Source organism: Simochromis diagramma, unplaced genomic scaffold, assembly GCF_900408965.1.
Source record: "Simochromis diagramma unplaced genomic scaffold, fSimDia1.1 OVJJ01000583.1, whole genome shotgun sequence".
Taxonomy (NCBI): Eukaryota; Metazoa; Chordata; class Actinopteri; order Cichliformes; family Cichlidae; genus Simochromis; species Simochromis diagramma.
Genome location: NW_024387285.1, coordinates 2,248,754 through 2,392,932, shown reverse-complemented (window position 1 = coordinate 2,392,932; position 144,179 = coordinate 2,248,754). Strand labels below are relative to the sequence as shown.

The following is a 144,179-nucleotide window of genomic DNA, read 5'->3' as shown; positions in this document are numbered from 1 at the left end:
ACTGTGCATTAAACATGGATTTTTTTCTTCTTATGACCAGCAGGGGGCGACTGTGGTTGGCAAAAGAAATCAGACAGTCGTAAAGTCTGCAGGAAAATTATTTCTCATTGCTTTCGGACCTCATTAAATTGCCAAAATCGCTAGTTTCAAGTCTGAATCACAACAGTGAACACTGGTTACGGGGACCACACTGAGCACGCTCACCTGGACGAGTTCAGAGGAGAAACCTCCCGTGAGGCAGATCCAGTGGACGGTGGGGATGAGGCCGTACCCGGTCACCGAGCAGAAGATGATCGAGCGCAGCTGCTTCCACTGCTTGCTGAGATAATGAGGGTGGATCTGAGCGAAGAACACAGCCAGGATCATGGCGAGGACCGTCACCAGGTACACCTGCCGCCAGTACTGCACAGACAGGAAGACGAGAGTTCAGTCACACCAGCTACACAGTAAACTCCCTTCATGGCGGATTGAGCTTTTTTTTCCCAAGATGTCCTTCGCATGCTGGAGGTATCCGATGGTCCCAAGACTTAAAAGAAACTCAGTCGGTTTCAGAAGCAGAAAAGAAAACCAGGCAGGCGATTTTTAAACTCGCAGGGAGCTGAAGCAAGCGAAACAGCCCCTGGGCTGATGTGAGGGACCTGTTTGCAAACAGTTTCATTCGTTTGAAGATTATCTGTCTCATGGAGTCCTGAGGAAAGTCCTTCAGCTGCTGAAAGCTTCCTGCTGTTTGGTGATGAGCAGGACGAACACTGTGTGTTATATTAGAGCTTTATTTACTATGACCGAACCACAAATGAGCTGAAGCTCACTGCAAACTCAGCTGATGCTTCCCTCAGCAGACCCTCTTACACGCGCAGCTTTCACATCATTCAATCAGCTTTATTTAACTCTGATCTGCTATGCTTTTCTTCTTCCAGATTTGAAGGCCACAAAGAAGAACAGGTTACAGGCTGTGAAAGGTGAAATCCTTGATGTTATCAAGCAGATCACTGGTAGCTGATACAGCTGAATTGGCATTTATCACATCGCTTTTGGAGATTCTGAGGTTCAAAGTAGTAATAGTAGTGGTAATAGTTGTTATTTTAATTTAGTACAAATAAGGTTGAGACTCAAACTTTATGAGAATAAAAAGGCAGTCCATTCATCCTTCCTTCCTTCCTCTGCTGTTTATGGGTTGGGTCTGGGTTGTAGGAAGCTCATTTCTGCTGCTGTTTACAGGTACTCCCCACAGCTCATGGCTATAGGTGAGAGTAGGAACGTAGACTGAGTGGGAAACTCACCACAACAGACTGCTACAGCATCCACACTGCTGCAAAAACACATCCGGTAATCTCCTATTCACTTGTTCCCTCACTCCTGAACCAAAGCTGGAGGGGGCACTCAAACAATCTCCTCAGAGATTTAGTTCCCAAGCATTTAGTTCCCAATGGGGGGAACCCCTGAAAATGATTTAATGTACATGCAAAACTGAAACTGTCAATTTGGTCAAACTGACAACACAGCATGATCAAAATGAAACCACCTCATCGTGTTTCTGCAAAGTCAGAAATAAAGTTTCCTCAAACGTGGTGCACACAGCTTCTTTTTTCTGATGTCTGAACAACTATAGGACAATAACTCAGGGTTTATATATTACTGTACTGCAGTACAATTAAAAAAAATCAGTTAGAAGTCTCCCACTGTTTCATCTGCTGTTATCACAACTATAATGCTAATCTGTCTGCAGTTGGTATTTAAACTTCTATAAGTAAGTGTTTAAAGTCTGGGCAGCCTCGTCTCGGTCCCTTCTGTCCGTTTGTGTGGATGTAGGCCTTCGTCCAGTCACACGTCCTCATGTGACGAGTCCTGCTGAATTTCACAGTGAATAAATTTGCACCAGGAACAAGGCCCCGCTCTGCTTCAGCCAAATTTTTTAAGCTCCTCTCCTCGCAGACTCCGTGTTCTCTCCTCCAAATCTGCATCTCTAAAACACTCTTGACGAGACAAGAGTTTGACTGGCTAAATATAAAAAATCTGTTTTTCTTTGGGGACTTGGCGTGCCACGGGAGAGGAGCCACCCAGAAGCAGAGCCCCAGTCTTGGCAAGGACGAGGGGGAGGGAGGTGGAGGAGGAGGAGGGGGACCTTCGCTTAGACGGCTCCCGGACTTGCGAACGTCATATGGTGGGGAACAGGAGTGACGGACCGCTCCGTGAACGCGGCCATCTGGTTTGGGCTGGAGCAGATTTCAGCTACGTTCTGGGGGCAAAATAACCCGGCGCTTCCAATATGCGGGGGAAAGCGAACAGTGAGGAGCACGGCCAACACTTCAGGAGTTCAAAAAAATAAATAAAATAAAATAGGACAGAAAAAAAAGGGACATGGTGGTGGTGGGCGGCTGGAATAAGGAACTGGCTTGTGTCATCAGAGGCTGTTTTCCAAACGGCGAGCGCGGCGAAGGTGTCGTGTTGCTTATTCACCGGGAACAATGAGTCAATCAGCACAGCCAGACTGCAGGGCCCACTTCAGCTTTATTCAATTACTGCTTCTCAGGCTGAGGATGTTGAGCTGAGAAGTCTCCGGGGAGGACTGTGCTTCGATGTTAAACCGATGCTCAGTGCGCGCACACGACTGCAGCGAGCAGTCTGAGGTGGGCTTCTGAGGTAGAGCTACTCGATCACATACGTGAAAACACCACTGTGGTTATTTCAGGTCAACTTTAAAACATCTTGAATTTAAGCTTCACCATAATTCAGTTCGCGTCAACCGTGTCCTCCCTTTCAGCGGTGTTGTACTGCCAGCTATTAGGATTATCATTAATTAATTTTATATTACCAGTGAGGGGGCGTAAGACAGTAGAAAACAATGCCAAAAATGTTTTTCCTCTTGTGTGCACTCGCACTACAATCAGCTGACTCAAGGAGGAGGTGGTCTGCACTCATTTCACTTATAATTACTTTGATTTTTATTGATGTAAAGGGCAGGAAAATGAGTCCAAACTACAGGCCAAGCATCTGCACAGGCAGCACTCGCACATAAAGCTAGTGAAGTACCCAGATTAATGCTAAATGCTGACCCCAGCAAAGCATCCAGAGCCTGATCTGGCTCAGGTAACAGGAGCAGGTACGAGCAATCAGTGTAGTTTCTGTAAAATCATTTAAGTCTTCTTTGACCTGGTTGCCCATCTTTGCGTTCATATTTAGGCACTAATGAAAGATCTTGTGTGTCCTTGTGAGGATAGGTAGTCGTTCATAATTGGTTATTGTGTGAATATGCACATCTGAAACATGTGGCAGAGTAATGTAACCAATTATTTTCTCCAGTGAGTAACAAAGTAACCTTTTGAAGAACAACTAAAGTGCAACCTAACAAGGCTTTCACAGCTTCACTCTCAGGGCCCATTTCCACCCCTGTGAATGGCAGCACACACCAAGAGTGACATCAGAGCTGCAGGAGTGCCTCTCCAACTGAGCCACACTTCTTTATTTTTGTAATGTGGTGTGACTGGTTCTCCTTCCAGCTTTCCCCACCTTACATGTCATGACCCGTGATGGCCTGGTGACCTCTCAGTTCCTCATCATAACTCTGAATATGATAAGAAAATAGGCAGAGGGACTAATTAGACCAGTGGCTCCCCAATGGTATGACCCGATCGACAGCCAAGTTTGCATCAGGGTTTTGTGTTACCCAAACATTACTGTAACTGCACGAAATGTCAGGAGAAACTACTGCAAAAGCTACCGGAGCTACAGCTTCAACTGGATCAGACAGACTTCATCTCAAGTGGATCGTGCGGTTGGGTGCATTTAATTAACTCCAACATGGTGCTAAACGCATTAAAGAGGCATTTAGGGACTGGGTATCTCTGCTGAGAGAAACGGTAAAAGAGCACAGGATGTGACCCAGACGGAGGAAGAATGTTTGACTGTGAGAAAGTTTCTGATAAGGAGATGGACTCGGAGCTGTCACCGACATTGTTCCAGATAATATAAAGCCTGTTTTCTGCAGACATGAATACAGATGTGGTTTGTAAACTTCTGAATTCAGTCCAATCATCCAGGTATGCGAGCGGAAACATTTTTTTTTTAACCCTACAAAAACGCTTACACATCTATTTTATGCTGAACCAACATCACTTCTGCCTGGTAAAATAAAATACTAAAAAAAATACATGTAATTATCATTTCTGAAGGCAAAACTATAAAAAGACTGGACAAAATGAAGGTTAGGCTTCCAGCAGCCTGACTCTTTCTTGAGACTGAAGAAGGCTCATGAGAGCAGCACATAAAAGGCTGAAGTGATGAGTACAAGGACACAGGATTTAAGACAGAGAAGCAGTCTGCCTGCTCTGCCTGTCCTCCGCCACTTTGAACTCGACTCACGAGGGTAAATAATAAGCCGTTTACAATACAAGCGAAGCACAGCATTGCTGAGTCACAGAGGACTGCAGGGCAGCTTCTCACATTTAGCACTTTTTAAAGGATTTAAACGGATTCAGCTCCAGAGGGCGACGTGGTGCTCAGCGTTAAGAGATAAGGATTCAGAGTGAATAATGTGGCGAGGATGTTTACCTCTGACCTTGCTTATGAATTTAAAGCCGATTAGTTTTTATGTCTTTGATCTTTTTTGTTTTTTGTTTGGAAAAATGTGCTGGCAGCAGTAAACTGTGACGCAGCATCTTTTGTAAAGTCGCATCAGAAAAGTCAGAGTAAAAGATAGTGCTGAGCCGAGTAAGTCTGGGTCACACGGAGACCTGTTTCTGGAAAGAGTGAGCTTAAATCCATCACAACAGCAAAACCTCGAGGGATGAGGAGATGGGCAACGTGCACGAGCTTTTTACTGCTCCAATGCAACAGGGTTAGAAAGGCAACAACAGCCTGGTTTTAGATAAAACCACAGCAGAGGAATAGCTTTGCATGAGCTAATGAATAACACTAGACACTGAGTGCAAACTCAGGACATCTTACTCTTCCTATTTTGAAAGACCGCGTGTAGCCCACGACGTTTCTACCAGCATGAGGACGTTCAACTTCGCATTTTCCTGATAGAGCTTCATCTCTGCAAGTTCAACAGTTTGTCTGCATAACAAAGAAATTCTTGGTAGTAAAAGTATTCAAACAGGAAGGTTTCTGGCCTTGGATGTTATGTGGCCATGGCAAAGATCTTCATCATTAGAAAGGAAAAACATCCCCGTTGTTGTACCCATTTCCTCTAGTTTACCTCTACTGCCCTCTGAATGTTCACTTTAGTAGAAAAGGGCTAGTAACAAGTGCTTGTGTGGGTGAAAGGGGCAAACTTTGTATAAAGTGCTTTGAGTACTTTGAGTATAAAAATGATATCTAAGAACCAGTCTGTGTCATCTGCAAGTTTAAACACGTGACTCTCGCATTGTTACGTCGCTTACTGCCAGTTTTACGTCTCGTCCAGTCCAGAAAAAACAAAAATCTACATACAGGCCCAGAGCACTGGAACTCCAAATAACTGCCCTCAGAATAATCCACAGTCTCTGATCATATTTCAGTATCACTGTTCAGCGTGGATGACTAACAGCCTACGTAAAGCTGGACGTTACTTTCTATCAACATGGAAACTTCAACCAGTATGTCAAAAGGCTAGTACAGTGTTGTTATGTGCAGATTACAAATACTTCCAAACAATGAACCTGTCTATAGTTTGGAGTCTGCAGTTGGTACAAAACATAGCAACAAGGCTTCTCGACAACACTCGGCGCAGTGAAAAACGTTACTTTTAAACTCCGTCTAAGAGAGAGCCGTTTATATGAAAGGCTGCAGGTGAGCTTACGTTATTACAGTAGAAGGTGTAGAAGACTCCGGGGACGTAGCAGCCCAGGATGCCGATGGAAACACCGGCGTAATCCAGCGCCATCCAGCGGCGGCTGGTCTTCTCTGAGCGATGGCAGCAGAACAGGTGGTAACCCACCGAGCACAGCATACACAGCTGAGGACGGCAAAACACACAGTCGGGCATTGCAAAGAAGCTCGGCTCAGAATGGATTTACGCTGGATTCAAATTTAGTTAATAATGAAAATATAAAAAACACGTTTACGTCCACAGACCAAGAAGAAAAAGCAGAACACGAGCTTCTAACAGAAAGCGGGACACTGAGGTCAAAACAAGACAGTTAAATACGTTTTGAGATGCAACAAAAACACAAACTGGCAATATAATTAATGAATACCAATAATGTCAAGCCCCAGACATATTTATTATATAAAATAAATTAATACTTGAATCTGAAATCTAACTGTTTAAAAGAAATAAAACAACTTTTCCACACCAGGTTTGAGAGAAAGCAATAAACGTGGCGTTTTAATCACACTAGTGATTATGATGTTGAACATAATACTTGGTGTTATGACATGTAACCACATTGAAAAGGTAAAAAGTTCACATTGTGTCAAACTACAATCGCTATCCCGCCCGTCAGTAACTGCACTAACCCTGCTCTTTATTTTCTGAATCCACTGAAACAATGCAAAAAGCTCAACTCTGGGCTCACCCACTTGTACAGGCATGTCTGGATATTTTAAGGGCTACATTTATAGGTGATGATGAGTGTACAAAGTGATCCAACAGGTTCATTAACACCTGGAATAGCCAAATCTAGAGAGGCCTATATTTGCCTTCTTCAATACTCAAATATACTGAGATTTATTAACAGTGCATGAGCAGTGTAATTGCCAACTTCAATCTAACCACAGCTCAGGAGAACTGAAATATCTCTGGTGGTTTATTCTATATAAAAGCAATGTGAGATGATGTCTAAGCAGAAGACAATAGCAGCACTGTACCTGAAAGCAGAAGAGTCCAATGGAGTAGATGACATAATCCTCTCTGGAGGCGCCAACAGCCGGCAGCACCGAGGCCATGTTGTACACCCCAAGACAGAAGAAGAGGAGGAAGCCCAGGAGATGGCTCCAGATGTTCACCGTCTCATTGGACAGGATGAAGAGGCTGCAAAGGTCATTTACAAGCTTTAAAATAGTCACACAGTCAGTTCCCTCTAAAGAAAACCAGAGGTATGAACCAAAACTCTGAACAATTATACACCCCGACATAAATGTCTGACAAGCATCTATTACCTCCCAATCAATAAACAGTCTGGATTCGCCGTTTCCATTAACCACTGAAACTAGAACTAGAGAGCAACACGAGTTGCCCAACTCCCTTAAAATCTTTATTGGCATCGACCCCACAACAAATGTCAGGAAGCAAAATCAATCAGCCTCTGCAGCGAGGCGTGGGAATCACAGAGTACCATTACGTTACACCAAGACACAACGACATCATCATACAGCAGCTCCACAACAATCAAATCTGTAATGTGACCTGTTCAGAATCTTTTTATCTTCCTTATAGTCGGCTTTAAATATTAATATAATGGAATGCATCATAGTTTCAACAGCTGACATAAAAAAAGAGAAAAACACTGGCAGTCTGCATGTTTAACCTGCTTTCACTGAAGAAAGCTTCAAAAGCTGAATTGTGGAACACTTTCAAGGCTCATATCAACATGTGGGATAGGTTAAGTCTCCTCTTTTACTTGGCTCTTCTTCTAACTGTGATTCCTAGTGCGCAAGTAATTTTCTGAGGTGTTCAAAAAGTAGGCACTGCTTGACTTTAGTGGAGTGACTGTGTTGTGGTGTTGAAGATGAAAATTCTGATTTCAGGTTAAAGGGTCCTTCTCACCTTTTGATGCACAGCCTGGAGGGCAAGTATGCCCTGTATCCATCTGTGATGTAGGGGTTCTCCCTCAGAAACGGGGGGATCTGCTCGTATGTGTACAGCCTGATACCTCTGGGCACCAGTACAGGCCAGTACTGATAACTTCCCAGCTCGATGTAGTGTGCAGTCTGAGAGCTCTTCTGTGGTTTCTGAGGCATGTCTGAGCCAGCAGGGTCTGGTTTAATCTGACCCGAACCTGAAACCAGCAAGTCAGATCAAGATCAGATTCAATAGAGGCAGAACTCTTTTAATAAAACATAGCATTAAGCGATATTTGTTTTGTTGTCCGGGCATCTGAGTTTGTAATTCGAGTGGAGAAGAAATCAAAGTGGTCTGTGGAGGAAATGAACGAGTAAAGAAGACAGCAAAACATCAAGTGAAAGCTGATTCTCCTACATCTGTGTGGAGCTATTATCAGAAGCTATCATTACTTGCACCCACCGGCTTGTCTTCCATGTAATCTCATGTTACCGAAGCTAACTTTCCAGATTATCCGTTACGTTCTACCAAACTCCGTTCACTAATGTGGCGATTTTAGGTGCTTAAGTGCTAACAAACATTTATACAAATCACGGTCCAAGCTTAGATCCAAGCTCGCGACCATGTTCCAAATTATCAATAAAGTTTGTATATTTATACAAGATTCCATTTACAGTCAAATTCTGCCAATAAACTGTGTTGTAGCGTTAATTTTACAGCTAATGTAACACTGTAGAAGTCTGTGGCGAGCACGGTATCACCAAATACAAAATTAGATTTTTTTAAACACAGCGTACTTCCTTGATACATTCTTTACGAGCCGATTGTACCTGAAAAACCACCTGAACAAAAGCAAAGGTAAAATTATGCTTTTGATGTAAAGTATGCCGTAGTTAACCAAGACGACGTTAAAATAGCGACATTTTCAAAGCGGCCTGGTAACTAGAGGCTAATTATAGCTTGGCTCTTAAAGGGCTAAGCTAACAACAATGAGCTTTAAAAAAAAAAGGGGGAAAGATATATTAACAAAAAAACTCACCTTTTAATTTGGCATATTTGCAGTTTGTGCCATTCTGGGGCTTATAATATGCACTACGCATTTGTAAACACGTGTTGATATTAACTTTAAAAAAACAAACAAACACAACGCGTAATATTTCTGAAGTTTTAGCTACAACATCTTCCGAGTCACACAGACGTCATCACTAATGGACCCTTCCAACGTGGCCAACGTCTGCCTGAGTTAAAATAAATAAATAACGCAAGCTTAAGCTCTGTTTAATATTTACTATTATCGCTAATATCCTTAGAAGATTCTTTATTAAAATAATTTAAATAACCTTTGTTTTTCTGCATTAATGAGCTCTCTCAAAATCCCATATGGGACTCCATTCACGTGAAAGCTTCATTTCATGAGTAATAATAGTTCTTACCGTAAATATAAACGGCTTTGTTTTAGGTTTGGGTTTTAGGAATCGTGTCTAGCACCCTTAATGGATTTTACCTGGTTCAACTGATCCCGGAGATGCACCGTGCCACCCATAATTACTCAGGGACGCCAGTCTCTCCTAATGATTCAATCCTAAACCGCAATAAACACGTATTGGAGAATTATTTGTCTCACTAATCAGTTTCATTTATGTTGATGGTGATTGCTGATGGATAGTATTACATGACATTCAGATATGTAATCACCTCAGATTTCATTGTTATGATAAAGAAAATATTCACAATATGGTTCTTTGAAATTTTAAAACAGTGGGGAAAAATCAGTTTACTGAAACAAAGAGAAATATTTTTAAACGTAAGAATATATTCAGAGCAACAACCTAAATTAATAAGAAGAACATTTTTTAAATATTCAAATGCACATTGTGTCGTTTTTCATATTTACTTTACTCAGAAGAAAAATGGGACATCATATGAGGGGAGATGCAGCAAAAAGTCCCAGCAAAACTCAAACCAAACAGACTGAGATCGCTCTTATTTTAACCCTTTAATAAACCAGACTGCAATCTGTGCTTAATGAAGTACATTTTGAGAGGTACTGCAAGGAGTTCAACTTGACCCAGGCCATCTTTACAGCTGCAAAATTCATAGAGTTCAGTTTCTTTGAGTACCTTGTCTTTGACTTTATACCATTTCTGTCCGGCCACCCTGGAACTGTGCAAAGAACCTGTAAATGCTGAAAGTCTCCTCAAGAACTGGGCTTCAGGTCCAGAATCGCTGGGCTCCTATGAAGCTGTAGCCCACAAATGTAAATTTCATGAGGCAAACATTTCCTTGTTACAATTTTGATAGAAGTGATTTAAACAACAGACTTCTACAACAATAGAGTTCCATTTTTAGATATTTTTTTTTCTTTTTTTGCGATTTTTCTGTTGTGTTAAACTACACTTCAAACATCCAGTTATCATTTGGAAACAATCATTATTGAGTAAATTATTATAAGTAATTATTTAACTCCATACACTTTTATGTCCTAGCAGCCCGTCTCTGGGATTAAAAGGAATTAATAAACTTATGTTAACCTTTATTTATGCAGGTAGTTCCACTGAGAGCCAATGTCTCGTTTGAGAGACTTGCTCATAAAGATAAAACTTTTAAAGGAACCTTTTACTAGTTTTACCCATGCAGTATTTTTTTTTGTTAAATGGAGCACAACTTGGCCTGAGTGTGCAGCCAAACAATGTCTTCTGTCTGAATCTACAGGCTTCTGCGAGGTCACATGACTGCTAACAGTGATGCCGGAGCACGCAGGTGGAGCACGTGTTAAATGTTGTTCAGTGCATCTCAGTCTCCTCGCTGTCCTCCCGCTTCACTGCGAGACCGTGTTACATCCTCCTGTCGCTAACTGTCATCGGGAATCCTCATCAGAGCCGGCGCTCTCTGCAGACCTCTCAGGTGTGAGAGATGTTGGAGGACTCCCTCAGGAATGAAGTCACACTCATTCCTCCCTCTGCTGTTTACACCCCTCTTTAATTGCTTCATTCTCAAGTGGAAGTGTGTTCTTCATTATCACTTCTAATACACCTCTCAGCACATCCACTCTGGCAAAGTGTCAGCTGCCATGCCAAGTTAAGATAGTAACTCTGTGCATGCAAGGGCAAACAATAAGAATCTCCTGCTGCTGCTGCAGACGTTGCCCGAATTATTAATAAATTTTGCTGGCTTACAGTTGGCAGCGACTTCCTGCAAAAAGAAGTAGATAGGAAGAATTTAAACGAGAGAACTTACAGAGGAGGATGCACATGATGCCTTTTACTTCTACTGTCTTTTATCTGCTGCAGAGCATTTAAACACGCTGACTTCAGTTGTGTTTGCTCTGTAGCAAATAATGAAAAGGCAAAGATAAATGGATTTTTAAGGCCATGAAATAATTTTACCAAAGTATCTGATAGTACAATACGAGAGAATTAGGGAATGGCCACTGGGAAGAAGAAAAAAAGTGGAGTTTACCTCAAAATTTTTACTTCTTGTTGGAAACAAGATAGAATTTCAAAATGAAACTAAGCATTCTGATGAGACTTAGAATTATGGACTTTCCCTCAAACTTCCCTCAGACTTCTGAGGCAAAAATCAGCATTCTGATGAGACAGTAAGAATTGTAAGAGGCAAAATTCTGACAAGAAAGTGAAATTTCTGAGATAAAGTCCAAACTTCTAGGAACCTAAGAATTTTAAGATGGAATTCAGAATTGTGAAGTAAAAGCGAGAAGTCTAAATTCTGACTCAGTCAGTCAATCTCAGTTTACTACGTTAGTGGCCCTAATCCTCTTCCATAGTAAACAGATCATAAATTAGAAAGGTTCGTTTTTAAATAAATTTTTCTGCTTTCTGCCTTCATTTTATATTTTTGCAGAGAATAAAAAAGTGATATATCTTTTGAAAAATGTAGTAAACCTGCATTCTGTCTACTAACGTCTGAGGGAAGACTCCTTTGGTTTAAAAAACATCGGACTGTATACAGGTCTACGGCGAAAAGATCCATCTGCTCACTTTGCCTGTGATCTCAGTAAACATTGAGTTTATGATCTCAGTTTCCAAGTTCAAGTGTTTTTAAATACGCCATAATGTTAATTCTGCAAACGACGTCTCATTAATCATAAAATACACGTAAAGCAGGCTGTGTTGTACAGTGTGGCTACTTTTTGATTAACAAGTAACAACCATGAGTGTGCAGTGTCCTCCGTTTCTCAGTTGCTCACTCAAACTTCAAAACCGGACAAACACAGCTGTGGCTATTTCCATCTTTTGCATATGGTGTGTAACATGTGACAAAGTGAAAAAGAAATGATTAAATCTGTGATACCAGCAAGCTGTCAGGAAGAAAGTCAGTAGAGAGACATTTAGTCCTGACCTGGAAAAATGCAGAGTGGAAAAATGCAGAGTGGAAAAATGCGACTGGACTTGTTTAAGTTTCTTGTAAACTCTCCTACAAGAGCCTTGTTTACTTATAAAACCAAATGGGAAGAGTTGCAGGCATTTGGTTTTCTAACCTCACAGACGAGTGAGGGGACAGAGGACTGGCAGACTGACAGATGTATTGGGGCTGCATTTGCTGTGATGCAGATGCTGCACCAGTCCATCGTGGTGAAAAGAGAGCTATGCAAAAGCCTCCTATGATACCCTCACCTATGATAACAGGCTTTGGGTAGTGACTGAAAAAATTAAATTATGGATACCAGTGGTGGAAATGATCCTTCTCTGAAGGGTGGCTATAGCCTCTCCCTTAAAGAAGATTAGCTGCTCCAGAGGAGCTTGAGAGTAGAGCTGCTACTCCACATCGAAAGGAGCCAGCTGAGGTGATTTGAGGCTCCTGAGCGCCTCCTGGGTGAGGTGCTTCAGGCATGTCCTACAGGGAGGACAGCCCGAGGTAGACCCACAACACGCTGGAGAGATTATGTCTCTCGGCTGGCCTGGGGACACCTCGTTATTTCCCCAGATAACCTTTGAGAAGTGGCTGGGAAGAATCGTTCAACATTCCTGCACTAACAAACAAAGTAAAGGCCACTCCTTTATCTTTATGCAGCAACAGATAAGTTATCTTAGAGTTGAGGTGGAGAATCAGAGCTCAGAGTTCATGATGGCTGAACTTCTCCACCTTAGCTTGCTGTGTCTATCGCAGAAGGAAAGTGTGCAGCAGATTTTCACAGTGTCTAAGTTCCCAGAAACTTGAGGGAACACACAGCTTCTCAGTCTATCTGCTCCGGTGCAATAAACAAAGTTTGTGAACTTGTTACAAAAACCGTGCCGAATTTGGTGCCACTTCCTGTAGTTCAAGCTGTAATCTGCTCCAAGAGTGTTAAGAAACAGTTGACCTAAGACTTAAAACTGTGTTTAATTAATACACACACACACACACACACACACACACACACACACACACACACACACACACACAGTTCAACTTTTAGAGAAAGGACTAATTTTTTAAAAGTAATCAGTCTTCTTTGGTAGGGACTCATGAACTGGTTCCACTTGTAAAACAGCGAATCCATTACAATCATTCGTTGCCTCCAACCTTATTAACTCCTCCTATTTATGTTGGCATATTTTTCTCACAGGCTTTCATTCACTAGCATCACATCCATGCCTTTTTCAGCTCTGTTCTTACATGTTTTTCTTACTTAAAGTTAATTCAACAGCTGAGCTGTAGAAACACTCTTATTCCACAAACAAATATCTTCCTCTATGACACCACTGAAAACGCTGACCTGGTCCTCTTTTTCCAAACAATAATTTCTTCCTGTTGGTGCATTTGCATCACAAAAATAACGTGTTTGGGTTGTACCACATCCCTGCACCTGAGACAGTTGCCATCACATAGCAGAATGAAGAAAATTGCTATCACTGATTTAGATGATATCACCCAAAACACGATTTATTAATGTGTCGCTGTGTAGTTTTATCCTGAGCTCAAGCACCACACTGAAATCAAGTTTTTGTCTTTTTTTGTTTGTTTGTTTGCTTAGTTTGTTTAGTAATGATCTTTTGCAGAATTTAGCTTTCACCAGCAGGGGGCGGCATATTACCCATGGGTATTGCGATTGTCCCTTGACCTACTTTTATTTATTTTTTATCTATTTACTCTTTTTTTGTGCTTAGATCAGAGAAATTGTTATATATATGGAACTATATGGAATCTTTGAACTTTGTTGGATTTCTTGACTTACCTACAGAGCTTTGAAATTTGCAACATTACCCACTGGAAGACACTCAATCATGACCAAATCCAGTGTTGCCATTATGTGAAACGTGTTTAAGGAATGCAGTAGAGTTTGGATGAGAACTCGGACCACAAGTGAATAAAAAAATCTGAACTACACAGAAAAACGAATGGCTCATCTGAAAAACACCTAAAAGATTTGTTCCTTTGGGACAGCACTATTTCACGGACGACTCCTCCTCTTCTCCTTCATCACCACCTTCTTCCTGACTCCTCACTGATTCACTGTGACAATCTGTTGTCCCGCACCCCCCCAACGTCTTTGTCTTTGATTTCTGCCCTCCATTTTTCTGTCAGTCTTAACGTGGAGAAATGTGCCTCGATGTAATTGTTCACTTAGGCGGCGTGCAATGGAACATGAAATTAAAGTGCTCCTATTTATACTCTGAATGTTTCTTATAAAAGCAGCAGATGATTTGTGTATGGGCTCTTTTATTAGTGTCAAAATATCACATTTGTAATGATTATCGCGCAGATCCTGCAAGCGTTTCGTGTTATGGCCGACGTGGGCTATTTTCTTTCATAAAGTGCTAACAGTGTGCGCTCCCTAAAATGAAATGTGCTATAAAATGGCACTGCATTACATCTTAATTGCGCCTGGCTACACTGCCTTGGCAAGTGAAAGTCTCTCCTTTTCCAAACAAGGCGCAGTTAGACAGGTTTAAATAGAGACAGACAGGCCCCCGGGCTACCAATGTCCTTTGGGATTGTCATGGTCATCAATGAAACGCGAGGCTACAGTGGAGCACTGCTGTCTGACTGTTGCACTGCATTTAATGGCAGATGTTGCATTCTTCTTCTTCTCGCTGATGGTAAACCCTTCAGTTAAATTGACTATCAGTTACTGCACAGAGTAGAAATTAACCCTGACACTGTTTTCCCACCACCTTCGTGTTTTTGCTTCCTCGGGCAGCTCTCTATCAAGTCTCCTTTGTGCATCTCACCTTCTACCGTTTTTTCTCCCGCCTGGGTTGCAAACATTCTTAATAAAACCCTCAAATCTAGAGGCAGTCTTAATTTTCCTCTCAAACCCCGGACGCAAAGCTCACAGGCATCACAGGCATCACAGGCTTCGGCCCGCCAAATGTTAGCCCGCCTGCCATGCCAAGACTAGACAGGCCCTTTGCAAAGCTAACACGGCCTTGCGGCGGCTTGTGCTCGTCAGCGGCCGGCTGGTCTCATTGGCTTTATTTATAGTCGGCGCCACAAGACATCTGCTGGAGACGAGACTCTGTCCTCTGTGTCCACACAGCACTGCACAGAGGGAGCTTGTCAACGTTTTTTTCAAAGGCAAAGTGTTTGCGAGGACCCGGTCAGAGGAGGGGAGAGGCGGCCGCGGCCTCCTCTAATAGGATGGGTGTCCCCTCCGATTGCTTTCTCTGTGGCTCTGATTAACGAGACCGGAAGACAGAGGGAGGCTTCACAGTTTGTCGTGTCTCGTGTGTTAGCCGATGTTTACTCGATCTGAGAGCTGTTGTTTGTTTGGTGTCTTCAGTCTGGTCGTTGCTTGCCACTATTTTGGGACACTGACACTTGGATGCAGCTCGGCAGTCGTGTGATGCGGCCTCGCCTTTTCCTCATCTCCCATCCTCCTCCTCTTCCTCCCCCCCTCAGTGTCACACGGAGTTTCTTTTCCTCTCCCATTCTTCACATCGAGGACGTCGGGATCTCTCAGTCTGACCGTGCTTCAGGCCTTGACACAAAGCACCGGGGACAGCTCTTTGCTCTTCCCACAAAGTGGAGGGGGGTGAACTCAGACTGCCACAAAGGAGAGGAGTGTGAAAATAATCAGCTCGTGTGCTCCTGTATCGACCTTACAAAGGGAGGAACCTGCAGAGGAAACGATGTCAAAAATACCAATTTACATTAAGTTAAAAAACCAAAAACAAACCTTAAACGTAATAATAACGTGATTTCTTGTAGGGAATCCCCCAACCTACAATGCTACCAGGACAGCTGTGTGTATTTTCGATGTGGACGGATCAATAACGTCGCCATGTGGGAGGTGAAAAACGAGGAATTGTTCATCCTTAAAGCAAAGGTAAGCTCTACACAGTTAGCTTAAACTACCACACGTAAATCTTAAGTGTTGTTGACTTGGACGTTTACAGTGTAGGGCCAGAAAAGTTCCACTAGTATTATTTAGTCACAGTAACGTGACGTCATAACAGTAAAGTCCAAGTATTTTTCCGGTGTGAGGTAAATCATTCCTACACTGGCAGCCGGGATCGCTGTGGAGAAGCAGGGTTTGGTGCTGGTGCTGGTGCCATACATGCGAAGTTAAAGACGTTAAAAGGAAGGATGGCGGGGAAAGGACCGCAGCAGTGTTTTACACGCCAGGTGGGCGTGTCCCAGTAGCTGTCGCTGTGAAGGGTATGGATTGACGTTTGCTTTTAGCTTAGAGCAATTTATGCGGTTACTCAGTTATATTAAGTGATATTTAAAAAAAGACTTTCACTGACTTAAAAGTTATATGAATACCAAACATTTATAAATCACATTTAGAATAAAATACACATTATTTAAGTCAATAACTTAAAACTAATATTTTATTTTCAAGGTAAGCATCACAAAGTTCAAATGCAAATCTAAAAACACAACTTTTTAGCTCTTATTCGAAAGACATCATCAAGTCTAGAGATGTCGAGCTCAGAGTAACAGTTCCAGAGTCTGGGTGAAAGTTGTGAGTAAAGGTAACACTTTTGTAATCTTTAGTGAAGTTCGGTCTGTACTCCACTGTGTTTAAATAACACTCAAACATAGCTAAACTTCACGTGTTCAGCCAGCTAAAGACAGACATCGTGTTAGCGTTTCAGTCCTCGGTTTAAGAAACACTAACTCTTTTTTAACAGTGTGGAACTTGTACAGTTGCAGTATGGGGATACTACGAAGGTTTAGCCACTATAACTTATCACTGATGTAGTTAAACAACTGCTTAGTGGGCCCCTGGGGTGGATGAGATTCTGGGTGTCGTGGGGATGTCGTGGTTGACACGTTTCTGGAGTGGAGGTCTGGGATGGTGCCCCTGGATCGGCAGACTGGAGCGATGGTTTAAGGAGGAACAATGCGAATGTCGTCCTGGTTGTGGAACACTGGAAAAGCTCTTCACCCCCTCGAGGATTATTCGAGGGTACGTGGGACTAAACACGACTAAAGGTGTGGAGCTCGTCCATTTGTTTTGATGTGGGATAACTGAGCCAGTTCAGGTGGTTTGGGCATCTGGTCAGGCTGCCTCCTGGACACCATATAGGTGATATATTCCGGGCATGTCCGCCTGGGAGGAGGCCTCCCGACAGATGCAGGACTCGTTGAAAGAGATTACATCTCTTGGCGGACTTGGAAATGACTTGGTGTCCCACCGGAGAGGCTGGAAGGTGAGGGAAGTCTGGACTGCTGTCCCGATGACTTGCACCAGGAGAAGCGGTGGAATAGATTGATGGATGTTTACAGAATAAAGAGAATAAAAAACTATATTTCTGAATGCCTGATCTGTTGTTTCCTCTTTCAGTTGAGCTGTGACAACATGTGTAAATTAGCTGCAGGGCTTATCCTGAAATATTTGCAGTGACGTCCCACAAAATGTTCATGTTGATTCATTTTTTTAATGTTCACATAAATAATCATATAAGAAACTGGAAAAATTTAAAACGATCCGCTATTAGGCATGAAATATCACACGAAAACAAACAGCTTATGCACTTTCTGCTTGGAGGCCATATGTAGAGCCGTACATCACAAACTGAAAGAAGAAAAATAAATGTTGCATCGACAAATGTTCCAGCACTAATGTCTGAATATATCCTCATAGCATCTGGGCCACTGAGCTCTTTCTGGGAATGAAATGGCTTTGTTGCTTAGTCTCCTTGTACTTTTTTTTTTTTTTTGGAAAGTTTCATCTGTATAACAATATTGAAAGGCATTAGTCTTAATCTCCGGCTTGCTTTTACGTTTTTTTTTTTTCAGTCTTAGAAGATACATCTGGTTCTTTGACTTGTAATTCCTGCCGGGATTCCAAAGAAACGCAAAAACAATTTTTTTTACATCAGTGCAAGGATTAAGGAGGAGGGCAGGGTGGCTGTGTTAGGACACTTAGCTGCTGCTGGGAATGAGATTAATGCCCAACTTCTGTAATGTGTTGCACTTTTTTTGCAGCTGGACAAAAGTTGCCGTAATCCTTAATGGATCAGCATCGGTAAGCCCATCCTCATCACTCTGACAACCTGTTTAAGCTTTTTCCCCACAAAGACTCTGTGTTCAGCATACTCTCTTATTTTATTTTCAGAACAATGCTAAAATAAGCGCTTTATTATCAAACGGAGTGAAGAGTGCAGTTACATATGCGCTGTCAGTTATCCTCTTTCTGCAGCGCTACAAGAGCCAAAGATTGGTTTTCCCGAGTTTTCCAAAGAAGATTTAGTTTTAAAACAACGTAGCTGTGTATTTTTCTTAAACCCAAAAAGCTTTTCATGATTGTTACATGTACTCATCAGATCATCAGCAGGCTTTTGCATGTTTGTTATTCTTCCTGTCGTGACGCCTGTTTTGTGTCACAGAAATTAAAAATGTTAAAAAGTATTTCTTAAAAAAAAACAAAAAAACAATACTTTGGTCTAATTTGATTTTTATAAATGAGTCCAGATTAGAAGACAGGTGAAATCTCAGGTGGAGGTGTGGATATACTGTCAGCTAATGAAATGTCCACACTGGCTCAGAAGGGGATTAGAAAAAAAATCATCAATCAAGCACATTTTTGTTGGCCAAAATATGAAATTCACCTTTTCTATCACATTGAATAATTTTTAAGAGTCCAGAGCAAAATTTCAAGCAATACTTTTAAAAGACTTTTAATGAAAACTTCATCATGTCCAGTTTGATTTCAAATGAAGATGTTTACGCTCAAAATTTACATTTTTTTTAAAATCTATGATTTATCTGAGGAAAAATCTCTTGGCTTTCAGACAATGCTGGAAAAAAATGATAAACCTGTTGTTTCATTAATTTGGAGTTGTTTCGTTAACATGTTCAAAGACATTTTTTTGTGGGGGGCAGATTTAAAAAAGCATCTTCGTCACCACATGCAGCACGCTCGGGTGCCATCACGTGACCTACAATCTGTATTGTGCATTGGTACTGAACTGTTAAATCAAAAGCGAAAGCACAAAACCTTCTATTTCATTACCCTTAACAAATATACACGTACGAGTCAAAAGGGTGGCGCCGACTACAGGTTAAAGTGTGAATAAAAATGTTGCACATCATGACGTGCCTCCTCAGACTCACCGTCTTTCTATTCGAGCCTCTGTGGAAAGTGTATGTAGGCAGTCATGAGTGAATATTAAACAATTTACACATTTTTAGGACAGCTTATCAAAAAAACACAAGTTAAAGTCATAATTTGAGCAGTTATTTGCTGAATCCTTTACAAATTATCTATTATTGCTGAAAGAAAAAAGCTGATATTCTCTTTTAAGAAACAGCCCTACAAGGGTGAAGTGTCGCATTTTTTTATCAGCTAAACACACACGAGAAAGTGTAGCAGTGACTTTGTAATACTTCTTATTTATTCCTGTTCTGTTGAAAAGAAAATTAAATGTGATATTTCCAAACATATGAATGCAAATTTACTGTGATGAATAAACCGAGGCTATTGTCATTAAATATATCAAATCGTGTGCGTTCATTCCTCTAGAAATCATCTCACACTCACTATACTGAAGCTTTACTAAAACAGGTGCTCTCTGTATATTAACTCCTGATTCTTTTTTTTTTATTTTGTTGTAAAAAAAATTAATAAATAAAAATAGCTGTGTGGTTTGACAGACAGCCATCAGGCTGCAGTGCAGTTTGCATCCTGCGGAGGTCACTCTGCACCTGCTGTGGACTTGAGCGCAGCAGAAGGCCACCCACCGAACACGAGCTGCCTCCAGATAAAACATTAAAACTGATGAATCTGATCCGTCTGCCAGCGAGGAGGAGACGCTCACTGTACAGTATGTGTCCACGCAGGATGTACTGATAAACATGATCATCATTAGAAGTCATTTATCAACAGAATTCTGCTCATTGGGTTCATTTCTTCACCTCCACAGATATACACGATATCATTTAAAACAGATTAAAATGAAAAACAAATGTGTTGTGAGCACAGAGATGTAATTTTGTCTACTTTTTAAACAAATTAATACACTTATTAATCAATATTTAGAGGTTTTCAGTTTCGGTGAAAGGGTTAACTGAAAAATAAAAACAAATGCATGCAAAAATTAAATGACAATGTGTCTTATTTTCTTTTTGCATCATCAGCACTGAGCAGCTACGTTTTAAAGTAGTAATAAAAGCAGTTTTCTCCTTTTCTTTAAACTTTTTATCATCATTTTTATATTTTCTGTCCTTATTTTTGCTTTAATCTAACAGTGTGCCACTCTGCTTTGTGCTTTTGACTTATTCTAATAAAATAACACCGCAAGCGCACAAACACCGTCTATCTCAGCAAAATAAATGTCTGAATGGGCCGCTCGGTGACTCACGTGTCGTGAATCGCAGACTGAACCCAGTTGTTGTTACTTGCTGTTTCACTGTGTGGCTACAACAAAAGACTCACAGCTGCAGACCAATGAATCAGACACGAGACTGCACGCTGTAAACGACGCCTCCGTTTCTCCTTACGGCCTGCAGGTGGCGCTCTGGTATCTCTGTCTGGGTTCGCCATAGAGACATCAACTCCGTGCATCACCTTAAGTATATGAGACCCCCAAAACTGGCTCCTGGATCGAGCCGGTAATAAATAAGACACCAATTGGGGTCTGTTTCAACTGGAATAATTTATTAAAAGTTAGTGCATTAGAGCAGAGCAATAATTGAAGTTATGATGAAGGAAATGGAAGATTGGGACTCGTAGACGACAAGAAGTGGACGGACAGACGCACAAGCAGACTAATCTCATTTGATAAATAATTCGCAGTTGGATTACAGCAGATTGAGACTCGAGCCGAGCACTTCTTTAAAAACGAGATTTTTCTCGTGGGACTCTGGCTGGTGGCACGTTGCTCTGGGGGTCATCATTGTCATCATATGCAATCCACTATTAAGATGGATGCTGCCTGATCCCATCAACATAATGGGTTTCATGTCTCCTGGCGTTACGGGGGGGAGGGCGAGATGGCCGGTGGGACCAGGAGAAGATCTCTGCACATCATTTCTTTTGTTTCTGCTCTCGTCTCTGCAGGCATCTCGACCCTGTGAGTCTACAGCACATGCTGCCACGCAGGGAAGATTACAGCTCATCTAAATGCAAAATTAATACCTCAGAAGTTACGGATGCTCCCTCCTCACAGGCAGAGAGGAGAGGTTCTGGGTTTCCAGCCAGCGAGGCAGCCAGGACAGAAGAGAGAGACTTTGTTCACAGCAGCAGGGCTGCTCTGTCTGTATGATGGAGAGGAGAGAGAGGGAGACACATCGGGGGGGGCGGTGCACCTGCAGGACAGGTGATGCTGCATCACATACGTGCACGATTGTGTCCAGCCACTGGTACTATGTTGTTTTTTAATTTGCTCTTCATCCCAGGATAAAAAAAATATATTTATATAAACAGAGTGTGAAAAAGCAGCAGGTGGGGCATTTTGCTGTCATCCTTTAGGCCACTTTACAGGAAATGGTGATCAATGGTGGAAATCAATACAAAGTTGTTCTAAGTGATCGTTGTTATCAGAATAAACCTGCAGAAAACAAAGTCTACGAGCAGCACGGGGCAAAATGTTTTAAAGTAGCTTCTTGTGTAACTTTTCACAGCCTCTGAGGAAGTCAGCTGAGCCTCAATCAAGGCGTTATCACGTGACCAGAATTCCAGGTCATGTGACACACAGCTCTGTATTTGTTGTTTTCATGTTGTACAAATGTAACGCCCTTCCTTCCACATACACGAAGTAAAAAGGTTTAAAAAGCAAAGAAGAGGGTGGAGAGGTCCGGCTGGCCGGTGACCACTGTGTCCCGCATGGAAATGATAGTTTTTACATCTTTAGTGTTTTCATTTGTCGTCTGGTCAGGTTTACACTCTGTCTGTTGAAATCAGGGGCGTCAAACATGCTTTTTTTTTTTGCTGATGATGCAAAGACAACAGTAACTACAGAGGAATGAAAATGTCTGAAGAATAAGAAGTATTTTTCAAGCCTCCCTGCTGTGATCTGCACATTTACTGCAGACTCATTGAGCTCATAAAGTTTTTAAATTGCACTTATTTTTCTTAAGAAGTCTCAAGATGTTTCTCTCTTTGTAAATGAATGGTTCATTTGTAAAGTTTATTGTGCATTTTTTTTATTTATAATGGTCACCAGGAGGTTATTATAAAGAATGCAGAAAGATGTCTGCGACCTCTGTATACGCCTTCATGATGATTTTATGGGCTCGGTTGCTTATTTTGTACTGAATGAACCTTTAAGTCAAGTTTTTAATTTTAGTAATTTCAAGTGCCAGAAAGGAGGATTATCCAGGTTACGGTCACTGGCTAACAACCTTTGAGTCGTAGCCAATGAGCATGCAGTTTCACAGTCGGGTCCGCCCCTCACTCATCATCTCGAGGTTCATAACCCCAAGATTTTGATGGCACAAACGCTCCAGTCTTCCAGGCTCATGAAAAATGAAGAACATTAGCCGTTTTTCGTCAGCTGTGATTGGACAGACATCTTCCTCCACTGGAAAATTAACTGTGTAGAAAATTCTTGTTTTGAGTTCATTCTGTGGCTGATTCATTTTGCCGTGTGTGCAAAGCGTTATCCAGGCGCCACCCGTCGCCCGCAGCTCCCTGCTCATCCAAACCTCATGGCGTGATTCACCTGAAGCAGACGATGGAGGGGGTGATGGTGGGGTCCGCTGGAGTGGGCAGGGCATGGAGGGGAGTGGGCGCCTCAAGGTCAAAAGCAGAGTGGCGAATTGGGGTGGAAGCGCACTAATGAGTTTTTCCGTTGTCTCCCTGCCCTGGACTGGTGGCACCACCTCACTGTCCTGTCAATCACCCTCCTCCCACCCCTTCCCCGGCCTATCTTCTCCCCCTCCCCTCTTTCTTTTCCTCCCACCTTCACTGCAGACAGAAAAAAAAAAACATGGCGAAAAAACTGTTTATTTCTCAACAGGCCTCTTAATCTATTTGGACTGGGCGTAATAGGACATTTGCATGGCAAGCACAGCGAGGTGTCAGCGATAACCACGGGGTTGTGACATCCCCCCCGAAATATGCTGAGCTTTCGCTAACCTCTCATCAAACACGTTGATCTTTATGGACTGTATCATATTGTGCCGTAATGTGCTTTATTGTCCACAGAATAAGCTTTTCTTAAAGGTAATTGGAAAACGGGAAATGGCCACTATCGGCGGACTTTTTAAATACATTATTCCTGAAATGTGGCTTGTGTAATGACCCTGTCGGTGTAAAACGTGAGATTTATCTTGGCAGCAGAAATTGATCCATTTCACCTTTGTCTAATGGAAATTTTTATCAAGGATTATCTGTTTATGTAAATGAGCGTGGCCCCTGGAACGGTGGGGATAAAAGGAAGTCTGGGGGGGGAGCAGTTAATCTAGGGCCTCTTGACGTGTCAGTCTGGACATAATGCATACAGGACTCATCTCTGTGGGGGTGGTGTGTGTCTGTCCATGTGTGTTCCTCTACTTCCATCTCAGTGAGAACCAGGTTCACTTGTAGACAGAGAAAACATATTTTAAATGGGCCTCGCTTCTTTACATGACAGTTTTAAAGTGAGGTCCAGGATGTAGGATTATCCATCAGAGACACAGATACCGCATTGATCTCTGCCGTTCACTCAAACAACATTGTAGATATTTTAAATATGAGGAGCCCCACCGTCTGCATTCAGGCAGATGTTCGTTCCAAACTGAAACTCATCAGGTGAACGAATCTGAGGACAGATCACACTGTCAGAAGTTTATGGAACGTTTTGATTTTATTTATTGGTAAGAAACCATGTCATCTGCTTATATTGTGCGTTGTGACTTATTTCGTAGTGTTGCAGCAGACAGCTAGATGGTTGGTCATGTGACGTAGCAGCAGCTGAGTAGAGTCAGGACGTGGAGTTCAGGCTGTTTTTATTTATTTCAAACATTACTGAGTGTTTGAATCCCAATTAGGACACATTTTCCCAGATAAGATGGGCGGTACTGCAGCGGTCCCCACCCTTTTTTGCACCATGGACCAGTTTAATGTCAGACGATATTTTCACGGACCGGCCTTTAAGGTGTCGCGGATAAATACAACAGAAAACGATACGATCGAGACAAAAACTGTGGTATTTTGTAAAAATAATAATAAATTCACTGAGTAATTGTGTAACTTTATTAGCAGCGTCCTCCTGAAATGCGCCATCAACACTGAGAGTAACGTCCTCCTCTCTGCTCGCTATGGTAACGCATAAATATTTCTTTTAAAATAAGACACAAAACTACAACACGGGAAAAGACCCAGGGAAACCGAGTTAACGACAAAAACCCTGAAAACCATAAATTTCACACCCGAACTCGACTGTCACGGCCCGGTACCCAACGACGGGGTTGGGGGCCGCCGCTTTACAGAATAACAGCGTTTGAATTTGCCGGTTGGTTGGGGAAACCTCTCGCCTGACAGGATAGACTGCAATCCTTCGCAATACCGGTCGGATAAACAGCAGAGGTATGTGAAACTTCAAAGTCAAACCAACCAAACAAACCATCACTTCTTCACCACTGCTGGCACTTTAAAGTGTAAGATTACAGTTTGTCACATTTGCTGATGTTCTAGTTTAACCACTGTTTTATTGTTTCTGTGACTAAAGTAAAATATAATGTGGACGTTTTGTTTGCTTTGTTTACTTTTTAACTTTTAATTTGAACAGAAATTTACTGTTAAACATTAATTCAGCTTTATTAACACTAATCTGGGTTTTAACAAATCACTCAAGGAAATGTTTCATACCAGAAAATTAAAAGCCTGACGGGCAGAAGCTCCTATGTTGTCAAATGGTAAAAATGAGTTTTGGGTATTTGGCACAACGACTAAAAGATACATTTGATGTATACAAATAAGAGAACATACACAGGATGATAAAAATGGAAACAAAGGTATACAAAGTATAAAAATCTGTTAAATCGCCTTAATGAACTGTAGTGACATCAGTGTTTATGTTTGTTCAGGGCTTTAAGTGTGAAAAAGGAAACTGCATTAATACTTAAAACATTATAAAACTAATCTTTCACAACCCTGATTTTAGACATAAAGGACAATTCTACATAAATATATCTTGATAAGCTTCACTCCTGATTCTGGCACCTCAGATTCTTGGAGTATCTGAAAACACCTGGGGGGGATGGACACATTTCTTTCAACTGACATTGTAAAGAATAATCTCTGGTGACTGAATCACTGCAAATGATTCCCACCAGTTTCATACGTTCAGTAAGCCCTTGTATTTTATGAATAGAGCCAATGAAATCCCAGCGTTTGTATAAACCCTTAAATGCGGATAACCTTCATTTTAAGTTAAATCATGTTAACTGGGCTCTTAATGAACTGACAATAGACTTGTGTACTCGGGTTGTATAACAGCAAATGAAAAGTCCTGCTACACATGTTTGACTTCAGTGTCAAAGAGAAGTTCAAATATTTGGCACACTGATTAAAGATGTACTGAATGTATAGAAATATGAGAACACGTCACTCAAAAGTCAGTGTCATGTGTAAAAAGAGCTTTTAAAGTCCGCTTTAAAGCGTCCACGCGCTCCTGTTAATGTTATTTTTGGCCCTATAATGTCTATTCATCAAAGAGGCTTTTAAATAATCCTGTATCATAAAACTTTTGCACAGACAGCTCCGGTATGTGCAGACATTTGGTCACGTCAGCTGCAGAATAGATGGTGCATTTCGGATCGCCGACTGCGCAGCATGAAAAATGAATGAATAGTGTGGAAGCCGTGTGTAGTGGCGGTGGGCTACAGTCGCTTAGAAGAAGGGATGTAGAGACTGACAAGGCCCCCCTCACTTGTGTTTTCATTGCAGCGGACGCTTTTGATGTTTTATGGGAGAGGCCTCGCCTTTTTGCCAGAGTCTTTGACGTGACAGCAGCGTGACGGTCTTGAAATATAGCTGGTGGGGGGGATTCTCCACGGAGGACAGCAAATGGAGCTTCACTGGGAGCCGGCGGTCCCACGGTGGCCCCTGCTGTCATCTGCCATCTTGACAGGCAGACAGAGAGGGAGATACAGAGGGGAAAGTCAGCCGGGCTAAGTGACAGACACGCCAGTGTGACCCTATTCACCAGAGGGGAGGCTCTATCACTGTCTTAAATGCAATGACTCTCACAGAGGCCACAGACTGACAACAGACTGAGACTGGGTCCAAACCACAGGCGAACCTCAGCCTATGCTGAAGGGTTTGCCTGTTTGCCACCTGAAAGGGGTGGATCTGACTATGACACAGTGACTTCTGTTAGGCAATGAGCGTACCCGAGATAATCCTCTTTTCTGGCTCCGCAAATGACCATAATTGATTACATGAACTTCCCGTTTTATTTAATGTGACCTGAAATGGGGGAAAAAAATTGGGAAAAATATGCAAGTGATTTCTACACAGCCAGAAATTCACAGCTGTAGGTTTTAGGTTAGTTGCAATATTCAAAACTATGAAAAATATGCATTTTAAAAAGATTACCTCAAAAAAAACCTGTGTCTGTTGCCTTCAGGTACCTGAACATCTGAATGCTGGAGTTTTGGGTGATCCATGTTCAAAAACAAAAAATTACAAAACAAAAACAAATAATTAAATACACAGACATGAACAAACATTAAATACGAGGGTTTAACGAGGGAGCGGAAACAGCTGGGGAACAAGAAAAAGGTGAAACTAATCAAAGATAATGAGACGAAGTAAAACTGGAAAAAAGACGACACACTGAGTCAAGACTTTAACACAAACACACACAGAGGAGAAAGGCTAGAAAAATAACAAGACACTATACAAAATAACCATAACTAAAAGACTAATGTAGATAAACAGGAAAAGCAAGAAACAACTAAAGGCTAAAGGATAAAAACAAAAAACGTATCTGGTGATATGATGATGGTGACCCATCAGTGGGGCATGTGTGATCTTCTGCTTCTGTGACTGAGGAAAAGTGCTTTTCTAGCTTTTTAAATCCTGTTTCAGTCCCAGTGAGACACAAGTGGAGACCATTTCATCCTCCCCTTTGCCACTTCTGGCCTTTTTAAAGAACTCACAGCGCCGGGATCAGCTGTCAATTCCAACATCTCAATGACATCCGCAGACCAGCGTCGAAACACCTATAAACTCCGGAGACCTCGCACGCTTCCCATCCCCTGCATCTATGACTCCTGGTATGCTGGGACCAATGTGTAAATAAAAGGGGCCTCAAATTGCCTCCAAGCATTAAAAATGGATCCTGTTGGCAGCAAATGGAGCATCTCCCCCCTCATCTGCCGCCATCTTGTCTGGTCCTTAAGGGCTAGAGGCCCAGGCAGATGCTCCTCCAGGAGGCAAGGGAGGTTTGTTTGTGCCTCAGGAGTGAGTGAATGTCTGCGAAAAAGCTGGAGCTTTTTGTGAAGAACTCTTGGACATATTACAAAATATCGTCAGCTTGAGAAACAGCAGCTGTTTAAAAAACCTTAAAATTAATAAAACAATGAACTTTATATGTTTATTCTACACAGACAGCGGGACTATCTACACAATCAGGTTATAATCAGGGGTATCTTCTTCTTCAGGAAACTGTCCTTCCATAGAAAGTGTTCGCAGGGGTATTTTATTGAAGTCTTTGAAAGAGGGTGGGGCAAGGAAACGAGACAAATGGGTGTGTGATGCAAGAAGAAATAGTCTTTGATAAAATACAGTAGAATTTTACTCACAAAAACCACAGCACAAACGTCTACGTCACAAAACAGGATTGAATATTTTTATAATATAATGATTCAATAAAAATCCCCCCAAAGGCATCAAACCATGACGAGGTCCAGTTCTGTGACTCAGATTAGCAGAGATGAGGCGTCACAGGCAGCTTCAGATGCCTGTGCAGGAACACCTGTTAATGAAGCCAAACTCTTGACTTCAAGCCTTACTAGCATCCAAACGGATTAGTTGTTTTGAAGGGTAAAACTATTCATAGAGGCTAAACACTGCTTACTAATGCTAACATGAGAGACTTTGGATACCGAGTCCAGGAACTCTGGATTTTTAAGCTCTTCAGTTTTCAGTTGTGAAAGTCCCAAAAGACATTACAAAGCACTTCACGGTGACGTGATGCCTGAACTCTGGGGAAAAGCCTTGTATTGGCGCTTCAGCATCTTTGATCTCTTTATGGCTGAACACAGAAGTCAGCGAATGAACGGAGACAACAGCTGAGCCCAGAGGACGATTACTGCACAATGATCAAACTTGCTGTTATTTGTGTTCTTAACGGCCTTTTCCTTGATATCAGGTACTTCTATAATAACAGTACAGTTTACACTTTTTATGTGCATCTTCAAAAACAAAATATTTCTGCACAAGAGTGAAAACTTGTGCAAAAAGATTTTCTCAAATAAGCCCGTGAGCTTATTTCTTCTTGAAATTCAGCCCTCCCACACGTTTCTAAATGACACGTCTACAAAGTTTAAATTAATGCTTGTTTGATAAAAGAACATTTCTGGCGTGGACCTCCCTTCACCCCAGATGATCGCCCCTCCCTGAGCCTGGTTCTGCTGAAGGTTTCTTCCTGTCAAAAGGGGTTTTCTTCCTTCCCACAGTTGCCAAGTGCTTGCTCGTAGGGGTCATCTGATTGTTGGGGTCTTTTCTGTGTTATTGTAGGGCCTCGATGCAATTCATAAGCAAACGACGATAAATCGATAAATCGATAGATGGATGAATTGAATTGAACTCAAAAACTGCTCACAAGTTGGGGTGTAAAGGTCTCATGAGCTCTGATGATCAGTTTCTAGAATGTGTCTTTACAAATCAGCTGCATCGGTCCTGCTCACTAAGCCAGAAAAATGAAGTGCACTCCCTCTCCACCAATGAGGAGCAGCTGTTCATGTCCTCGTTGCAGGAAGGCTAACCATATGAGCCCTGGCGTTTTCCCTCCACACTTATTACATTACCATGAGCTCAGTGGTGAGGGCACTGCTGCATCATAGACACGGCTATTACTTTGAGTGTTTGCAGGGAGTCAGACTCTGGGTGTATGTGAGGAGGACGAGGAGGAGGCGGCCCCTGACTCTTTGGAACCCCCCCCCACTCCCCTCCACCCTGCACCTCTGTTCACTCACACACATAGTAACACACCAAACCTCCTGCACCCAGTGTCAGAGCCTTCTCCTGTCAGTAATTTGTTGCTAATCAGCTGTCAGCTCAGAAGCGATGATGAGGTGATCATCGTGGGCGGTGGAAGGTAATGGCCTTAAAAGTCACAGAGTCAATGTCAATGGGATCACTCGGATTCAATCAGGGGCGGCCCGATGAAGGATGGCGCCCGCTGACATTACCACTCATTTTGAGCCCAAGCATCTGGGCCCTAGTAAATAACCATCAGTGGGTGGGTCCGAGGGACAGGTCATTAGCCCTGAGAAAAATAAATATCTCCTCTCTCGTGAAGGCTGCAAGTCATTTAGCACAGACTAGGAAATTTCACCCTAGATTAAGTATGATGAGCCAATATCAGTCAGAGGAGAGGCCACACTGAGTTGGGGGGGTGCCCTGATGAGACGCAGGGAAAATTTATACGCAAGCCTCAGCAAATGTAATATGATTTTAAAGGCGAGGAAGAGTGTTGGCACAGTGCTGGAAGGAGGGACAGGGCCACTTGAAACTAGAGTTTGACTGATGGGAATCTTTAGGATGGATTGAAGTTGTGGCTAACGAGCCCTTTGTGCTGAGATTTTACATTTGCAGAATTATCTGATTCAATGAGAAATAGTGAAATACAAAAATAGTTTCTCACATTAGACCGATCGAGTGTCAGGGTGGGAAAACACCCTAAAAGCCAGTCCTGGGACAGACTCAGGGTTTGATAAAACTATTGTCAGATTATTTAACCAATAAATAGAAAATGTGAAAACTTGAAGTTTTGATGTACCTGCAGTCACGTTTTCGTGTACACAGGGGGGTGAGGCAATCATCCAAAAAGTTTTGGTGAGTCGGATTTTTTTTTCTGGAGTCTGTCAGGGCTCTAGGCAAAAATTCAGGGGGGGGGGAGGTGGGCCTCTGAAGAGCATTCATCACCTTTCTAAAGGTCTGTTTGTGGACATTTGTACCTTTTATTTTGGACGGCAGTTAGGGGATGAGAGAGCAGCGGGAACAACATGCAGAAAATAGCCCAGAGCAGGCTCGGACCCATACAGATCACCTGCTCAACCAAGTTTCAGTTTTAATTGTCATATACAGGTAACAATGGCAGATCATTACCAGCAACGAAATTCTTAGGCTCAGAGCCCTCTCAATATTGCACGTAGAAGAGAAAAGAAAATTGCAAATATGGTAACAGTTGTGGTAAAAATGGAGTAACTATACAAATAACAATAATAATAATAAGAAAATATAATAATAATAAAAATAGAGTAGAATCAATAATGCAGATTACTAAAAATACTGTAGCAGCTGTAGTGCAGAGGTAGTGATATATGCATGTACAGTGATTGTGCAAAATAAACTGTCCCATGTTTCAGCCGTTCAGCAGCACGATGGCAGTGAGCTATCCCATCACCATGTCGTAAATAATCGCTCACAGCGCACACCGGGCTGCTCTGCTAGCTAACGTAACTAATGCTGGTGGAAGTTACACTGTTGAAGTGTCTCTCCTCGCGGTTTAGCATCATCTGTAATCATTATTTTCAGCTCCACTAACCACTGCCTTGCTTTCGTTAGCTCTTCAAAGCTGGTTTTGACCGCTCTGTTCCTGGATGGGACTTTCATTGTTGTCATTAGGTTTGTTTGAACAGAGTCGTGTATGAGGTTTCTGTTTTGGGCCTGTTTTCATATACTGAACACTAGAGTTGGATGTCTCGAGACCGGTTACGTGGTCTTGGTCTCGCCTTGGTCTCGACTGACTTTAGTCTTGGTCTTGGTCTCGCAGTCTCGGTCTTGCGTTCTCAAATCGACATAGTGTTCGGGAGATTTGGAGTCCACAATCAGCGGAGCGGGGGGGTGGCTTACTGGGCTTAAGCCCGGGTCATTTTTTCAGAAGCATGGGGTCTTTTGGAGTGTAATTTGTTAGTTAGATGCCTGACTGACAACTGTATAAAACAAAAACAACACACGAAGCACAGAGCGCACCATCGTAAATTCCCCCTAATTTTGGTATGATCCGAGCTCAGGCACTAGGAGCACAGCACCCATGTGAGCGAGGGGGGAGAAGCTGCTGCCTGCGAGTTTGCTGCAGACAGAGGAGAGCTTAAGTTTGACCAGGTACCAAAGCAAATCATTCGTACTTAACTAATAATGTAAATATGACTGTGTATCACAAAAGATGCTTTGTATGATGTTCAGTATATTTCTATGCAAAACAAGAGGAATTTCAATACACAGCAGTATATTCACAGTTGAAACCAGATATTTACACTTTAGGGAGAAAACATAAAAACTTTTTTTTTACTGTTAAATATCAATTTAGAGTAAACTTTTGTTTTAGATAAATAAATGTTGAAATCTTTTGAATTAGTTAAATGTCAGAAAAAAAGAGGGAGCTGTCTATTTTAATCACTTTCATCAAATTTAGGAGTACATGTACACTAAGTTTATTGTTAATTAATAAGAAAACTGCAGACGATTCCATTCTGAGCTGAAGAAGTTTCTGATAGGTTAGTAGAGTCCATGTGAGTAAATTGGTGGCACAGCTGTGGATGCATATAAGGCAAAACACAGAGCCTGTTTCTGTGACATGGGAAAATCAAGAGATATCAACCAAAACACCAGGAAAAGAACTGTGGAGCTCCATAAGTGTGGCTCAGTTTGAATACAATTTGGTGCCATTTACAATTAAGAAATACAGATAGTTTCTCTCTTTACTCTTAAAGTTAACAAATATGTTTTTTATATTTATCAATCTAAAAAAAATAAACATTTAGTCTGATTTGATGTTACAATTAAAAAAGTGTTTTTATCTGAAGAGTTTGTAAATATCTGGTTTCAACTGTACATTTGATGATGCTGGTGTTTGGCTTGATTGTCAGCACAAAGAGAGAGAGAGAGGGAGAGAGAGGAGCAGAACAGATGGAACAAGAGCAGGTGAGACACAGATGTTAGTCAAATGGTTGTTTGCCAAACATCAGAACATCTAGTGCCTAGTGTAACTTTTTAGATACCACTTGTTACTTTTCAAATTCTACATTTATTAAGTTATGCAGCTTGTTTGCACAACAAGGCTAAATAATTATATAAACTTTTCTCAATCTAAATATTGTACTTTGGTAGAATTAAAAAATAAGTGTAGTGCAGGTCTATGATGATTTTTAGTGCTACTATCATCTAGTTCTGATTCTTGTTCTCGTTGGTTAAATCCCAAGTAGTCCTGATTTTGAACTGTTGTAGTCCTGTTTTAATTCTGGATCAGTTCTGGGTCTGGTTGAATTGGGGATTAGTCCCTGTGTCTTGATACAGCCCCGACTGTGTTCTGACTTGCTGCTTAATTAAAAAACTAGTTTAAGATGACCTGCATATGTGATATTTATTTTTTTCCCTATATGAAGTCATTCTGTTTTGAACAAAACTCAAAACAGAAGCTAATAATCTTTCTGTCATTTCTACCCTCACTTAATTTCCTTTCGCTGCTCAGCTCTCACACAGTGGCTCAGCTATGCTCCAATCCCTCCATATTGTGGCCAATCACATGCGAGGATATAGGATAATATTATTATGTGAAAAACAGAGAGGGTGAGAGACGCGACAGTCAAGTGGAGCGTCTGTCTGTCCTCTCAGTGAGTGAGTGAGACAGTAGACAGCGGTGAGGAGGGCTGTGCGAAAGCAAAAACACATAAATATGCCTGACACCTGTAAACAAAGCAGCATCTGACTGCAGTTTAAAGACTTTTTTTGTCTCGGTCTCGTCTCAATTTGGTCTTGGTCTCGTCTCGACTTGGTCTTGGTCTTGGTCATGTTTTGGTCTCGGATTAGGCGATCTTGACTACAAGTCCACTGTACACCCCCGAAGATGAGTAGTAATAGCAAATTATTATTAAAAAGTACATAAGTGATAACACGTGCCAGCTAATAGCTGATAACACCACATGTCTGTTGAATGTATTCAGCTAGGATTTAACATTTATTTAAAGGGAAGCTGTAACTGAAGTGCTTTTGCTGCTGTGACTCGATTTCAATGCCATTGTATTGTCTAGATGTTGATAAAATAACACCAGAATCTGACGTTTCTCACCATTGTGTCCTGCCTATCTGTTCTCGGTGTAAAGTTTTGGACTACAGTAGATGATGACTCTTAAAAGTCATGTGCCCACTTCATCCAACTTGACTAATGCAAAGTCCCGATGATGCACAAATGACCCTGGTGGCTTTGAACTGTCATCAATCCAATTAATAGAGAATGGCTCTGAATCCATTACAGCAAATATAATAAAAACATTATTATATTAACCTCCAAATCTAGTCTAATTCTATCAACATAATTAATTTAATCCATTTGCAAAGTACCGCTTTTATGAATAATTAATATAAACACTTAGATGTTAAATATTCATATTTGTTCATGCATCTCCATTGGGCTCAAGTGCGGCTCTCACACGGCTTTGGATATGTGTGTGTAGGAGCATGTATAAAACAGGAAACATTATTCTAGCAAATGTCCCCAAATGACACCTGTACATTAATTATTTGAGTTTGCACAGTTCCAAAGAAACGAGCAGTCTCTAATTTATATGGTAGTTTCGGTTTAATGGAAAAAAACATTACATAAAATTTATAATTTAAAAAAAGTATCTATATTGTGTGAAATAAGAAAGCACTATGATGTCACCCAGTGGCTTGTTTGAAGTCTCAAAATCAGCATTTTCACCATCCCCGTCTTTGTGTTTTGAAACTCGATGTGATGACTGAGGTGTGGTTCTGGCTGTGAAACTGTCATAACATTAGCTAATGAGCATTAGCTCATTATCTAACAAACTGTGTATCACAAGTTATTAGTTAAGGCCCCCAAAACAATGCAAGCCATGATAAGTAATGGGAGGAATCTGTCTGTTTATCTGTCTATATATGGATAAGTGTGACTCGGAGGTAGAGTGGCTCGTCCACAAATCCCTCCAGTTATCACTTAAGTTGAAGTGTTCTTGGACACCGAACACCAAATTGTCCCTGATGCATTCACTGGTATGCAAATACAAAGCACTGCATGAATGTGGCTTGTAAAAAGCTCTTTGAATCAATAAGACTACAGACGTGCTGCACAAAGGATGGGCCATTTACCGAACCATATAGAGTCCCTGGGGACAACCCTGTTCATACAACAGCTTTCAAAATCTATTTGATTTCCAATATTTAGTATGTGTGCACATACAGACCACTCGGAAACACTTTCATACAGCAGAGAGACTTCACAGTCAGGCCCACCATCTCTCTTTCTCACCTCCTGGGTCCTGGCCATATATCTCCCCCTGTTCACTCGCTCGATGTCCAACACTCAGCAACTCTTGGCGAGGCATCATTAGGTATAATGTACTGCCCTCTCTCTCTCACAGGGATATTTTGGAGTGGGGTGAGCAAGCTGACCTTACTGAAGGGCTCAGACAGTGCTGCTAGCTCTCTCTCTCTCTGTCTGCATCGATGCCGCCCACACACTCCGCTCACTGCAACCATAGGACTGTCACACATGACAACATAGTGATTTACTCTTTAATACAAAGCTACAGTTTCAGCCAGTGACTCTTCTGTTATCACCTGCTTGTACAAATGGGAATCTTTGCTTGTACTGTTAGTTCCATAGAAAACAAACAAACATTCCTCTAAATGAAAGGTGTCTTAAGCAGTTTCAAGGTAAAACGTAACTTAGAACAAAGCCCCTTTGACTTGCTGTACCCCACTAGGGGTTAGGAACAGACTGTATATAAAAGATGGACATGGCTTACAGTGAAATGAAGTGAAAAGTGAAGCCAATGGTTAAGTGCATAGAAGTGCATAGATTAACACACAGACACAGAGATAGTGGGGCATTATGGCCCTGTAAAAGCACTCGCAGTCTGGTCAACTTCAAATTTGCACTTTTGCAGCCCAGTTGCTGATTTATTCCTACTGCTCACACAAACAAACACCCTCCTCCCAGCATGCATCCCCCTGCCACATCCGGTGACATAAGCAGGTGCTAGGTCCAGGTGGGCTTGCCAACACACGAGGCTGGCACGGACCAGTGGGGGGTCTGACCCGGCCAGAGTCCACCGGGGTTAAACCTGTTGCCAACCTCCGTCTGCAAAACACATATACTGAGTGGGCGCAGTAAAAGGCGAAGCGGGAGGGGGTGTACATATGGGGACGAGCCGATTGTCAAATGATGAACTAGAGGGACAAATTAGCCCGAAGTTTGAATCGGAGCATGTGCGCGTCTGCGCTGAAGCTGATGAACCCCGCCTGGAAGACGATCATTAGTGAGTCAAATACCAGCACAAATGGCCGCCCGCGATAATGGCTGACATTCATCTATGTCTGAGTCTTGTCCAAGTCGCCGCTAAACACTCAGACAACGAGGGAGCTGCACACTGATGGGTGGAAAGAAAAAAAAAAAAACTTTATGCAGGAAAAAGAGAGCAAACTCAAGCTGAGGCGTGTCAGTTTTCCTCGTGAGCTCACACTGGCGCTCACATTGAATTACCTCAGATTATCTCAAGAGGACTTAGTAGCACAAGATAACAAGTGAATAACAACGGAAGGTGTTAAGACACAAGCTGCAATCCTGAAAATAGATTTAACAAAATATTCCTCTCACCGTAGAAGAATCATGTATGATGAAGCCCTGCAAAGGAAGGAAATAAAAGCTTGTTGCGTAACATTTTAACACTCACCCACTTTAGTGTGATCAATCAGGCGCCCGTGCAGTCCATCCCTCTGCCCCCCCATCTGTTATTGCAAGTGCTGTCCATATAACAGGCGCCTGTCAATTTCGCCTGCTTTTTATTGACTCATCCTCTGAGCCACGGAGGGGTTTCGATCACAATTATCATTTTTTATGAATACATTTTCATGAATATATTAGCAGCGTCCTCCCCACCACCGCCACCCACCACACACATACACATACACATTTGGTGGAGTGTTGTTTTCTCACAGTTAATCAGTGGCCAGATAAATCAGAGGCCATATTTGCAGTCCATCTGCTGGGAAGGTGCAGTGGGCTCCAGACGCCATTCAGACATGCTGGACAATAACAGGAAGTGGAAAGACAGCTCGCAGACGTTACAGGCATCACACTTCACTGCTCACTATGTTCTGTCAATACAGATGTCAGGCCAAAAGGATTTCTTTTTTCCTGGAGAGCACACATGGCAACTTTGTTGGTTCGACTGTACATGATGTAACTTCAAACATTTACAGTACTCTCTCTTTTGTTCTTGTTTAACCCACCAGCAGCCCCCAAATGATCAACTCAAGACACACAAGAGGAGATGAGTCCCGTTCTTACAAATGCAAAACACACGCTGCTGATTTACCCTGAATAACAGTGGCAACATTTTAAGGTGATTAATAAAGAGAGAAGTATTATTAACGGTTAATGGTGCTGCTAGCTTTGAAGGTGACAAGTGTGTGTGTGTTTAGCAGTCTATAGGAAAATAACCCCACTGGTCATGTGATCGTTCTCAGTAAACACTTTTCTGATCTCAATCACTCGTTTCAGCTTTTAGTTAATACAAAATATTGTTCATTGTGTGAATTACCTCATTATTTAAAGTTACAGAGAAAGATAAATCAGAGTATGCTTTACTGTGTAAGCTAGCCTATCAGTGTGCCCTCAGTTATTTACTGCTCCTCGCCCTCATCTAATTTCAAAACACCAAGATGGCGATGGCAAAAACGGCAAACCCGTTTGTTCTTATTCTTTGACCCGTTCTTTGCTGTTAAATGAGGCCGACTCTAAAAGCGAGCCAATGCTCGTAGACCCCCGTGTTAACGAGCCCACCGGCATATTTAAAATAAACATTTAGAATCTGATACAAAAAGGTTTTGCTAATGTAGCTACAGCTGCACGGTGCGTGCAGTATTACATAAGTCAGGCTGAAAGTTCCAGGTGCTTTGTTAAAGGAGTGAGCAGTCTGAGTTACGGGTGGAGGCTGACTCAGGTTGTTGTAGTTGCTGCTCTACTGGCAGCTATATGTACTTACAGCTAGCACCAAAAGTCTGTGCTCCAGTTTTTTCTACTGAGTGAAATTATTGGACATGTGAGGTTTCCAGTGTCTGTGGATGCACCTTACTAAAAAAGGAAGCTAGTGTTGAAAACCTTGAGACTTGAGAAAAAGAAAGAAAGAAAACAAAACAAGAAGGTAAAATGGTGTCAATGCTTCAAATCAACAGATTACAAAACAGCTGGTGTTGCCATGTTTGTTACTCCCATGTTTCTTATAAAGTATTTGATGTTGTCAAAAAAAGTAATTGCTTCTCTATTCACTTTTTTTTTACTTCTTGGCATTAAGGACAGTTACTTCTTACATGGACACCTAGTAGTTCACTTTGAAGTCTTGTACGTTTAACTCCTTCATACAAAAAGATGTGCCTTATCAGGAATCAGCGGAAAGAGAAGAAAAACCAGGCTTTACTGGTTAGAATAAAAACTTCACCGCTAACTCTCCGAAACCTCTGAATAAAGACCCAAATGGGAGTCGGGTGCTTTGTTATTCCAGATGGCTTTATGGGTCATGAAAGAGTGATTCACGCGTCACATTAAAAGTGCTTGTCGCTGGCCTGCCGTCTAACCGCTCCTCTCCTTAAAAACCAGGAAGCACCCCATCAATTATTTGCTAAGCAGCCATACTGAAAATCTCACTTTGAACAGTGTGTGGGGACGGCAGCCCTGTCAGCGTGATGATAGATGCACTGGAGGCTCACGCTGCCCTCAGCACGCCTCTCTGAGGGTCGGCAGCTGTACAAAGCCTGAGCTGTGTGTGTGTATTTGTGGGCATCGGGGAGAAATCCCATCTATGTGTGCACAAGCACTCCTGCACAAACCTACACTTGCACAAGCGCCATGCCTGTATGTGCACACACACTGTAGACTTTAGTGTAGAGACTTTGTATATTAGCATAATCTGAGGAATTCAAGGTCAATTTAGTTCACAACAGTAATGAGTTAATTATCTGTTTTAATTGTACAAAATATAATTTAAATTTTACACATAAAAGTATTTACTTTTATATTATGAATCGATAGATTCATTGCAGATTTATTGCAGAAAATAAATGCTAAATGGTTAATGTTGGAGGCCACCAAAAGTATCTTTTATTGCTAATAATCATGCAACCTATTTAACAAGCCTCTATTAGGTTCTCTATATTATATTAGCACTTAATATCTCTGTTCTTGGGCTTTGTATGATTCCCTATTCAAAATAATCCTCATTTATCTTAAACTTTCTTCTGATTGGCTGCCCCTCATAACCAGGCTGCTGGTGGGTGGGGATTAAATACTGGCTATATTAGTGAAATCCTCTGTCTGTGACATCATAGAGATCTAAGAATAGAAAAAACTGTCAGAAATGGAGCATTCTGAGCAGTGCTATCACAGGGATTACTGTGGCCATGTTTAATATGAGAATCCACTGCTGTTACAGAGTGTATATATGACAGAAGAAAAGAAAATGATAATGGTTGACCTTAAACAACAATCATCTTTTCATAAATGTACACTTGCATTGTTATTCCAGTATATAACCTGCTGAAGAACTGCATGTGTGGAAGTATAGGAATAGGAATGTCCAAAGGAATGCACAGGAAGACCCACTACAATGCAAATTAAATACAAAGGCAACATTTTGAAGCTTTTCAGCAGGAAGTATTGCATTACACAATTTCTGAGCTATCAAATTAATTTGACCCAAAGGTCCAAATCTTCATCAGTTTTACTAATACTCAGACATGAGCCATGATCTACCACACCAGTGTAAAGTGGTTAACCAGGAAGTCATCCTAAAAGGATGCTAAAAATATCCCACGTGGTTCATCATTTATTTGTAAATGATCTGTTCTGTAAATATGCAGTTAATTGATTTCATAATGTACCCACAAAGAAAAGAAAGACCTAGAAGAGCTCTTATTAGACAGGTTATTATGCAATAGCTTCACTGGTCTTACCCACTTTAAATCTCATTGGGTTGCATGTTAAAATGAGATTGACTCTAATTAATCAGTTCAATAAAAGACCAAACAACAGAAGAACTGACGATTTCAAATTTAAAATAACATCAAATAAAAACATTGGCTTGACTAGTAAATCATCTAAACTCTGCACAGCTGCAAACCCACTGAGGCTCAGACCACTAATTACACCGTTTGCCACTTTAATGTCCAATATAGCCGTTGACAGTTCAACTGGGTCTGATGAGAATTAATAGAGCATTAATCAACATGCACTAATTAGCTAATAACATGTTAATTAAATCAGGTATTTAAAGTCTTGAGACGTGTAATGCTTATCCCACCGTACACATCTAATTTACTGTAGACACGCAGTATGTCTGCACATGCATGCTGTAGCAGTGCAGTACAAATGTCACCGTGTTGTGTTAAATCCAACTCATCTCTCCGCTGGGATTTCCCTCTTTGCACAATAGTTACCCCCCTCCACCTGACCTCTGACCCCGCCCACTTCGACCCTTAACTAGTCTAATTTCTTCTCCCCCGAGATCCGCTGTGACATATTTGCACAGAAAAGATGCTTTCAGATCAGTGTTGCTGTTTAGGTCGCCATACGCTGCACGCTCAGCTGATGTTCATAGATCCTACTGAGCAGGATTGAAAATGGCAGAAAGCCAATAGCCGAGCTTGTCTTTGAAGTCCAGATCAGTGAATTACTTTGATAGTGTGGAGACGGTCTCGGTTCCTGTAATGTAAAATCAATACACCCTCCTCCACCAAACGGAGTATGACGCTTGACCTGAGGCTGGACTTTTTGTTTTTTCCCCTCTCTGTCTTCCAAGGAATGGCTCCATAAGTTTGGTTTTTTGCAGCAATGCTTTTTAATATAAGCCGGGGCCTAGCTCTAACCATACAGGTACCTGAACCATAAACCCCTGCACATAGATCACTACACTTAATCCAGAATTTACAAATGTATCTCTTCAGGTATAAATTTGGTTGAAACATGAAAGGTTTAAAGTTGCCTTTTCACACAGTTAAACTAGCATTTTACTAATTATGAAAGTTTTGCGCCACAAACAGTCACACAATGTGCTCTCCAGGTACGCATACAATTTTTATGCATAAGCATGTAAACAATGTTCATCAAGAGATCATGTCTTATTGTGCGCTGCTTTTTTTTTAAGATTCTGGATTCAAACTTGCTGGTCATTTGAAGAGTTTGTAGAGCATTTGGGAAGTTTCTCTTTTCAACACAATTTAGACATGAAAGAACACTTTCCTGTTGTTCTCATGTCTTCTCAAAAACATTGTGAACATACCAATGTTATCTCCCAGGACAGTAAAGACCAAGTGATGTTGGCATCGTCTCTTACAAAGCAAGAAATACTGTTGACATTATTGCAATAAAGCAAGCAGACACAGTACTTTTTTAAAAAAAAAAATCTAATGACATTTCATTGGCAAATAAATTGGTTACTGATTGGTTGTGATGAATCATTTAGTGCATAAATACTAGATATATATTTTTTATATATAAACAACACTTATACGTTGTTTATCTCCATGAAAATTCTGTCTCGTTTGTCGTATGGTGATCTTACGTGTTTGGACTGTCACTGCATTTCTGTTCCCAGGATGTCAGCATTAGAAATCTTGCAATGCAGTTGAATCGGGTCTGGATCAGACTGCTCAGTAAGATAGTAAGTTCTACTTTTTCTTGACTTTTGTGTTCTAATTGATTAAAAGACAAAGTTTTTTTAAACTCTGTGTTAAAACAATAAAATGAAATCTACTGTATAAGCTTCACTTCGCTTTGTGCTAAGTTTCTAACGGCTCCATCTTAATTTTTTTTTATCAGGATACTCAAAAATGACCTCTTTAGTTGTGCTCTAACTAGTCACGCTACATTGCTACCAACTAACATTACAACACACAGGGGAGAAATGCAACCGCCTCAATCTGCTTTTTCAGCATGGCTTTGCTGACATTTTATATCAGAAACAGCATCTGAACACCTGAAAGTTGCATTAAAAATCTCATGTTTTTCCACTGTTACAGGCTCTGGTTTCAGTCTTTCACCAGCTGTCACGAGCTGGCTGCTGTGATTTGCTCCCATTAGTGACACTGATGTTGGGTGATAAGTTCAACCCAAAGGTGATGGATGGGGCTGAATTACACAAGTCTTACTGAAAAGAAAAATTTGGCTTTTTTTTCCCAGTGCAGTGGTGAAGAGACAAAGCTTTCGCTTTAAGCTCTTTCCTTTTCCTGAAGAGTCACAACTGTGTGATATGAAAAAGCTGTCCAAAATCAATTGTTTGATTTTCCCGTCCTCATAGACATCTCTTTTGGTGGAACACATTTCAATAAAACCTTCACCCGTCCTCTTGACTCCACCATGTCACCATCTCTTCCTCCTGTCTGTCCCAGTGCTCCCAGTCACCTCACCTTAAAGGAGAAGGCCACAGATCAATACATTTGATGGGGAGGCAATAAGCAGCCCTATTAAGTGACAAAGGTTTACTCTGTAACAGCTGGGCTGGCGCGAGAGCCGAGCTTGTCTGACTAATGAATCGTGAAACAATCAGGCAGTAGCCATTTGTGTTTAGATCTGTAAATATGGCGCGGTACAAGTGCCAGACCATCGCTGGCACTCCAGCTGGGGCCACAGATGGTCTGGATTGGAGGCGAGGCGCAGGCAAACCGTTAGCTCCTCCGGCCCACACTGCACCGCACCTCCTCTGTCTCTGAGTGACAACTTCACTTTCGCGCTAACTTAGCCCGCATGCCCCACATTGGGAGCCAGGATTTGGTTAAAAAAAAAAAGAAAAAAAGGAAAGGAAAGGGAAAAAAAACACTGACAGCTCCTGAATGGGAGCCCAGCCGACGAGCAGTCTTGTTGCAATCCGGCAGAGGGAACCAGGGGGAGGAAAAAGCCAGGCGAAGGAGAAGAGCAATGATGATCCTGCTATTTAAAGACACGATCAACCTAATTAACCTTGGGATGCCAATGACTAATTCTGAAGTGGCTGGTCCACCAGAAGAGAGCTGAGGTGGAGGCCTCATAAATCTTACTAATAAGAAGCACTTTCTCAAATACGAGGAACACAGGCACAGAGGCTTGTCATTATTTGGATTGAAAATACTAGACGCAGCGTTCATATCAGTCGTGCTGCGGGTGGAGGCGGCCGGTAATGTGGCAGAGATGGACTGTAATTCACCCGGTGACAGCTGAGTAAATACAGAAACATTCAAAGAGACAAATAAGAATTCATTTCAAAGAGCTTTTGTCATTTGCCTGCACAAATAAATGATTGAAATAGAGACAAAATATACGCTTCATTTGCAGTAGGCAGAGTTGGGGGGGTTTGGGGGCTGGGGGTGAGGGTGGGGGTGTCCTTGAAGATGGAGCTATGAAAGAGATGAAAGGTTTATTTAATCTATTTCCAAGGTAAAATGATCTTCTGGGCGCTTTACTCCACACATTTGGTGCGGTGGATGTGAAAGCGGTACAAAGCCATTACAATGCCCTCAAGTCTATTAAACTGAATGACAGACGTTGTTTACAACCCCAACTGCTTCTGCAACCGCACCATTATCGCTGCATACTGATGCAAGCATCAACAGCAGGATTGGCTGTCATTACAAAAGGACAGCAGAGTGTCTCAGAGCAACGTTTACCAGAGTTTATAAAGGATTTGTAATCTGCTAATCACTGGATGGCAGGTTGCATTCATTGCATTCACCAGGATATCCAGAACATTACTGTCTGCTCAGCTGTATGAAGCCTCACTGTGACATCAACCGGTGCAGAGATCCAGCTAGCTCATTAACACCTACACAATACACTAGATGCTACAAAGACGTGCTGTACTTAAGCAACACAATGAAAGCTATTTCCATATATTGCGTCTTATCCAACTGTTTGCATAAAAAACATTTACAGCAAATCTTTGTTATTTTATGAGGATACCAAATCAGAAAACAGCCAGAAATGTGTTGGTAAATATCAAAATACAGCCATGATGTTCTTTAGAAAAAAAGGGGGTAATTAGCCAAAAGTTTCCTGCAATTCATGAAATATTTACTTTCCTAAGCTATGATTTTGTGTGCGATGCCATCAACTTGATGACCGGTGTACCAAAATGTTATCAGATATTTGGAGGTTAGGGTTAGGTACCTAAGCCTTGAACTAATCCAACCATGAGCATAAAAAATGTTTGAGTTATATCAGAAAAATACATGAAAAATAAAAATAAAAAGTACAAGACTGTGTACTTAACTACCCTAACAGTGAAGAAGCTACTCGTCCTATAATGCATTGGAAATTCACAGCTTCTTAAATTTAATCCCTTTTTATTATCACTTTTTAAAATATATTTTATATGTAGTCCAGTTTTTGATTTGATACATTTCATTCCTGAGTACAATCACCACTTTCTCAAGTTTTCTCAATGAATATAATTAGTAATATAAAAAATAATAATAAAACTTGTGGTTTTTATATTGGTTCATAACGCTGTAGTTTGTAGTAGGGCTGTGCGATATGACCAAAATTCTCATATCCCGATATAAGACATCTATCATCCCGATAACGATATAAATCACAAAAATGTAACATTTTCCATAAATTCTGTGAATCTCGGGCAGCTCGACTTGCGTGAAGTGTTTCCAGCTGGGCGTCGTGTAGCTGGAGTCGAGCGTTTTAACCGATGCATGAAACGATACATTTTTAGACATAAGTTGTAACGGCAACGTTATTCATTACACGGCGTGCTGCGGGGAAAAGCCTGTTCTAACGTTTGAGTCTAAGGTTTATTTTTCAGCACCTGGCGGCTCTTTTTTACTTCTCATCCATAAAAAATTAATCTGCTCTTTCACGTGATTCAGTTTATTTGTGATTCAGAAAAGTCTCAACAGGATCTTGAGCTTTATTGCGAAAGGTTTATGTGGAAAATAAACAAGCGGACACGCGATGGTTTTACCGTCATTGTTGCTAATGACAACGCATAAAAACAGGCGCTTGTCCGTCCGTAGTGTGGTTATATTAAATATAAGAGAAAGAGAGAACTTTAGGAAATTAATATAGCCACTACAGTGACCATCAAAATGATGAGAAAATATTGCTGTAAACAGTTTATTTTGCGACACCACGAAACAAACGATAGCGTAAAATGAAACGATAGATGTTTTTATATCATCATCCGACATATATCGTTATATCGAACAGCCCTAGCTCGTAGTGAGACTACTTTGGATGGTTACATTATTATGCCTCATTATCAAAATCCCAGTGAAAAGTATCAATGGGATTTTTACTTCCAGAACATCGTTGTTGTTCACATTATTATGCCTAATGTGTCAAATATATGTACAAAAAACAAAAGTGTTTACTTTATGAAAATCAGTCTTAATTAAAAGCATAACTATTCAGTGAAGTAACCTAAACTTTAAGCCCTCGACTCGACAGTGTCTTGACTCGTGTGTTATCAGTTAGGAGATCTAATTCTTCTTTTTGTTTTGTTTTGTTTTTTTTAATATCTGAACTTTAATTAGTTTAATCTATTTGGACTGATATTTAACTGTCTTTACATTTCTTTGTCATTCCTGTATTGCCAGGAATTTCCCTAACCTAGGGTTAGTGTTGGCTAATATCAGACCTCACTGAGTTAATTAGCTGGATTTACATGACAACGATTTATTTATTTTTTGGTACTGGTTTTGTTGTCATGCACGGGGCTTCAGTAGAAACCATCGTACAAACACTGTTCAAAGCATTTTAATCCCGGTGTAAATGCAGTTTAAACATTTTCTCTGTGTTGTTTTCATTCATAATTCAAGAGTGCATAATGCGCTAAAGCTCACGTACGAAAGCACGCTGGTTTTAAAGTGCTTTAAATCACTTTTAAGTCCTCTTTTATGTGGTGCTGTTTATATGATTTAGTCAAATCCATTTACCTCTTACAGAAGTGCAGCTTCACATTCAACATTCAAATGCTTCACCTTTAACACAACATGCAGTCTGCTCCTGTGCCTACATGTTCTGCTCAGATATTTATGGGCGTCTAAATGCGTGTGAGCAGGTCTGCAGCGCCTTTGTTTCACAGCGGTAATAATGCCAGGGCCAGACCCAGCGTCCTTGCCCCTTCAGCCCTGTGAATACAAACCTAGGCAATGGAACTTTTTGTGCAACGTTAACTGTCACAACCCGCGGCGGCGGCTGGAAATGGCTTAACTAAACTGTCAGATCTAATAAAGCCAATAAAGGGATCAGATAAATGTTTATTACATAGTGGGAAAAGATCATTTCTGGACAGAAATTGAGGATGACCTTTCCGGATAATTCCTCGCTGCCTTTGCTCCCCCTCCTTCTGCTGGATAAATCACCGGGTCCCTTTTGTTTCACGGCTGATGGAGCCTTGCTGACGTGGGATTGTTAAAACCTCGCCAGCTCTTCTTTCTTTGTCTCCCCAATTACAGGAGCCCTCTGAGTCTGAATGCCACCTCACCACACAGACAGGGGCAGGCTGCTGTGCCCCTGCTGTTCCAACAGTCACAGGAGATGATAATATAATACCTGAGTCTAAGTGCAGATGGAGACTTGTTTTTTTTATTGAATATCTCTCCACAGCATTAATGCTGTACAGGAAATGGTGCAGATAATGACCTCAGAACTGGTTTGCATGTCTTAACATGAGCTTAGGTTGATATAAACACTTTAAAGCTGCATTAAATGTTGTTTTTTGGTCAAGAGGGAGTCAGCAGCATCTAAAAATGAAAACACTGACTTCACTAAAAATCTGTCTCTAACAATCTCAAACATGGCGTCTAACAAGATGCTTAACGTTGGCCTTCTGTACTACTGTATGGAAACTTTGAGTCTTTTACAAACACAATATGTCTCTTAACTCACACAAAAGACAAATATTGAGAAGTGGCTTCCTTCATATGAGCCACAATATTGAAAAACGAGCACTGCTTACTTATATGCTGGATTCTGTATTAAAAGCTCCCTGAAAAAGCGCTTTATCAAAACAACAAACAGGGACTAGAAACAGATGTTTCTCTCACATGAGCTTCTCTTCACTGGCTTCCTGTTAAACCAAGAATTAAAATCCTTCCTCTCACACACAAATTTCGTATCTTAAAGACCTCGTAGTATCATTATTATCCTAATAGATCACTTTGCTCTCAGACTGCTTGTGTTTCATAGTATTTAAAAGTAGAATGGGAGGCAGAGCCTTCAGCTTTCGAGCCTGTTGTCCCAGCTCCCAGTTTAGATTCAGGAGACAGACACCCTTTTTTCCTTTAAGATTAGTCTTAAAACTTTCCTTTGGTAGAGCATATATATATTTATAACCCTCGTATAGCTGTGCTCGGACTGCTGGGGGACTTTCCATGGTGCAGTGAGCATTTTTCCCCTCTTTCCACTCCTAATGGATGCCACACTGCACACTATCAACTTCTGTCTTTGCTTAATAACATGCTTTAATGCTTAAAAGGGAGTTCTTCCTCCCCACCCATGCAAACTCCTTGCTCATAGGGCTGTCTGATTACGGTTCCTTCCTATTATTTCCAACCGTCACATTGTAGTTATTTTCTTTATACACCATGAGGCTAAAGCCTGCGTAAAGTACCAAAGCAGCCAAGTAAAGACCAAGTTTTCAAAGTCAAACGGCATTAGATCTGAATTCATTATTAATGCAGAGGGGGGGTCGAACTTATGTTTCAAAACACTGTAAAATTCAACTCTTACCCACAAAAAAATCCCTACAATACTCATCAAATATGGATGACGATGCCTAGCCAGGAGCACCTGCACTTCACTGATTCACTGAACAGATGTGGCGTGATGAGATCAGGTTAGGGGGTGTTTGAAGATGCTTCCTTTCTGCCCCGATCCCCCTTATTTTCCTCTCACACACCCCGCTCCCCGCCCCTCCTTGGCCTGTCCTCTGAGCTACATGTGGCATGGTTGCCTACTGCTTCCTGTGACAAGCCAAGCTGTCCACTGACCACTTCATTTTTGATGTTGGCAGGCAAAACTCGAGGCGTGGCGGCCAATCCGCACACACACACGAACACACACTGAGTTCAAGGGAACATCATCCAAGAAGAAGAAGAGTTTCCAAATGACCAAACACAGGCTGCTTGATGAGTGTTTGCTTCGCCTCTTCTTTGTTTTCTCTGTCTTTTCTTCAGAAGTCCATCATTGTATCTCTGTTTATCTTTCATTTCCATTCTTTCTACCCCTGCTTTGTATTGATATTTGTATTTCTGTCTTTATTGGCTGTCCCGTTTTTCTTTCTCTGAGAAGTATTTTTATCTTTTTTTTTCTGCTGCTTCTTTCTGTCTTTTTGTTTCCCTCCTGTTTTACCATCTTTTATTGTTTTTGTTTAGGGTTTAACTTTCTCTTTACCTTGTCTGTCCAAAGTGTCTGTCTTTCTCTTTCCTTATAATCTCTGTGCTTAAAGTGTTTGTTCTTCACAGTCTTTCCTGCTTTAGTCCATCTTTCGCTCCTTCTTTTTCGCCATTTGCTTTCTCCATATTTGAAGTGTCTGTCCCTCCTTTTCTGACTTCACACCATCAGCCTTTATAGACTTTTGTCTTCTTTGGCTGTTCTTATACTGTCATTTTCTGCTTTGTTTTCCCTTCTATTTTTTGTCATCGTCTGTCTCTTCAATGTGTTTCTTATGCAGCTTCTTCTGCAGTCGCAGTCTTGCTTCACTCAGTATTTCACAAATTAAATCTTTGTCATTTCTATCCGGATTTTTAGAAATCTGATTATAGTGACTGAAGTTGTATAGTCATGTATAATTAGCATTTTAAACTAAACTAAAGGATCATGAACCCAGCAGGGCAGCTGCAACTGACCCCAAACATGCTTATCTGGCCTAAAACAGGGATTGTACTAAAAGAAAAAAGAAAAAATGAGATTATAGAGCACGCTTTAGCATCCAGTGGGAGCTACCTGCATCCGCACGATCTGGTCTACTTAAGATCAAATTGTGCAGTGTGGCCCCGTGAACTAAACTAAGTTTGACATCCTTGTACTAAGCAGTATCACTGGACTCCAACATTAGTTGTTTGGGGTCAGGATAAGAGGGCTTGATTGCTGCTATCCTGCTGGGTTCATGATCCTTGTAGCAGGAGTAGAGAGGCTCTCAGTGTGTGTGTGTTCATAGCTATAGTGTGAGAGTATATGAGGCAGGAGGGCCTCACCCAGCCCATTAGATGTGCGCACTGGCCTGTGAGATGTTGTATCACTTTAATTAGTGGGGAGCTGTGGGCCACGGCAGCGTGAGGAGATGGGGAGAAGGTTGATCGTGTTTTAGTCATTGCCTAAAGCCACGGACCCACCTCCCCTCACCCCCACCCGGACTCCAACCCCTGCCACCCCCTCCTCCTCCTCCTCATCTAAAAAGCTTTGTCAAGCTTGACTTCCTCTCTGGACCTTTTGTCAAAGTGGCTGATAACAACATGACTGTTGTAATGTTTTGTTCTTTCGGGTTTTTTTTTTAAATTTATTTTTCATTTTAAGCCCTGTGGTCAGGAAAATCACCTTCATCATCTTCTATTCAGATCTTTTAATTTACACTGCAACATTTTTTTGTCTTTTCACATCGTTTTCTTTAATTGCACCCACATTTCCATACTAGGCGATCTCTAAGACCGCTCATTTAGCCATTCTGCCTCTGGCCTCTGAGAAAACTGGGCAAAACTTAAACGCTGTCACACCTTCTGAATACATTGGAAAGTAATGAACATTTTAGATAATTACGGCGAATCAGAGCACGCTGAATGCATCCTGGCAGTGAGCCAGCCCCCGCAGACGGTCAAAGATGGAGCCATAGAGAGCGGGAATGGGAATTCTGGGTAATTGGACTCCCATTGTAGGAGCTAATGAAGTGATGCGATTGAAAGGATGATTCTTTGCCATTGTCTTAAAAGTAATTCGACAGCTTGTAGCGTTTGACAGTTAATGTGAACAACAATAATTGTACAACATTTAAGCAAAACAACACAGTTTGCAAACACCGTGAAACCAAGCAGAAAATGAAAGCAGGTGTTCATAATTTTAACGTCGAAATAACTTTTCTGAATTTCAATCTGCATCCTTCATTCTATTAAAAGTGAGTAAAAAGAAAATGGAAATTATGACGAGAGTGGCTGATTTTAATGTGCGTTCTTAACTTTGGTGCTTTCTATAATATGAAGTGACTGGGGCGTGATCGTGACAGGAACCTGCTGTAATGCATGTTGCAGTGATTTCATGTCAGAGGTCATGTTTAACAAACACGACATCAAACGGTGAAGATTGATGAAAATCATCGGACAATGGCTTCCTAATGGCCAGTGTCAGATCCCATGTTTCTCTCCGTTAGGGCTGGGCTGCCGCTGGCTGACGTGGGATTGGATGGGAAATGGAGGGGGGGGGTAAGCAGGGAGGGACGGAGGTTATTGGTGGGTGGTGCTGAGGCTCTTTATTGCTGTCATAAAAGTTTACATGACTGCCATCTTTCACAATCCATGTTGACAGGACTTTTCAGAAAAAGCTTTTTGAAGCACAGAAAAAGAAAAGGAGAGCAGGTCGTACCGTTCTCTAGCCTTAGGTGCAACATATCCTTGTAATAGGAAAAGGAAAATATAGACTTATGGAAAATGAAATGAGGCACGAATGACCATAAGCGTGAAGACAATTACACCCTTTGGAAATCGTATATTTGTGAAGATAATTTCTTGTAGAGTCTGCGCGTTTGGACCCGGTGGGGTTACGGTTTCTTTTCTATGCTTGAACTCTCCTTGAACTTGGGATAAGCGTTGCCGGAGTGGGACGTGGCTATCTGCCCCTGCATCTGGTTATTTTAGCTCCAATTTGCTGCCTAATGCCACAATTACCCTGATCTATGGCTCGAGTCACCCCTTTAATGGCTTGGTGTCAAAATCAGCACATCTGTAGAAGCAAGGCCCTGAGAGCAAGTCCTGACTTTGCTCTACTTTGGACACTTTCCTGTTCTTCGACAGGCCTGAGACGATAAAGATTGGGCAGCAAAATCACAATAACACGGGAAATATTTGTGTAAACGGTTTGTGTATCATTAACTGTCTAAAGTTTTTAAAATGGCTGTATTCATTTAATAAAGTATCAAACAGGTTGATACAAACATAAAACCCATCAGAGAATCTGCAACAAGTCTATCAAGGTAGCTCTCCATGATCAGCAACTATTTACAAGGACATTATATTGAAGGAAAATAAATCCAGATGTTGTTTTATTGTTTTTTCTATATTAGCATTTAACATGCTAACTGAGCAGTCCACCATAACTAAGAGTGTTAAGGTTAATAGTGTTAAGGTGGACGATAAAGAAACGTATTCTTGTAGATTACACAGAAAGTGTAATTTATGGTTCTGCAAAAGTGTCGTGGATTCAAAAACCACAAACATGATCCTGTGCAAACTGCAACTGCAAGTCACTGGACGCGGATGGACAAAAAAGTCGTCAAATATTAAAAATACTGCATAAAAAGTACAGAAAGTGACTGCAATGGAGACTTTTCACTGTTTTTAAACTCTCAGCTTCACGTCAGCTCTTTCTATGTAATAACTTGGCTCTCCTCCACAGCTGGCTGATGGACCAACAGCAGCACAAAGTCCACAGACTTGACATGTATGTATGTTTTTGACACTGCCTCCACTGACAACGAACACTCTCTGCAGGTGGACTGCCTTTGTACTACCCCCACCAAAGCATAAAACAAGCATAATTGTGACATTAGGCTACATTTTTACACATTATGACTATCTGCTTTAAAATTGGACCACATTAAAAGGTTGTAAACACCTTTTAAATGCAACCTTTTATAAACTGACAACCTTCCTCCAGTTGGATATAAAATGCTTAGCTCATACAGACACGTTTACACCTGTAACTGACGACACATCGGTCGCGGTGCTAATTCCCGTAAAGCTTAATGAACTCGCTGCTCAGCTCTAACAACATGGTGCTGTGGAGAGATACTGCAGTGTGGAGAGAGTGACTCCACTTTGGCTGCCCAGAATCCTCTCTCAGCGATGAAAAGCAGCCCCCTGAAGTCCACTCCATCACGGCATGGCTCTCTGCCCTCGCTGTGGCGTGACTGGGACAAGGATGAGTGGCGGTAAAGGACAAACTCATGGACACCAGTTGGGTTCCCAGAACCAGCACACATTATTACCCCCAACAGAAGCCGAGTGAAGGCGGGAGCCAGGAGCCTGTCCTCGGCACAGCTTCGGTGGGAGATGCAAAAACAGATGGCCACCCCCAGCAAGACATTAGCAACAGAGATTTGAAAACATCTTGAAGCCCCTGTCGCCACACAGAGACTGCGGTCAGGAGGCTAATGTGTGAATAGTAAAACATCGCAGTTAACGGTAAAATGAGCTGCGATAAGAGCAACAGCTGTCCAAAATTACAAGTAACTGCACACTGCGATGTATTTACGCGGGTCTTCAGTGTAACATTCAAAAGGCCTTTGTCTGCATGGATGCGAGGACGCTGTAGTTAAAACAAGGGAGAAGCTATTGAAATGAAACAAGCCAAATAAAACAGAAATTGCTGCATCATCAAGTATAAACTATTTATTGATATGCAGCCACATCAAAAGAAGGCACAATAAAACTGAAGTCTGCTTATTCAGAATGGATGTTCAGCAGGTGCCAAACTATGCTTCAGAAAAGCATTTTGTGTTCAAACAAAATCGTGTTTTTGTGCCCAGCCATTTATGATGCGCCATTACAGCCATCATGACCTGCCTGTGCTCCTTTGGATATCAGTGTAATTATATGTGTGTATGCATATTAATATTATAAAATGCCCCAAGCACTCAAATTTTCTCATCCTATTAAGCGGCCCTTATCGGTTGTAATCACTCCCATAGATGTGGCGTGGAGGAGCCCTCTTATGCTCGTACTTTAGGTGATAAACAGAAAACAACCCAGATTGTGCAGGAGACCTTGTATTGGATATGAAATCTCTTCTCCAAGGTAACCTAGAAAAAGGGAGCTTTGTGCAAAAGGGTGTATTCTAACCAACCATCCTCCTTCCCTGACCCTAACCAAGGAGATTTTTCACTAAACACTAAATCTAATATTTTTTCATAGTCTCTGAGTAATCGTGTTCAATAATTGTGATCTCAATAGTGACTTAATAAGTGATCGATAATCGATCGGACCTGTAAAATGACCACTGTATGTACAATATGAAGACATTTACCTGCTACTTTACCTACATTTACATACTGGAACCAAATAGACTTCCTCGGGAGCTGTGAACTGTAATGCGACATATTTAAAATTTAAATAATGACACCAAACGGATGGTGATTAATTTCATATTTGAGAGCAAATCAACAGTTTGCTGTATTCTAAACACTCCTGGTAAAAATGCCAATTCATGTTGCCAGGTTTAATAATAATCATATTAGACAAAAACTAGAAAAAAGACGAATGATAATTCAGTTAAAACTGCAACAATTAACAACTATCCATCCGTTATGTTAACTGCTTCTCTAATCCAGGGTTGTGGGGGCAGCTGGAGCCCATCCCAGCTGTTATTATTATAGTTTAATTGGTTTCATCCACTTTTGGCCGCCTGAGTTTAAGATTTTTGGTTGGTGCTCAACAGAAAATAAAGAGTTTACAACCTCTTAAACCATATTCTTTGAAGGAGAGCCATCCATATAATGCCTGGAGAAGAGATTTTCTTTTGATATTAAAGGTGAACAGATCACCACCGCCCTGATGCAAACATCCAAACAAGTGCTGCGGCAAGACGTGCACAAAAAAGACAGCAGAAAAAACAGAACCCAAGGTGACACGTATCATTGTCTGCAGTCCGGCGGTTGTTCAGCAGGGGCGATATTTGTCGCAGCGGTGTCAAGAGACTTGTGAACAGAGGGTTTGGCTATTCCTGGACATATTCTCCACACCTGCGCCCCGGAGTGCGCTGGGTTGGCATTTCAAACTTTATCACCTGTCACAAGAGAGAAACCGGCTGCTCTGGAGAGCACTGCACCCCACCGCCATCCTCCACGCTCCGCCTTTTAATTCACGAGACACCACACCTGTCCTTGGAAGTTGCGCTTGGAAAGAAAAGACAAAGATTTCCCCAGTGGGAGGGCTGGAGCTCTGTCTATGTTGCCTAATTGATTCGAAAGGCGTGACGTCATGTTGATCATGTAAAGCCAGAAGCTGCCTTTTCATATATCTATCCATTCGTATCGGCAAATAACATCCAACTTACCAGCATTATTCTCTCTACAGGCTTTCTGTCTCTTGTTATTGCCTCCTGAATCCTTTCATTTTTACTGCTGCAGGAACCAAATGTCCTCATAGGGATTATAATCCACAGGACTGCTGTCCTTTGCCGGTTATTAGGGTTATAAAACGATAACTGTACAACAGTCTTTGGAAAGAATGGATCCATTAACGTGATCTCTGATTGGAGCAGGAGGAAGGCTGAGTTCTTCCTGCTATCACATGACCCGCATCAGTTTACACAAACAAAGCTGAGGAAACGTCAGTGAAGAGGTAGGCAGCTGGGTTTAGGGTGCATATTAGCATCTTTATGTATAAAAGGTTGATGGCGAGATGATGGGATGGAGGCATCTGCAGCAGGAGGAAGCCTCCATAACCACAGGAACGTATATTTTATAAAGAGAAAAGGAGAGATGTGTGTATGTGGTGGCAGTCTCCCGGGGACACACTGATCAAGGTGACATGTCTCTCTGGTCTCCACAGGGGGTGTCTGGGCTCCAGAAGGCCATGGGTGTCACGACAGCAAAGCCCCACACTGGATGATGTCACACCGCACAAACACACACACAGACACATGTGGACTGACAACACCACCACTGGAGATTGTGAAAGGTTAAGACTGTTCGTCTAAATATAAACTGCTGTTTTTGTTAGAAAACACAGTGTAATATACAAACCATGCTGGAAATGCATTAGGAATATTAAAATATTCATCATCTGTTCACTGAAACTTTAAATCACACTGAAACCCCGATAAACCCACCCCGCCGACATGAAGAGTCTTCTTCTCCGTTTACACAGATTCATTTTGATCTTCTATTAACTGGTAACGCACAAAAATAAATAAAGAGTAACACGTAACAGAAGTTATTAGCTGTGGCTAATTTAAACAAATTGTAAATATCACAAATATTCAAACTTAATTATAAAGTAAAAAATGAGCCACTTGACTGCAGGAGTGTGTTTCTTTGGATTAAAAGTATACATACTAATGAGTTTTTCCCGTCCACATAGACAAATAACTTCTCTTTGCACAAACGTATCTTTGCTGTGCGTCCAATATTCAATAGAAATCACAAATAAGTGGATCAGTTAACAGGTTTTAAAGCTGAAACTGGACAGTAAAGATCCTTAAACAAGAATCTGGAGTTGCAGAAATGAATTTCTCTCACAACTCTAACAAATAGTGCTCAAACAGCTACGTTTAGGGTGATGAATGTTTTCCTCTAAGGAATCTTGTCTCCTACAGTAAAAACTGAACTTTTAGTTTTTTAATCTAATCTAATTTACAGCTATGAGAGCTACATTTCCACAATAAAGTATTTCTTAAAAAGTAAAGCTACATTTCACCTCCACTTTGTAATAACCAGAGGGAACACTGTGATCATGTAATTATTGGGCAGCTGAAGTGGGACGGTCAAAAGCTCCGCTCTTTAGGCATTAGCAGCTAAGTGCTGGTCATTATCTGTCCTATAGTCCACTACGCCCACTCATGTCTGTGTCTGCATGTGCTGTGCGATCATCAAAAGTGCACGCCGGGGGGGAGTTAGGGAATGAAGCATAATGTCAGCAATAACACAAAGGACCTTGGTTTAACATTTCAGCCTGCACTGTGTCCCTGCTACAGCCCAGAGCAGAGCCAACACTGGCCTGCTGCTACTCTCTGACCCACCCATCCACAGGCTCTGCTTCACCATCTGAGGTTTGGAAATGTGTCTGCTGCAAATGCATACGGTCCACGTAAACACACCACCCCCTGCAAACAAACACTTGTTAATGTGTTGCTGGTAAATTTAAAACTGGATTATTTTCCCCCAACAAATGTATATAAATATGCGAAGGAGTACATGCACTTTATACAGGGCTACATCTAAGTTTAGTCTACTAAAAGATACAGGAAAAAAGAGCTACACTGAAAATAAAATTACATTTTTAGTTTCAGTGAAGGAAGCATTTTAGTTTGACATCTATGCCAATAAGGGTCTCCATATCATCCATCCACAGGCAGTATAAAGGTGACCGTAGAGCTACAAAAGATCAACCCCATGCTGACGTGTATAGAGGTGTACAGAGGTCTATGGGAAATGAGTCTTGGCTTTGACCTCTATAAACATTTTCCAGACAAGTTTATGCACTCATTACAGAATAACACATGAAGTCTACTTTGGTCATTCTAAGAAAAATAAAGGAATAAAGCCAGCTGCATAGCGGATGAGCGTGCAGCTTCCTGTTAGATACTCGTTGCTTGTTATTTCTGCCTTCAAGGTTGCAAAACAGGACTTTAAAAACGAATGGATATCTGTGCATGAATGAACACTGATGAAGTTATTTAATACTATAATTCATCATCATATAATAATAATCTCATTTGCCAAATATTTTTTGTCAAATATATAAGATCTTCAACGTCGTTCAGCTGCCTCTCCACAGAGTTGGGGGAACACCAACTGCAGGTACTGGTTTTACTGGCCCTTTAGCTGGCAGCGGTTACCAGAGCAGAAGGCACATTACTGCAGACAGAGGAGAAGAATGTTCTTCTGACCAATAGTGAGGCTCAACAAAACCTTGGTCAGCCTGATGGAAAAGAAACACAAACAGGAAGGGCCAGTCCTAACCGGTACGCATAACTGAACTTTCAAAATAAGACTAAGTGGATTGTTCGCTAATAAATTGATTGTACAAGGCATCATTTCCTTGGATGGATGAAAAAGTACAAAAAGAGGCAGCTGAAGCAGGTTGTCAAATATACTTCTGATGTTGTAGCAACATCAGAGACGGGTCTATAAATAAATGGTTGTTGTTTAGAGACCTGAGATGCCTGAACAGAGCCCAGATTTCTCCCCCCCATCAGCTGTGGCAACCAAGATAAAGCCTTTCTAAATATCTGACTTCTTAGTTTTATCATAATTAAAACCATATTTATGTAAACAAACACTTGCACAGCTACAGTATAAAGAGACGAGCAGAGCGAGTAATGTTTTAGGCCTTATTTTGGCCTTGTTTCAGAAACTTTGAGATTTTTAACGACCTCCATGATTTTTCTTGCCCATATAAGCTCCTACAGTACAAAGACACATATGCCACAATGCATACACACATATGTAACAGCCATCCATCCCTTATCTTCGCAGTCCTCTGTCATAAAACCCCAACAGCCACACATTTTCACCCTCTGCTTTTCCAAATTCTTACCCCTCCTCTCGTCTCTCTCTCTCTCACACACACACACCTCCTCAACCAAACTGCTTGAGCCACTTGCCTGCCAGGGAGGCAAGATGGCCCTCCAGCCCTCCAGCCAATCAGACAGCTTGGCTCGCACGGGAGATCACAGGACAGCTGATCCAGCCCTCTGACTTCCTTCTTCGCCTGCTCTTCTGGAAACTTTTGGACCTGCATCACCATGAGAGCGTCACTGGTCTGCTGCAGAGACAGATAATGAAAGATGTTTGTGGCATGATTTAGGATTGTGTGATTATGTATTTCCAATGAAAATGATTGCAGGAAAACAACTAGCCGTCCACCAACGCCCTATTTCCATCTAGATTCTGTGTCTTTAATCATTTCTCAAATATAATGAATATTCAGTTAGTTGTTAAGCTTTAAATCATAGCTGAACAAATAAAGGCTGGTTTCTAATAAATGGAGAGTGATTAAAGCAAGCACGCAGCCTGAAGTCTTTAAATATGCAACTTCTGTGTGTTGAATTACTTTGGTAGCAGCTTAATAGTGATCATAAAACACAGCACAGTGAGAGTGAGTGGAAAACAATTTGTGAATACAGCTACTTCTATCCAAACAGAAGCCTGAGCAGCAGTGTGATATGTGTAATGACAGCGATAGAGACTGAATACTGTGAATGCTGACAAAATTAAAATTATACAGAATTTATCTATGCAGCAGCTAGAAACATTAAGAATTTATTATTAGCAAATTGCATAAACATTAATTTAAAAAGAAGTCTGTCAGGAAATGACACGTATAACAAAACATACCAGAAAAAATGCAAGAAAACCACAAAATCTTTGTTTATTACACCTCTTTTTAAAATTGACTAACATCTGGACTCCGTCTACACGCTGCAACCATACATCTTTCCTTTTGGTGCAAAGATAAACTCAGAATTTTACACATTTCGCACAGCTTACATAGTTTTCTGCTCTGGAAGAATGTAAAATGGACTGTTTGTGAAGGTTCTCAGTCATCCAGGTCATCGTAGTCTAAGGAGCTTGGAAAGAAAAGCGTCTGGACTTCTTTGGGTTTCTTGAAGATGTTTCACCTCCTATCCAAGAAGCTTCTTCAGTCCTAAGAGCGATTGGTGGAGAGTCCCAGATTTTAAGCCCTATGGGAGTGTCCCCAAGAGGGTCATGGACCGCCTATTGATCCTCTGCCTAATCACACGAGCCAAGTGTGAAAAGAGGTGTGGGTCACAATCAGTCAAGGTTTGAAAGAGGAGTGAAAGAAGCCATCTATGTCCACTGTGAACGACCATCTTTGGACAGAGGCGGGGGTTTACAACATCACCTGTCTGCCATCTATAATCCAGTTTTGAGATCCCTCCCCAGACGCCTTAACGCCCACTCACATCCTGGACCATTTGACCTCAGGAAATCACACTCAAAGTGCTCTATACAACTTGACACAGTGCTTTTTATCTAACATTCACACACATCGATACTTGGGGTTAGTATCTTTCCCAAGAATATTTGGCAGGCAGACTGGAACCACCAACCTTCGGATTAGTAGATGACCTCCTCTACTTCCTGTCACCCAAGGTGATTAAAGCGCTGCTGAACAACTTGCTGAGATCTTTTGATTATTTCAATTGGCTCTGTGAGTCTTACACACATAAATGATACATTTTTCAATGAATAGCTACTACAATGTTCACAGTGACCACAATCGATTGTTATATTTACCCTCTCAGCTGAAAAGAATCCCTTTGAGACTGTGGGAACTCAGCCGACGCCCCTATCCACAGCCATTTACGGCACATAAAGTAACAATGTGGTACATCTAATAGATCACCAACACTATGAGCTGTCAGTAAGTGAAGAAAGCATGCTCTTAGTTTATATTCAGTGTAACATGCTTGCTGTGCTTGTCTTCCTGTCTGCAGCTGGTGGTGGAAATGCTGATCATGCTGGCATCAAGTGGCATTTGGCTAAGATGCAGAAAAACAAAACTGAGTTGTTCTACCTTGAAATTTGCTTTTTCTCTTTTGGAAAGGGGAGATTTAGATGGCAGGGGGCCAAATGAGAGAAGAAAACCTCTCTGCCTGCTTCATCTACACACCAGAGATTAAATGTAACATTTTTGTTGATACACAAACATCTTTGATTTGTCTGATTTCTGTAATTTATCTTACATTAAGGTCAAACTACAGTGAAAGTATTTGTATCAGCACCAGAAAAAGGATTTCTCTCTCAAGTTGAAACAAATAAAACATATTTTTTATAATTAGCCTGTAAGCTTTGGCAGTCAGTCCATTTCTTTTTTTTAGGAAATTAAAAAGGTAAACTCTTCTGTATGCACATGTATCTTCATTTGACAACAGAATTTGAAAACCTGGGCCCTATTTCAGGAAGCCGGTTTAGTGCAAACTCTGAGTAAGTAAACCCTGAGTTAACGAAAACTCTGGGTTTTCGGTTTCACAAAGCGAGTTCAGATTAATTCTGAGTGAGTTACTATGACGACACACTCCGTGAAGCTAACCTGCCCCCTAGCAGGTTTACTTCAACTAACCCTGACGTTCTCCGCCTCTTTGTCGGAAACCTGACTGTAGGAAGTGTCAGACATGGCGTGCTCCTTCCTTGAAGAGCCAGTAGATGTTGAAGCCCAAATTCTCCGCAGAGCTCTCCGCCGGGAGAGAGTGATTAGAGCGCGTTCGGACATTTTATCATTTCCTGATGATTTCCTGTGTGAAAGTTACCGTTTCTCAGCACAATCTATAATTTATTTGAATAACATCCTCAGGTCTAATATTACTCATGTGACACATCGCGGACATTCTCTCAGTTCTGTACATATTATTTGTATTGCACTTCGGTTTTTTGCAAACGGGAGCTTTCTGTATAATATTGGTGACGCTGAGCACGTTTCCAAGGCTACCGTCTGTCGGGCAGTCAGGAATGTTACAGTTGCACTGAAACGTCTCGTGTACTCGTTTGTGGTGTTCCCCGGTCATAGACCCACAAGATTTATCAAAGAGGGATTCCACAAAATTGCAGGTATCAGGATGAACAAAACTTAATACATGATGTGGTGATACTTGAACTACTACTTAAATTTTACATTTATTCTCACGGTTCCCAGCCGTGATTGGCTGTATAGATGGCACTCACATTCCAATCATTGCTCCTTCAGTAAATGAAGGAGACTATGTGAACAGGAAGTCTTTCCACAGCATTAATGTACAGGTACATAGTCCCCTGTAGCATTTCAAACTAACAAATTATTTCATTATAGTAATGGATGCTAATTTGTGTTCTCTGCACTGTGAAGATCATATGTGATGCTGCCAACATTATCACAAATGTGGAAGCCAACTGCTCAGCCTCTGTGAGTGGTGGTGGTGGAGGACCCCCACCTGTTTTTCGGGCCTCCGCTTTTTTTTCTGTTGGCTATAACGGGTCACATTTGAGCATACAGAGTAAGCAAATATGTACTTGTAATGTGCTCAGATAATTTCAATAAGTGCTTACAGAGGGGAAATTAATGTAGCCTCTAACTGCAATTGATTTACATCGGACAAACAGACCAAACACTATGGCTCATAATACAATTACACCTCACCTGTTTGGACTATATTTTTATATTTCATTTTTACTTGCTGCCAGGAACGTTTGGGGCCTGTTGGGTTGCACCTGCGCTCACATCACAAAATAAAATGTATAAAATAAAAAATAAAATAAAATATAATAAAATAACGTGTTAAATGGGTGGAAATCCCTAGATCAATGTTTGAATTGACACTCACGCATTGACTCTGTCGGCCATGTTTTGCCATGCATGCTCCCTTTCTTTTGCAGCTGAGGCTGTGTTACTTTTTTCCGCGGAATTTGCATGTTATCGGCATATGCTGCCATCAGAATTTCGACCTCAAGCGCTGTAAGATACATTGACCGCGCCTTCTTTCCCTCCGTCTCCATGGTGACTCGCTTAATCTGTGCTCCACTAATCAGGGCTTTATGTATCCTCGTGCGCGCGCTTAACTTGGGGTTAAAGCAACTCCGCGTTGACTGAACTAATTGTTATCAGCCTTTCTGAAACGGAATATTCCAAGTTGGACAGTTCGGGGTTACTCAACCCTGAGTATCGTTTTTCACTCTGAGTTTTCTAAACCGGCTTCCTGAAATAGGGCCCTGTAGCATGATAGTAGCAAATAGCTCAGCCATTACTATGATGACTCTTTGAATTCCAAATAAATGTAAATTTATTTGAGGAGTAAGGAGTTAGAGCTATCACCTATGATGAGGGTTAACAAAAGTCTATGACTTTTATTGCTATTTCTTGCTAACAATAATGTGTTTTATGTATTAGTAAAGAAAACTCAGCTGACCATGGTGGCCATTTTTGGGGGAGTTAAGACCAAAATCTCTTTCTGAGGGGTTTGGGGGTAGGCGTGGGGCCTGTTTTTTCTCTTGAAAACAAACACTTGTACACATCCATATAGAAACAGACATCTGCACACACAAACACAGTCCTCAGCACACACTCTGGTTGTGAAAATCACATCCCTGTTCTACTGGGAAGGGAAACTGTTGTGTGATTATGATGAACTGGTTAAACTGCAATTACGCCGGCGAGCGATGGGAGAAGAGACGACAGCAGTTTAGACGACAATTTGGGAGGCGGCTGCCGTGGCTGCTGCAGCTGGGGCCTGTTTTATGCAGTAATTGATAGACTCTGCCAGTCACTAGTGGGTTCAGAATTAAAACTCAAATTATCATCATTAGGATCTCCCCCTCTAATTGCTGCATCAAAGGCACATCAGCGTTTTTGTTTTTCATTATAAAATTACACTTGTGTTATCTAATTTCATCAGCTGCATTGACAGCGCCCACGAAGGCCTTGCCGGTGATTTGAGGAGGAGGTTGTTTGTGATTTTTATCATCCTAACTCATTCAAACGTGATAGATGTTTGTCAGATGTGACCCCAAATCGCTTCCTGGTGTTGATGCAAACCATAAACACAATTCTACTTCAAATAAATGCAGTATAACCAATTTGAACATATTCTCTTTTGAATTACTTACTTATTAATTACTTGGATAAAATCCAGTCATTCACTCTCAAACATTAAATGATTTGATCCACATTTAAACACGTGTAAGGAGAGATACAAACGCTGTACTACTAAACACACAGACTCCTCATGCCGTTACAGTGTGACAAGCTTTACATGCAACTCCTTCAACAGTAGACTGCAAGCTTCCAACCAGGAATCCTGAGATCAATTTAGGAGATTTTAGGGGAAAAATAAGCAAACAATGTGTTTATTTTACAGATTTTTATTATATATTTAGAATATATATGTCTTAAAAAATGGGGCCAGAAAAACTAACTATGGCTCTTCTTCAAGTTCATAACAGACATTGACCATGTGAGGCTGCATTAAGGAGTCATTACACAAAATTACTGGCAGCTGACAGTGCCCAACTTAGCCTCCTATACGTCTGAAAAAGGTGATTTTCAATAACATTCCTGTGTTTTTAAATGTACTCTAAGAAGTATGTAGTACAATAAAAACAAGTGGAAAGATTTTTGTTATGTAGGCGCAGAAAATGGATAATAGTTATTGATTTGTAAATAATATTAATACATTTTAACATTTAATATTACACTAGATTACATTTCTAACTAACTAGGCCACCCATTCTCTTTCTCTTGACAATACATTCTTTAAAGCCGTAACGCATTTTGGGGTCAACTTGAAAGAAAGGCAGCTTTAAAAATATAAGAGTGGGGTTAAAGGTCAAATTTCCCAAACAACGACAATAACATTTAAACTTTTTTCCATGTTAAAATACATTTTATGAAAGTTAGGGTCCACAGTAATGTGATATTAAGAATTCCCATATATTATTCCCTGTATGTTGCCTACATGCTGTCAATAAAACAATGGTGGTAAGAAACACAGATGTAAAAATAGATCGATATAGTATTATTATGACTTAGACCTTCAGATCAATCTATAGACCTTGAAGGACAGGTCAGAGGTCAAATGTGACATGATATTTTAAATCTTTACACGGTCCCTTCTATATGTTGACAATACATGCACATTGTAAGAGTCATGGCTTCTAAGGTGTAAGGCATGTTTGTCTATTTTCAACCAGTAAGTCACTGAGTTGACCTTGAAGGGCTTGGTGGATTGGTAACATGACTCCGCTCTACACTCCTACAAAGTTTTATCAGATTTCATTGAAATCAGTCAGTCACTGCTTTTAATTACACCGTTGTTGTTTGTCAGCAGCAAAATAAACACTTGAAGCTTATTAAAATATTGAATTTCTAAATGTTGGCTATTAGAGTGCTGACAGTGTAACAGAAGAACACAATCAAATTAGCTGTGCTGTGAAACTAAGTGGCACTGTCCAACTAAACACTCTTCTGCTGTCCAGAAGGTAAAACGATTACACATCACTCTGAAAACATGAAAGCTAAACAGTTTTGAAAGCCTTCTTTATCAGACAATGTACAGAGTCTCCTTGCCCCCAGCTTAGTGAGTCTGTGTGTACTTCATAGGCGCCCGTGCCGAACATACATGCTGAAGATATTTGCTGAGCAGGCTGATGTTTCCCTTAAACCTACGACAATTGGATGCATGTGTGATTTCTGTGGGTGTGTTTGTGTGTGTCCTTGACGCCAGCAGTGTCCCGCTGTTATCCAGCTGTAACACAGTCAAACACCGAACAATCAGCTTTTGCAGGGCTGCCAAGCAGTTAGCAAGATGTCAGTTAGCCTACAGTCTGTCACACAGTGGAGCTTAAATGGTTAAAAATGGCATCTTGGTACAAACTACATATCCAGCAAGTTGCATATAAGAAAATGTGCTTCTAAAGTATAGATGCTTTGCTATTTCATTTGTAACTTAATTGCAGTAACAATGTCTGTGCAGCTTGGGAGTTTGGGATGTGCAGGTGAGCTAGAAAAATGTCCCAGCGACATTGTGTACTGTTAACTCACCTCTGAGAGTCATATTTTGATGCAGCATCACTCCGTTACCAAAAACACCAAGAGTATTTTCCTCACTAAAATCTGGCCCAATTAGAGAATATTAATGATTGTTAAATGTGCATATGCTGGAGCTGGAAAATGGGAAGGTTAATAGACAGGCAGCATCACACGATTGCATTTATCAGTTTCTATTTATCTCTCCTTGGGAGGTGGCAGGTTTACAGTAAATACCTTCTGTCCCCCTAATTTCCTAATGATGGTGATAATGATGGAGAATGGCGCAGTCATTAGCAAGGACAGGCTCTGTGCATCACTCTGTCAGCTACGTCTCTCCCAGGCCCACAATGAGAAGTGATGGGGCCCAGCTGTTCCCCACATCCTCTCCCCAAACTGAACCTCTCTCAGAGACTGAGAGAAGAGAGGGGGAGAAAGAGGGCGGAGCAACGGAGAGGAGGTAAGAAAGGAACACAGTGCACAAAACAGAGAAAAGAAGAAAAAACACCTGAATATCTGCCAACCAACAGAGGACAGAGGGTGTCACAGGCCTGTTTAAAGAAATCCTTCCAAAATCATCCTTGTGTACCTATTACTAATGCAAGTTTGGTCCCAAGTTTCAGATTACAAACGTTTTAGGATCTGTTGATCAGTCTGATAACAGTCTAACACTAAAAAGCAGATAAAAAAGTTTGCTGCTTTGACAAGGTGGCAGTTCATCATCTGACTGTTACGCGTACGAGTAAATAATTTATACTTGCAGGCTTGATGTCATTTCTTTAAATGGGGGTGCACATCACACATTTTCACATTTTAAACTGCAAATGAAGCAGAGCTACTCTGGTAGAGTCAAAGATTTGGAAACTGTCTGCAGTTATGTGTGAAAGTTCACCCAACACAGCAAGTATCTCCCAGGGCTTTTTAGTAACGATGCTAATCCATTAGTACAGCGGTCCCCAACCCCTGGGCCTCGGACCGGTACCGGTCCGTGAGTCGTTTGGTACCGGGCCGCGAGAGTTGAGGCTCAGGTGTGAAATGTATAGTTTTCAGGGTTTTTATCGGTTTTCAGCATTATTTTGTTATCGTTTTTATCGTTAACTCGGTTTTCCTGGGTCTTTTCACGTGTGTTATAAATAAATCTTCTTTTTTTCGGTACCGGTACTAGTTTTATTTTGTTGTATTTATCCGCGACACCTTAAAGGCCGGTCCGTGAACATATTGTCGGGCATAAACCGGTCCGTGGCGCAAAAAAGGTTGGGGACCGCTGCATTAGTATACACTTACCTTGTTGGTGTTGGGTTGAACCCCCCTTTTCACCTTCAGAACTGCCTTGATTTTACGTGGCATAGATTCAACAAGGTCCAAATGTTGGTCCATGTTGACAGCATCACACAGTTGTTGCAGTCAATGATCAATGATGTGAATCTGCCATTCCACTACATCCCAAAAGACTAAACTAATAGACTGAGACTGAGATCTGGTGAGTGTGGATGCCTTTGAGGATAGTGAACTCAGCAACTCAGTGAACTATCATCACCTCACTCATCATCATTTAAAGAAAGAGTTCTTCCTTCTCTTTCATTCCAAATGACGCTCATAAAAGGTCATTTGATAATTGGGGTTCGTTCTCTAATATTGCAGCATCTTTTACCTTTCACCTTACAGTATAAAGAACTCTGAGAAGAGCCTTACTGTGAAGAGCTGCAACATCAAATTGAACAGAACAAACTTGGGTGAAAAGGACTATTAAAGTGGTCTCAGATGAAAATGAAACTTCACCCTCCAGATGCTGGTGTTAGCTCAAGCTCAGCTGCCTTTAAATGTAGATTTCCTTGAATCTGTGTAAATGAAATGCTGTCTGTTATTTCAGAAATGCTTGGACATGCTAATGGTAGGAAAACACAAATGGTGCAACGATTCAGTTTAAGGACCAAGCATTTAAACAAAATAAACAAGATTCACACTGTTAAAAATGGTTTAGACAAACCAAGGACTAACCAAAGGAAACATTTACAGCCAGAGAGACTTATAACCAGGGGTGCACATAAGTGGTCCGCAGGTGCGCATTCGCTGTCAAAATAAAAGACGCGCACCAGATAAGAAGTTGCAACGTGCGTTCGCGTACATATAAAAGGCGCTGTTTTTGTCCGCTAGAGTGGGATTTTCCCGGCACATTCTGCACCACATCTCTGTGCGTTCATCATTTGTTTGAAGCCAGCTCACCTCCTGCAACCACTTTTCCAAGAATACGCGCTTCTTTTGCGGTTCGAACTCCTTCTGACATTTCTTTGGAGGTGGAGGAACACCAAAGTAATTGCTTAAAGGAGCTTGCTTCTTGACATCTTTAAGAGTTCTAAACAAATGTCTGTCCTCCTCCAGAAAATCGTATGTACTCAAACACGCGTTGCAACTTCTTATCTGGTGCGAGTCTTTTATTTTGACAGCGAATGGGCACCTGCGGACCACTTATGTGCACCCCTGCTTATAATGGACATAAATATACAGAACCATCAGTAAATACAGCAAATATTTATCATTTTTAGATCTTAGAATGACCTCTTATTCTGTGCACTACTGCTATATCCCTTTCTCTACTTGCAGTTTTTTTTATATTTTGCATCCTCCTTTTGTCTGCTGTCTTAATTAGCAGTCCACACCACATGCACTGCTATCAGCCTTGTGAAACATGCTACAATTAGAGTTGATAGTCAAATATTCCTCTTTTCCAATAGATTAATTTGAGAGCAAGGCTTATCAGACAGGCCTCGGTTGTGCTGCGCACCAATTGCTTTCAATAAAAAGAACACTGGCACAAAGTAATCTGCGAAACACCCGTGCTATTATCAGAATGAAAGTTAAACACTCAGAACCCACTCAATAAATTCACAGGAGACTGCAAATGGACATTTTCATTTGACTTCCAACTCTTTTGAACTGTCTTTCTTTTTTTCCTCTTAATCTTCTTGCAGTGTATTGAATCCTTCAGAGGTACATATTGGCAATTAGACACCAAGGAATGGCTGATTATGTACCGCATAAACCTCAAGTTGAATAAATTATATCCTCCCCCCCGAAAAAAATCAGTCTGTGATTTAAAAATGCTCAAAATTTCAAAGTCACCTCTGATGAATAGTGCAGGGTGATTAATTCATGATGGGAGACGCCACCTTGTCAGGCCAAACTCTTCACTGGGTAATGGCAACACATGCATAATAGAAAGGTGGTTCTCTGCCTCCCCTCGTTGTCTGAGAGACTTCAAAGGAATTAAAAATGGGGCCATCAAATTACATCTGTTGAGTTGCTTTGCTCAAACGTTGGATTCGAAGCAGGAGAGTACATCATTTCGCTTGGATTGTGTCTCCAATGTAGTGAAACGCCGGAACGAATGAAGTTGACTAGTTTGGAAAAGACTGAAATATTTCATCTCAAATTTTTAAAAACTGGGGGGATTTGGTGTGTTTTTTTCTGTAAAAGAGCTTGAATACATATTAAGCTTCCCTGAGGCAATATCTGTCAATTCATTAAACATTTTTCCTGCATAAGTAAAGACATTCAGTCTTTGAAACTGAACTACAACAAAGCCTGATTTCTTTCCACCTGGCATCTCCTCTACATAAGGCTGTGAAAACAAGTTAAACGTGAGTTTCAAAGTCACTTTTCAGGGAAAATAAGTGGAAATTGCAGCTGTAGTGAAGCAGACCCATGGCCTAATTACTCCTCTGTACATCTCTCTTTTACTGAAAGACTGAACAGTCAGTTCAGCAGCAGAGTGACCTTTTCTCTAAACCCTCCAATAACTCTCCAGCTGACAGGCCGAATGAGCAGATGATCCCGGACTCCTTCATGGTGTGTTGCGACTGCACTCGGTGCAAAATGACAAGTGAATCAAGCTCTATTTTTACCTCCGGGTGGGGAACTTGTGTCACTCTCGACCACTGCACCCAAGAAAATCCGCCATGAAGTTTGGTTTTGGGCAATCTGACCGCTGACACCGCGGAGCTGTCACTGTGATGCCCTTCCCTTCCATCAACCAATCCCCTGCCTCGACCTCACACTACTCCTCACACCTGACTGGCACCAGGGGTAGCGTGCCAGGCCAAAAGCATGATTGACACCTCGCCCGATCTTCTGTAAACACCTTGAGATCTCAGCACCTCCAGCAGGGAAGATCAGTGACTTGTGTGAAAGAGGCCTCTCCTCCTGGCCTCAGCTCAAGTCCGCTGGCACTCGCTATGATGCAGCTCGACTTGTCAGAGGGAGTAACAAGATGCTGAGTGACTTAGCACCTCTGGAAATGTCAGCCCCCGAGCTGGCGGACGCCAGGCTGAGTGGAGTGGGGAGTGCACAGACCCCAGTGCGACTGGCTCAGCTGCTGCCTGTAAGAAGCAAAGGACGGCACATACGCTCGACGAGACAAGACAAGCAGCAGAGATGAAGCCGCGCCCTTGTGATATGTTCTTGCCCCATTCCCCCATATTTCTGCCACACGTCTTACGCTTGCGTCTCTTTTTCGAGAAGTGCATCTGCTATCGTCCAGCTGCTGCTTTGCCTGAAACGGACCTTTGCTGCCCTAATGCTCAATGTGCAGTGGAAACGACAAAGTCCATCCGCGATGATGATGATGCGGGCAAAAGCAGAAACCAGAGCACGCCTAACTGCCCCGTTATTGCTCTGGTGAATCATGCTATAGGAGACAAGGCACCAAAGAGACACCCAACGCAGGGAGGAACTCGGTCACGGCACAGTTTGTCAGACTGCACTTACTTACAATGCCGACAAGCACATTTTTTCTCTCCCCGAGGAAACTCGAGGACGTATACTGCAACATATTTAGTGTTGCATATTTATTGAAGTCAAGCAGAGAGTCAGTTTGCTGAAGCATTAAGGAATCACGAGGCGCAGAAAAGAGAGCTTTTACAAAAAGTGAGCGAAGAGAGTTAGGTTGGAGCGTGATGATGCTCAGTTAAATCTAATGGGCTGTTTACTCGCTGCCTGCTGAGATTCACACTGCTACACTGACTCGTGATTTATATTTTCTGATTCATAGAGGCGCATGCATCTTACTTTAATCAAGGTTCTCCCTATCATTCCCTCCTCATCCCCTCCATCTCCCTGGCTGCCATCCTTTTTCTCCCCACAATGCACATTAACAGCAAAAAATATAATCAGTTTTATGACAGACTATGTTTTTAGCACATGATGGGTGAATATAGCATTTTCAAAATGGCCCGTCCCCATCCTCAATCTCCAAATAGATCCGCTGGGACGGAAGGCAATATCAACTGAAAGGACACAGTCTCAAGGGTGCGAGTGTCAATGAATGGCTGCAATCTGACGCCTGCTATTTTTCATGTTTGTTAACAAAATACAATTTGAGCGAGTAAGTGAATACAGAGATAAGGACATAAGCACATTATTTGGCTGAGTTGACGAATAAAGTTAGAAGTCTGCAATGTGAGGAAAAGAGTTTCTTAGTGCAAGTGTGGTTCAGTGCTGAACACAGATAATTGATTTCTCGATAAACTAAATATATTTTACATTCATGTTGGAATAGGCATGTCCGATTTACTTAGCTTTATGACTGTGGAGTGTCATAAACATGTAGGACTAAGTTAATAAAGAAGAACTAGATTAGGGTATGCTGATTGGCCAAAGATGTTGGTGACTGCGTCATCATATTATTCATTTATTTTATTTTAATTTTGTTAGTTTAATGTTGCATCACATGAGTAATTTATTATGGAAAATAATTAACTTGAAATGTTTAATTGTTGAATACATCCAGTTTGCTGACTCGTCGTAGTGGAGGTTTGGCCTCCACTAATAAATTGATTTCCCACCTTTAACTCCAGTATCCAAATGGACGACTTTTTAAATAAAATCATCCCATTACCTATGATAGAGCAAACTATTCATTGACGTACCAGGTTGTAAGCACGTGTTGTGTTTTAACAGGGCACTCTCTGGGGATCAACTCACTCCTGGAGTCATCCTCAAGTGGTCATTAGAGGAACTGCAATTTTTGGCAATTTCTTGTTGTATATTTTTGCATTTTTTCTCTCTGAGGTTGCTGTTTAGACACAGAGTGATGGAGATTCTGATGATTCTCACTGTGAAGTAGTATAGAACAACGCACCATATGACAGCAAATAATGACAACACCTGAGCCAACATGCTAGTTAAACTAGCCAGGTGCTTTGGGATTATTTTACCCCCTCACCAGGACTATCACAGATTACAAGTTGTGCATCCTGATGTTGTGCATACACTTCCCCAAATATATCAACGTCAGCTGGACCAACACAAACCTGTTGCGAAATTTGAACCTAAAACTTTGCAAACCCTTAACTAGAAGCGTCCTCACACCTAAATTCTAGGGGTGCAACGATACACAAAATTCCCAGTTCGGTTCGATACTTTGGTGTCACGGTTTGATATTTTTTTCGATACAAAAAAATGTTCATGCCTTTTTAATTTGTCATTTATTAAAATTATACATATATATTTTTACTCAAACGTATAGTTTTTAAATTTATTGTTGCTGAAACAAGGAAATCACTCATCTTTGGAAAAGAGAGTTTATTACAGAGAAATGGCTCTTTCCAAAATAAAAGCTATACTATACGCTTCTTCTGGGCTATATTCTCAGCAGCATATTAAACATATCAGGTCCCCATAAGGAGAATCATGTGCTAACGGCTGTCTAAATGACTCGGGTAAAGTTTGTAGCATGTAGCTTCTGTCTCGCTAGCTTGTGCTGCGCTCAGTGGATCTGCACTCGACAGTTCAGCCTAGGCGGAGTAGTCGAACACAGATCCACTGAGCGCTCAACACAGACAGCATCGTCAGAATGAAAAGTTGATAAAATAAATTAAAAATTTTGTATTGATCGATACATATGCGTACTGAACCAAAAGGACTGTATCGAACGGTTCAATATCGATACGAGTATTGCTGCACCCCTACTAAATTCGTCAGTTTCTTTCTTTATGCAAATGACATCTCCCTACCAACTTTAATGAAATTTTCCTTGGAAGATTTTCCTTGATCTACTTTTGTCAAGGAAAATCACATCCAGCCCTGCACTTCAAAGTGCATTTAGTGTGGAACCAAACTTTACCCGATGAACGAATCCTCTGGGCAAAGTTCTGCCTCAGTATCTCCGGAGTTAAGTTTCAGCTTTATTTATTGCTAGCTGCTATTAGCAGATATAGAAAAGGGCTAGAAGTCACAGGTTTGGTAGATTAAGACTGGGGATTTCTCTTGACCTTTCAGCCAAATGCCATTCTGTTTGAGGTATACAAACATAATTAGATCTGATCGTCCTGTGTCCTTCTAATCTTTGGCTCGCCATTTTTTTTTTCTTGGCAAATCGTTGTTGTTCATTAGCGCTGTTTAAGATGTGGAGGGCACAGGCTAATGACAAGAGGTAGTGAGGTTGAAATAATCCTGTTGTTTCTGATGCTTCCACATGATGCCCACAACTGTTGCTTTGCTCCCTTTCAAGGAAGCCCCCTATTAATGAGGATGATGGCATACCAAAGGTCCATTTTAGTGATGTACATATATCGTTGGGAGGTGGGGGGAGGAAAATTGCGTTCTCTCCCCGCTAATGTAGGAGCCAATTCACAGTGACATTTGCCATTAGCTCCATGCTGAATTCAACTGGCGACAAAAGCAGAAGAAAAAGCTCAAATCATTCCCAATTAACGGAGGCATCAAACAGTGAAAATCCTAGCAGGAGATTTTACGGGCAGTGCACGGAGAAAGGTCAGGCTCCAGTGGAACAAGGCAAAGTCACAGGATTTATTAGAACTAATGAGCACTTTCGTTAGACTGAATTAACGCTGGTACACAAGGAAAATAATAAATAGTCTGAGCATAACATTTGGTTTGTGACACATATACACACACAGACCTAAACACACATAGCTGACTGAATGACCCAGACAGAGCCCTAAGATTAATAATGTCACCTTAAATATGGTAAATTTCTCAAACAGAGCCATTGCTGTAAATCAGAGTTAACCATGCAATTTGTTATTATTTTTTTTAACAATATTAAATCTACAATAGAACCATACTTTTGGAAATGTAAGGATAAATAAATACAAATCAATAAAATAATGGTCTAAAAAACACGGCTTATATGTAATTTATTATTTTAGATTATGGTTTTACAAAATCTTCTCCTACAGTTTGATTTATTTTTTATTTAAAATCAAGAGCAGGTAATAACCTGCTTCTAACATACTATCACTTTTACCATAAGAAATAGCTCGTCTTACAGTGACTGTGCTAATAATTTCTGATACTGTAAAGGATTCATGCAAATCAGTACTAAATATAAATGTTGTGTTTGCTTTCTTGGTGTCTGTCTCCATCTACCAAAAACACCTGAGCCTCCTTTTACAATTCCTCACATTACTAATGAGCTGAGAGTTGTCGAACAGAGGAGAGAGTGTTTATTGAGATATTTAGATGTGTTCTCTTACCCGGTCTTTCTCCCTGTTTGAAACGATGGAGGTCTGGGTGGAGAGCTGTAACATAGATTGGCTGTGACAGCACCAAAATGAGGCTAACGAATATCCTAATGAGGAAATGCCAGCCATGCTCCCTCGTTCCAACCACACCAGATCGCTCTGGCCCCGGGAGAGACGAGCCAAAGCTGCAGCAAAAACTCACCAAATGACTGACCCCCACTGAAGCACCAGCTCAGTATGCATTTTTTGCACACTTATTTTGTGCCTTTATCTGAAATTTGTAATTTAAATTAATTTAAATGTTACTTTAGATTTACTGGTCAAACTGTATACATATGATCAATGCACTGTAGCTTCTGAGAGCCCATTCTTTGGTATGCAAAGTTATGTTTGAAGACTTGGCGTTAGGTTTGTCTTCTAGATGTTTTGAAATCAGACATCAGGGACAAAGATCTGAATTAGAAGCCAGTGACATGGTAACACCTTGTCAGTCATAAGAAGCCTTAACGTAAACCATACGGTGTTTAATTGGCAATTTTATTCTAGGTCAAAGCATAACTTACAGAAATTAACACTCCATTGTTTCTGAACTGTAAACTACTGATTGAGGCTACGTCCACACTGGCCCGGATAGATTTGAAAACGGCATTTTCGTCTGAACCATAAGACCATAAGTTCATCAGGCAAGTGTTTTGTGCAGTTTCTGAGACTTTTATATAATCCAACTTATTTTTTCACCCTCTGCAGGCCTTTTAAACAGAAGGGGGGATCTATAGTTAAAACAGGGCTCCTAAAAAAAAAAACCTGCTGTGCCTCTAAAAATGGACCAAGACTTCCATGTTAAAATGCCCAAGTATAGTAAGGGCGACACTATCCACAGACCAAAACCCTTGTAAAAAAAAAAAAAAAAGAAGAAAGGTTTTAGTCTGTGGCTAATGTCACCCTTACTAACAGTGTGTGGGGTAAAACTTGACTGCATGTGTGCAGTGAATGCCTTAAAGAAAAAACATAAGACTTACCGTGTGGTAAAGTTTGCACAGTTTTGATGAGTGAAATTCTTGTATTTTATTAGTCTCCTACTTATCACTTATTAAAATGTTTCTGTATTTTTGCTATGCATCTGTACAGTTTATGGTACTGCTAAGACAGTGTTTGACATCACGATGTCTACAGACAACCTTAACTCATGGCACACTAAAGTACTCCGAGTCACCTTAGCAACCTCTGGAAGTTTTAAAACCCTGTTTATGACAAGCACTTTCCAAATCAAACTCTCTTTCCCTCTCATTCTGACAAGGCTTTCTGAATTCAAGACTAGGCCTGATTGTGACGAGTGGCAGCACTGCATACAGTCATCTCAAAAGGTCTCAGTGGAAACTATATTCCATTAGAAAACAACAGGGACGGGTCCCTCAGTCCCCCAGGTCCTAAAACAGCATATGACATAGAGCCTGAGGGCAGAGGAAGTAACTCATCCTTAGATAATCCACTGGACAAGCTGCACAAGAGACAGACTCGCTTAATGCGAGTGAGATATTAACAGAATCCGCTGCAGGACTGGTACATATTACATTAATAATAAAGACTTAATAACTGAGAGCAAATTCAGACTAGCGCACAGCATGATTATTCAGTGTGTTTTTGGTTTTTTACATTAATTCACAAATTAGGAAATTTTAATCAATTTGCTATAATGATTTGTTTATATGTAAATTGGATAAATGTTTGACTAACAACATTTTAAGAAATCTTTGTAGCCCTGAAGAGCGCACTGAGTGTCCAACTCTAATAAAAATATAATGTACTTCTTTTTTTCTTAGTCTTTTACAACTGGCTACTTATTATGGGCAGTAACATCCATCAAGTACCACAACCAGAAACTAAATGAAGAACATATGAATAAATCGTGTTTAGGAAGTACTTACTAGGACTACAATTTGTAACAAGAACAGTTTGCGCCCGGGTATCTGCACCAAGGCAAACAACAAACAACAAAACTTTCACAGCATGGCTGAATTGATTCCCTGGATCCAGAAGGACATTTGAACATTTTTACTGCTTACCTGGGTTTGCTTTTGCGGGGGCAGCATCCTAAGCAGAGCAGCCCAGACCTACCTTTCCCAGCCATCTCCAACTCATCTAGAGGTACCCCGATGAATTCCCAAGCCAACTGAGAGATATATCTTTCCCCACGGCCTCCTGTCAGAAGGAGGTTGTCAGAACCACCTTACGAAACACTCAAAACTTCCTCCTGTGGGCCTACCACAAGCAGGAGGTGACATGGGGTCATGTGCAATGGTGGTTTGATCCCCAGCTTTAAAAACTAGTCTCTAAGTACTTTAAGCAATTGCACTATCATATACATGCAGTTTTAGATAATCAGGAGTGGCGAGTCTTCCTTTTAAAAGAGCTTTGGTTTGTCCAATCCCCTACTTGTGATAAAACTTTAATGCCAATGCATCTATTTTTTCCAAAAGTCAAACAAACAGAATCACTGATTCACCTCCTTGGCACTGATGACATCTTTACCCATACACCCACACAGACTCAAAAGGAGAAGACAATACAAGAAAGACTGTTGTGGCTAGTAACAAATGACACTAGTCGCACACTTTTAAACTAAACCTTGTGTATTAAAAAAAATCTTCTTTGTAATGACAGGAAATTCTTGATTTGTGTGAATAAAAAAATGAAACATACTAAAGGTGAAGGAAGTGCACGCAGGAGGGGTTTGCTTGTGAAATCATCTTCTATAACTTGTGTGCATCCCTATACACGGAAGAACATGCTGAGGGGTGATGAGGTTGGTTGAGGAAGTGTATAGTGGAAGGAGGGGAGGGCGGGGGAATGGAAAGGTTGGCGTACGGTCACACGAGAGGCACTATCACGAGTTAGAGAGCCAAAGCTCTGCCTTGTGTAGGATATGCATTGTGGGAACAAAGATAGACACGTGGTACACGCGGGTGGTGGATGGGTGGGGGTGGATGAGGGTGAGGGGTGGGGTTCCAGTTTGGGGGACGTATGATGATGGCCTGAATTGAAAAGAGCCACCTTTTGATTTTGGACGGGCCCCGTTCCTGGCAGGCTGGCCGGCCATAAGGCGGGGTGGGGCCTGAGGATAATGGCAGCAGAAGGGAGAGGAGGCCGACAGCTGGCGAATTCTGCCCCAATATGTTTCCATGAAAGAGGCGAGGAAATTTCAGAAGACGTGATGCCCGAACGACACGCTCGGCGGCAAAAGGGAAGATTAAAAATAAAATTAGTTAACATCTTGCCCGTTTCACCCCACGATGCACATTTCAGCAAAGGGAAAGGGAGGGAGAAGGGTGATGACTGCAGTGGCCATTCGGATTTCAACAGCTCCCCCCAAAAAGAAAAAAAAAAAATCTTCCAGTTAATTAGAAGAAGTCATGTGTCACCTCCTGAAGCTTGTTCAGCACACACAGATGTGGCCTGGACTGTTTTAAAGCTCTTTCCATCATCTCGCGTTCTCTCTCCTCACTGCATGAATATCCTGTTTTCCCTTCCGAAGCATATTGTGACTCTAAAATGCAAATGACTCCCTCTTTCCCCCCCTCTCCTTTCTTTTTCATTTTTTTTCCACCTCCAATCACGGTGCCTCTAATGAGGTGTAAAATATGTGCATTAATGACAGAAAAGTTATTTAGATCTGGGGGAGAGTTAATTGGTTTTAATCACGGCCTACATCCATCTGGTTACGCGAGACAACAAACTACTTTATCCTGATGCCTCATTAGACATATTGTGGGACGCTACGACTCAAGGAGACGCTCGTCTCCTGCTTGTTTCCTTTGCACATGAGCATTGTTCAGAGGTAAAGTGATCAGGAACTGAAGATTAAACAGAGCGCACATGATATTTGACCATTTGAGTTATTGTTTAAAAAGCCTGTCTCACTTTTATGAGACACATTCTACACAAACCTAAATAACATTTTTTTTTTTTAAATCTAAACATGATGACAATAGATAATCATTTTGACAATCTGATTTTGGTTGTATCACACAGCAGTGTTTAGGGCTAATTTGGCATTTTCCATATTCTACATGAACATGCATAATGTGTTTGTATTGTGTGTCTGTTATACACTGTTATAGGGCCACCACTGAAAAAGAGATGTGGATCTCAATGAAGAAAACTTTATATCAACTGAAGCATGTAATGTAACAATAAATCAACATAGACAAAACTGATACATTGTGCTAAATGTTGCATCACTGATGAGAACTAGAATATTATTCATTTAAAGCAGAGGCAGTTTAATCCACAAAAGCACAGTAGCATTATGTATTTTTAGTTTACCAAAAAACTGTTAACCTTTGACCCCACAACAGAAAATCTTTAGACTTGACATAACATGCTGCAAAACAGTTTGTCAATCAATGCTTTTAACATCATAAGGCATCATCTTCATCGTCGCATTTATGCATTTAAGTAACTTGATGAAAGTCGCATCCCCACAACATCCAGGAATGGTCACACAACTTTGAAATCTGACAGTAATTATGCCTCAGGGGAACATACATTTCATTCACTGACCTGAAGAGTTTCATGTTTCTGGGGAAGGGTCTCTTTAAGCAAAACACTCAGCTATCTGCTGTCATTCTCCATCCGCTAAGCCTAAAGATGCTCTCACCATCTGTTGGCAGTGTGACCATGTCCAAAGGACCATGTTTCTGAGGATCCTAACAGGCCAAGAACTAAAATGTGTGAACTGCAGGCCTGCTAATCTGAAGTGTTGATAAGAGGCTTGAAAACACACTATGTGTGACTTGCACCATAAAAACTAGGAACTCTTTGGGGATTCAGCCAAGATGAAGAGACTCAATATGCACCTCAAGGTTCTTTAAATAAATAAATAAATATTACAGCACCCCAAAGCTGTCTTCGTTTTATGAGTCTCAAAACGCCTCTATAGTTGTCAGCCACGGATTGCTGGTTTAAAGATCTACAATCCAGATTTTTTTTTTGTTGAACTTTTCAAACTTTAAGAGAACATTTTATTGCAGATGGCAACTGCACGTGGGAGAAGAAGCAATGTGCAGCTAGGTTTACCCACGTGCCTCATTAATCATTAGCATTCGGCTGAGAGGCTGCTTTATATGCCCCCATGATTCACGTTGTCACTTACAGTAGTCCATCTTCATTTTATACACTGGGCCTCTAATGGGTTCTTTTGAGATGTGTCAACTGAACTGGGTGTGTGCGGGTGCAGCCTCACCTATAGTCGCATTTTTTCTCTCCAAACCTCAGACAGAGTTGCAGAGTTTTCTTATTTGCTTCATTTAAAGTTACCCTGCCATGCAGAGCAGAACTGCATGAATGAACAGCTTTCACAGACGGGTGACTAATTAAAAGAAAACCCAGGATAAACACAACAATGCAGATGCTTCCACACAGGAGCACTGCATGGAGCGATGATGCAGTTTTATCATGTTGTGTGACATGTATTTAGAAAAAGGCAAGAAGACGAGATTATTTTGAATTAAGATGGTGACAGGAAATGATCTAAGTCAGCGGTCCCCAACCCCCGGGCCTCGGACCGGTCCGTGAGTCGTTTGGTACCAGGCCGCGAGAGTTGAGGCCCAGGTGTGAAATGTATAGTTTTCAGGGTTTTTATTGGTTTTCAGCGTTATTTTGTTATCGTTTTTATCGTTAACTCGGTTTTCCTGGGTCTTTTCACGTGTGTTATGAATAAACCTTCTTTTTTCGGTACCGGTATTAGTTTTATTTTGTTGTATTTATCCGCGACACCTTAAAGGCCGGTCCGTGAAAATATTGTCGGGCATAAACCGGTCCGTGGTGCAAAAAAAGTTGGAGACCGCTAATCTAAGTGATACTGAAAGAGAACTCGTTGTTGTGGCACAGATGGAGGAAGTCCACCTGGCTTCTGTTTCGTCTTGATAACAGACTAATTATGTGACATATGGAACATTTTTAAGAAAACTAACGAGCAACGTGTAATCCATTACATTTTCTGAGTAATGACCCCAACACTGTTGCTACCCAAACTTAAAAGCCTTAGCTAACAACTTAGCATGAAACCCTCTCTAAATATGGTAACTTCTGTCTCAACATGCTAGCATGGCAGTAGCAAAAATTCTAATGTTGTCCAAAACCATTTGAAAGTGGTGCCTCAACATGCTATAAACAAAAACACTCTGTGTTTCACTTATCACCCATGTCCTGTAAATATGTAATCTGCTAAACGCAAAGAAAAACATAGGGAGATATGACCGTTTATGCTGTACTGCCTTATGTTTTTCTCAGTGTCCTGCACACCATCAGACAGAATAAACTCCTAAGAATACAAAGTATATCTAATAGAATAGTTTTTTCCATTTTTAGGCTTTGAGTAGCTCTCGCACACCGTACATGTTTGCATCCATCTAATTCAATCTATCCAAAACCATTAAAGAAGTCACATATTCACATGATGGATACCGAGGCAGATGGGATATGTAGAAAAAGACTTCAGCTTTCTATATTTTTACTCAGGCAGCTACAAGGGCTTCTGGTTGTTGTCCAGGAATTTCTGTCAGATTAGAAAAAATATGTTAATTATAGACATCAACATAGTTGCAGGCTTGTTTGGAAAAAGAAAAGTTTGCAATTTAGTGATTTGCAAGATGCTGCAGTTAAACTAGCAGCAGCCGCGATGGAAATTGCTGTGGTTATAATTAAGAAGACCTTAGCATATTTAGCTAAATTAAGCAGTGGGATAGACTCCATATTTACGGCGTCATTTCCTGACTAATTTGCCTTGCGCCCTTATGTGAGGTGTCAAAAAATACTCCCTGTGTTTACATTTGGTTCCCGCTTCCCTGCTAGTTCAATGTGATTGACATTTCTAAATATGTTAGGCCCGAGTGTGCCGATTCCCAACTAAGCACAAATTGTACAGGCAGGTAATGATGTGTGGTGACAGTCATTATCTGCTACTGAACTTTGACACCTAATCATGAGAACAGTATGCAAGTGGTGCAGATAATTATCTTTGGGATTGTCAGTGTGTGTATGTTTCTCTGCATGTGTGTGGACATTGAAGGCTGCAGTCTTTTTAAAAAGCCTAAATGATCACATCTAGATATGCGGTAGGGTTGTGCTGGTAGATGGTGACTGAGGGTGATTCCAATCAAGGTGACATTTAGGTTATTTTCCCATGTATTATAATTACAGTTAGCTTTCAGTTAATATCACACTATAGTTTTTACTTTTGCTTTCCCCCAAACCTGCAGAATTCACACAAAAACAAGACAACAATGAAATGAACTTGTGTAGGAGTGGCTGATCAGTCACAAAAGAAGAGAGCATAGACCCTGGGTATTTTTGCATGGTGGATTGATGGTAAATTAGTGCTTAATATCCAGATGGGTGGGAAATTTAAAGAAAAAGCACCCACACACACACACACACACACACACACACACAAAAAAAACCCTCCAATTCCTTCATTTAGTGTTTCAGTAATGATGGTAGAGAGTGCTGTCTAGCATGTCTGTCTACTGCTTTTGGACTGAAGGCCACAGCAAAGTGATTGCCAAAACTATGCAAGAAATATGACCCCGCAAAACTGCTGGATCACCATATTGCACCCAAGGCTTGTGGTTTTATCTTCAATTTGACAATGTGTGTAAATGCAGTTTCTCTGCACTTCTCTGCTCTCCGTCTCACCATCCATCCCATGAGTCATTTTTATTCACTTACAAGAAAATGGATATGAATTACATTTGCGTTCAGTTTATGAATACCCTCATTTTCCATTGCACAACAATGTATCCAAGTGACTATGTGAAAGAGAAAAATGGATACAAAAGTAACAGAAATGTTTAGAAACCTGTAAAAGTACGAGTCTCGAAAAATATCCTTGCTTAAATGAGAATCTGTAAAACAACAAAAACACTTTAAATGTGTGTTGTTTGCTCTGTCTCTCTGGATCACGCTGAAGGCCTCCACTCAAACAGCATAAATGTTCCCTTGTAACACTGTTGCATCATGGGATAGGATGTGTTCAAAGAGGTTGAAGCTGAGGATCCAGGCAAACAGACACAGAGCACCGAGGCTGTAAAACCACAGTGGATTTTTACATCTGTCTGGCCTCATTGCTATGCATGGAGCCCCGAGCCACATTTGTCTGCTTCCACCTAGGGGTAGAGCACACTGGCTATGATACCGCCCTGACAGATTACCGCCTTAAACAGTGAGAAAGAGGCCTGCCAGCAACAGCTGTCCTTTAGCATTGGAAATGCTAAGTTCCCCTTTGACAAAGACTGAACAGGAATGAGTGTCAACAATGCTTCGCCCTGGAGTGGTTGCTAACATCTTGTAACTTCCTGTGCTGCAAACCATTTCTGTTGGATACTTTTGGATCAACAGAGCAGCCGAGTTGTAATATGTATGGTAATTTTTCATTTCTGGCCCTTCTGATGCCTGCTGTAGAGAAAGAGGAAAAAAATGAAAAACACTATGTCAACAGTGCTCTTGAACTCGAGCGGTACGTTAGTCGGCTGCTATGCAAATGAGACCGGGGGAGAGGAAAGCAAACAAATCTGTTAATTGATACATCCTGTCAGTGAAGGGCCTCTGGGATTACCAGGAAGAGCTAGAGTGTCATTGTTGGATGGCTGGGACACACTACAGGAGTTTAAAGTGCATCTAATGGGGATGTTAGCGGTCATCCTCTACAGGCTAATGGCAACCATTTTGTTGGCACTGGAGAGGTGCCCAAGCTGTCGAGGACCAGGTATTCGGAGTGACCTAGGTGACCTACGCCGACCTGGGCTTACAAGTGTGCGGGTAAGTTCAACAGCCTCTCCAGAAAAAAGCCATCCGTGGCAAGACGACACTAATTAAGGTAGCACACGCAGCTAAGTCCCACAAGTGTAGCACACAGTTGGAGTGTATACTGAACCTTGTCATGTAGGTCACTTTGGCGCTTTTAGCAAAGCTATGCATATTAATGGACCTGTGATACACAGTTGCTGCCTCAGTGCTCATGGGGGGGGTTTGTATACTGAATGTGAGGCTCTTTTTGAAACATATGCATTGCAAATTGAGATTACGGGTGGTTACAGTTAGCACAGTCCCTGTGGCATTATTTAGCCATGAGAAAAATAAGAGTACACGATGAATCACGAGTTACCCATGGATGAAATGATAACAATAGGAGAGGTGTAGAGAAATGACTTTGTACTCTGTAACATGAAAAAACATCTGCCAATAAACCCAGGCATATTTAGGTTCTAACATACTGTTCGTGTGTTACACAGGGCAACAGGATGTATGTGGGACAATCAGAGGGAACGTAAAAGGGAAAGAAAGCACCTAACAACTGCTTTTAATGCAGTAAGTGTAGCTGATGTATAGATGTGCCACTAAGATCAGTTTTTGCTTTGCTTTAATTTGAGATTTTCAGCTTTTCATGATGACAGAGAGAGGGGACTGTTGCCTTTCCACTCTAGACTAGAAATGTTTATATGTTAAAGAGTCAGGATTACATGGAGAGTGCTCTTTTGGTGCTCTTTGGGGTTTTGGTGCCTTTTTTGGCCATTTTGGATTAGGCCAATTTAATTCTTAATTCTTCCACATACAATAATATTTTAGATAATGATGTGCCTCCTCTACTATACGAGTGCAAAAGTATAATTCAATTTTCCAGTTAAACTGAGACAGCAGTGCACAAAGCTCTGATCCTACACACAGATTTTATTTAGGTAGTCAATATAAATATGTATGACTGCTATTTTTGATCTCTTTAGTTTCATGCACAATTAATATACTGGTGGGCAACCTCCTTGCTTTCATTCCGAAAGTTACCTCGTTGCTAACCAGCTAGCCCGGGGCTTTGATGTCTTTCATCTGTGGAGGCTGAATCATTGGCCAGCCTTCAGTTCTCAATATTGCTTAGCAGGAAGGACTTCTTCCTGCAGGTGCACACTTCAATATCAGCATCTCTCCTTTGCAAAGAGTGAGGAGCCCGAGGAGGCGCTCAGTGTACAGCTGCATCTCTACATCAAAAGGAGCCAGATGAGATGTTTTGGGGATCTGACCAGGATGTCTCCTGGATGCTTCCCAGGTAAGGTGCTTTGGGCCTGTCCTACTGGGAGAACAAGCCTTGGCAGACATGCTGGAAAGATTCAAGCTCTCAGCTGGCTTGTGAATGCCCCTACTTCTCCCTGGCAGAGCTGGAGGAGATGGCCGAGGAGGTCTTAGCATCTCTGCTTAGAATACTGTGACCTACGCCCGGATAAATGGTAGAAGATGGATGGATGCATGAATGGAAGGGTTATCATGTAAAGGGAGGAGTTTGAGTTTACACACATGAGCTGATGGACAATTAATGGTCTAGTGAGGAACATACTGAGCCTTAAGCTGATGATATTACCCAGTTATTCAATTTTGCAAAAAACTTCAAATGAAATATTTGAAGGGGAGAAACTTTATAAACAGACATCTTTAAACTCTCACAAATTATATTACCTAATATTGCTGAAGTTTGTTTTTCTTTTGGCTAAATTCACACAGTAGAGGAAAGCCTAAAACTTCAGGGTGGAACATGGTTTTGGGCTAACATGACTAAGATTTGACCACAAAGTGCTTTGTGTATCTATCCATCATTCTTTAAGTCATCGTCCATTTAACAATGTCATCTTTTCACATTAATCTCTAAATTTGTGTATTGTTATGTAATTTTCTGTTTTGCATAAATTGTAAATGTATGTATCAGAGTTTTTCTATCATTGTGATGTATTTTAAAAAACAGACAAAAGTGTGTCACAAAGCCGCACACAAAGGTGACAAAGCACTGCCAATTTGGTCCGTGTTGTCTTGCTGTGTGCCCGCCTTTCCTCTGATCTCCTTCAGTTCAGTGGCATGCATGTGGCACAGTTCTTCAGCTGAGCCTCACAAATCGTCTGCCGCCACGTCAGTCAAGCCTTGTTTACAGATATCCAACATCCTTTCCTTCTCGCCTGGCTGACTCGCTGCAAAGTCGGTCGGGGATGTGTGATGTACATCATCGGTAATCAGATAAGTTGGGTACCATCCTCCTGCTTTCTCTCCAAAACAACATGTCCACTGAACTGAAAGCCAGAGTGCAACTGTCACATTAGCAGCCAGAGAGTACTCACTCCACTGCATGCCTGGTAAACAAACCCCGAAAGATGTTTTGCATGACAGACAGACTGACGGCTCTTTCAGGCGAGTCCAGAGTGTCGCCGAAAAGACCCGCCACACTCTCCTCTCTGTTGTCAGTTGAAACTCTTTAACCAATTAAAATGGCAGCGCAGGGCGCATATTTGAATATGCATGAACAGAATGTTGCATTTATGAAAAAAAAGGGGCTGAATCTGCTAATTATGTGTTTAACAGTCTATCGCCGAGCTGTTTCACCTTATATTTAATTTGCACATGAAATGTCCCCTCTCATGACGGCAACCTGCATTTTGATCTCACATCGATTTGTGCAAGCTTTCAAGTGTGCTGCTTTAATGAGGCATTTCATACTCACTGAAAGGGACTGACTAAAAGAATTGCGATAAAACCTCCGTGATCCCAACTAACTGTTGTTTGTCACTTTTTATAATGAGCCACAGCCTCGTTAGATTTCCTTTTCCTGTAGATCATAATGGAGTCGTCACAGTTTTTTCACCTCCCCACAGCTATGTTCTCCTGTGGAGGCGATGCTAGGCGGTTAGAATTTACCACTTGATGAGTTTTGCTCTGAGCACTCTGGCAAAGTTGGACAATTATTTTTGAATCCCTGGGCTCTCTGCGTAGCAAATGTGATGGAAAAGGCCAATTATGGAGCTCGATTTATTAAAATGTTACAAAGCAGTGTTTGCCATGTTGCTGGAAACGTCGTTAGGAAACATAGGAAATGGTTAAAAATGACTGACACATGTGGCTAAGGTCAAGAAAGTAGTTTGTAACCAATTAATACGTTCATTTATTGCACCAAATTGCAGTTAACCAAAATGTTACTAAATGTTTACAGTGTCAGCGCTTCTACTGCCGGCCTCTCCGTATCCCAGCTGGAATTCCAGTAGCCTTCTCTTCTGTTTCTGAGGTACGGAGAAAAAATTCCAGTCAGATCCTGTGCCGCTTGCCAAAAACACTGCTCATCCAAAGTCATTTGCAGCAAAGTCCATTATCATCATCACTTGTGGTGATGAATTCCCTATGATGGTGGCAGGCCCGCAGCAGCCTCCACTCATAATGACATTCTGCTCTTGTTGGCAGTCACTCCCCGTCAGATGGCTCATTCCCAACAGCCAGCATGTCAGACAGTGCACACACACAATACTGGGTTGGGCCTTTACACCGTAAATGAGGGACAACAGGACTGTTGCTTGAAAGGCAGACTTCATTTCTGGTGTTCTATTCTAGTCAGCATGTTGTTTTTAATGTAAACATCTGTGACATCCTGCTATAAATATGTTTAGCTCTTTTAGATTTGGGGGGCTTTTACACTTGTTTATGTAAAAATACAACAATGGGCAAGTATTAAAGGAGCTACCTATACATAGGGCGAGAGACGGGGTACACCCTGGGCAAGTCGGCAATCCATCACGAGACCAAAGGTATATCAGGACACTGCCACTGCTTTCAGTGCTGTTGTTCCATTTTCTTTCCATTCTGAAAGGAACCCCAAATATAAAAATTCTATGTATTTCAAACTGGGGCGTGATTATGGCAGACATGTTAAACTCACAGGTGGATGCTTCATAGAAGGCTACTTGACAGTCTGAAGCATAAAGAGAGGCAGCGTGGAGGTAAAAGGGAGAGACGGCGATGAGCTTCCCTGATTTCACTGATAGACTAAATTAAGGTCGATGCCCCATGAAGAGAAATGGTAGAGGTTCTGCAAAGCCAATAATATTTAAAGCACCATGCGACTAAGTCATCACTTTAGAAATAAAACAGCTCCGTGGTCACAGCGAGTCTGCTCACTCTGGCAGCACAACAACTCAGGCAAAGACGTGGAACCAGCTGCTGACTGGCTCCCTCCAAAGAGAAATACTCAGAAAGCACATCTTTAAGCTGAGGCCTTATGCAATCACATTTCTAAATATCTACAAAACTGGGTCCTCAAAGGTGTGTCAGCACACGATGGTTATTCCTGAATATACATTGTGGATTGTTATTAAAAAGTGAACATAGTCTGCTAATTATTGCAAAGTAAAAAAACAAGAATCTGAATCACCCCAAATTAATCACAAAATCTTGCATGGGCTGTACCACACACACACACAAAGCATAATATCTGTGAGGTATACCTGTATCATTACACCTACATATAAAATCACCTGCTCTCCAGCTGTTATGAAGATGGGAACATGTTGGGCTGTAACAACTGTGAATGTGGACATTTTAACATGAAAAAAAACGTTAGTGGGAGTTACTCGCTTTTTGAGTCAGCCTCGTGTGTTCATTGGAGGAACTGCAGTTTTTGGGACTTCATTTTTCAGCCCTGAACTTTGCCACTTGCCTGTAACATACAGTTAATGTGTAATGCCCACGACCTCAAATTAACTGAGCGTGATTAAAGTGTGCAATATGATGAGAAGAAATTATAGTCCCCTTCCCTCTTTGGAGTGATAATAACTGAGATCGAATCATAAAGGTCACAAGCACAATGAGTTCTGGGACCACCCCTTTCTTCAAAGAACATAAAAAATGTGCAACAGCATATTTGCACATCAAATGCCAAGAGCATATAAGTCAAAATAAAAATAATAGAAAAGAATCGTTTGTTTCATGGGTTTTTGTAAACGTGTTCCTTGTTCTGTTGTTGGCAACTGTGTGGTGAATTTTAAGAGGTCTGTGGTAGTGAGCGCTCTGTTTATACTTTCATTTAGGCATACTAAATTGATGTGTTATTTTCAGGAATTTGCTTTGAATTTCTCAATTCAAACACTTAACCGTGTGTTTAGTGTTTGAATTATAGTTGTTATATTTACATTTGTTTATGTATTTAACATTTCTGGTGTCATCAAAACTGTAACATTGATAAAAACACCAAAATAGAATCTTAAAAAGATACTTTGTTAGGTCAATTAAAAGAAAATTGATCAAAATGAACTAAATACTGTCTACAAGAAATGACAATGTTGTCTTTGATTCTATTGTTGCAGCAGGGGTCAACCCCCCCTAGGTGGCAGCTTTTGGGCTATTGGCCCCCCTTCTGGAGAACTTTAATCGGTGCTCTTGGAATGATGCCTGACCTTCATTTATGTCAGAAATATGCATATCATGGTGCTTAAGTTCTTTAAACTGGCTTTGTGGTAGTTGCTGCTAGAGTACATGTCACCAGGACCACACACATAAACACATACAGACAGAGTTACAAGGTGAGAACAATACCAGCCGCGCTGTCATGAACGGTAAAGATTGAACTGTAAGATACAATAGGAAACCCTGAGAGGTGCAAAGCAAGATGGCTGAAGGTGACTCTAAGCCTGAGCTTATCGGGGGATTCAGTAAACAAGAGGCCTGGCAAGCATTGCACTCGGCTGTTGACAACCGGTGATGGTGACCAGGTGGGATATGTTATCCTAACAGTCTGGAACTCTTGTGAATTATTTGCTGATAGATATAAACAGCTGTTATTCTTGGTAATGGAAAGCAATTAGAAACATCTGCATACTTGGCTGTGAGCGATGCCTCCGAATGGCGGCCGTTGCTCCCAGGTGCCGCTGGGAAATAATTACATCATCGGGACGGGGGCTGGGGCTGCTGAGGACTGCTAGTGATCTGTGAAGAGCGAGGAAGAGAGCCCAAAGAGGGACACACACAAAAAATTATATTAGTCAAACTTTTAAAGATGTGCAAGTTTGATCATTCTTTACGCTTAAAGTCACAGACCAGTCAGCAGTTAACCTTCTTTATTTCATTCATTTAATTTGGGGATGACTGATGCTAGTAGTGAGAACAAAAAGTGTTAGCCACATCACCTGTTCTGCTTTTGTATTGTGTAGGGAAGTATTGAAACACCCCACCAATAACCTCTGCAACATTATATGACACACATTCTTACTTATCCTCATAAGGCTAACAGAGGTTACTGTGTGAAAGTGGCAGGAAGGATGAAGTCACTCCCCAAGACATTTTGAACAGTCCACTGCTCAACCGGCCAAAAGGATTTTAGATGATTCTTTCCATGTGCTGAACTCTGAGTATCTGGTAATGAACTCCTGGAGATATAGGCTCCCTTTGTGTAAGCTTAAGTATTAAAACATTCATTTTTCAGTAAAAATGAACAGTTAATACAGGATAGACACAGCAGTAGCGCTGATGTAACTGCACTTTTTTTTCTTTTAATTTTAGATTTGTACTTAAAAACTAGACTTAAAGTATACTGCAAAAAAAGATGGGTGCTCAAAAATGCTTAAGGAATAAAAACATCTCCAAATGATCTTCATATCCTACATGTTATTTAGTGACAAAATGAATTGAGACAGCACTGGCAGTGTCAGCACGACAGGTGCAACCTGACAAACCTGATCAACATTTCTCAGAGAGCATCTGCAGCCACATTAGATACACACCGTTTAGTCGTTTCAGTATAACCAACCTTAAAGATAGGCGCAAATGAAAAAGTTATACATTTTGGACTCACAAAGACTTGGGGATGATCCAAAATATTCTCACTTTGTAAAGCTGTCCTCTCACCAAATGTCTGAAATTTGGTCTTCGTTGGACAGAAGCACAAGTACACGAGCACACTTATAAACACATACACCCACAGATGAAGACAGCAGACATTTGTTATGGTGATAATTAATTCGGTTTTCCCAGCAACATAAAAGATCTCTGTCTTTCTGATATTTTCTTTAGTTTGAAGTTGAGCTGAATGTTGCCAAGTGAAACTCTTCGACACTCTGGAACTCCAGAGGCGTTGGCCGACACCATGACACATGGAGTATGAAACATATGTGAGAATACACAAACAATCTAAATCTGTGAGAAACATTGATTTTGTTTTTGATGACCCTCACAAACCAGTCCAAACTGGGTTTCCTTGTTCTACCTGTTTCTTTGACATGCAACTAAGGTCTTTATATCAGATGACATGTGAGGTCACTGATATTGGCAGTATGCTCTTGACTGTAATTATGCAGAAATATTTTCTTCAGGCTTGGAGACTGGGTGTCTTGTCAGCTTTGGTATCCACAGGCAATTATGGTCCCATCTATAAAAATACCATCTCCCCAACACCTTTAGCACTCAAGCAGCCCCATATCCTCACACTCCTACCTCCAGGACTATGCCTTCTCTGTGGCAGTCCTGGCCAGGTTCACGGCAAACATGCTGGACTCCATCTGAGGCAAACAAATTTATCTCTGTCTCATCTGACTGGAAATGTGCTAGCAATGTGGTGTTTGCTATTCTTCTGAAAAGCTTAATTTAATTTTACACCAAGAAGTGCAGACCTTAGTATCCTTTGATTGAGTCTTTGTGAAGTTGATTTTTTACGAAAACACTTGTTTTTGTAAACTGTTTAAAAAAAATAAAAAACAAACAGTTTTTTAATGCTAAAGAAAATATGATCATTTTGACAAGATGGTTAGAAGCTGAATACTAAACCAAAAGTCAATACTGGCTTGTTAATACTCCACAGTGCACCGATCAACATCAGATACATGGGCACTAATAAAGCTGTAACTGATGTTGATCTTGATGGTGGCAAATCTATATTTTTAGCATTTCTGCTACCTCTTCGGTTAGGTTGAGGCACCAAAACATCCTGATTAGGTTTAGCCTATGTTTATCTTATATAAGAAGTCTATTGTTCCAGAGACTGTGCATCTGTCACAGGACAGAACCAGAGAATAATTGTTCCTCTCTGGTACTTCAGTAAATCTAGTTAACATTTTCTGCTACTACATGACATGTACCTCTTTCACCCATAATCACTAGGCCCTTTACTGAAAATCTCTTACAGATATGCAGTCAGTCACGCCACAGTGTCTTCCTCTAATTGTGTTGTGTATGGAGTCGCTGACCTTCTGCACCAACGTCCCCTTTTCTCTAAACAATACTGAAGCTGTGAGAACCCCGACTGTGCGATGCCTCTGAATTTACCCCTGCTAAAGCATGACTGTGACTCTCCACATAGATCAACGTACAGGCCCCCACTGAGCGTGCTCATCAGCTGTAAATACCAGCAGTCTGTGCTGCCGTGGTGAAATGAGCAGTCTGGGGGATCTGACCATGTTGTGAGGTGGCAGGTTGGGCCCGACTGTTAAAGAGTGTGTCCTGTAAGCAGAAGGTCACAGGCCTGATTGGCTCTGCAGGCAATGAGTCCTGACTGGATGTCCTTGAGCAGCATAATGACCCCTGAGGTGGCCCTAACGAGACTTTGTTCCCAATAGCAAATTTTCTGCAACACTGCAATTGCACTTTTTTTTCCCCAAATGTATTTATATGTCTAGGTATATATGCATGCATTATTCTGTTTAGCAAAAGAAAATAAAATAAAAAGATTAACAAAAAGATAAAAAAAAAAAACCCCAAAACTCAAAAAATCTTGCTCATTTCATCTCGCGGGAGAGTGATGAAAAACTGCTAAAATAAAGCAGATGGATGAGCAGGAGTCACCCACAAGCTTAAAAATGTTTTCCAAATTCAGCTTATCCACAAACCTGTGAGCAGATAATGTCCAGTCTGGTGGTGAAATATCACTTTGAACAAGATCTACACGAAAACAACACAGCAAAAAACAGACGGGGAAAAAATACTTTCAACTGCATTGTCTGTGAAGCAGACACGAGATAGAAGCAGCTCCAACACAAAACATTATGTTTGTGCCTTTGTTTCATTGGGCCTGTAATCCCTCGGGCAACAAACAGAAAATATCCGTCAGAACGGATGAACCTGCGGGCCGTGAGTCGCGGCTGTTGTGGTTGGATACGGTGATGCTGGCTGGCGTACCTGTCACAGAAAGCTGCAAGCGTGGTTCAAAAACGAGGTGGCTGGTGTCACACGAGTCTGCTGAGGGAGTCTGACGAATATGAGCACAGCAGCGCACACACAGCGAGTCTGTCAGCACTTTCTCCTCCTCACTTTTGTTTTCCCTGCTTTGTACTGTGTTTTGGGTTACATGTGCCCTCCTCCGTTTAACTGCAAATTATACTGTTAGATTCTTTTATTTGCTCCTTATTTTGTCAGCGTCTCCGTCTGGTCCTAAATGGCTGTTTACTTGAATGTCATGTTGAAATTGTATTAATTTTTCTCGTTTGTTTATATCTATAAAGGAAATGGAGAAACTCAAAAAAATAAAGGTTGAATCATTCATTGTCTTTTGTCGACAGGCATCGACAGGCCTACGCAATAGCATCTATGACATTCAGACAAATGCTCTACATGCTTCAAATGCAAGCAAGTTTTTGCTTTGTTTCTTTTTTAATTTAGGAAAGTGTGTATGTGCCTCCTTAAACATATGCATGCATGCATATCCACAAGCACCACAAATTCCAAATTAAATCTGCAGCAAAAACTAGATTTGGGTTTTTAATGCATGTCATTGTGGCGTGGGCGTGGCCTGCGGTGCCGTGCAGAGGAGGCGGACGCACCTGCACGGCATCCGCAAGCCACGCCCCGCCACAGTCATCTTCATCCAAATTAAGATTAAGAAATTAAGAATATATTTTCTAAGAGGGGCCAGATAGGCAGGATGTGGACTCCAGGTCCAAACCAAGGGCATTCTTGGGTCAACTGAGGCAACAGTAGCTACTGCTCAGCACTCATTGAAAAATGTTATTACAATGCAGGTGAAGAAGCCAAAAAATCATGAATATCATTGATACTGGACAATCCTGAGACCAAACAATTTACATCCATTGAATCTTATTAATTTTTGTGTAACATAAACTTCAATCTTTTCCCAGTAAGGTGACCACTGGCACTGACAACATGTACACTGTTGGTGTACATGTTTCTGGGTGGAGCTGTCCGATATCGTCATCTTGTTTAAATATAAGTAGAAAGGCTCCACTTGTGCATTTTTATTACTTATCAGTAGCATTTAAGGTCAACAGATGGTTGATGGTTGGTGCTTGCATCAGACCGGTGTACCCTTTGTACAGGTTAAGCCGCCCAGTACTACAGCAAAAACCACTGTACATGGTGAATAATGTGATTCTGATATAACACAGTCTGTTAATCTATTCGTAGAGACTGTGGTGTCCTCATACTACAAATCAGGTACATGGTCAGATATACTTTTGTAAATGCTTTTCATTTAAACTGACCCTGTGGTCGGGGCTGATGAAAAACAATAATAATAATTGGTGCATGGAGGTATGGTACAGGACATCGCAGTGGATGAAACTAAAGTACTTTCCTCCTCCCAGATGGTCCGTTCAGCCTTTTAATAATGAAATCTGCTTTTGTGTTATTTAAAAAATTACAATAACCTTTCTACTAATCCTCCGACTTACAACTCCATACACCTGGATTTCTGCAATACACGTACGTCCAAAATCCCCTCGGCTCTGGATAACATATTAGGATTATATCTCGGATATGGTTCTTTAATAAATAGTTTAGATAAGCATATCTGTTTAATTTTATCCACCCGCCCTCCCTGCGTGCAGGATTACAGTGAAAGGATGGGTTTTGTTGAGCGTGTGTACTGCAGTCTGCAGACAGAACATGCAAACATCTGTACAACAATTCATCAGAAAGAATTATGTATGGCAGGCTGGAGGGCTCTAAGCTGTGTGTATTTCAACATCTCAGTGTCCTCAACGACAGAGGCACATCATAAATAATGGAAGCAGAATTAATTGGTTTATGCTATGAGCATGTGTTATATGTATTGATGGCATAGCATTGGTGCAGGGTTGCTCTGTATTGGGCTAGACATGTATACTGCAACTTCATATTTGATGAATGTTCTGGACTTGGTGGCAGGATTTATAGTTTTAACTTTTAGCTAATATTAATAGATAAATTAGCAGGGAAAAAACAAACAAACATGAATAAGGAACCAAGGAAGGAACAGGCTTCTGGAAAAGTAACAGAAAAGGAGAAAGACAGTTGTGTTGACAAATTCCCACAGTTGTCTTCAACCGTGTTGGTTTTTCCATGAATTTGGTCAAAATCTAAATGTCTTATAAGTAAAATTATAAAAGTGTGAGCAAACTGTTGTCCTGTCTGAACAAAGCTAGATGAACAAAGAATATTTTAAAGTGGAAAAAACGACACAGCCCCGCTCTCAATCCAGTTAACACCTTTGGACGAACTTGTCTCGTGTGAGCCAGGCTTCACAGGTCTGAGTTCTCCCATGGACATGGTGCAGGTGCCCAATCTAAAATCATTTAATTTCTTTGCCAACGACTGAAAGCAAAAAGCTGACACAAGCATGACATCACAAAATAGCTGGAACCACTGATGTCAGTGGCTAACTGAGGGGCTACCAAAAGAAATTCACCACTGATTTGGGATGGGATCCTGGGACTCTGTCAGTAATAAATTTTCATGCCATGGAAATGACCTCAACTTTTGCCAGAACCATATTCAGATGTCTTAAAATGTGAGCTTATTTTCAAAAGACAGAACTCGCTCCAGACTGGCACCGCTTTGCTGGAAAAGAGGTATTAATGGAACAAATTCCTTCAGCCAGGTTCCCACAGGTCATGAACAGTTTTCCCAGATCTGGGGCAGCAGCAGATTCACTGGTTTCTGTACATAACACTTACTGGTTTCAGACATCAGCAATCCACTGTCTTTAACATTCTCTACATGGCATCTATCTTACGCTGCTCATATTTTAGTGAGTACATGATCAGCAGAAGCCTTGCAATTATTAAAGTACAACCGCCTGCACACATTGTGGCATTTAAAATGGACCTTAGATACTCCTTGATTCTGACACATGCAACCCTATAACCAACCTAAATGTTCTGTGCCAACAATTTCAAGACTCGTGTTTTCCACAATATCTGTACATGATAGCTACTTAAAAGTTTGTGATTACATGTCAAATCTATCCTTCAATCAGCCAATAAACATCGTACGTGATGAGGTAGGAGTAGCTGAGCTGCAGAAACATTTTGATGTCACAATGAACAACAGACTGGACAAACAGCATAGCTGTGCACAAGAAGGGGAACAATATTTCAGCACATTGAACGCCTTCATATCTTTAAATGTGCAGACAATGTCAATCACAAACAATCCATCCAACACCCTTTACTTAATCCAATAGAGGGTCCACTGGATGGCTGGAAGGCCAAATAACCGTACACCCATGCACCTCAGTATTTACTGCACACACTGATTTGCTACAAATAATACCCAATGGGGATTTAATTGGGATTGGGGCACAAATCCAGTATTATTACTTTAAAGGTAACGCTTACGAAGATCGTGTTTAACAGCTGCATCATCATTTCTCAAATTTCACTTAGTTATACAGTATTTTACTATATTCACATCTTATACTTGAGTTTTTTTCAGCAGTTAAACTCATCAGAACAGCAAAAACATAATGTATTAAACAACCGGTCATCAGTTCACTGAGTTTTTACCATCACAAAGCAGCAAGATAACCAGTTTTCAGAAGCAATTAGCCTTTTGTGGTCTAACCAAAAAAAAGTGTGACAGACCTTTAAATTATGCATGCTGCACTTGACCATGAGGTCTGAATTTCTAGGCCAGACACCCCACTCTCTGTGGGTCCTGACCCCTGCTTTTTTTTTTTTTTTTACCTTGCGTGCTTGGATAAATACCTCAGCACCTGCATGTTGCACTGATTTCACCCAGCCCCGGCAGATGGTCCTCACCCTTCACCGAGCACACACTCTGGCACCTGGGACGCTGGGGAAATCCTTCCGTGATCTTGCCACTCTGTCACGCCATACATGCACATATTATAAACACAGATGCAATGGCATGTGTGCAGGCATGCGTGTCTGCAAGCATGCACAGGCAAACATGAGCAACAACGAGTGGGTGAAAAGATCCAAACAGGCTCTTTATGCATGTGATTAAACACATAACAGAGCTTTTCTCTAGCTTTTATCTGAGATGTATTTAAGTCACTGCCCCTACTTTCAGTTTTTCACATTGTCAAGTGTTTTAATCGGATACGTGTTTAAAGTAATGTGAACATTATTATGTATGTTTTTTCTAAACACATAGAAGTTTTCCAAATATAATTTATTGCAACAATTAGCCTTTTAAATTAACTTCTGATCATAAAATACACGTTTTTCAATTTCTTGATAATCTTGCAGTTATTTTACTTGTTTTACTTTTTAATTAATTTTCACATCGTTCTCTTCTGTGATTGATGGATTTATACAATCGCACTATGTTGGCATACTGTATTCTATTACTTGCTGCATCACTTAAAGCGCATTGTAAGGGCTTTAGGAAACTGACTTAAATAAAATTAGTATTACAATAATTAACTGCTACATTTGCGATGTGAAATCGTAATATACAAAACACATTTAAATAATGCATTTTTGAGTCCGAGTCAGCGTAGCAGCTTAGCTGTGTAAAAACACGCTGTTGTTACCCACTCACAAAGAGTCACACAGAAAACAAGCAGCCGTGCTCAGATTCATTGTGATGAGGAGGAGCTGTTCCTTCCTTGAGCTTAATGTGAAAATATGCCCCACAACCGCATGACTATCTGCCTGGACGGATGCGTCCGTAGGCACACTGTATAGACAAATAAATGCCTTATGGCGACTGTTGCAGCACTCCTCGCTGATTTAATTAAAGAAGCCTTCTGTGCTAGCAGTGCTGTACGAAGGAATGTTAATGATGGAATTAATGGCTGCTGTTTTCCACACTGAGCATCCACCAGCCGCACGCCGTCCGACAAGTATCCCTGAGCACTATTACAGGCCGACGTGAGCTACTTCATATGGACACAGGCTTCACTTCTTATATCTGGACTGTCAAAATGAGCAGCAGCAAATGCCTTTTGTTTTTAGCGTTAATTAAAATCTCCACCACACTAATGTGATGCTTTGTCTCAAGCAAAGTCACAGCTGAAATGTATTTAGCGGGCTGAATATAAACAGTTTTTGTCAAGTGGAGGGCTAGTGGAAAAAATGCTTCATCTGGGTTTGAGGCTATGATTATGTTGCAGTTTTAAGGGGTTATTCAGCTGATGCTTCTTAGAGCGACAGTGGAGCTGAGTATAAGGGCGTTAAAAAAAGTCACACAAGGCTAGGCTTGGGTGCTTTCCATTATTTCATAGCTTTGTGACATTTCAGAACAACAAATGTCTTTAAATGTATTTAAAGAAGAAAAATCTGTTGGTGATTGAACTTTTTGATGTAAAGGATTAGCCCACAACATGAGTTTTTGCTGCCCTTGTTGTTAACAGTTTGCAATTATTAATATTATCAATGTGCAAAACTGGTTCACTGTCGGGATGCGCACCACCCTTCATGCGGCAGTGGGTTACACTGCATTCCTGTGCTGCCCGGCTTCAGCCAGTGGAGCTCGTCCACTGAGGCTGCAAAAGAGCCTCAATCCTTACAGACCCCCGTGTTAAAAGGCCCAACTTTACAGTATATTACAGGAAAATTACTGGTGGCCACGACTGCTACAGCTCACTCTAGCAGATACACCTATTTTATAAATGTGAAAATCCTAGGTGTTTTTCAGAAAAGCTGATCTCTGACCTTAAGGTCAAAGTCACTGGGATTCAAACTCTCCTGAGAGTTTAGGAGCTGCACCTATACTATGACACATTCTAGGCGACTTCCTCCTTGAGTTATTGCATACACATGATTTTCAGGAAGCTTGACCTCTGACCTTGGCCTTTAGGTTGAGGTGGTTCTGCCGGAGTTTCTTCCTGTTAAAAAGTTTTTCCTTCCCACTGTCACCAAAGGGCTTGCTCATAAGGGGTCATATGATTGTTGTGGTTTTTCTCTGTATCGCAGGGTCTACCTGACAATATAAAGCACCTTGAGGCGACTGGTGTTGTGATTTGGCGCTGTATAAATAAAAATGAATTGAACAGATTTTAATCATCTGAAATTTTAGCAGCTGCACCTATGGTATGAACTTGAAAAACCTACGTCGCATCATTCTCGAGTTGTTGCATTCATAAACTTGAGTGTCCGCCCTCACACGGCAGCGACAAATTTTGTACAGTTCTCTCGGAAAAGAGATTTTGATCTCAATGGGACTTATTTGTAAAATAAATAAATTAAAATGATGTCACAGACAACAGAAGTACCCATCAGAAGAAAGAAAAGACCAGAGTCAAAATCATCATAGGTAAATAATAACGATATCCAAACATGTCATCCATATTATTGCAACCGAGGCCTGCAACTTTCCTCTTATTAAACCATAAAGCCATTTCCTCTAATCTGATAAGTGCGTTTACCCTTGGCCTGTCGGGAATATTTATACACTAAGTGCCGCAGAACTTCCTTTCATCACAGGTATCATTTTTGTTCAACCTTTGAAGATATTAATGAAATTTTCCACAATGTTTATTCAAGAACTTAAATGAATCAGAAGCAATAAATCACGCCCATGTGTCAGAAGCCCCCAGACATAGTCAAGGGAACAGGGAGATAAATCACTGGAAGAAAAGGTGATCTGGCCTTACACTTCAAAGTTTAATCGTCATGCAAAGAATCACTCTCTCCTCGCTGGCGACTGAGGCAAAGATACTTTGAGGTCTAGACCTTCACTCCTGTCCCACATCAATCATACCTGGGCGTTTTTAATTTTCTAACTGTAGATCTCTCTGTTGCTCAAGATATTAAGGGTCAAGTTATTTTTTGACATTAGCTTGACACTTACCGAAGCAGCTGTTTTAACATAGAGCTCGACACAAGCGTGACAAAAAGTACTTTACAGTTTTTCAATATCCAGAACGAGATTTAAAAGGTCAAGGACAGACAGCTCCTTTATATAAATGTTATAAATATCATACTGTACTTTTAAGGAAGTTTATGGGAGGTTCAATAGAGTAAACAACTTTACCCCTATGAAAAGAATAAAGTGATCTACAGCAGTCAGGGTCAACATCTGCACGCATGTTTAACTTTAGGAATATGACAAATACACTGAAGCGGTCAAGGTCTGACAGGATCGGAGGATAAGTCAACCCTTCTTAAACATTCATCATACATCATTCCTAATTTCAATATGTAAAGTATCCTCCCGAACAGTATTTAAACGAAATGGAGCAAAATGAGATTAAATGAGTAGATGAGATTGTACAAAATGGAGATTATACCCTTTGTAACAGGTGGTGGAGTCAAAAAGGGGGTCAGAAATGGAAGCTACAGGCTAGACCAGGTCAAATCTTAATATCTTAATGTTGCTATCTACTGTGACAGCACTTATTGTTTATTGAGAACCTTCGTATGCTGATGGCTTTAAAGACAGAGTTGTAAGTGAGTAACAAAAGACTTTGAAGTTCAGTTGGAACAAGATAAACATGGTATTCAGCTGAAGCTTGCATTTTAAGGTGACTCAATTTTTACTCTCTCCCCAAAAACAAAAAACTGTTCATGCTGCTTAAATTACTGCTACGATTACAGCATATGGTCTAAGAATTAGGCATCTGTAATATTAAACCATCAAGCCCATAATCCGACAGTAACCTTATTCTTTTGAGGGTAAAAAGCGTCACATAAAAGATAAAATACAGCTATCATCCTGCCGTTTTTTATTCTCTTTTTCCCCCTTTTACTTTACTCGTGTCATTTTCCTTTGCTTTCACATCCTCTTTTCATCCTCTCAAAGGTATCAGACTACTATACAAATTGGTAGAAAACAAAGTATTTCCATGGCATGAACAACTATACAACTGGTTCATACAGTATAAAATATAATATGTTATAATGGCATGCTGTAAATATGTATGCCTACAAAAAGAAAGGCTCTCAGTTCTACAAAAAACCAACAATAATTGAAAGGTTTTTGACATAAATAAGCATTTTGTATAATTTTATACAAAACCTGATGTGCTCTTGCAGTAAAATGGCTAGCCATGGCTATTTTACTAAATGTGATAATATTTTGTCAAATAAACTCATGCACAATCATGCTTTTTTATGGATCTCTTCCACACCCACATGAAATATCTGTAACCTCATGAGCTCCATTACATTCATAAGCACATCTGCTACATCTGCTTCAGCTTTTAACCACCTCTTAAAACTCATATTTATCGACTTGCATTTTTTAATGAACTTTATTTGACGAATTTGTTTTGTGTTTGGACTTCCTTGGCTATATATTTACTATGGTTGGTTTTATGGTTTTAAATAACGGTTATAGGCACCCTTCTTATTATTACTGCAAACAGTTTAAAGCAAACTGGCTACAGATGGGAGCTGGGAGAAGAGCATGATAAGCATTGCATTAGTGGATAATAACTCGAAGTCCATGTTAGTTTCACACTCACAATTTGTGTTGACTTGCACATGACTCAGTGACAGTTAGTATGCTAATCAGTGAAAGTTTCTCACATCTTTGTATCGCTGTACAGTAAACGCTCTCTGCATATTTGTCTGCACCCAAAAGATTACCCAAAGACATCTGTGCCAAAGCTCTGAAACCCTTCATGGTGATGAGGATGATGATGGTGCAGTTTTGGGGCCAATAGATTAAAATCCTAAGCTATTGACCCATAACTAAAGTAATGTTTGAGCTCATAATCATCTTGTGGTAAGTGAAACCCACTTTGTTGGATTTGTACCAGCAGCAGACAATAGAGAGGATCATTTGAACAGGGCTCCATGCTGAGCAGGCGGGTGGGGGGTGTGGGGGGGTGAGGAATTCAAGTAAAAACATGGGGGAAGTGGGGGAGGCAAAAAGACGGATATTCATTGTATCCATGAGTCTGGGTACGTCATTGTGAATCGAAGTATTACCACTACGTTCACTTCAACAAATGGAGCAAGACATTTCTTAATTTAAATCTCAAAGAAACACAAGTGCTGAGGAGTATCTTCAGCATCCTCTCGGGCTTTTCCCCATTGTGTCTGGCAAAGCGATTGTTCCAATACACTGATGCAGAAAGGAGGATACAGTTGGGATCCAGGCAATTTCATTACACCGAGTCAAGCTGTTTCAGTTCAGGATCCAGGCCTTTGTGCCGGTTGCCCGGCACTCAGAACTGGAAACATGGCACAAACAACATTATGTGTTATAGCAACTTCGCGCCGGGCCTTGTGATATGTCCATCTGCCGTGACTAGTGTTGCAGATCGTGCTGATGTCCCTGCCTCCCTCCCTGTGTTCCCTCGCCACCTCTCACTGAAGCTCTCCAGGTTGCACAACCGTCCAGCCATAGAAGCCCTAACTGCAAACTACATTTGTTATTTACAAAAAAACAAAACAAAAAAAAGAGTCTCAGCGCAGTTATGTTTTTATGCAGAGAAGTTTTCGCTATGAGAACCAGCCTCCAGTGAGCTTTATGGATTCATTCTAGCATGATGATATCAGTAATTACATCTGTGTGTGCACAGACGTCTTACTAATGTTTGTGACAAAATATGCATGTACGGATAATAGAACAAACTATTATATTCAAAGGGGTTTTTTTCTGCTTCTCCTTTCACAACAACAAAAAGAAAGACATGAAATGATTGGAGTTTCTTAGAAAACGTATTTATGGCCTTAATGAAACGTGCACAGAAAATAATTTCTACATCTGATATCTGCTGATAACGACATCCCCAAACCAAGCAAATAACAATCTGAGCCGGATCTCAAGCTATCATCGAAAAACACCAGAGCTGATATTCTGCTTGTCACCTTCCAACTACCCCTCTGATCTGATTTCATGTCGTTCCCCAAGATTACAACGCCAAAGACTGCAGAGAGCATATTGACACACTTTAAAAGAGATGGTTTACAGATGCCTCATCCTTAAGTCAGAGCAAAATGAGGCAATGATTAATTCATAGCATACATGATTTAGGAAGTGATTTTTTTTTCTTTTTAGATGGGAGGGCAGGACGTTGTGAATGGGCTTATTGAGGTCGAATTGCAGCGTCTTACAGGCTAAGCTCTACTGCGACATACTGAGACACATTTTCATCTTGTGGATTATTCTTTCCTGGGGAGGGATGAACAGACATTTGTAGCCAGATGATATTTGTGAAATATAAATAAACAAACACATGTCACTGAGTATAAAGGGGTGGGGGGGTGTTTGTCTGTTTATATTGGGCCACGGGGGAGAGGAGTGGTCCTGAAGAGCCTCCAGCTATCTGCAGAAAGCTGATTATGCTAAAGTCGGGGATTCGACTTGACAATTTATGTCTCTATTAATAAACGAAGAATGGTATTAAAATCTCACACGTAGCCTCTGCTCTGTGTTAACTCGGTACATAAGCAGATAAGGTGACTCTTAGAAGGCAATAGTTATCTACAGCATGGCAACATATGGTGATGACAGCAGTTCAGATGTTCTAGCTGAGACAACACAATAGTGTTAATTTGACTGCTGGTGCAATTTTATGGGTTTAGTGGTGTGATTGGTCAGTGCTGCCTCAGCCAGAGAGAAATTACCCAGGCATTAACACAATACAGCAAAACCAAATTATGATTAACAAGAGATCCTTAATGTTATCAGAGCTTCTCTTGTACCCACTGATAACTGAAATGAGAGTCAAAGTGCTATTGGTGCAGACAAAAAGAGCAGCACTAATGCAAGTGTATCTGTACGATTTAGCCACTAATTAACCCTGACAAATCATAGTGCCATAAAAGTAGAAGAAATGTGCTATTGTAAGTGTATAGTACAATCCACATTTCATTACACTTCCTAGTGCACACAAAGAAAGCTGACAATTTAGTGATTTTTTTAATGCTACAGTCATATTTGGTACCAGATGAAAGGTGAACAGCCACATGTTTAAAAGTAATGTGTAGTTACAGATGTTTTATAGTGGTCCTAAGTCCAGAATACACCCTCAAACGCACAGAGACGCATCTTCGGGGATTTTCCTGATGTCATGAAGGTGTTTCATGTCTTTCATGACTTCCCCTCTTCAGTGGGCTTGCAGTGTGCCTTTCAGCCGGCCTTCCTGCAGTGCTATCCTCCAAGGAACTGTTAGCTCTTTAAGGAGGACTAACTAAAGCTAATCTCAAGTTGATACAAACCTCTGCTGCACTTGTGCTCATCAAATCACTTTGATGAGCACATCACATAATTATAGACAAGTTTGAATAGAGTAACAAGCAACAGATGAATACAACTGGGAAAAGTATAGTGTAAGAGTATAAGTTTCAAAATAAAACAGGAAGCACATGAGAAGCAAATTTAACCAATACACAGCACCATGTCAATAATAAATGCTATGCACTCAGCCGTAAGTAGGTTCAATGTTGTGTCTGATTGGTGGACATCAAAATCCTCTCTCTTACGACAGTGTTCAGACTGCTAAAAAAAAGACCTTAATTATCTGGAAGGATTACTGACAGAAACGATTTAACATTTTTGGTTGAGTGCTTTCAAATTCAATTGGCTCCAATAAATCAGTGACCTCTGCTTTCAAAAACCGGATGTACACTGATGGTACAGGCACGACAAAATCGTGCTAAGATTGTAGTTCCAATGATGGCCATCAATTAAACTTTTAAACTTACTGGTCCCAAAAGCACCAGTCAATGTGACTGAAGAGGGTACTCTGTTATCATAATCAGCAGGTAACGCATCGACTATCCGCTAATAACTACCGTCTTCCTCTCCCCAGCTTTGACTCTAATGTATCTCCAATGTCATCAATGGATGAAGCTCATTTCTGCTTTATGTTGGAGTAAGAGGGGAGAGAGGCACATTTCATTCGCTGCTGTAATGACATAAACATCAATCTGTCTGAACTGCTGCTTAAATGACTGTGTAACCTTTACAGCACTGTTAAAGAAAGATGTATAATTTCTGCATAAAAAGAGAAGCAGAGGTAATAAAAAGAGGAGTCGAGCTGACGCACTTTCGCTTTACTGGACCTGCAGTCTTTTTTATGTGCAGTCAAAAAGTCGTACCCCAAGAGTCACTTTGTAAAAGACTCACTGATATTTCCTGCTTTTAACACTCGCATCAAGTTATTCGCTGAATTTTAACAGATTTAAAAATTGCTGGGAACAACAACAGATTGAGAGCCATAAAAAGTAGAATAAAGCCTTTATTACCCACTGACATTCCCCACATAATGGAAATATTTTACAAGGCCTCCCATTTATGGACCTCTACCCACTATAAATTATATTATGCAAGAAACATCATCATGACCACTGGCATTAACTACCTTATATTAAATAGGTTTCCAGAGGGAAGGATTGACTTGCTATATGTAGCCTGGAACAAAATTCAATCTGCTGCTATGTTTAATGCCACATTTTTTATTATCTCGCAAGCATATGTTGGAATGGCTACAGATGATGAAGCTTGCTGCTGGGCAAAGTGATCATCAGTGCTGTTTTTTTCCTTTTTTTTAAAGCACTCTTAATAACAGGATACGACAAATTGTTTGTGACCTTTGTCAAGGTTTTGCTCGAAACACACTGGCTAGCAGCAGCAACTGTGCTAGCCTGCGGCGTGTGTGAATATGCAAAGCTCCTCTATTTTTTCTCCTCTTTTTTTGTGTGCAAGGTTTCAACATGAAAACGTGAAATTGTTTGGAAACATTTTGCCTCGCAGGGCCTTCACAGAGAGAAGCCACATAGAGCTGAGCTCTGCAAGAATGTTTGATGCGGCTTCCTTAGTTGAGCATATGCCACATTGTGTTTTAGGGAGGCTGTGTTTGTGTGGTGGCCTTTTTCACAGAGTTGTGGCCACGCGGAGGAAGGGCCGGTCAGGGACAGCAGCTGTGCAGCCCTCTGTGAGCATCATGGCATGCATGACCTGGCCAAAAGCACAAGGTAAGCAAAAAAATAAAAAAAAACACACACACAACTACCAACGATGCAGTGCAACACAGATCTAACAAATCTTCCGTGCCACTCATGTTGTACACTGGAAATGACACAGTAGGAGAAATGTGTGGGTCAAAAGGGTCAAAGAGAAATGCATAAGCAGTTAAACACAGTAGCCGGGAGGGAAGAGGCTTAATGGAGAGATCAAGGCTGCAGCTCAGTAAGGAAGGAGGGATAAAAACGGAGGTGGCGAAGAGCGGATGGGGTGGGGCAGGTGGTAGGCATGGGCAGGAGGATGCTGGTGCATCTGCCTGCGGCACTGGTATTGACGGACATATTTCCCACAGCTCCATGTCACGGCAGGATCATCGCACATGATTACGGGGGGGATCAGCATGATCGGCTGTCACTGATTTCACAGACATCTGTCGGTGAGGTGATACAAGCTGTGACAAGGATCGCCCAAGACATGAAATCTTGAGCAGCTTTTGAGCCGAGGCTCCTCGAACTGTGAGGAAGAGAGACAAAGTGTCTCCTTGTACCATCAAAATTCAAAGACAAAGTCCTTCTTCTTCAGCTTGCAGAAAGCCCACACTTTTTGTCCTTAATACGGCACCAGTAAGATTTTCATACAGGTGGATTGTAATGGATCATATGACGGATATCTGCTTAATTCCTACTTTTCTCTGTATTAACGACCCAGATAAATGATGCCTTACAAATTTGTAGTAACAGCATGGTATTGGTGCTTGAATTTAATCCCACAAAAATTCTACAATTTAAATGGTTCAGCAGGAAAATGTCTTATTTAAAAAAGAGGAATAATCCAAGTTTCACTCAGCATTTTCTGGAGATCTTTTCCAGCTGATGGGATTTACCAAGCTATCAAGGAAATAGCTCAGATCTAATCTCATTATTTACAAGCGCTTATGTAAGTAGAATGTACTCTATTTTATAACATATATCCAAGGCCAACTCCATATAACGATCAAGTTGTGCGACTGAGAGCATGGAGAAAACGTCTCCTCTGCATGTCTTTAATTTTTAGACTAAAGCTCTTCAAAGGAAGGTGTGCGTTAAATAAAATACAGCACCTAGAGACTGCAGAGTTAGTGTGTACATGTCTACAACATATTTAAATAGTGTGAGTGAAACAAATTCCCGCATAATCCACTGATTGAGTGACCTTTACTAAAACCAATATCTGCTCAGCTTCGCAAGATGGATTATTCATCCCCAGTAATTGCACGGTTCGTAACAATGGGATTCGGATTAAGGAATTCATTATGTTTGGAGCAGAGAACAGCTTGTATACAATTACCTTCCAGTCCAGCCCAGGAGATAAAAATCATTTCCTCAATATGCAGAGCTGGGACTGCTTTGATGTGACCCTCATCACAGCACAAGCACAGAAAATGATCTCCCAGCTAAATCCTTTCTTCATTTCATCTCAGAGATTTGAGGGAAATTCTTAAACATATGGCTTAAATTGTTGGTGATGTCTGGGTAGTGTGTCATCTGGGGCAGGAGACTGAGCCTTTCCTCTTTTCCTCTTTTGTTTGATGCAAGCTCTATCTTTGATTAAATGTCAGGCTTTCACTGTCACATATGCTGGAAGAAAATCCTCTTTTTCCTTAGAGGTTCCTTCCAAGAAAAAGAGATCTAAACTGCGCCTTGACCATGATTAAGACATCAGACATAATGCTGCCATTCATGTAATGAATCATCTTCAAAGCTCAATTCGACAAACCAATCAACAAAAGAGCTTTTACTTCTAAAAAATGTTTTGTGGTACATTCAAAGAAAAGGCCCCAAAAAATCATTTTTTAAAACTGACTTCAATCCCATCATCCTCGTGCACAGGCACAAAGTCAGTTTCCAGTGTGGCCACATGGATGGAATCTAAAACATCTCTGATTATTTAATTAAGGGGTTGGAGAGCTGAATGAGAATAATTTGATAAATCAAAAAATAAATTCTTTGGCATTTGTTCAAGCTTAAAAAACACTATCTGATATTCAATTCAATTAATATTATAAATATTTAAATATTATTTTAAATATATGAGCTTACAAGCTACTGCAGAAAGCGCTATCTAGTATTTGTCTTCTGCTTCCATCTGACCATTAGCTGTCTGCTGACGCACAAAAAAACACAACACAGAAAACAAACCCAATAAAACAGTTCTGGACATCTATATGACGTCCAAACAGGGTCCGCAATTTGGACGCGCAACCATGACCCAACTTGGACGTCAATATGACGTTCAACATTTGAATGTTGGACTGGGCATTTTTTTTTTTTTTACAAATATCAACACTGTTGTTATCGAGATGATACACATGAATACAGATTATTTAAGAACAATTATGATTTATTATCGATGTGTTCAGTACAAATGAGGTTTTTTCTTAATTTAACATTTTCCTGTTTTTTTTTTACTGGTTTATTTATTTTAATTAATGAACTTATTTGTTTGTTACTAGGTTAAAACTGTCATTTATTAATTAAAATGTGTTGAAATATCAAAAACATCCAAATCCATTTTAAAATGTAAAATAATAATGGTTAAACTATTTAGAAAAACGTTGGAATACCTTTTAAAATGAGTACAATGATTTTAATAAGTTTAAAAGAGCATTTGCATTATACATGGTATCCTGTTTTATTCTGAAAAAAAAGCTCACGACTGTAAGAGGAAGTGGATGTGGTTGTGATCGGTAGCCTGCTCCAAGAGAAGCTGCGACAGAGGTTTGTGTGTGTATGAACTGGACTTTCTGCTCGTCAGTGTTTGCCTTGATAACTGGAGATGCATACAAAAGTGTAAATAAAACTACACAAAAATGAAGTGATGGTCTATAAAAACAACAACCTCTGGAAACACGGGCATACAGAGCCTACAGAAGCAGAACAACATCTAAAATGAGTCTGACATGTAAGTTTGACATTGAAAAAACGTTCAACACGGACGACGACACTAGATGTTTAGTAGATGTTGGGGAAAAAAAAGAGTCGCCTGGTGTTACAAAACAACCCCCTAAGTGGACGAAAAGCCGACGCCAAGAAATGACAAATAAAAGACGTCACCCTGACGTTACTTTAGCAGTGGGAACTTACACTTTGAGGCAAAGTAAATTACGTAAGACTGACTTTACCATCAGAGGTTTGGTAAAACGAGCGATTGTTTAGAGAAAAGAATAAGAGCTGTGGCACTGAACACAATCTGTAAAATCTAATCCATTTGTCTAAATGATGTGTGAATACAATTTAAACATTAATCGTTCCATTTAACAGCTGGGTCGAGCAAATAATGAATAAAGATTCAACGTGCACACGTGGTTAAACAACAAACAGCTCCAATGATGTAGGAAAACGTCACACATGACAACAGTTATATAATTAGAGAATTTCAGAAACCTGCCAACTAAAAACAAACACTTTTAAAGCTGATCTCATTAATGACTGTTTATGATGCAGCCATATCACTTATTTACCTGCTGAGTAAGAAATGCAAAGCTAGCTGTGATCCTAAAGGCTTTTTGAGGCTGTTTATTGCGTATGTGACCAGTCGTTCATATAAATAATGTCACCCTGCTTTACCACCAGAAATGTTTGTGACAGATTAGAGGCCAGCATCCAACTGCACTTTCATTCCAGTTATTTTTGTTTTAATGCATGCGTGAATCAATTAATTCTGTCATAAAAGGCCACCATAAACTGTGTGCAGAAGTTAATGAGTCTGGCATTACCACATCATTACACCAGCTGGCATAATGGAGCATGTGTTGTTTGTCATAATATATGCTGCCACGCTTAACAGTCATAAATTGTTTGGATTGGTAAATTTCCTTTTCTGTTTGATGACAAAGACAAAAGGCATGTGCACTGAGATTAGCATAGCAGCAGCAGGCACATACTTCCATACCATGTGTGCATACAGGTGTGAGGTCAGGCTGCTCCAAAGGATGCCAGGTTCAAAAGTGGAGATTTCTGGGAGGTTCAAACACCTTGTTATCAAATGTTTGAAGATGCCCTAGTTATTCTTATACAGCTAAATTTAGCGTAGGTCACTACATTTCAAAACTTGCATACTTTATTAAACATTTTGGAGTTTCTCCTCTGCAAAGAATAGTTGTGAGCATATTGTCCGCTAATCAATCGACTGTAGAATCGCTGTTCACAGATGTAAAGCCCAACAGACTGAACATGAGCAGGAAAGATCTTTAAAGAAATCTTTAAATCCATCCATTCATTTTCTTAACTCCACACCCAACCAGGGTTGGGGGACAGACTGACATTTTTCCATGCTCACACTGGAAAAGTTTAACACACGTTGGATTTCAAAACATTCAAAAACTTGAGGGCTTATCCCTGCAACACTGCACTGCCCCTTGGCAAACATGCTAGGCACTGATGCCCGATAAAGCCTGCAGATGCATCACACTGAAGTCTACTCATGCATCATGTTTCTTGTCGAAACAGAGGTACAAAATGTGCCTCCATCCATTCATCCTCTTATAAGCAGTCTAGAACTCATTGAGGGGGGAGGAGCCCATCCTGTCTCAAGGTCACCAGGCCCTTCACCACGGTGGCATGATGGGTAGCTCTTGTCTGTGCCAGCCAGTCAGCCGGCCAGGAACTGTTCTGGTTTGCCTGGCCAACATTACCTTGACTGAAAGGAGAGAAGGAGGCACCGGCAACCCCTGCCGCTCAGTAACTGGTACCAAATGGTGCCTCCCCTCTAGGGTCCTGACCTGCAAGCAGGCAAAGTCCCAGGACACCTCAGAGCTAAGCTGGAGGATGGGCAGACAGCTGTCTTCTGTCACTGGGCCCGTGGACCTTGAAGATCACCGTTCGCTGCATACACAGTCATTTAGAAACAGACCTGCTCAAAAATCAGGACGCTACATTTAAAATTAAGCTATATTTCTCCACCATCTATTTCCAAAGCTAAGTTTATTGTTCTCCTTTCCATTTTCAGCTTTAATACTGGTTTGAGACAAAGGCTACGTGCAGAGTATCCAGAAATAGGGAAAATAAGTAAAAATAATTGAGCACACAAGGAACAAGGAACAAAATATAATTACCAATGATAAGCTTTTTTTTTTTCTATGAAATGACACTTCATAGTTGTTCTCTTATTTTGGAAAAGCAGACATACTTAGCTTTGTCACATTCAGTTTTATGCATTTATCCTCAGCAGGATGACGTCAAAAATCAAACTTTTTTTAGGTAGTCACTGTAGTAATTATGCTCTGTTTATTTTCTCTGCATAATTAAAGATCAAATATGTAAAAATCATGTTTAGGTAAAACAGTTAATATGAAAATAACAAGTGAAAAAATACTTTTATTTCTTAATTCTCCTGCAACTATTGTTGCCTCAGGAGAATTAAGATCTTTTTGAAGATCTAAAGATATAACAGAGAAGACGTAAACGGTCTCATGTCCTGTACTGACACCTTCCCCTGTGAAGCCAGCGAGACTCTGAGGAACAATGTTATATGGATTTTGATGGGGAGAAGCTGCATAATTAATTTGTATATTCTAGCATGACAGATGTTTGATTTTGGCCGTAAAAGTAATTAATAAGAGAGTGAAGGGAGAGGCAGATTGCTGGAAGATTATTTATGAAGACTCCTCACTGAGCACGTTAGAAGTAGGGGGGCTGAGAGAGAGAGAGTGTGAGTGTGTGTTACACAGGGTATCTCCCCTTGCTTGAGCCCTAACATCAGCTGCCCCAGCTGTTAGCCTAGCTGCTGCCACTGCCATCAGATTAGTTTTGTCCATCTATATGCTCAGCTGAAATGACTGCCATACACACTGAATATGCAGGTTTTCCCACAAATAGATTTTTGGTGATTGGCAGCTACGCATGTTCATTTAGCATCTCAGGAAAACTTCAGATAGTTTACCAGTGGAAAGTCCAGTCACTGCTAATCAGCTAGCCACAGTTTTTGCCATCTTGTGTTTTACTACCAGTTCACCAGCTGGCTCAGTGGTTGTTGTGGCAGTCTTCAATACTGTTCATCTGCCTGCCCACAAAGGATCTTGTTTCACAATAGGCCATCCTCTAAAATCTCCTTTTGCACTGCAGATAGTGATGGCAATCTTCGGGTCGGGTGGTGGCTGTCATAAACTAACAGTATTGGTAGTAAGAAAAATCCTTTAAGTAGCACAAACTCTTTAACAGTGTTGCCAACTCCTCAGTAAGGAAAATCGCTATTGGCTGTCCTAAAAGTCGCTAGAAGTCGCCAAATGACGTCATCGCTTAATTTGAATAATTGGTGACCCGAAATAGGCACGCTGACGTAGTTACTTTTTTTGTTTGTATGTCTTTTTAAGTAGTTTTAAACCATGTGATCCACAAAAAGTAACAGTAAAAGAAGAACTTTTTTTAACCATAACGTTGTAACAAACTACATTAACTATCAAAATGGACATAGCAAGCCTCACCAGACTGCTTCAGTCGAAATCAGATGTACAAGATGGAGTTAAGGCTCTGCAAGGACATCCGTTTTCCCAGTTTGCAGTGATTGGAATTAGGGCTGGGCGATATGGCCTAAAATCCATATCACGGTATAATTTGAAGCATGTGCGGTAACGATATATATCGCAATATATTCTTTTCTTCTGTATAACGTATTTTACACACTATAAGGCACACTTAAAATCCTTCAATTTTCTCAAAAGTCGACAGTGTGCCTTATGTATGAATTCTGGTTGTGCTTACTGACTTCGAACTGATTTTATGTGGTACACGGCACGCAGAAATCTGTCAAAAATGTTTTAGTACGACTTTGGTAAGCTATGAAGCCGCACCGCTTGAATGATTGCCGGAGCATTACGGCTACCGTAGTCAGGAGCGTCGCGGAGTAATCTGGGTCCTCAACTCCGTTAGCTTCAGGTCCCAAAGTCAAACAAACACTGCAGGATCACTGAGAGTTATAAACTGTCTAAATTCTTTCATCCTTAATAAAATCATCAGCGTTGCTGCTTTACCAGGTGTAACAATTAAGTTTAACATCCAGGCATCCATGAAAGTTAGCAACACTGCTCTTTAATCGAAATTAATGCTCAAATATTATTTCAAATTCAAAATTTACAAAAAACAGCAGACTGTAGTGAAGGATTCTTTTTTTAATTAAGATGCCAAATTACAGTTATTTAATTCCTCAACAGAAAGATTAGTTTTAGTAGATGAATGTTATACTTGCTTAATTTCTCAGAAACTTCTCAGAGAAGCCCAGTGTGCCAGCACAAATTTGGGTATAAAAATGTGAATTCAGTCATTTTTAGACTTAAAGTTTGTCAGATTTCTAAAATATTTTTGGTTTATTTGTTTTTGTTACAGGTGTTATAATAAATTTATTTCAAGAAAAAAAAAATATTTTCAATATTTTTTCTGTTTTTTTATGTGGCAGCATACAAGAAAAATCCTGGTATTTCTCCTTTTTTTTATCCACCATAAAATACTACTGGTATTACAATTTGTTCAGAGAAGAATAATACATTAGTATAGTAGTTAATTTGAGAAGATGCATGTCTTTTCTCAGTGCACACTTTTATGCAGGTGCACACACACCAACCACCATGGGGTCTAAATGTGTGAAAAACACAGATATGTGATATCACCAATAAAATCCAGGTGAGTTTATTGCCACAATTCTGCTATACTATACTGATGTGACAATCAGGGCTGGCAGGTTTTATTCAGGACTTCATCATCATCTTCCTCTCCCTTCCAAACCCCAAGTTTTGCAAAAGTTTCCTGCAACTGCTTAAATCCTCAGCACTGTACAGTATGTTTAGTTTTTTCAGTTCCCATGTTAACATGCATGCCACAGATTTGTTGTATAAGATGTGAATTACATCTAACTGAATATGAACATACTTGTCAAGGTGCTTCACAATCTCGTCACCCATGACTAGAAAAGAAAGAAAGCCTCATATGAATCAGGGCTTTCCCACTTTGGTTAAAGGCATGCCTGGACTTACAGAAACACAGGCCCAACAGGAGAAAGAAAATAATTAGATACGGCTCGGCGTTTTGCAACAGCAGGGACGGGACAATTTATGCTCCAATCTAGGCACAAACTTCCGCTTTTCTTTTTTTTCCCTTTTATTACAGAGCTGTACGCCTTCAGAAGATAATAATGAACTGTAATGGATGCCAAACAGTGAGGACAGGGAGTGAATGTAATTTTCTCAATGAGGGCATAAATCTCACACTGAGGCTGTTACTGGAGAGTCTTGTGGATATTCAAATCTGCTGGTTTGATTGAAGCAGTCACTGTACATCACAGCCCTTGTAACTCGACAGAAGGTTAGTGCAGGTGATCTGGCACAATGTGATCTTGTTCGTTGTAAGCACAGATGCTCTGCAGGATCTTATTAGTCTCCATTGATTAAAAAGAAAGCAACGACAGTGGTCCATAGGAAGGGTCTACTTAATCAACCCCCACTGTTCTCACTGTAATATGCAAAGATGCTGTTTTAACAAAAGAATCTTGTTTTACTTAGCTGTGAAATCTTTGAGCTCACATTAGCAGATAGCCAGATCCATGGAGTTTAGGATCTGAATAAAACTGAGGGGGAGAAAAACCCATGAGTGGATAATTACAGAGTGATTACAGCCTGAGTGATTTGTTTAGCTGGCTACATGATGAGACCTACAGGTGAACATCTTTATTTAATGGCTTCTGCAGGTGTCGCTTGCAGAAAACTGAAATCTTTATTATCTCAAAAACATTCAAAACCAAAAAGACACCTAGCCATGATTCCCTCTTGCAGATGTGAGTGTGGGAGAAGAAAAACAAACAAACAAACAAACAAACAAACAAAACTATAGTCAAAAAAGAACAAAAATCGTAATTTGGCTGGTGTTATATGTACTGGTTTGCGTCCATGTAGACCAGGGGTGGGGAACTCCAGGCCTCAAGGGCCGGTGTCCTGCAGGTTTTAGATCTCACCCTGGGCCAACACACCTGAATCAAATGATTAGTTCCTTACCAGACCTCTGGAGAACTTCAAGACATGTTGAGGAGGTCATTTAGCCATTAAAATCAGCTGTGTTGGATCAAGGACACACCTAAAACCTGCAGGACACCGACACTCGAGGCCTGGAGCTCCTCAGCCCTGATGTAGACAAAATAAATATTTTCCACTTTTAAAGAGGCAGAAAAGGCCTATATTTGGAGATAGGAGAGTTTGGCACTGGTAAAAAAAACAAAACACTTTCTACTCACACCAAAAACCACAATTCAAGCACTAAATAAGAAGCAACTTTGGTGATGGGTTGCCAAGCAGCAAGCAGAGTGGAGCAGCTGTGGGCAGGCTATAGCTTGTGGCCTATGTGGCCAATACTATGCTCAATTTATGTCATAAAATTCACATTTTTTTTCGTTAGTTAATGAATAATACAGACCTGACACATGTATTAGGGTGTCGATAAATCTTTTAAAATAATAGAAAATTATACAATTCGACTATAAAGTGTATAAAGTTCACATTTTTCAGCCGTGTTCCACCGTGTGCATCCCACTGCTTTGACTAAACACAAGTTTATGTAAAGGCTTTGGGTTATGTATTTCAATAAGCTAATTATCCCAAGGTCAAGAAAATCTTTACACTCAAACAAATGCTGTGCCAACGTGACTGAAATCTAATTATGATATGGTTTTGTTTTACAATGGTAGGCAAAAAGTAAATACAATTTATAATATTAAACGAAGGGAAAGACACAGAATAAACAGGACCATTATGATCATTTGTATACTTAGTGATGGAAAATTACTCCAATTTCACTTTCATTAGTAAATGTGACTTCCAAAACAAGATAGTATTATACTTTATATTATATTTCTTATCTTTACCATTACCAATCTAGTACACACTTTGGCTTTACTTCTGCCTCTCCACGAAAAAACAAATTTTCTAGCCACCAGGTTGTGGCAGTTCACATTTATGTATTCATTTATTACAAAGTTCGATAAAAGCATCGTTTCCAGAGTCGATGAGTAACTGTAAATAATTGTGATTTAATAATGACCTAAATAAAATGTCTCTGATGATCACTGTCACAATTAAGCAGCCTTACACATCTGCAGTTGTTAAATCTTAGGACTGTGGTAATGTTAGCCTTTTATATCACGGCTCAAAGAACTGATGATGACAAACTTTCTTTATTATGTCTCTTTTTGGCAAATAACTTACACTTGAACTACAAGCGTAGAATTACTCATAAAACAAAAATGGCAGTTACTTCAGAATCATCACATGTACATATAAAAAAGATTGGTGTAAGAAGATCACTGACTATCAGGAGACAATCCTTAGTCCCGATAGTCTCAGTGCATTCTTACTCAAATCTAATTTCACTTTTGAAAAGCAGTTTTACTTTTAGCACATCTAAACTCAGATGGCTGAATTCAGTGGCTCTGGAGCAAATTTATCCATCTGTATTTCTGTTAATGTTAAACCACAAAAGCAGCTGTAAGATTTAGTTTTCATTACAAACACAGTTTAAATGATAAATTACTAGTGAAATCCTTTAGGCTGAAAAGCTGTGATCATTTCACAAGAGGAGAAAATAAAACACGATAAAAGAAAATCTGCAAAAATAATTCACAGGCTGTTAAATTACATTTGCAGTTATGTGACTGAGGTAAATTAGTTTGAGTGAATTTGTTTAATCTTCTCTTTCTGCATTTTAATTCACAGATTTTAAGATGAGTGAGAGAAAATGATTTATTAAAACCATTCTGTACTAAAAAAGTGAAAATGGTTCAGACAGTAAAATCTCACTTCAAATACTTGTTTGACCTCTTTCGGGCAATCAAATTAGATCTCTTTGATGGTAAATGGTAAGACTGCAGAATTGGAAGGTAAGCTAAAAGAGAGATTCTTAGCACATAATTGTACAGATGTGTCTGATTAATGGTTAATGCATTTGAAATTAATTACAAGCAATAAATTAGCGCTCCAACACAAGACAAAGTGAATTGAATCTTTCTCTTTCGTGAAGGATAAATAGAGAGATGAAATATAATGAAGAAAGGATGAAAGTGATCATAAAGAAATACATTTGCATACTAATTAAAACCAACCTAATAATCTCCCCCATAGTCTTCAAAGAAGTGTACTCAATAGAAGTCATTTCCATAACTTACTGAATTATTGTGCCACTGTCCTGCAGTACTGTGCTCGTCTGTCTCAGCTAGGTGAGCTCTTCTTTTGTTTTAAACTTTTTATGCCAACTCTCAATGCTGTTTAGTGGAATTCAAAGCAAACTCTTAACACAAGGGTTAACTGTCCTTTCAGTGTGTTCACTACAAGACTTTAAAAATCAAAAGAGAACATTTAAGACCTGTTATAAACGGCTCTAATGAATTCCTCCCCATGACATTGCAGGTATCATTTAACTGGAAGACATAAAAAAAGCTTGTTAATAAATGATCCATGTTAAAAAAAAAAAAATCATCTACAGATTTAGGTGTTTCTTGTGCAGCACGACAAAGTTCACTCCAGTATTACATTTATGAAGCAGGTGCTAACCTACATTCAGTGAATCACTGTCCTTTAGAGCAGAAGAAACATATGGCACCCTTTGACAGTTTCCTACACACAACCTGTCGCCTCTTAAAGGCTCCACAGTCAACGGGGAATATTAACCTGTGAGGACCAGGAAGAAAGAACAAAACGAGTTCAAATACCAGTACACACCTGTTCAGAAGTTTTGGGTCACTAAGCAGTTGCTTTTTTATTTATTTATTTTTAAAGGTAAGCACAGTAAATTCTTATAGTTTATAAGTTTGGAACTAAGTTGGCTGTTTCTCTTTAATCTCAAGAGTTTATTTTTTCTTTGTTAAATAGAAATGACCCTTGGAGCTGCAAAAGTGAATTAATAGTTAATGGAATTATTAAGAAATCCTTTATGACTTTTAACTGAATATCTATGTAAACTAAAAAGGTCATTTTAAGTAACTATCACTGCAGCGTTCCTATTACACATTAGCTTATCATCATGTTCCCACAGCTGAATCTGTTAACAAAGACAGCAAAAAAGTAGCTTGCTAAGTGTTAACAGCACCACCCTGTATGGTTGCAATTAGTCTCAAAACTCGGTTTTACTGCAATTTAACCTGCAACTGAGAGCCTGTTGTTGCTACATAGATATGACTACATACATAGATACTCTACATGGTATACCAAGGTTGAAAAAGCACTACAGCTGAACTTGATCTGTGTTTCTTCTGCTGCCATCTCAGTTAATATATGACTACCTGAATTCCATTAAAATGTGAATTGCTACACTGAGTCTGGAGTAGCAGCACCAGTTCTCCACCTACCTGCAGGATGTGGTTAGAGTAGATCTCCAGCTTACAGCATATTGTCAAAGCACAACAAAAACTACCCATTTAACTGTGGTATGAAGTTCTTTAGCAAATAACTGCAACTGATAAAAAAAAAAGGTACACCAAGACAGCCAGCCTGTCCAAGTCTGTGTGAGGGAAACACCGTATATGCAAGCATGGATTTAGCAAAACTTTCCTCCATTCACATTCAATTCAATTTTATTTATACAGCGCCAAATCACAACAAGTCGCCTCAAGGCGCTTTATATTGTAAGGTAGACCCTACAATGATACATACAGAGAAAAACTCAACAATCATATGACCCCCTATGAGCAAGCACTTTGGCGACAGTGGGAAGGAAAAACTTCCTTTTAACAGGAAGAAACTCCAGGCTCGGGGAGGGGCGGGGCCATCTGCCACGACCGGCTGGGGTGAGAGAAGGAAGACAGGATAAAGACATGCAGTGGAAGACGGCCAGAGATTAATAACAAGTATGATTCAGTGCAGAGAGGTCTATTAACACAGAGTGAGTGAGAAAGGTGACTGAAGAGGAAATACTCAATGCATCACGTTCTTAATTATATTCAAGTCTGCACCTTTGTTCAAACCTGAACCTGGTTTATACTCAGCTGATCAATGCTTCAACTGTATCTAAGGGCTTCACTGTATCCAAGTCAGTGCAGCCTTCTGAGGAAAGCTGTTGCACATCTGTGTGTGCACAGCTTATGTCTTTTATAAGATGGCCTCTTTTTCTTTATACAGCCACATGGAACTAAATGTAGATGTATTATCATACAAAAACTTTCACTAGTTGAGATTAAATAAATCCTTCTGTTAATTTTCCGGCCTTCTCCCTCATCTGCAGTCATGAGGACAGCCAGTGGGCTTCTTCATCCCAGTGGGGTAAACCTCTCAGAAGCAATATGTAATTAAACTCGGAGAGCATATTCTTTAATCCTAAAGGCTATTATGGATTTATGGTCAGTGCATTGTCTGAGCTCCACAATGGCTTTTCCTCTCTGCACCATATATGCTCTTAAATGGGTAGATAAAGATTTTGTAACCCTTTTAAATCCAGCTTCCTCGTGGACTAATACGTCAGCCTTTGTGTTTGGCCTGGGATTGATAGAAAAGCTCAAAAAGGATAGAGAAATCTGTAATTATAATGCATCAGCCATCATCAATGACATATTTCTGAATCCTTTTCCAGTCACATTAGTAATGAGCAGAGCTGTACATGTGGAATTGTAATTACGTTGTATTCATTTTTAGCTCTCAGGGATTAAAGTATCGACTATGTTTAATTGCAAGTGTTCTATATTTTAGAACAGTGGAGCCCTGATTAAGAGTGACCCATCCCCACCGCAGGACGCTTTGAAATGCCGTGAATACTTAACTTAATTGCTACTTTCATTTGCAATATTTTGACTCAATCTCCTTTCTCTGGCTCTGCGGGGAACTGCTGATGTAACATTTCCCCCATCTGCGAACAAGCATTGCTGGAACAGGGATTTTTCTCAGCTTCCTTTATTCCTTTACGTTACTTGTCCAAGTCAGAAGCACCATAAAAGTTCTGTTTTCATCAGGTTTTTGATTTTAAATATGTACCATGTGATTATGTTTTGGATAGCTGATCATTCATCAGTATAAGTTTAAGTCTTTATTGATTCCATTTAATCATTTTCAATGTTTAATGCCCATGTAGTGGCTTTTCAAAGATGCAGTCCTCTTGGGGAAAATAGGAAACCATGTCCTCATATCCAAATACACAAGACTGAACTTCATGCAAATCAAATATATCAACAAACACTATCACCGAAAGTGTTTGAATTCTAGGCTGAAAACCAAGGAGGAAAAGAAAAACTGTAAAGCCAGAAACTATTTAACCTGAGGCTTGTATGCTGTATGCAGCTGTATGCAAAAGATGCAAATAGCCTCAGAGCCTAAAAGGTGAAGTCAATGTGGAAGAAGCTTAAACCTGCATCCTATCAAACGGGTAACGAAGGTGTTGAACCTGTTTTTTTGGGGGGGGTTTACAAGATTTTCAGAAAACTTGACCTCTGACCTTGAGGTCGAGGTCACCACAATTCAAATGTGTCTCAGATTTTCAGTAGCGGCACCTATGGTATCAATTTGAAATTCATTGGTTACTTCCAAGATTTTAAGAAAATATGACCTCTGACTGTGACGTTTGAGATTCAAATTCATCTGAGATATTTAATAGATGCACCTAAGGTACGCTGCGTTTTTGCATTTCACCACAATAACAACAGCAAACCTTGATTTCTTGGATTTCTCTTGTTTACTACCCGTCTGTAAAAGTCACAACCTGCTAGAACCCTCTCCAGAAAAGCCACTTACATATTCCAAGGATTTATATTTACAAGAACTAGTTCTTTTGAAAGCAGATCGAGAATTACGAGCGACCAAAAAGACATTTTAATTGTAAACTGGACATAAGAAACAATACCAGCTGTGATCACACCCTTTACGTGCCATAAACAAATAAAGACATTTTCATCTTTTCCAATCAGCTGTTGGATCACTGCGTCCTTTTCTGTCACACACACACAACTGAAAATGATCAGGTCTTGGTGTCTCAATGATAATGTATTCTCTCTTATTTGACTTTTTAATGGGCTTTCACCTAATTATCATCACATGGTTCCAAAGATGTGTGCTGGGGAGCAAACTGAGGAGTCTGGGAACAAAAGGAGGTCAGATCTGGAAGTGTTGGCACATGGCCTGATCCGCTCCGGTACCCCCCTCTCCCTGTTTTTGTGCAGTGATAAATTTTCCCCTTGAAGATGATGTCAATATGTTGATGTGCCTTCCTTTATTAAGATACCATCCAACTGATAACAAGTCCTGCTGTGTATTACCAACATAAATAATTAGAACAGAGACCAAGGAACGGCAGGTGGCTTTTGGCACAAAGAAATAATCATACTTGATGTGGAAAATAAAGTAAAAGGACCCATCTGTTCACGGCAGGGGGAGGCGAAAAAACACGTTAACATATTGTCAGTAACATTATGAAATACACAGTTAATAATTTTGTCATGGCACATGGCTCTGGACACTTGTTTTAAATAATCTAACAGAAGTGAGCCAGGCCCTGCTTCGATGCTTCAAATTAACCGCAGATTTGCACGCTCATGACTACCGGCCATTTTGTCACACGCTCTGCCAATTATTTACTCAAAGGGCTGATGAAGAAGGAGGCTGAAAAATATGTAACGGAGAAATTACAACATGTGGTACAGTATCTGACCAGATAACTGTCTGTCCAATACTTTGATTCAGAGTAGTGCACATAGGGGGAGATTTTAGGCAATTATTTGTGTTGTGAGCAAATTTGTGCCATTGAAAAATTTACAGTATGCGCCTAGGCTCAGCTGCCTTTTTGAATATATTAGAAAGCCAAAATTACCGCAATAAAGAGGTTGTCTATGATGGCCACTTGAGCCAATCAAAGTTCAAGAGGGCTCTTGTCAAGGGCTCTTTGACTGCTATGAGAAATCCGTGGCATATTTAGGCCACCTCAGGTGCCTGCATTGATATAATCTCCTCTTACTCCATTGTGTACCAACAGGTTCATCAGTGAGGGCTGTTCTACAAATCAAATTTATTTACTTGCTTGATTGAGATGATCAGTTTAATGTTTACCGGTGTGTGGAATCATCTTTGGTATATAAATGAGATGATTAAGGCTGCAGGGCTTCCCTGCTCAGGGATCTAACAGACGCCTCAGAACACAGCACTGACTGAACTTCAGTGCACATTTCCTGCTTATTTACTGCTGTTTTCTCACAGCTTTTTCTGCATGACTCTGGAAAAAAAGGAGAAGTAATTTTAATTTTAAAAAAAATTAAAAAAAAACACTGTAGCCTGCAGCCAAACCACTGATTATGATCTTAGAAGATCACAGGTACCATTGTAGGCTGTAAACAGATAATCCACTCCTCAAGGTTCATGTAAACATTTTTGAATTATAGGTAATTTATTGATAATGTAAAAAAAAAGTGAAATATCATTAAATAAATAACATGCTATAGCCACTATCCAAAACAGCAGAAGTTCAGTTCATAGTTTTCAGTTAAAGCTGTTGCATGTTGATTTTAGTGACTCACTTAATAAAAAAGTAATCTGTTCTCTACAACAGTGGCTGATTTCTATAATCATATTGATATATTACAGGTGCATGACTTTGAACAACTATAACCAGGTGACAGTAGAAACGTACATGATGTTTTAATGTCTTATAATGTTGAAGTAAACAAGGCCCCTCTGTTTGTAGCCTTCACGGGCCGCTCGATGCAACATCTCATTAGCATTTCTGGTTACGTTTAGGAACCTTTTAAACTCTCCCAGCTGTATGCAATGAAGATCATTTCTATTTTATGTTTCTAAAATCTAAAATATAGCTTTAAAACCAATGAAATTGATTTTTACTGAGAAAATAAAAGTCTAATGACCACTGAGGAGCGTGAAGGTCAATACACATAGCAGGGTAGTGTTTCCCATACATAGACTTAACCTGGGTAGGCTAACATGCTCAGATCTGTTTTTGGTGCAGTTTAGCATTTGATTCCTTCTTTAACAATAATGACACACATGTTGCTACAGTCCAACACCACGCAGTATAAAGTGCTTTAAGACCTCTACAGTATCTTCATCTTTCTCACAAACATTATCAGTTTCAACCTTAACCTATTACTTCAATCCCCCTAAAACTAAACACCCATTTCAAGCCTCTTTCCGATCTTGTTTCAATTAAGAGTAACACGCTCAGCGAAGATGCCGAGGTGCAACAGCAGCAACAGAGGGGGGGAAAATGCTAGCACGTCTTCTCTAAAATGGCTGCTCCTGTATCCCTTGCAGGGAAACATTATTCCTAATAAAAGTTCCTTGGAGAGTTCTTTGAACCTGAAAAGAAACACTGCCTATACCCAGGAGCAAAGAAGGCCATTACAGCTTGTAGTGGAAGATTTAATAGGTGTCATAATTTATCATGTAAACCGAAAAGTGTTTCTTAATTAAGTGCGAGCGTTAATGAATTTTTTAATTTGATCCCTGTAAGTACTTTGCCATGCTAATTGCAATATTCCACACATTAGTTATCGGCTATTGCCCTTGGCTATTTGCTGTCGTGAGGGAAGGATCCTCTTTTCCCTTCAGCTTAAGTTCATTAACTGAGTCTAAGCAAAAACTATGGGCACTATGAGTATGTGGAATATTTGGGTCTTGTGTTCTGATAAATATAAAGATTTTATTGCAAAGTTGTTTTCATAGTGGCCACACTGACAGTGATTTAAATGTCTTTTGCTCTGAAAAACAACGATCAGTTGTACTTGTTAGACATTTGGGCATCTGCTTGCTCCTAACGCCACATCCCTGTACCTCAGAGATTGCACATGAGAGTAATCATTGAGTGAGCTATTTAAAATGACTAATGTAAGCCAGGCTCAGTCTTGATGACTGCCTTTGTATCCAAAGTCTTGCTATCACTGGTGGCAGGCTCATATTGTTCAGCGCAATTAATCTGTTTGAGAAACATAATAATGAAGTTGCCAACTGGTGCCTGCGCTAGTATTTTATTAATCAACTGCAATTAGGCTGTGTCGCTATGTCCTTAGGATGACTTTTCATTCACTTGCAGAAAAAAAGCAGTACGCCAGCCCAACAGTGCACTCAGTGAGAAATACCGTTCGCCGCTACAGAGATCACAGATGGGCTCAGACAGACATAAAGCAATAACAATGTGGGGAAATTACTGTCAGCCGCTATGCAAATGCTAGTGAGTTTTGGCTCTGGGTTTTAAATTTGTCTACTTTATAAGTGATTTCAGAAAGAACCAAAGCCATTTTAGAGTTGCTGAATTTTAGTAAGGGTCGGCACCGTCGCTTACGGATGATACAACTGTATAATCCACACTGGTTACAAACAGAGACAGGCTACTGTAAACTTCTTTTGCTGGGAGGAAAAATGGCAACACAGCTGATGATGTTTCTGATTTTTAACATACCCGAGGGTCTGTTCAAGCACCGTGTCAATAGTTAACCTAGACCTGCTCAGAAAGTACTTAAAACCACAGTAGTTTACAACGTTTTGACATTGCAATGTTTAATGAATACTTGGAAACGACAATGTTTAGACAAGTGAAATTCAAGGTGGTACTCTGTTCACGGCCATCAAGTCAAACCATCAACCAATCTCCATTTAAAAGAAAATAATATTTAACACAATCGGTGTTAAATAAGTGAGTGAAATATAAAGCATACAGCAAACATGCCCAACATGGAAAAAAAAAACTGCTTCCTGTGTTTTTCCTCTGATAAAAATTAAAACTATCTACCATTTGTCAATTAAATATGACAAACAGTACATAAATGTGGTTGATAGAAAGCTGTTTTCCACCACAGAACTAGACAACTAGTTCATGATGTCTCTACAGCATTTTCAGGGGAAGAAATCTTGAAAATTGTACTTCTGACTGACCTCAGACAGGGCATGGATTGGTATTGATTTGTTACACTCAATTCTCTATTTGCTTTGTTTCAGCTACATTTAGATTGTGTTTAAACATTTATATTAGTGCTTCAGAGTGTCTTGCCTAAAAATCTCTGTGCTTCGGCTGTTTGTGAGTCCGCTCGTGTATGTTTCCTGTCATCATTTTAAAAACCTCAAATTATAAGCACCCATTTACATCTTTTCTCCTCTGTTCTTCTTTTCTCTTTGTTTTCTGTCTCTACTATCCAAATTCATTCATCCAGTCACTTTTTTACTATCTTCCCTCCCTTTAAAAACATGGAACTACAAGGAGTGGCTGTGGGGTGAATGTGTGTGAATATTAGATTAGCACTTCAGTAGGAAAAAGCATAGAAAAAAGTGCTTGTGTGAATGGTTGAATGAGGCATGTTGTATAAAGGACCATGAGTGCTCAGGCAGAGTAGAAAAGTGTTATATAAGAACCATTTACAACAAGCTGCATTCTGCTTAAACTATCAGGAAAAAGGAAGCTGACAAGCTGAACTGTTAATGGGGACTGTTATCCACTTCCAGCAAAGCATTTCAAGCAAAAATACCATTCAATTTTCAGAGGGAACCATTCAAATATTCTTTAAGGATCACGTCCAACCCCAAACTGCTCTCCAATGACTGCACAGCTACAGTCAACTTGCTAGTTTTGCACTGGAACTAATTTTCACTTATTTCTGACTACCACACAACACAGTTTGAACTTGTTTTTATCGCTGCATGTTGCTTCTGTTCTTACAGGATCATATCATCATATTTCACCTCACACACTTTGTTGTTCTCATGCCTGGTAGTGTGTTGCTGTGTACTGGCTCCTGCCAAACCTATTGGTAGTATGACTTAATTAATATACTGCGTGCACGTGTGCGTGCATATATAAACATGCATAAAAGTGTAAGAGGTTCCCTTTCAAACAGAACAATCAAAAAACAACTTTGATCAAACTGTGTGTGTTAGTTTTTCAAACTTAACTAATGCATGAATTTATTCAATTCATACCACACACTGAATCAGAGCTTCGGCTGATTATTCTAAGATATAATATCCTGCACAATGCTGCAGCGGGTTTCTCCTCCCTTCACCCCGTGGCAGTATAGTCACGGTTAAGATGGATTTGCTAAGCCCTTTAATTTAGCCAAAGCCAAAGGAACACAAGGCCATTAACACAAATTTTATCCTCAAACCCCGCCCCTTCGTGTCATGACATTCAAGTTTAATGGAGAACTCAGGAAAGGCAAACGCCTCCCCATAAATGTTTCATGAAGTAATTCCACCCATATGAAGAAACTCAGAAAAAAATCTGTTGACATTATCCTGACAATGTTGCCGGAGCATCTGCAGAGGAAATGTATTTAATATTCACAGGGCTTCTTACACTCTGACATTAGCCGAAGAAGATAATCCCTCAAAGATTAAATTAAATGTGGGCTGAAGTGTTTAGTGCTGCTATTGTTTTCATTAGTACAAAAAAAAAAAAAGGGAATTGTACTCAGTGTGTATGGTATTAAATCGTGCATCTGGGCGAGCACTTGACATCCACACTCCCCCGCTCCTCTGATAAAACATAATATCATTCTGTGTCCATAATCTCCAAGCAGCAGGTTAGCATTAGAGTTTTTAACTACACTTAGCGGTTACTAAATATGCATTTCTGGTATTAAAATAAATCTTCTGTTGAGATAAGAGCAGAAGGTGCACTGCACTCCTCTGCTGATTCGGGACATTTGCTCATCTTCACTTCATAGAGGTGAAAAGGGCCTGATGGTGGATTGTATGGATGATAATGTGGAACATTTTGGTATTTATTAAAGTAATCTGATGTTCTCTGTTCCAAGAGCTTTTTGGGGAAATGTCAACAGGTTGAAAGAAAGCAACATCTGTGAATGTTGATTAATTATGGTTCGACAGATGTTGCTAAATGTCTGCGGACTCCGGGATTTGAACGAACAGTCGAAGGTTTTTCTAAATCTTGTTACCAGCAAGTTTTAAAATAGACGTTATACAGCCTTGGGTTTTTTTTGTTGTTGTTGTTGTTTTTAATCCATGTATACATAATAAATACAACTATAAAATCACAATTGTTTAAATTTTTAAATTATAAATTGACCTAATAGAATTAATAAGTGACATTATATCACATCTCACAGTAGGATATCTCAACAATACAATAATAACAATAAAGTCATAATAATGAATTAAATTGTAGAAAAAAATAACTAATGAATAAGCACAATTTTATTTCGCTTTTCATTAGGGATGGATGGGAATTGATAAGAATTTAGCAAATTCGATTTCATTATATAATATTATTGGTAAGCTATCACTTTGGGTCTCATCCTCACTGGGGTCTCATTGGCTCTGCTTTGAGGGTTCACCAAACAGGGGTCACAAACACAAAAAACAAAACTGTTTCTTACCCAAGATGATTGGAAATCCTAAGATCCATCAGTATGTCCGCAGGGAAATAAAAATCTCCACATTACAGTCTCCTTCACATACATTTGGGCTTCGCTTTTGATCACTAATATAATAAAGTAATTTAATCAGTGAAATGATGTGAGGGGGAAAAAACAAGGTCTCCAAAGAGTGGGCATCTCTTCCTTGGAGCACTGCAGACGTGCTGATGGGATTTGTGCTTGTGCTTCAGTAAGAAACGTAGTTACATTTGTGGTGTGATGTGCATGTAGTGAGCTGTTATGTTGTAAACTGTCTGAATTTTCTTGTATAAAATAGCACTGATCGTGTCGCTCGGTACACTCGGCCAGAGGAGGAAAAATATGTTTCTGTCAGTCTGAACAACCTTACTGCTAAAGAGACAGACAGCGAAAGCAGACAGTATATACTCGGTTTTAACATCCCCTTGGTGTCATTTTTTCATAATCGATTCTGTCACTAGTTAGACTTACATTAGTTTATGTTAGCTATTAGCCGCAACCAACCAACCAACCAACCAACCAACCAACCATATGAGGTCACGTTCCGTACTGACTGAAGGTGGTGCTAAACATTTTTTTAAACTTTAACTTTAAGGACTTATTTCTTAAGTCCAGCTTCACAGACAGAGTTACATCTATGTCAGTTTTTGAGAGCAGGACTCAATGGTGTAAATTAGCGTTTATATGTGTAGTGTTTCATGTCCCCTTTTAAAGTAATGCAGTGGAAGTAATCAGTTACTCCCAAGAGAACAGTTTACCAAAGTAATTTATTATACTTCATGTTACATTTGTCTGTAAAATGGCCTGAAACCCAGTGTCTCATAATTACAGTTTAACAATATAAACCTCAGGCTACAGGCCCACACACCAACACAAATCCCTACCCAATCAGGGTGTGCATGATCTTTCTCTTAGTATTTAGGCATGAACACAAAGCTGATGGCACACAGCAAAAATGAAAATCAACACAAAGACACTTTGAAGCTATCACTACAGTGATTCCACTGTAGAAGCATGAGCGGATAGAAACGGAGGCTGCAGCCTGACTGTTCATCACTGCCTTTGTTAACAGTTGAAGTTCAGGGTCTGGCTTCTGGGCTCGGCATTCACTCAGCTTTAACCAAGTATTTTGATGTTATTTGGCATCGATGTTTTTGATTTTGTGCAAATAAATACAAAATCCATAAAATAAATGCCATATTTCCTTTTTTTTTCTGGACAGCTTTCTTGTCAAATCTGACACTTGTATATTGGTGTTCATTTTGGCAAACTGGACATTGTACAAATTATAATGCAACCCCTGGGGTGACATGTTTCAGCAAAATACCTTGAGATTTAAGGTTTACCTTCAGCCAGCCGACTCTTGGTAATCCAGTGAAGGTCCATCCCCTTCACCACGGTTGGCCCCTGCCAATTTAGGACCCCTGACACGCAGGGTTGCCCCCTCTGTCAGCCTGGTGTGGCTGATCAAGCTGTTCCAACAACTGGAAGACATCACAAGTTAAACACTCATTATTTTAATTTGATGCTAATCATGTGTTAATGAGACTAATCCTCGCAATGATTCAGGTAATTTGCTTAATGGCTGCCTAGAGTCCAGATTACAGCAATCAGTCACGTTTGATAAGACGTCTGTTGCGGGGCAGGGGGGAAAACTCGGTGGAGGAGTAGAGGACAGGGAACAGGTGAAGGCCAGCAGGCCTCCAGGAGAGTGGAGACATGCTAGTTCATCGGCCCTCTCACCTTTGAGCCATTAATGTCTTGGCGCTGCATCGAGGGGAGAGCTTTTTTGATATTTCCCCTCAATCATCACTCCACACACTATTTCTACACTGTTTCCACCACGATGGATGCTGAACATATTGTAAAGGAGCATCCTCATCAAGAACAGTGGCACAAGTTGTAGAATGAAATGTAAATGAAAGTGCTCATTCGTCAGATCGTGTATTATTTAGGCCATACCTGGGATAATTTAAAGGCTTGCACCATCATGAAAATGCTCATTGTTTTAATGTTTTTAATTTCCATATCTTCTATATTGTACGTTTTATCATATTTGCAGTTTTGTAACACAATATAGAAAAATGCTCAAAGGTTAACTTGTTTTGTTTACATGTTATTTTCTCAGCTAATTTCTCTGGTAAAAGTATTGTCTCAATGATTAGTAGGAGTTATATTTAAAACTTTCATCAAATATGTTCTTTTAGGATTCAGTGAGCCAAACAAGTCATTTTTAAGTTGTACTTCACAACTTATATTTGAATGACCATGTATCCTATGTATCAAGCCTTGCAGTTCACAGAGTCTTCCTGGCTGCCATGCAGTAACACCTGTACATTTAACTAGCTAGTGTGAATCTCAGCTAAGCTATCAACAAGCAAGCTCAGGCTAGCTAAGCTAAGCTAACTAAACAAGCTAACTACATAAATGTAACGTATTTTCCACTCAGCAGTCACTATGCTAACTTTACTGAACTATTTTTGGTACGTCTTACCTGTCGACATTTTTTCTCAGTGGACACAGTTCAGACTAAGCCAGGTTGTCAAATTTGAGCTTCCAGAAAATTATAAGCTAGCTAAGGGGTGGGGCAAGCTGACTTCAAATTCACAGGAATGCAAAAAACTCATTGTTTTCAGTGTTGCCAACTCCTCAGTAAGGAAAATCGCTATTGGTTGTCCTAAAAGTCGCTAGAAGTCGCTAAATGACGTCATCGCCTAATTTGCATAATTGGTCATGCTAATCTAATTGTAACCTATGTTGTTGGAGAGAGAAATAACATCGTGGAAGAGACATAAGGTGAGTAAAAAACGTCCTAAATGCATTTAGAGTTTATTTAGAACTACAAATTAAATTTCTTTTAGCAATTATTGTTTTTTTTAATGTCACAATTCCAACCCTGCTCCTTTACCCGGGCTTGGACCGGCAAGTGACCCGAAATAGGCACTCTGGTGGAGTTACTTTGTGTGTGTGTGTGTGTGTTTATAAGTAGTTTTAAACCTTGTGATCCACAAAACAGCATAAGAGTAAAAGAGTAAAAGAAGAACTGACTGCGTTACAGCACCCGCTGCTTGTTGAGAGTAAAAGCAATACACGCTTTCACGTCTTTTTTTTTTAGCAACTTTCTTTAGATAAAAAGTCGCTAAGGGGTCTGAAAACTCGCTAAATATAGCGACAAAGTCGCTAAATTGGCAACACTGATTGTTTTGAATATATTCTTATATATATAATGTTTTGAATATATTCTTTTAGCTCTTAATGGCTAATTCAATACAGTAAAACGTTTTTTTGGGAAATTTTCTTAACATAACCGGTTAAAAATTTATGAAAAAATTAAGTTTGTAGTGTGACAAGTATCTCTGCCGTAACCCTTACCTTACGGTGCACCTTCCAACCCAAAGTTTCCATCTTCCTTTCCATCACATTTTTCTAAAAGTCATTAATAAATTATTTATTTATTGCAATTTATTTAATTAACTACACAAAATAGTCATTTGAAATACACTGGAGGTGAGTTTAAAAAAAACAAAACATAAATCCCTAGGAAGTTTTAAAACCCCTTTTAAAAAATGTAGTTTGGGGCAGTTATGATTTGATTGACATGGCTCTAAGCCAATGACAGCGTAGAGCTTGTTCATAAATCTGTGCATCAAAATCTCTCTTTAAATTATGGCTCTGAGACTCCAAAGAGACAAAAACATGACTTTGTCTATTTATTTAATGCATTTAAAGCTTTACACAAAAACTAATAATAGCGTCAGTTAAATTACATCAGTGGAAAAACTAAAGGTAGTATAAACCATAAACAAATACACCATAAAAGCAACAACAACAACAATGACAATAATGATAATACTACTACTACTAATAATAATAATAATGTCTCTTAGAAATACAGCTGGATCTTTGTCCCAAGAGGAAGAATGAATGAGTGATCTCTCTCCCTGACTCAGATCAAGCCGGGGATGCTACGCCCCTGACGAATAGCTGCAGCATAATGACCTGTGAGTGCTAACAAATATAAATCGTTTTCTCTTGCATTTTTACTGTCGTCAAAACAAATGCTCATTAGCCTTTTATGAGGGATTGTGTGAATAATAAATAGATCCTAATTACCCCCTATCACAAATGCAAATGTGTGAATTAAAAGCAACGGGTAGTAAAACAATAGAGCTACTTTTCCTAGTTAATATTATATGTACAGTTACTGACTTATTGAGCATGAATGGCTTAAATTAATTGTTGTGACCAGTTGCTTTACTTTACATTATTGTAGTGACGATTAATCTTTAATATATCCCATTCCCACTAAGAGCATGTATTTCTTGGCACTAATAAAGCTCTAATCTTTTTGTAGCTGTTCAGTATAAGATAACTTTTAAAACATCTGCACTTTGATCTTACGACTATAAAAATAACAAATATTTTTTAATGATTTCATTCAGTTTATGGGTTACGTGTCTAAGCATGCAATAAAGAACTTGGTTTATGGCACGTGTCTATTTGCATATTGCTTATCAAATACACAAATAAACAGCTTTATAATGGGGGAGCTTTAAAACAGCAGCACTGTGTCAAATCAGCATCACTGTTTAGACTTCTATGAAACCCATTTGTCACCTCGGAGGATAACCTATATTTTACACACTAATCTGAGCTAAAGCATGTCAGATGCCTGTACAGGGGGCCCAGTCTATTGTTCAGGCTGAGGGCTTATCCCTGTTTCACATGCTGAGCGACAGCAGACTTATGAGTCAGCCATGTTGTCACCACTTTCTCCTCAAATGCAGTTAAATCTGTTTCGTGTATTACTGAACACACACACACACACCTTTTGTTGCCCTCCTATCCCACTGAGACTGCTGGGTTCAGAACATGCATACCTACACATTGCTGTCCCATCTGAGCTGAGCTTTCATCAAAGATAACAAATGAATATTATTCAATGAAATTATCAATAATATTGATGAAATAAATAATATTACATTAGCCAGTGTACAGACTTATATAGTATGATGTTTAATCAAGTTAGATTTTTTAATTATCATTGATCTTTTTAACTCACTTGGCTATACTATAACACTCTCCAGTGTTAAATTACATTCAAGTGCTGGCAGCAAGATTTACCAAAATAAAAGTTTTATTTTACGTTGCGCTTACTCTAATCTGTCTATGCGGAATCAAGGATCATACTGAGACTTAAGGCTTCACCATTTACAGTTTTCAGCTCTATTCACATAATGGCTAGTGTATAAACTTTATTTACTTTTCTAAATTTCTGTAGAATTTTCTTTAGTGGTTTATTAAGCGCATGCTTCTGTGGTTCACATAAGGTTTTGTCTCCTTTTCCTTTTTTTTACACTGGAATGAGTCCACATGGCCCCAAACTTTTGAACAGATGTTAAATAACACTCGGCAGACTGGCTCTCCACCATTCTTGAGCATGTCTGCTTGAATTCAGTCTGAGCCCAGTGACTTACCACTCTTCAGTTTATTTATCACTCAAAGTGATTATTGTGTCTATTCCTCACTGTCAATGATTTGGATTCCCGTCAGGACTGCTGGGTTTAGCCAAAGTTTGTTAGGGTTCTGCTGTTTTCAGCGAGCAGCAACGGTTTGGTTAGACGTTAGCAGTTTATTCTGCGATCACCTAAAGTTTCCTTCATGGTCCAATTTACAGATGAACTAAATAAAAAGTTGTAATAAGAATGAGTGACCCTCTGTTGCGTCAGTGAAGTTAAATGTGTAAAACATGAAGATCTAAGGTTTAAAAAGTTTGAGGGAATCAAAAGTAAGCTGGGCTCAAATATACCCCCCAAACTACAGTCTGATAATGAAAATGTAATCAAACTAAAGATAACTGAAAGCTCCTTTTAAAAGCAGGAGTTCATCAAATTTAACCAACATTTAAATGCTAACAAATATTTTAGATTAAACTAAAACCTCTTTCAGTGAGGCGATAAATGCACCGTGCGTTACGGTGGTTCGGATCAAAGCTGGGGTGACTGTCCCCCGCTGTCACGTAGATTACAATCTGTCCAACAACAAAAAGCTTTCTCTCCTACACTTTAACTCATCACGGGGATTACAAAAAAGGTAGCTCGCCACAACAACTTCAATTTCTGTTATTGTTTGACAGTCAGCTGCGTGTGGATTTAGCAGCTCAAAGCTCAACTGTAACTATTTGTGGATTAGATCAGCCTGATCCATTAGATGGATCGTGATTATAACCATGTCCCAATACACTTCCCCTGTCACACCCCAAGGCTTTGGGTTACATATGGGCGCATAGTTTATGGCCGAAGGATTTCAGTGATAATGTACAGCTTATTGTCCACATTCCACACTTACATGACATTCAACACAATCCCAAGAGGAACGGTCAAACTGAAGGAAATTCCCACTCATAAAATTGAATAACAATAATAATATCAAATGAAGACCCAGGGCTTGGATATGACCAGCAAAATGTCTGTGTCATATCGGGGGCAAAGCCTTTTTGGGATTTGGGTATCAGTTATCAGGCAGAGATGGCCTGATTAAATCTCAGCACAGGCTCGTGGCATTTCAGAAAGCAAAAATCAATTTATTAACCTGTTTTCTTGGACATGAATTTTCTATTAGAGGGAAAAACAATGTTTGTTTCTCCCGCTACAGTTTTATAGTTATACAGCAGTTTATAGTTTTTTCTTCTGTAACATATCTCCAATATAGTCTCAGGTGAGTTCATTAAATACTCAGGAAATATTACCCTCTGATTCACCGTCATGGACAAGAAGTGAAGTCTCGGTTCATGTCTGCTCGTGTGACTCCCTGGCTAAACATGTTAGCTTAAATGCTCGTTAATTTAAAAGTTCAGTGTGAATTTTTCACAACAACAGTCACCTCAAGGCACTTTATAATACAAGGTAAAGACCTGATAATAATAGAGAGAAAACTCCACTTGGTGACAGTGGGAAGGATAAACTCCCTTTGAACAGGAAGACACCTCCAACAGAACCAGGCCACAGCAGAGGTGAATAATGGACACAGCAACCATGACACAAGTACTGGTTTTGGATTGGTTTTGTCATTTTGATGCTTCCATTTCAGGCGCCACTGTGTGGAACTTTTGGACCAAGACGTCAATATATTTGGAAGCCAAGTTATCTGCTATGAAGCTGGCTAACCAGGCGCATCCATAAACTGTATTATTGAAGTGCAAAGATGCAAATAAGAGCTAATTAGTATTAAGGGACAAACTAAAATAATACTAGAATTTTATTCACTTATCCTGAAGCAAAAACCTTTTGGATGATTTGTAGTGGACAACAAACCATATTATTTGTCAATAATATGTTCAAAAAGCCACTGAGAGCAAATACAGTGGAGAGGTCTAGTAGTGACTGGCTCACAGATACTACCTGCCCGTGTCGAGACAGCTGTCAATTAAAGCGGCCAAACCCAAAATGAAAAAAGATGAGCTCTAACAGGGGAAACTATCCAAATATGGGCAAAAACATTTTTGTATGAGTCTATAAACATGATTTGTAATGTTTTAAACGCTGGATAGTGAAACATGTGAGTCTAAAATGGGAGGAACTGGCTTTTAGATCCAGCCTCAAGTGGACGTTAGAGGAACTGCAATTTTTGTCACCTTTGACTTGGCTTCATTCTTCAGCCCTGAAGCTTTCTGCTTCATAATCACATAAACGTAGAGTGCAATGCTGTGACTATTGACTGGTGTGACTGGGACAGAATTCCAGGTGAAAGCTTTTTCTGCACTGAGAGCTAAAAGTCAGAATATCTTTGCCTTTGCTTTTTCAATTTTGACCTTTTCTGTCTGTTTCTCACAAGTCATATTACTGATAAGTAGAATACTAAATTGCTGGACTTCCACTGTGATTATTGGTATGTTTTCAATACACAGTGGAAAATAAAGCAATTAAACAAAGGTCACAAATGGTCATAAGGTAATGAGATGCATCGTTCAAGAAACACTGTCAGGTGTCTGTAGTCTGGCATAGCAGCCATTTTTAAAAATGTCAAGTTTAATCAAACTAAAACAAAACGTGATTTTAACTGACAATGTTACATAAAAACCCATAAAACAAGAAAAAGCTCCTCCAAAACCACAATCTGATGCACATAAACTAATGAAAAAGGAAGGAGATAAAGTGAAACAACTTTTAAACAGGATGTAACTCTCTGTTAACGGTTGGTTGCTTTTGTGGCACAGAATTAACATCCCCCCTCCTGCAGTTTAAGCCCAAACACTGAGAGGCAGAAAAATATTCCCCTCAGAAACGATCCTCTTGTTGTGAATCAGACACTGCTCCCTTCACAGGTCTCTGCAGGAAATGCTCTGTGGCTTCTGCCTTTCTGATCACTGGCCTGATTAATAGGGGGCTGAATTGAAAACTTAATTGGATGTGGTTACAATTATAAAGCCTTGCTCTCCTCGGAGCGGCAACTCTGACTGTCGGATGGCGCCGGCGGGGGAACAAGATATCAGCGGGGGAAACATGTTCTGTCACACCGCCCCCGCGTTATTCCAATAGACAGGGATGTGAGGTGTGTCAGATCGGAGTCGCCCACGGTGGAGCCGTTAAAACACCCAGACTGCTCTGATGGTGGCATCCACTGACCTCCCCAGAAGTCCCCACTGAGTGACCAATTTATCACCGGTGTGGTAGATCAGTTTCAGTAATTTTTGCACTTTTAAACTCTAAGTGGAAACATCACTTTTCCACAAAACACAAAGTGCTCTTTTCCCCAGCACACCTGGAATCCCAGTTTCCAGCTGAGGCGCTGAGCAGTGTGGAGGGAGCCTCTCTGTGCTAAGCAGTGGTTGTGCAGACATGCACGTTCTCTCCCTCAGCATTAGTATTTTTGATCTATCCACTCAGATTTTCCAGCCGATAAACCCTCTCTGAGATCACCCTCTCCTGACTCACATGCCCCTTCACTGCAGCTGTAACCCTCCTAAGGCCTCCAGAGGTTGAGGGAGCCCTCTTCTGGTCGGAGTCAGCATTACAACCCATCGCCACACCGCCACCACCACCACCATCCCCACCACAGTCAAGTCTTATCAGGGAAATAAAAAGGGCTCTGTCACAACCAAGGGATCATTCCACGAGGTTCTGGCATGTCCACGAGTGCAGTTTGTCTGGCACACATTATAATCTCTGACATATGTAAGATCCTTGTCATGCTCTTTGCTCATAACTAGAAAGAATTAAAAGAGAGTGAATTTGAACCTTCCTTACATATATTCTGCATTTAGCAGTCTGAAGCAGCAGCTTGCACTGACAAAGGAAAATGGAGCAATCACTAGATTGTGGGCATGAAGCAGGGACTGTGCACTGGGCTCGGCTTTCAATGTACTGAACTATAGACAGCAAAAGGACATCAAAGAAACTGTTCTTCAAAACCCAACTATGGAGTACTCACATCATAGTTGCAGTACACTCCATAGTAAAATGTACAATCCTGCTTATATCTATAGATATATTATTTATACAGACAGATAGACAGATAGATAGATAGATAGATAGATAGATAGATAGATAGATATGGAGGCTCCAACGCTACAAGTCTGACTGCTCATCACAGCCTTTGTTAGCAGCTTTTATACAAAACATCAAAATATGGAAGTAACAACATAATTGTAACTGTAATGTGATTACTGAATTTAGTACAGTAACTTGTTACATTACTGCATTACTGAAAACTGTAATCTGATTAGAGTGTCTGGAACATGCTGAGATATTAGCTTTTTTAAAGAACACAAAATCATTTAAGAGAATTTAAAATCTAGTTTAATAACATTAAACAGTGAGTTTAATAACATTGTGTTGTCATGGCAAAGGGTTTTCCCTCCACGTGGGCTGAGGAGAGGCTTTGATTTCAGCACAGCACAAGTCTGAAGCAACAGTGTGTGTGTGTGTGTGTGTGTGTGTGTGTGTGTGTGTGTGTGTGTGTGTGTGTGTGTGTGTTTACATATGTGCACATGCATTGTCAAATGACTTCCCTGACCGGGCTCATGGCTAGTTAGCCATGTGTGATAATATCTTTCTCTGTCTGGATACCCCTCTGTACCCTCTCCTCTGTCTTCAGAGAGTCTTCCTTTCTCTCCGTCTCTCCCCCCTCAGCCCACACTCTCTCTCTCTGTTGACATGCCAAGTTGATAAAGAGAATGTTTCATTTCATGCCCGGCATCAGCACCATGGCTGCTCTGCATGAGCAGGCCGTCCGTCAGAGCATACGACAAGCGAGGAAGATCCTCGAGCGGCCAGCGCTTCAACGCACAAAGTGAGATGCAAAACAAATGGGCCAAACACAAAGACCGACAGACAGAGAGAGACAGAGAGAGGGAGGGAGCAGGAACCAAACATATGTGCGCATCAGAAAGTCATGTCCTATTTAAGTGACTATTATTAGAGTGGGTCACCATCTGCAAGTCTAGATAAAGCATGGGGGGGGGAGGAGGGTGGTGACTTGGTGGAAGATGCTCCAAAACAATTATATTAGCACATGCTAGTGCTAGCTTGTTAGCAGCAGACGAGCAGAAATCTCGAACCACTGAGTATGATGACTTTTCTGAGAGAGCGATAAGTTTGGCAAAAAGAGTTCCTTCATGAATTTATCCTGTATATATATATTCCACATTAAACTGATCACTTTTAGTTATAAATCCAAACCTCCTGACTTCACAAATGAAAAAGAAATAGAAAAAACCCTTTTCTCTTTTAAACTGAAATCCAGTAAAATACCACTTTTCCCAAGTGTTACATGGGAAATCATATATTTATTTTGTCGTATAAGACAATTAAAAAACATAACATTTACCACTGGAGACAATGAGGATATTTTAAATGATGTTTTCTGCAGTTGTTTGTATATGTCTTGGGATAAACATCAAAACCCTGTGTCCTGTTATATTAAAGAAATGACCTCCTGGTCCTCCGTGTTCATATTGAATGCTATAACATCTGGAGGGAGGTTTAGCCACATGCTAGCAAAAACCCTTTCTAGGAAAAAAAAAAGAAGAAGAAGAAAACAAACCAAACAAACAAACAAAAAAGCCTGTAAAGCCAATCATAAAAGCTCCTAAAGGTCTTTACTCTTCATCGGATGTTGGGAAAAGTGGCCTAATGCTAACATGTTGCTAAGCCAGAAGCACTTGGAAACCAAACATATCCTTATGAAAGCAACTTAGCCTACTTCAACAGAGTGCTGAATCTGAGCCAATGGAAGCAAACTGTTAGGGCCAGATTTATGGTCTGCAGCAGTGCAAATACCAAATACAGTCGGTGTTTACTAAACAAGCATAGTGCCGATTTTGGTACTGAAACGGTGTGGGCGGTTATTCTTTGCAGCTGGTCGTACTGCATACGTATTTGATGGAGTTCACACGTGTCCTTACTAAGGCGTGTGTGACGTGGTTTACTGTAAATTACATTAAATTTAACAATGAACCAAGTCTCATTTTAACCCTGATGCTACTTCAATAGCTGTCACTATTAATGTACATTTAGCTGGCGTGCCTGGAACATTTCAGAAACAGTACGCTACATCAAAACTTCTCTTCAGCGTCCTCTTCCAAATGTTTGGAGCCAAGCCACACAGATTTGTAATCCACAATAATACCGGTATTTTGATGAAAGCAAACTTAACTGAACTGTACACTGAGTGCCGAAGAACCCCAATGTGGCTACAAGGATGTGTGTAGTGTTGGGCATTACATACGTTTTTTTTCTTGTACAGTGGTTTTTAGCATTTCAAAGCTAATCATAAAAATCTGCTGGTTGTAAAAAGCAATAATAGGTTAATAAAAAGCTGAATTGTTGCCAGATCTTTAGCAAACGGCTGGTTTTCAAACATTTTGGAGAGAACGAGGAGCGCAGTACCGAGGACATGGCCCCACTAACTTGTGCTTGGATATTAAGTTAAAAGAAACCATATTTAAACTATGCACATACTGGGATATAATGTATAAAATCCAAAACATGCAAACAAACAAAGATAAACTCACTCAAAGAATAAGCACAGATAATGCGGGCCCGTCGCTGAGATTAAAAAGCATACGACACAAATAATTCAAATGAAAATGTGTCCAGTTGCACCAGAGGGAGTTGAAGTTCCTGTTAATCTGTGTTTGTAATGACGTCATTAGCTCTCAGCTGTTTAAATAGTTGATTAAGGCCCGTGCAGCTTGCACACCGACCCCTGACACCCACAACATCTGTTTTGTTTGTGTGGGCTGAAAACCAGTTGCTCTCACACTGCGCAATATGTGCCTTCATAGCAAGGTGACATTAGCTCTGAGAACAACATACTCACTCCGATTAGCTGCACACTGGAGCGACTGCTGAGGACGTTTTTTTAATGTGGTGTTGCTCGACTGCTGCTGCCCTCTGTGAGGAACAGATATTATTTAGGGAGAATTTGCTTATTTGGTCTATTTTGGGTGAGAAAGGAGAGAAAACGTTTTTTATTTAAAGATATTATACAGAGACGGTTGAGCACAAATTTCATTTAGATATTTTCCCTCTAACCTTTGGTGTTATTTATCCATTTAGTTTGTTTTGGTGTTTGTTGAGATATCAGCTGTAGATATGTCTGCTTGGTCTTAAATATACTGAAACTAAATGGCACGAACAGGAAATACTGAATCATGCAATTATAGAAAAACAGATAACAGAGGTTGTTCTGAACAGTTTCATGTAGGAACAATTTTCTGTCTGTCGACCAACCACTGCAGTGACAATGCACTTACTTGGTCCTAACATTGTCAGATGATTTAAACATTGTTTATTTATTTATTTACTTGACAAAAAGATTTTGTTTTTTTGTTTGTTTGTTAGAAACTGATAAGCAGTACAACTCATGGGAAGAGAAACATCTTTGCAACTTGGGGGAGATGCCATAGTCGTGTCGGTACAATTATCCATTATATTGCAGATTACCACAGGAACCCTAAACCTGCAAATTAACTAGTATTTTGTGTCTTTGGTTCATTTGCTCTAAATCAATAAATTATTTTGAATTAAGCTCTGTTTTTGACACAAGCTCGATATATTTTTACAGTTTTGTTTTGACGCATAAATACATTTATGGCAAATATACAATTTTATGAATTTTGAAGCTTTAAAGATGGTGGTTTCTTCTGGTTTGTTCCAAATAAGAAAATGACCAATGTTCTTCACATCCTACTTACTATGAATTGTAGTTTTATGCTGCATTAATTCCCATCAACACTCAACTTCCTGCAGGGACACAGTTCCATTTACAAAATGTTTGGATACAGTAATGATTAAATAAACCAAAAATGTATCCATGACTTTTTGTATCCATGTGCATGTACGAATAGTTAATGCAAAATCCAAAGACACACCCGGTCTTGCATCACAGCACAGCATTTTGGAGCCAGTGCTCTGTGTCTCACTTAGGGCCTGTCCATCTTTATACATTGTCTCTAACCAACATTTAAATATTTTCTGAAGCTCTGTTTATATGTCTGCCTGATGGACTTGGTGGATATCTGATAGGAGAGCTCCTTGTAACTCCATTTTGCTCCTCCTATTTGCCTAACCTTCTAGCTTTTAGCTACCGACGTGAAAGCCAGAGAAAACAGTAAAGATCTGGGTTGAGTGAAAGTTTCCAGGTCAGTTTGGTGGATCCACTGAAGTTCCAAGTGGCTCTGCTGAAATGGTGATTTATTTTTAAGTGGATCCTTTGAGACAGCCTCTGTTAAAGCTCAGTTATCACAAAGTATTCTCATTCTCGTATACACTTCCACCTCATCTTTCATTGTAATTGCCAGATTTTCCCTTTGACAGCTGTGGTCCAGGCTGCTTAGTCAGCAACACTGAAAGACCACAAGCACAGAACAAAAAATGGACGGACATATCACTTTGGGTTTCCAGGACCTCCTACTGGCTGCTGCAACAATGATGATGATGGCTTCCCTTCTCGCTGAATGACAGAACAGTGTGGTGGTAGTGGTGGAGGGGATGTTACAGGAGTGAATTGGACAGATATAGAAAGGAGAGGGAAAAAAAGTGCCCCAGGGTGTTGCAGTCAGTTTGTCAGAGGAACTCAACGGCCACCAGAGCTCCAACCTGCGTCACTTTGCATTCCTGGTCTCTTCATATGATATCCCCCCTCCCATTCTGCCCTTCCATCCCATGCTGTCCGCCTAGAGATAGCAGAGAGATACCCTGGCTGGGAAGTAAGGCTGGCTGTAACAACATGTAGGCCCTGACGAATGATTGATTCTCTCCTAATTCCCTCAAATAGGATGTAGGAAGATGAGGAGGGTGCAGAAAGAGGAAAGCGGGATTAAGAGACAGAGTGGTGGTGATGGTGGTAGATTTGATGGGTGGGGGTGTGGATGAAGAAAAGAGACGGGAGACAATAAGTAGGCCACCCTGTGTCAGGTAAACTTTGGGCTTGTAGCTAACTGGACTTGTCAGGGCAGCTAAATGTTGAGCTGTCACTACAGAACAGTGGGGTTAAAAATATGGCCTAAAAATCTTATGCTAGCGTCACATACAGAGAGACATGAAGACGGACTGGGAGACAGAGAATGGAGGTGGGGGATGGGACATGAGACAGGAGGAATATCCTCCTTTGAGTTTTTGCTGATTGATATGCAATATAAATATAAATATTATCTTAAAAAATTATTTGGTAATAGAAAGTGTTATTTGACCTAAATCTGCTTTTTGCTTTTTACAAAGTATCATTAATATCTTTTAATGGGTGTAACAGGGGCTAATCTGGAACTAATTTGCACATCATAAATAAAGGATATTTGGACATGGACTGGCTTGTGATATTTTTTAAGCATGTTAAGGTGATATTTCAGAAGTTTCCTAACATTCGCACTGCTCAAAAATATCAGAGGAATAATTCAAAGACAGCCCAAAACACAACAGAACAGAACAGTTCTCAGTAGTTTGCATGGCCCCCCGTCTGCTTGTAGGCATGCCTGACGTCGGGGTATGCTTCTAATAAGACGAACGATGGTATCCTCAGGGATCTGAACCAGGGCATTACTCTGCTCCAGGACATCAGATGTTCTGAAACACAATGTTCCAGTGGAGTTTTATTGGATACAGTTGAGGCGAGCGTGGGGTCAGTCAGTGGCATCAGTTGCATACTCTTGCCTCATGACGATTTGTCCTGCACCAGGAGGAACCCAGGACCCACTGCAACGCAGGTTCTGATAGACTTCATTGCAACACCTGGCAGTCAGGGTGTGGCTGCCCTAGCCTGTAGATTTCTGTGTCCCTACATGGATATCCAGACCATCATTATCCCACTACAAACCGGTCATGCTGATCGATGTTACATGCAGCATAACATTCTCCACAGCTTCTCCAGACCTTTTCACATCTGTCACATGTGCTCAGGGTAAACCTGCTCTCATCTGTGAAAAACAGAGGGTGGCAGTGGTGGACCTGCAAATTCTGGTATTCTATGGCAAATGGCAATCAGGCTTCATGGTGAGCATGGGCAGTGAGCACAGGGGCACTAGAGGACGTTGGACCCTTAGGCCACCCTCATGAAATCTGTTTCTGATCATTGGTCAGAAACATTCACACCAGTGTCCTGCTGGAGGTCATTTTGTAGCTCTGGCAGATACCAGTCTTGCTGATGAGGTAAGGACCTTCTACAGCCATGTCCAGCTCTCCTAGGTTAACTGTCTGCCTCCTGGAATCTCCTTCATGCTCTTGACATTGTGCTGGGAGATACAGAAAATCTTCTGGCAATGGCATGCATTGACGTGCCATCATGGAAAAGCTGGACTACCTGTGTAACCTCTGTGGGGTCCACGTGTTGCCTCATACTACCAGTAGTGGCAGTATGAGGCAAAACTAGTGAAAAAACTGGATATTTATACAGACCTTGATTTGGATTTGCTTTTAACACAGAAATGTGGGGGCCTCTTATTTGACCAGTGTTTTTAACACCTGGAGGCGTCTTAAAAATGCATCCACCTTTGTGCTTAACGACAATAAATGTCCTTAAGACCCTCCAGGGGTTAATATGTAAGGAAGCATGTTAGCCACTGTGTTTCTACTTTTATATATTATTTGTTATTGAAATCAATCATTTGCTTGTCACAAGTTTGTTCTTTTGTCTGACCAGTTGCAGCAGTTGCATCCAAAACTCAAAGATGATGTGGCTGCAATGATATGAACTGACAAAAGATGTAAAAATCAAAAGTGTACCAATGCTGCAATGAGGCAGATCATGATTGCAACTTTTATTTTGGGCCAGAAAAAAGAAATAACTGAATTAAATGGACAAATATTGCTGACCTAAAGGATGCAGTTTATACAGCCTCTCCTTCTACAGAGGATTTGCAAAGGAACAAAACTTTTCAAACTAGGTTTTGTTAAAAAAGACAAAAAAAGAAAAATCACCCCAAAAAACAAACAGTGATGATCACATCTCAGTTTTATCTTTGTTTACCACACAATTTTCACATATTCTTAATTTTCACTGTGAACGTCACCTTTTTCACTCCTCATAACTATTCCACAAAGCCCACAAATAATCAAATAATAATAATCAAATAATCATTAAACAATCTCCCATTTAACACACACACACACACACATCACAGTGACTGTCAGAACATTTACATGTTCCTCTACCTTCGAGCCAGCAGTCTCGAGCTGTTCTAATAACTCCTGTAAACGTACGGGACAAACAACAGCGATCCGGAGCTCCTCTGCAGAGACTGGGCATCTGCCTTCGTTAATCAACGGGCCCTTCCCCCTCCCCGAGTACGAATTGGAATAATGAGTCAATTAATGTGCTAAAGCGACGATGAGAGATTGCAGAGAGAAAGGGAGAGGGGAGGGGAACAGAGAGTGACGGGGAGAGAGTCGGGAACACGACGTGATGTGGAAGAGGCTGAAAGGGAAACAGTATACAGAAGAAAGAGAGTGTTGTGCTATTTCACTGATAATTGACTGTTTATGTGTATCCGTGTGTGTGTGCGTGCGTGCACAGCAGCAGTTGTTTGCAGTGCCTTGCTTTGGTTTTTATCACATCCACAGAGCCACACAGCAGCGTCCATGCATGACTGATGGTCTCAGCTGACACCCGCCTCCCCTGGCCTGTCGGTCTTAAGTGAGGAACCCCCGGGTTTAATTGCAAAGGGCACATTGGAAATGAATCATGAGAGAAATGAGAGACAGCCCAATCGGAGAGAGGAGAGTGTGTTAGACAGTGACAATAAAGAGAACAGGAACAAACATATAGCATAATGAGATTCATTGTGCTTTTACTTTTCAGTTAACCGCCTCTGCAGTTTCTATTATTTTGTGAGTAGCAGCTCTTTGTATGAGATTCTAACTCAAAAAGGTGTCTGGATAATATGGTGTTTATTAGCAGTCTGACATAGCTGCAGAAAATTATTTAATTAGTGCTTCATCAATGAGGGGTTTACTAATGAATTAAAAGACTTGTATATGTTGGTCATTTCATGGATGTTGTGTTGTGTCAATAATTTGTGTTGTGTTTGTACCGTTGTTGCCTTCACCTTGTTTTTAATTGCTGATTCCTTTGGACTCAATTACTTTTTATGTTTTCTTTCCCTCACTGGTTAAGATTAGGCACCAAAACCTACTTGGTTAGGTTAAGGTACATTACTTGGTTTGAGTTAAAATACTCAGTTCATAACAGTAACCATCCATCCATCAATCCATCTAAGCTTCCATCTTCTTCCGCTTATCTGGAGCCGGGTTGTGGGGGCAGCAGTCTAAGCAGAGAAGCCCAGACCTCCCTCTCCGCGGCCAACTCCTCCAGCTTATCCAGGGGAACAGGTTCCCATAACAGCTGAGAGATATAATCCCTCCAGCGTGTCCTGGGTCTGCCCCTGGGCCTCCTCCCTGTGGGACATGCCCGGAATACCTCACCCAGGAGGTGCCCAGGAGGCATCCTTATCAGATCCCCGAACCACCTCAACTGGCTCCTTTCGATGTGGAGGAGCAGCGGCATCCGTGATCTTGTTCTTTCGGTCACTACCAGTAGCTCGTATAACAGTAACCATGCATATTAAAAAAAATGACACAAGAAATGTATTTAAATGTGACACCAAGGGATCCTTTTCACACACAGAGACTTTTTGCACTATTGCTGTAAACCAGCGCATCAAGCTCTGACGCGAAACGACACAAACAACTCAAACAAAAAACAGAACCCGGAATGACAAACTGGGAATACCCAGTTCTGGACTGAATACAAAACCTTTTCCATGAACAGTGAGGTGTGAAGAAGTGTCACCTTATACAAAAAAGTTTGTATATCATATAAACATATTCAATCTGACAAACCACATTTATGCTTAGGGTAGTTCTACTGTAGTTCAACTTCTCATAGTGTTATCTAATGTCAAGTGGTAGTAAAGGCTGAGTCATCACTGCGTCGCACATTCGGCACTGATAATTAAGAGAAAACTGACTAAGAGCTGCACTCTGAGAGGTGGGAGTCCAGCTGTGTTGCAGTATGTGAATCTCTATGTGAAGTGTTGACTGAGCTCAGTGTAGTTATAATCATACTATAGTTTGATTATAACTACATACTGAATTTATTTTGCCAGAAAAGCAATGTGCTGCACCAAAAATACATATATAAATATTTAGTCTTGTAACTAAGTAAATACTGCTGTTTCTACAAGCACGTTTCTGACTAGTGAATTCTTGCACAGGCCTATAATTTTCAGTAATCACCTTCTCAGCAGTGACACATCATCACTGATTCCTCAGATACAGTTGGCGAGTGGAAACGAGGTACTAATTGGTAATTTCAGACACATACGACCAAGGTGACCAGTCAATATGGAAATGGATCAAAAGCATGGCAGGGGATGGTGGATGGAAATGACTGCATCTGGTTAGCATTATCAGCAGTGCAGATGCACACTCACATACTACCCTGAAGCTCTTGGGAGTTTACAGTAAGTGCTCCGACTCAAGCTAGCTCCCATGCTCCCTGTTCCTCTTTAAAAGGTGACAAAATGGAAGGGAAATAAGACTCCTTATAAACCACATACCAGTAAAAACACAGCAAACTTTCACACTTTATATTTAAGTCTGAACCAATTTTAGATTTCGTCTCCAAGTATTTACCGTATTTTTCGGACCATAAAGCACATTAAGCGAAACAAGACAGTCATATAAGTCGAACTTTACTCAACTCATTCTTCTTGCTTCCTCCACCTCCGTACCATTGATTCATTAATGTTGAATTCTCTTGCAGCTGCTCTATTTCCATGTTGTTGCAGTATATTAATGACTAACCTCGTATTGTGGATGGATTATCTCAGTTGTTCCCCTGACTGAAGTTTGGCCCATTTACAGCATCCTGCCATGCGATTGTGTTTGTCTCTGACCATCAGGAACCCTCACGTTAACTTTTACCAAGTGGAAAAAAGTTAGCGTTCATCGTCCAACTCCACTGGTTATGTTATGCTAATATAGCTGTGTCGCTAGCGATCACGTAGCACATCATTATATACCAGCTAGCCCAACTTCAGTAATCCTACAAACGTCACTGCTGTTTATTTTTCTCTCTTCATTTATGTTGGAAGTGATAGCAGAGCTGTAAGTTTTAATTTTTTCAAAAATCTCTCAGTTATAACATGCTATATCATGCTTAGGTGGAAACTAGCAAGCTAACTTCCTGCTAACTTCTAACTCCGCTAAATTTAATAGATTCTGTTTTCATGGATGCCTGGATGTTAAACTTAATTGTTACACCTGGTAAAGCAGCAACAGTG

The 144,179-nt window shown here is 40.5% G+C and overlaps 1 protein-coding gene and 2 long non-coding RNA genes across 5 annotated transcripts in view; all 3 read right to left on the bottom strand.

The window, feature by feature from the left end:
- paqr3a (progestin and adipoQ receptor family member IIIa) overlaps window positions 1-9,306 on the bottom strand; it is a 12,421-nt gene extending 3,115 nt beyond the window's left edge. The window contains exons 1-5 of one of the 3 annotated variants that reach the window (XM_040003577.1): window positions 9,207-9,306; window positions 7,688-7,919; window positions 6,790-6,952; window positions 5,780-5,935; window positions 205-402 (exon numbers count right to left, since the gene is read on the bottom strand). In XM_040003577.1, the coding sequence (XP_039859511.1) occupies window positions 205-402; window positions 5,780-5,935; window positions 6,790-6,952; window positions 7,688-7,881 (711 nt within the window). In that variant the 5' untranslated portion in view covers window positions 7,882-7,919; window positions 9,207-9,306. Of the gene's footprint in view, window positions 1-204; window positions 403-5,779; window positions 5,936-6,789; window positions 6,953-7,687; window positions 7,920-8,532; window positions 8,695-8,741; window positions 8,928-9,206 lie in introns of those variants that run through there. The other 2 variants (XM_040003576.1, XM_040003579.1) reach the window with 2 other exon arrangements.
- Window positions 483-1,380, bottom strand: LOC120716164. Its single transcript, XR_005691826.1, has 2 exons — window positions 865-1,380; window positions 483-831 (listed from the first exon to the last, which is right to left on the bottom strand). It is a non-coding gene; the product is annotated as an uncharacterized LOC120716164 (long non-coding RNA).
- A 44,247-nt stretch (window positions 9,307-53,553) lies between the features above and the next one.
- LOC120716180 lies at window positions 53,554-127,089 on the bottom strand. Its single transcript, XR_005691833.1, has 4 exons — window positions 126,894-127,089; window positions 125,746-125,883; window positions 86,850-86,956; window positions 53,554-56,945 (listed from the first exon to the last, which is right to left on the bottom strand). It is a non-coding gene; the product is annotated as an uncharacterized LOC120716180 (long non-coding RNA).
- Window positions 127,090-144,179: the final 17,090 nt, after the last annotated feature.